This window comes from Chiloscyllium plagiosum, unplaced genomic scaffold, assembly GCF_037043375.1.
Source record: "Chiloscyllium plagiosum isolate Xiang-an unplaced genomic scaffold, Cpla_swu_hap1 HiC_scaffold_35, whole genome shotgun sequence".
Classification (NCBI taxonomy): domain Eukaryota; kingdom Metazoa; phylum Chordata; class Chondrichthyes; order Orectolobiformes; family Hemiscylliidae; genus Chiloscyllium; species Chiloscyllium plagiosum.
In genome coordinates this window covers 65,059,221-65,203,399 of record NW_028270173.1, presented here as the reverse complement: position 1 = coordinate 65,203,399, position 144,179 = coordinate 65,059,221, and the positions used below count along the sequence as shown (strand labels likewise).

Here is a 144,179-nt window from a genome sequence, read left to right as displayed (position 1 = left end):
TGAGAGAGAGAGAGGGCAGTGTGTGTGTGAGAGAGAGAGGGCAGTGTGTGTGTGTGTGTGTGTGAGAGAGAGGGCAGTGTGTGTGTGTGAGAGAGAGAGGGCAGTGTGTGTGTGTGAGAGAGAGAGGGCAGTGTGTGTGTGTGTGTGAGAGAGAGGGCAGTGTGTGTGAGAGAGAGACAGAGAGAGGGCAGAGTGTGTGTGAGAGAGGGTGTGTGTGTGTGAGAGAGAGAGATGTGTGTGTGTGAGAGAGAGGGGTGTGTGTGTGTGTGAGAGAGGGCAGTGTGTGTGTGTGAGAGAGAGAGGGCAGTGTGTGTGTGTGTGAGAGAGAGAGGGCAGTGTGTGTAAGAGAGAGACAGAGAGAGGGCAGAGTGTGTGTGAGAGAGGGTGTGTGTGTGTGAGAGAGAGAGATGTGTGTGTGTGAGAGAGAGGTGTGTGTGTGAGAGAGGGCAGTGGGTGTGTGTGTGAGAGAGGGCAGTGGGTGTGTGTGAGAGAGAGGGCAGTGTGTGTGAGTGTGAGAGAGGGCAGTGTGTGTGAGAGAGAGACAGAGAGAGGGCAGAGTGTGTGTGAGAGAGGGTGTGTGTGTGTGAGAGAGAGAGATGTGTGTGTGTGAGAGAGAGGTGTGTGTGTGAGAGAGGGCAGTGGGTGTGTGTGTGAGAGAGGGCAGTGGGTGTGTGTGAGAGAGAGGGCAGTGTGTGTGAGTGTGAGAGAGGGCAGTGTGTGTGAGTGTGAGAGAGATATAGAGAGGGCAGTGTACGTGTGAGAGAGAGGGCAGTGTGTGAATGTGTGAGAGAGAGGGCAGTGTGTGTGTGAGAGAGAGGGCAGTGTGTGTTTGTGTGAGAGAATGAAAAGTGTGTGTGTATGAGAGAGAGTGAGAGAGGACTGTGTGTGTGTGTGAGAGAGAGGGCAGTGTGTGTGTGTGAGTGTGAGAGAGAGAGGCAGTGTGTGTGAGAGAGTGAGACAGAGAGGGCTGTGTGTGTGTGAGAGAGACAGAGAGAGGGCTGTATGTGTGTGTGAGTGTGTGTGTGTTTGAGAGAGAGTGAGTGAGATGGCAATGTGTGTGTTTGTGAGAGAGAGAGAGGACAGTGTGTGTGTGAGAGAAAGAGAGAGAGACAGAGAGTGCAGTGTGTGTGAGAGAGATAGAGAGGGCAGTGTGCGTGTGTGAGAGAGAGAGGGCAGTGTGTGTGTGAGAGAGGGTGTGTGTGTGTGTGAGAGAGAGAGATTGAGAGACAGTGCAGTGTGTGTGAGAGAGACAGAGAGAGGGCTGTGTCTGTGTGTGTGAGAGAGAGAGAGTGAGATGGCAATGTGTGTGTTTGTGAGAGAGAGAGAGGGCAGTGTGTGTGTGTGTGTGTGTGAGAGGGCAGTGTGTGTGTTTGTGAGAGAGAGTGGGCAGGGTGTGTGTGTGAGAGAGAGGGCAGTGTGTGTGTTTGTGAGAGAGAATGAGCAGTGTGTGTGTGTGAGAGAGAGAGAGAGAGAGAGAGAGGGCAGTGTGTGTGTGAGAGTGGGCAGGGTGTGTGTGTGTGTGTGTGTGTGTGAGAGAGAGAGGGCAGTGTGTGTGTGTGAGAGAGAGGGCAGTGTGTGTGTTTGTGAGAGAGAATGGGCAGTGTGTGTGTGTGAGAGAGAGAGAGGGATGTGTGAGAGAGAGAGAGAGGGCTGTGTGTGTGTGAGAGAGGGAGAGAGAGAGGGCAGTGTGTGTGTGAGAGAGAGACAGAGGGCAGTGTGTGTGTGAGAGAGAGACAGAGGGCAGTGTGTGTGTGTGTGAGAGAGAGTGAAAGATAGGACAATGTGTGTGTGTGAGAGAGAGAGAGAGGGCAGTGTGTGTGTGAGAGAGAGAATGCAGTTTGTTTGTGTGAGAGAGAGAGACAGTGCTGTGTGTGCGTGAGAGAGAGTGAGAGAGATAGAGAGCAGTGTGTGTGCGTGAGTGAGAGGGAACTGTGTGTGGGAGAGAGAGAGAGTGAGCGAGGGAGCAGTATATGTGAGACAGAGTGTCAGAGAGAGGACAGTGTTTGTGTGTGAGAGAGAGAGGGCAGTGTGTGTGTGTGAGAGAGAGAGAGATGGCAATGTGTGTGTAAGAGAGAGAGAGGGCAGTGTGTGTGTGAGTGAGAGAGAGAGAGGGCAGTGTGTGTGTGAGAGAGAGAGGGCAGTGTGTGTGTGTGTGTGAGAGAGAGGGCAGTGTGTGTGTGTGAGAGAGAGAGGGCAGTGTGTGTGTGTGAGAGAGAGAGGGCAGTGTGTGTGTGTGTGTGAGAGAGAGGGCAGTGTGTGTGAGAGAGAGACAGAGAGAGGGCAGAGTGTGTGTGAGAGAGGGTGTGTGTGTGTGAGAGAGAGAGATGTGTGTGTGTGAGAGAGAGGGGTGTGTGTGTGTGTGAGAGAGGGCAGTGTGTGTGTGTGAGAGAGAGAGGGCAGTGTGTGTGTGTGTGAGAGAGAGAGGGCAGTGTGTGTAAGAGAGAGACAGAGAGAGGGCAGAGTGTGTGTGAGAGAGGGTGTGTGTGTGTGAGAGAGAGAGATGTGTGTGTGTGAGAGAGAGGTGTGTGTGTGAGAGAGGGCAGTGGGTGTGTGTGTGAGAGAGGGCAGTGGGTGTGTGTGAGAGAGAGGGCAGTGTGTGTGAGTGTGAGAGAGGGCAGTGTGTGTGAGAGAGAGACAGAGAGAGGGCAGAGTGTGTGTGAGAGAGGGTGTGTGTGTGTGAGAGAGAGAGATGTGTGTGTGTGAGAGAGAGGTGTGTGTGTGAGAGAGAGAGGGCAGTGTGTGTAAGAGAGAGACAGAGAGAGGGCAGAGTGTGTGTGAGAGAGGGTGTGTGTGTGTGAGAGAGAGAGATGTGTGTGTGTGAGAGGGAGGGGTGTGTGTGTGTGAGAGAGGGCAGTGGGTGTGTGTGTGAGAGAGGGCAGTGGGTGTGTGTGAGAGAGAGGGCAGTGTGTGTGAGTGTGAGAGAGGGCAGTGTGTGTGAGTGTGAGAGAGATATAGAGAGGGCAGTGTACGTGTGAGAGAGAGGGCAGTGTGTGAATGTGTGAGAGAGAGGGCAGTGTGTGTGTGAGAGAGAGGGCAGTGTGTGTTTGTGTGAGAGAATGAAAAGTGTGTGTGTATGAGAGAGAGTGAGAGAGGACTGTGTGTGTGTGTGAGAGAGAGGGCAGTGTGTGTGTGTGTGTGTGAGAGAGAGGCAGTGTGTGTGAGAGAGTGAGACAGAGAGGGCTGTGTGTGTGTGAGAGAGACAGAGAGAGGGCTGTATGTGTGTGTGAGTGTGTGTGTGTTTGAGAGAGAGTGAGTGAGATGGCAATGTGTGTGTTTGTGAGAGAGAGAGAGGACAGTGTGTGTGTGAGAGAAAGAGAGAGAGACAGAGAGTGCAGTGTGTGTGAGAGAGATAGAGAGGGCAGTGTGCGTGTGTGAGAGAGAGAGGGCAGTGTGTGTGTGTGAGAGAGAGAGGGCAGTGTGTGTGTGTGAAAGAGAGAGGGCTGTGTGTGTCTGTCTGTGTGTGTGTGTGAGAGAGAGAGAGCGGGCAGTGTGTGTGTGAGTGAGAGGGCAGTGTGTGTGCGTGTGAGAGAGAGAGAGGGCAGTGTGTGTGTGTCTGTGTGGGAGATAGAGAGAGTGAGAAAGAGGGCAGTGTGTGAGTGAGAAGGCAGTGTGTGTGTGAGAGAGAGAGGGGGCAGTGTGTGTGTGTGAGAGAGAGGGGGCAGTGTGTGTGTGTGTGAGAGAGAGAGGGGGCTGTGTGTGTGTGAGAGAGAGAGGGGGCTGTGTGTGTGTGAGAGAGAGAGGGGCAGTGTGTGTGTGTGAGAGAGAGAGAGGGCAGTGTGTGTGTGAGAGAGAGAGAGGGCAGTGTGTGTGTGTCTGTGTGGGAGACAGAGAGAGTGAGAAAGAGGGTGGTGTGTGTGTGAGAGGACAGTGTGTGTGTGTGTGTCTGTGAGAGAGAGAGAGGCAGAGAGAGGGCAGAGTGTGTGTGTGAGAGAGGGGGCAGTGTGTGTGTGTGTGAGAGAGAGAGAGGGCAGTGTGTATGTATGAGAGAGAGGGCAGTGTATGTGTGCGTGAGAGAGAGAGAGAGTGGGCGGTGTGTGTGTGTGTCTGAAAGAGAAAGAGTGAGAGAGAGGGCAGTGTCTGAGAGAGAGGGTAATGTGTGTGTGTGTCTGTGTGAGAAATAGAGAGAGGGCAGTGTGTGTGTGTGTGAGAGAGAGAGAGGGCAGTGTGTGTGTGTGTGAGAGATAGAGAGGGCAGTGTGTGTGTGAGAGAGAGATAGAGAGGGCAGTGTGTGTGTGAGAGAGAGGGCAGTGTGTGTGTGAGAGAGAGGGCAGTGTGTGTGAGAGAGAGAGAGGGCAGTGTGTGTGAGAGAGAGGGCAGTGTGTGTGAAAGAAAGAGAGAGAGAGAGCAGTGTGTGTGAGAGAGATAGAGGGGGCAGTGTGTTTGTGTGAGAGAGAGGGCAGTGTGTATGTGTGTGAGAGAGAGGGCAGTGTGTGTGTGTGTGTGAGGGAGAGGGCAGTGTGTGTGTGTGTGAGAGAGAAGTGTGTGTTTGAGAGAGAGGGGTGTGTGTGAGAGAGAGAGCGCAGTATATGTGAGAGAGAGAGGGCAGTGTGTGTATGTAAGAGAGAGAGGGCGGTGTGTGTTTGTGTGAGAAAGATAGAGAGGGCAGTGTGTGTGTGTGTGTGAAGAGAGAGAGGACAGTGTGTGTGTGAGTGTGAGGGAGATATAGAGAGGGCAGTGTGAGAAAGGGCAGTGTGTGTGTGTGTGTGTGAGAGAGAGGGCAGTGTGTGTTTGTGTGAGAGAGATAGAGAGAGCAGTGTGTGTGTGTGTGTGAGAGGGAAGGGCAGTGTGTGTGTGAGAGAGAGATAGAGAGGACAGAGTTTGTGTGTGAGAGAGAGAGGGCAGTGTGTGTGTGTGTGAGAGAGAGAGAGAGCAGTGTGTGTGTGAGGGAAGGGCAGTGTGTGTGTGAGAGAGATATAGAGAGGGCAGTGTGTGTGTGTGTGAGAGAGAGAGAGAGCAGTGTGTGTGTGAGGGAAGGGCAGTGTGTGTGTGAGAGAGATATAGAGAGGGCAGTGTGGGTGTGTGTGTGAGAGAGAGAGAGGGCAGTGAGTGTGGGAGAGAGAAAGAAAGAGAGGGCAGTGTGTGTGTGAGAGAGTGATTGAGAGAGAGTGCAGTGTGTGTGAGAGATATAGAGAGGGCAGTGTGTGTGTGTGTGAGCGAGAGGGCAGTGTGTGTGTGTGTGTGAGAGAGAGAGAGAGGCAGTGTGTGTGAGAGAGTGAGACAGAGAGGGCTGTGTCTGTGAGAGAGAGTGAGAGAGAGGGCAATATGTGTGTGTGAGAGAGACAGAGAGAGGGCAGTGTGTGTGTGTTTGAGAGAGAGTGAGTGAGATGGCAATGTGTGTGTTTGTGAGAGAGACAGAGGACAGTGTGTGTGTGAGAGAAAGAGAGAGAGAGAGGGCAGTGTGTGTGAGAGATAGAGAGGGCAGTGTGTGTGTGTGTGTGAGCGAGAGGGCAGTGTGTGTGTGTGTGTGAGAGAGAGAGAGAGAGGCAGTGTGTGTGAGAGAGTGAGACAGAGAGGGCTGTGTCTGTGAGAGAGAGTGAGAGAGAGGGCAATATGTGTGTGTGAGAGAGACAGAGAGAGGGCAGTGTGTGTGTGTTTGAGAGAGAGTGAGTGAGATGGCAATGTGTGTGTTTGTGAGAGAGACAGAGGACAGTGTGTGTGTGAGAGAAAGAGAGAGAGAGAGGGCAGTGTGTGTGAGAGATAGAGAGGGCAGTGTGTGTGTGTGTGAGAGAGAGAGGGCAGTGTGTGTGTGTGTGAGAGAGAGAGGGCAGTGTGTGTGTGTGAGAGAGAGGGCAGTGTGTGTGTGAGAGAGAGAGAGGGCAGTGTGTGTGTGTCTGTGTGGGAGACAGAGAGAGTGAGAAAGAGGGTGGTGTGTGTGTGAGAGGGCAGTGTGTGTGTGTGTGTGTGTGTGAGAGAGAGGCAGAGAGAGGGCAGAGTGTGTGTGTGAGAGAGAGGGGGCAGTGTGTGTGTGTGTGTGTGAGAGAGAGGGCAGTGTGTATGTATGAGAGAGAGAGAGGGCAGTGTGTGTGTGCGTGAGAGAGAGAGAGAGTGGCCGGTGTGTGTGTGTGTGTCTGTGTGTATGAAAGAGAAAGAGTGAGAGAGAGGGCAGTGTCTGAGAGAGAGGGAGTGAGAGAGGGTAATGTGTGTGTGTGTTTGTGTGAGAAATAGAGAGAGGGCAGTGTGTGTGTGTGTGTGTGTGTGAGAGAGAGAGGGCAGTGTGTGTGTGAGAGAGAGAGATAGAGGGGGCAGTGTGCGTGTGTGAGAGAGAGGGCAGTGTGCGTGTGTGAGAGAGAGGGCAGTGTGTATGTTTGTGAGAGAGAGGGCAGTGTGTGTGTGTGTGTGTGTGTGAGGGAGAGGGCAGTGTGTGTGTGTGAGAGAGAGAAGTGTGTGTGAGAGAGAGATATAGAGAGGGCAGTGTGTGTGTGAGAGAGAGACAGAGAGGCCAGTCTGGGTGTGTGTGTGAGAGAGAGAGTAAGTGAGATGGCAATGTGTGTGTGTGTGTGAGAGAGAGAGGGCAGTGAGTGTGGGAGAGAGAAAGAAAGAGAGGGCAGTGTGTGTGTGAGAGAGAGGGGGCTGTGTGTGTGTGTGAGAGAGAGAGGGGCTGTGCGTGTGTGTGTGGGCGAGAGAGAGAGAGGGCAGTGTGTATGTGAGAGAGAGGGTAGTATGTGTGTGAGAGAGAGGGCAGTGTGTGTGTGAGAGAGAGGGTAGTGTGTGTGAGAGAGAGATAGAGAGGGCAGTGTGTGTGAGAGAGATAGAGAGGGCAGTGTGCGTGTGAGAGCGAGAGGGCAATGTGTGTATGTGAGAGAGAGAGGGCAGTGTGTGTGTGTGAGAGAGAGAGGGCTGTGTGAGAGAGACAGGGCTGTGTGAGAGAGGGCAGTGTGTGTGTGAGAGAGACAGAGGGTTGTGTGTGTGTGTGTGTATGTGTGTGTGTGTGTGAGAGAGAGAGAGAGTGAAAGATAGGACAACGTGTGTGTGTGTGTGACAGATAGAGAGGGCAGTGTGTGTGTGAGAGTGAGGGCAGTGTGTGTGTGTGAGAGTGAGGGCAGTGTGTGTGTGTGAGAGTGAGGGCAGTGTGTGTGTGAGTGAGGGCAGTGTGTGTGTGTGTGTGAGTGAGTGAGATGGCAATGTGTGTGTGTGTGAGAGAGAGAGAGAGAGGGCAGTGTCAGTGTGTGAGAGAGAGTGCAGTGTGTGTGAGAGATATAGAGAGGGCAGTGTGTGTGTGTGTGTGAGTGAGTGAGATGGCAATGTGTGTGTGTGTGAGAGAGAGAGAGAGAGAGGGCAGTGTCAGTGTGTGAGAGAGAGATTGAGAGAGAGTGCAGTGTGTGTGAGAGATATAGAGAGGGCAGTGTGTGTGTGAGAGTGAGAGAGAGAGAGGACAGTGTGTGTGTGAGAGAGAGAGAGAGTGAGATGGCAATGGGTGTGTGTGTGTGAGAGAGAGAGAGGCAGTGTGTGTGAGAGAGTGAGAGAGAGAGGCAGTGTGTGTGAGAGAGTGAGACAGAGAGGGCTGTGTCTGTGAGAGAGAGTGAGAGAGAGGGCAATATGTGTGTGTGAGAGAGACAGAGAGAGGGCAGTGTGTGTGTGTTTGAGAGAGAGTGAGTGAGATGGCAATGTGTGTGTTTGTGAGAGAGACAGAGGACAGTGTGTGTGTGAGAGAAAGAGAGAGAGAGGGCAGTGTGTGTGAGAGATAGAGAGGGCAGTGTGTGTGTTTGTGAGAGAGAATGGGCAGTGTGTGTGTGTGAGAGAGAGAGGGATGTGTGAGAGAGAGAGAGAGGGCTGTGTGTGTGTGAGAGAGGGAGAGAGAGAGGGCAGTGTGTATGTGAGAGAGAGACAGAGGGCAGTGTGTGTGTGAGAGAGAGACAGAGGGCAGTGTGTGTGTGTGTGTGAGAGAGTGAAAGATAGGACAATGTGTGTGTGTGAGAGAGAGAGAGAGGGCAGTGTGTGTGAGAGAGAGAGAATGCAGTTTGTTTGTGTGAGAGAGAGAGACAGTGCTGTGTGTGCGTGAGAGAGAGTGAGAGAGATAGAGAGCAGTGTGTGTGCGTGAGTGAGAGGGAACTGTGTGTGGGAGAGAGAGAGAGTGAGCGAGGGAGCAGTGTATGTGAGACAGAGTGTCAGAGAGAGGACAGTGTTTGTGTGTGTGAGAGAGAGGGCAGTGTGTGTGTGTGAGAGAGAGAGAGATGGCAATGTGTGTGTAAGAGAGAGAGAGGGCAGTGTGTGTGTGAGTGAGAGAGAGAGGGCAGTGTGTGTATGAGAGAGAGAGAGGGCAGTGTGTGTGTGTGTGTGAGAGAGAGAGGGCAGTGTGTGTGTGAGAGAGAGAGGGCAGTGTGTGTGTGAGAGAGAGAGGGCAGTGTGTGTGTGTGTGTGTGAGAGAGAGGGCAGTGTGTGTGAGAGAGAGACAGAGAGAGGGCAGAGTGTGTGTGAGAGAGGGTGTGTGTGTGTGAGAGAGAGAGATGTGTGTGTGTGAGAGAGAGGGGTATGTGTGTGTGAGAGAGGGCAGTGTGTGTGTGTGAGAGAGAGGGCAGTGTGTGTGTGTGTGAGAGAGAGAGGGCAGTGTGTGTAAGAGAGAGACAGAGAGAGGGCAGAGTGTGTGTGAGAGAGGGTGTGTGTGTGTGAGAGAGAGAGATGTGTGTGTGTGAGAGGGAGGGGTGTGTGTGTGTGAGAGAGGGCAGTGGGTGTGTGTGTGAGAGAGGGCAGTGGGTGTGTGTGAGAGAGAGGGCAGTGTGTGTGAGTGTGAGAGAGGGCAGTGTGTGTGAGTGTGAGAGAGATATAGAGAGGGCAGTGTGTGTGTGAGAGAGAGGGCAGTGTGTGAATGTGTGAGAGAGAGGGCAGTGTGTGTGTGAGAGAGAGGGCAGTGTGTGTTTGTGTGAGAGAATGAAAAGTGTGTGTGTATGAGAGAGAGTGAGAGAGGACTGTGTGTGTGTGTGAGAGAGAGGGCAGTGTGTGTGTGTGTGTGTGAGAGAGAGGCAGTGTGTGTGTGTGTGTGAGAGAGAGAGGCAGTGTGTGTGAGAGAGTGAGACAGAGAGGGCTGTGTGTGTGTGAGAGAGACAGAGAGAGGGCTGTATGTGTGTGTGAGTGTGTGTGTGTTTGTGAGAGAGAGAGAGGACAGTGTGTGTGTGAGAGAAAGAGAGAGACAGAGAGTGCAGTGTGTGTGAGAGAGATAGAGAGGGCAGTGTGCGTGTGTGAGAGAGAGGGCAGTGTGTGTGTGTGTGAGAGAGAGGGCAGTGTGTGTCTGTCTGTGTGTGTGTGTGAGAGAGAGAGAGCGGGCAGTGTGTGTGTGAGTGAGAGGGCAGTGTGTGTGCGTGTGAGAGAGAGAGAGGGCAGTGTGTGTGTGTCTGTGTGGGAGATAGAGAGAGTGAGAAAGAGGGCGGTGTGTGAGTGAGAGGGCAGTGTGTGTGTGAGAGAGAGAGGGGGCAGAGTGTGTGTGTGAGAGAGAGGGGGCAATGTGTGTGTGTGTGAGAGAGAGGGGGCTGTGTGTGTGTGAGAGAGAGAGGGGCAGTGTGTGTGTGTGAGAGAGAGAGGCAGTGTGTGTGAGAGAGTGAGACAGAGAGGGCTGTGTCTGTGAGAGAGAGTGAGAGAGAGGGCAATATGTGTGTGTGAGAGAGACAGAGAGAGGGCAGTATGTGTGTGTTTGAGAGAGAGTGAGTGAGATGGCAATGTGTGTGTTTGTGAGAGAGACAGAGGACAGTGTGTGTGTGAGAGAAAGAGAGAGAGAGAGGGCAGTGTGTGTGAGAGATAGAGAGGGCAGTGTGCGTGTGTGAGAGAGAGGGCAGTGTGTGTGTGAGAGAGAGAGAGGGTAGTGTGTGTGTCTGTGTGGGAGACAGAGAGAGTGAGAAAGAGGGTGGTGTGTGTGTGAGAGGGCAGTGTGTGTGTGTGTGTGTGAGAGAGAGAGGCAGAAAGAGGGCAGAGTGTGTGTGTAGAGGGGGCAGTGTGTGTGTGTGTGAGAGAGAGGGGGCAGTGTGTGTGTGTGTGTGAGAGAGAGAGGGCAGTGTGTATGTATGAGAGAGAGAGAGGGCAGTGTGTGTGTGCGTGAGAGAGAGAGAGAGTGGGCGGTGTGTGTGTGTGTGTGTGTGTGTCTGTGTGTATGAAAGAGAAAGAGTGAGAGAGAGGGCAGTGTCTGAGAGAGAGGGAGTGAGAGAGGGTAATGTGTGTGTGTGTTTGTGTGAGAAATAGAGAGAGGGCAATGTGTGTGTGTGTGTGTGAGAGAGAGAGGGCAGTGTGTGTGTGAGAGAGAGAGATAGAGGGGGCAGTTTGCGTGTGTGAGAGAGGGGGCAGTGTGCGTGTGTGAGAGAGAGGGCAGTGTGCATGTGTGAGAGAGAGGGCAGTGTGTATGTGTGTGAGAGAGAGGGCAGTGTGTGTGTGTGTGTGTGTGTGTGAGGGAGAGGGCAGTGTGTGTGTGTGTGTGAGAGAGAAGTGTGTGTGAGAGAGAGATATAGAGAGGGCAGTGTGTGTGTGAGAGAGAGACAGAGAGGCCAGTCTGGGTGTGTGTGTGAGAGAGAGAGTAAGTGAGATGGCAATGTGTGTGTGTGTGAGAGAGAGAGAGGGCAGTGAGTGTGGGAGAGAGAAAGAAAGAGAGGGCAGTGTGTGTGTGAGAGAGAGGGGGCTGTGTGTGTGTGAGAGAGATAGAGAGGGCAGTGTGTATGTGAGAGAGAGGGTAGTGTGTGTGTGAGAGAGATAGAGAGGGCAGTGTGTGTGAGAGATATAGAGAGGGCAGTGTGCGTGTGAGAGCGAGAGGGCAGTGTGTGTATGTAAGAGAGAAAGGGCAGTGTGTGTGTGTGTGAGAGAGAGAGGGCTGTGTGAGAGAGACAGGGCTGTGTGAGAGAGGGAGAGAGAGAGAGGGCAGTGTGTGTGTGAGAGAGACAGAGGGTTGTGTGTGTGTGTATGTGTGTGTGTGTGAGAGAGAGAGAGAGTGAAAGATAGGACAACGTGTGTGTGTGTGTGACAGATAGAGAGGGCAGTGTGTGTGTGTGAGAGTGAGGGCAGTGTGTGTGTGAGAGTGAGGGCAGTGTGTGTGTGAGTGAGTGGGATGGCAATGTGTGTGTGTGTGAGAGAGAGAGAGAGAGGGCAGTGTCAGTGTGTGAGAGAGAGATTGAGAGAGAGTGCAGTGTGTGTGAGAGATATAGAGAGGGCAGTGTGTGTGTGAGAGTGAGGGCAGTGTGTGTGTGTGTGTGAGAGAGAGAGAGGACAGTGTGTGTGTGAGAGAGAGAGAGTGAGATGGCAATGTGTGTGTGTGTGAGAGAGAGGGGGCAGTGTCGGTGTGTGAGAGAGAGATTGAGAGAGAGTGCAGTGTGTGTGAGAGAGATAGAGAGGGCAGTGTGCGTGTGAGAGAGAGAGGGCAGTGTGCGTGTGAGAGAGAGAGGGCAGTGTGCGTGTGAGAGAGAGAGGGCAGTGTGCGTGTGAGAGAGAGAGGGCAGTGTGCGTGTGAGAGAGAGAGGGCAGTGTGCGTATGTGAGAGAGAGAGGGCAGTGTGTGTGTGAGAGAGAGGGCTGTGTGAGAGAGAGAGGGCTGTGTGAGAGAGGGAGAGAGAGAGAGGGCAGTGTCAGTGTGTGAGAGAGAGATAGAGAGAGCAGTGTGTGCGTGAGAGAGAGGGCACTGTGTGTGGGAGAGAGAGTGAGCGAGAGAGCAGTGTATGTGAGACAGAGTCAGAGAGAGGGCAGTGTGTGTGTGTGAGAGAGACAGAGAGGACAGAGTTTGTGTGTGAGAGAGAGAGGGCAGTGTGTGTGTGTGTGTGAGAGAGAGAGGGCAGTGTGTGTGTGTGTGTGAGAGAGAGAGGGCAGTGTGTGTGAGAGAGGGTGTGTGTGTGAGAGCGAGAGGCATATGTGTGTGTGAGAGAGAGGGGGGTGTGTGTGAGAGAGAGGGCAGTGTGTGTGAGTGTGAGAGAGATATAGAGAGGGCAGTGTATGTGTGAGAGAGAGGGCAGTGTGTGTGTGAGAGAGAGAGAGGGCAGTGTGTGTTTGTGTGAGAGAGAGGGCAGTGTGTGTGTATGAGAGAGAGTGAGAGAGGACTGTGTGTGTGTGTATGAGAGAGAGGGCAGAGTGTGTGTGTGTGAGAGAGTGAGAGCGAGGGCAGTGTGTGTGTGAGAGAGAGTGAGAGAGAGGGCAGTGTGTGTGAGAGAGTGAGATAGAGAGGGCTGTGTGTGTGAGAGAGAGTGAGAGAGAGGGCAGTGTGTGTGAGAGAGAGGGCAGTGTGTGTGTGTGTGTGTTTGAGAGAGAGTGAGTGAGATGGCAATGTGTGTGTTTGTAAGGAGAGAGAGGAAGTGTGTGTGAGAGAGAAAGAGAGAGAGAAGTGTGTGTGAGAGAGAGATTGAGAGAGAGTGCAGTGTGTGTGAGAGAGATAGAGAGGGCAGTGTGCGTGTGTGAGAGAGAGGTCAGTGTGCGTGTGTGAGAGAGGCCAGTGTGTGTATGTGTGAGAGAGAGAGGGCAGTGTGTGTGTGTGTGAGAGAGAGAGAGGGCAATGTGTGTGTGTCTGTGTGGGAGATAGAGAGAGTGAGAAAGAGGGCGGTGTGTGTGAGTGAGAGGGCAGTGTGTGTGTGTGAGAGAGAGGGGGGCAGTGTATGTGTGTGTGTGAGAGAGAGGGCAGTGTGTGTGTGAGAGAGAGGGGGCTGTGTGTGTGTGTGAGAGAGAGAGGGGCAGTGCGTGTGCGTGTGGGAGAGAGAGAGAGGGCAGTGTGTATGTGAGAGAGAGGGCAGTGTGTGTGTGAGAGAGAGAGAGGGCAGTGTGTGTGAGAGAGAGAGAGAGGGCAGTGTGCGTGTGAGAGCGAGAGGGCAGTGTGTGTATGTGAGAGTGAGAGGGCAGTGTGTGTGTGTGAGAGAGAGAGTGCTGTGTGAGAGAGAGAGGGCTGTGTGAGAGAGGGAGAGAGAGGGCAGTGTGTGTGTGAGAGAGACAAAGGGTTGTGTGTGTGTGTGTGTGTGAGAGAGAGAGAGAGTGAAAGATAGGACAACGTGTGTGTGTGTGAGAGAGAGAGAGAGGGCAGTGTGTGGGTGTGAGAGAGAGAGGGCAGTGTGTGTGTGTGAGAGAGAGAGTGCTGTGTGAGAGAGAGAGGGCTGTGTGAGAGAGGGAGAGAGAGGGCAGTGTGTGTGTGTGAGAGAGACAAAGGGTTGTGTGTGTGTGTGTATGTGTGTGTGTGTGTGTGAGAGAGAGAGAGAGAGTGAAAGATAGGACAACGTGTGTGTGTGTGAGAGAGAGACAGAGGGCAGTGTGTGTGTGTGAGAGAGAGAGGGCAATATGTGTGTGTCTGTGTGGGAGATAGAGAGACTGAGAAAGAGGGCGGTGTGAGAGAGAGAGAAGGCAGTGTGTTTATGTGAGAGAGAGAGACAGTGCTGTGTGTGTGTCTGAGAGCGAGAGAGACAGAGAGCAGTGTGTGCGTGAGTGAGAGGGCACTGTGTGTGGGAGAGAGAGAGTGAGCGAGAGAGCAGTGTATGTGAGACAGAGAGTCAGAGAGAGGGCAGTGTGTGTGTGTGTGTGTGTGAGAGAGAGAGAGAGAGAGAGGACAGAGTTTGTGTGTGTGAGAGAGAGGGCAGTTTGTGTGTGTGTGAGAGAGAGGGCATTGTGTGTGAGAGAGAGACAGAGAGAGGGCAGAGTGTGTGAGAGAGAGGGTGTGTGTGTGAGAGAGAGAGAGGCGTATGTGTGTGTGTGAGAGAGAGAGGGGTGTGTGTGTGTGAGAGAGAGGGCAGTGTGTGTGTGTGTGAGAGAGAGGGCAGTGTGTGTGAGTGTGAGAGAGATATAGAGAGGGCAGTGTATGTGTGAGAGAGAGGGCAGTGTGTGTATGTGAGAGAGAGAGGGCAGTGTGTGTGTATGAGAGAGAGTGAGAGGGGACAGTGTGTGTGTGTGTGAGAGAGAGAGAGGGCAGTGTGTGTGTGAGAGAGTGAGAGAGAGGGCAGTGTGTGTGTATGAGAGAGAGTGAGAGGGGACAGTGTGTGTGTGTGTGTGAGAGAGAGAGGGCAGTGTGTGTGTGAGAGAGTGAGAGAGAGGGCAGTGTGTGTGAGAGAGTGAGAGAGAGAGGGCAATATGTGTGTGTGAGAGAGACAGAGAGAGGGCAGTGTGTGTGTGTTTGAGAGAGAGTGAGTGAGATAGCAATGTGTGTGTTTGTAAGGAGAGGGAGGAAGTGTGTGTGAGAGAGAAAGAGAGAGAGGGCAGTGTGTGTGAGAGAGAGATTGAGAGAGAGGGCAGTGTGTGTGAGAGAGAGATTGAGAGAGAGTGCAGTGTGTGTGTGAGAGAGAGAGAGAGGGCAGTGTGCGTGTGAGAGAGAGGGCAGTGTGTGTGTGTGTGAGAGAGAGAGAGAGCGGGCAGTGTGTGTGTGTGAGAGTGAGAGGGCAGTGTGTGCATGTGCGAGAGAGAGAGGGCAGTGTGTGTGTGAGTGAGAGGGCAGTGTGTGTGTGTCTGTGTGGGAGATAGAGAGAGTGAGAAAGAGGGCGGTGTGTGTGAGTGAGAGGGCAGTGTGTGTGTGAGAGAGAGAGGGGGCAGTGTGTGTGTGTGTGAGAGAGAGGGGGCTGTGTGTGTGTGAGAGAGAGAGGGCAGTGTGTGTGTGTGTGTGTGAGAGAGAGAGAGAGGGGGCTGTGTATGTGTGTGAGAGAGAGGGGGCAGTGTGTGTGTGTGTGAGAGAGAGAGGGGGCTGTGTGTGTGTGTGAGAGAGAGGGGGCTGTGTGTGTGAGAGAGAGGGTAGTGTGTGTGTGTGTGTGGGAGAGAGAGAGAGGGCAATGTGTGTGTGTGAGAGAGAGGGTAGTGTGTGTGTGTGAGAGAGAGAGAGGGCAGTGTGTGTGTGAGAGGGCAGTGTGTGTGTGTGAGAGAGAGAGACAGAGAGAGGGCAGAGTATGTGTGTGAGAGAGGGGGCAGAGTGTGTGTGTGAGTGAGAGAGGGCAGTGTGTTTGTATGAGAGAGAGAGAGGGCAGAGTGTGTGTGTGAGAGAGAGGGCAGTGTGTGCGTGAGAGAGAGAGAGGGTCGTGTGTGTGTGTGAGAGAGAGAGTGAGAGAGAGGGCGGTGTGTGTGCGTGTGTATGAAAGAGAAAGAATGAGAGAGAGGGCAGTGTGTGAGAGAGAGGGAGTGAGAGAGGGCAATGTGTGTGTGTGTGAGAGAGAGAGGGCAGTGTGTGTGTGAGAGAGAGGGCAGTGTGTGTGTGAGAGAGAGGGCAGTGTGTGTGTGTGAGAGAGAGAGGGCAGTGTGTGTGTGAGAGAGAGGGCAGTGTGTGTGTGTGTGTGAGAGAGGGCAGTGTGTGTGTATCAGTGAGAGGGCAGTGTGTGTGTGAGAGAGAGAGGGCAGTGTGTGCGTGAGAGAGAGGGCAGTGTGTGTGTGTGTGAGAGAGAGAGAGACAGAGAGAGGGCAGTGTGTGAGAGAGAGGGAGTGAGAGAGGGCAATGTGTGTGTGTGTCTGTGTGAGAAATAGAGAGAGGGCAGTGTGTGTGTGAGAGAGAGAGGGCAGTGTGTGTGTGAGAGAGAGGGCAGTGTGTTTGTGAGAGAGAGAGGGCAGTGTGTGTGTGAGAGAGAGGGCAGTGTGTGTGTGTGTGTGAGAGAGAGAGACAGAGAGAGGGCAGTGTGTGTGTGAGAGAGAGGGCAGTGTGTTTGTGAGAGAGAGGGTAGTGTGTGTGTGAGAGAGAGGGCAGTGTGTGTGTGAGAGAGAGAGGGCAGTGTGTGTGTGAGAGAGAGGGCAGTGTGTGTGAGAGAGAGAGACAGAGAGAGGGCAGTGTGTGTGTGAGAGAGAGATTGAGAGAGAGTGCAGTGTGTGAGAGAGAGATTGAGAGAGAGTGCAGTGTGTGTGAGAGAGACAGAGAGAGCAGTGTGTGTGTGTGAGAGAGAGAGAGAGAGAGAGTGAGATGGCAATGTGTGTGTTTGTGAGATCGAGAGAGGGCAGTGGGTGTGTGTGTGAGAGAGAGAGAGGGCTGTGTGAGAGAGAGAGAGGGCTGTGTGTGTGAGAGAGGGAGAGAGAGAGTGGGCAGTGTGTGTGTGAGAGAGAGAGACAGAGGGCAGTGTGTGTGTGAGAGAGAGAGACAGAGGGCAGTGTGTGTGTGTGTGAGAGAGTGAAAGATAGGACAATGTGTGTGTGTGAGAGAGAGAGAGAGAGAGAGAGACAGAGAGAGGGCAGTGTGTGTGTGAGAGAGAGGGCAGTGTGTGTGAGAGAGAGATAGAGAGACAGAGAGAGGGCAGTGTGTGTGTGAGAGAGGGTGTGTGTGTGTGTGTGAGAGAGATTGAGAGAGAGTGCAGTGTGTGTGTGAGAGAGAGCGAGAGAGATAGAGAGCAGTGTGTATGTGAGTGAGAGGGCACTGTGTGTGGGAAAGAGAGAGAGTGAGCGAGGGAGCAGTGTGAGGGAGATATAGAGAGGGCAGTGTGTGTGTGTGTGTGAGAGAGAGGGCAGTGTGTGTATGTGTGAGAGAGATAGAGAGAGCAGTGTGTGTGCGTGTGTGTGAGAGGGAAGGGCAGTGTGTGTGTGAGAGAGAGAGACAGAAAGGGCAGTGTGTGTGTGTGAGAGAGAGACAGAGAGGGCAGTGTGTGTGTGTGTGAGAGAGAGACAGAGAGAGGCCAGTCTGGGTGTGTGTGTGAGAGAGAGAGAGGGCAGTGAGTGTGTGAGAGAGAAAGAGAGAGAGGGCAGTGTGTGTGTGTGTGAGAGAGAGAGGGCAGTGTGTGTGTGAGAGAGAGGGCAGTGTGTTTGTGAGAGAGAGGGCAGTGTGTTTGTGAGAGAGAGGGCAGTGTGTGTGTGAGAGAGAGAGAGGACAGTGTGTGTATGAGAAAGAGAGGGCAGTGTGTGTGTGAGAGAGAGAGGGCAGTGTGTGTGTGAGAAAGAGAGGGCAGTGTGTGTGTGAGAGAGAGGGCAGTGTGTGTGTGTGTGTGAGAGAGAGAGAGACAGAGAGAGGGCAGTGTGTGTGTGAGAGTGGGTGTGTGTGTGTGTGTGAGAGAGAGATTGAGAGAGAGTGCAGTGTGTGTGAGAGAGACAGAGTGAGGGCCGTGTCTGTGTGTGTGTGAGAGAGAGAGAGTGAGTGAGATGGCAATGTGTGTGTTTGTGAGAGAGAGAGAGGGCAGTATGTGTGTGTGAGAGAGAGGGCAGGGTGTGTGTGTGTGTAAGAGAGAGGGCAGTGTATGTGTTTGTGAGAGAGAGAGGGCAGTGTGAGAGAGAGAGAGGGCTGTGTGTGTGAGAGAGGGAGAGAGAGGGCAGTGTGTGTGTGTGAGAGAGAGAGACAGAGGGCAGTGTGTGTGAGAGAGTGAAAGATAGGACAACGTGTGTGTGTGTGTGTGAGAGAGAGAGAGACAGAGAGAAGGCAGTGTGTGTGTGAGAGAGGGTGTTTGTGTGTGTGTGAGAGAGAGATTGAGAGAGAGTGCAGTGTGTGTGTGAGAGAGAGCGAGAGAGATAGAGAGCAGTGTGTACGTGAGTGAGAGGGCACTGTGTGTGGGAAAGAGAGAGAGTGAGCGAGGGAGCAGTGTGAGGGAGATATAGAGAGGGCAGTGTGTGTGTGTGTGTGAGAGAGAGGGCAGTGTGTGTATGTGTGAGAGAGATAGAGAGAGCAGTGTGTGTGCGTGTGTGTGAGAGGGAAGGGCAGTATGTGTGTGAGAGAGAGAGACAGAAAGGGCAGTGTGTGTGTGTGTGAGAGAGAGACAGAGAGGGCAGTGTGTGTGTGTGTGAGAGAGAGACAGAGAGAGGCCAGTCTGGGTGTGTGTGTGTGAGAGAGAGAGGGCAGTGAGTGTGTGAGAGAGAAAGAGAGAGAGGGCAGTGTGTGTGTGTGTGAGAGAGAGACAGAGAGAGGCCAGTCTGGGTGTGTGTGTGTGAGAGAGAGAGGGCAGTGTGTGTGTGAGAGAGAGGGCAGTGTGTTTGTGAGAGAGAGGGCAGTGTGTGTGTGAGAGAGAGAGAGGACAGTGTGTGTATGAGAAAGAGAGGGCAGTGTGTGTGTGAGAGAGAGAGGGCAGTGTGTGTGTGAGAAAGAGAGGGCAGTGTGTGTGTGAGAGAGAGGGCTGTGTGTGTGTGTGTGTGAGAGAGAGAGAGACAGAGAGAGGGCAGTGTGTGTGTGAGAGTGGGTGTGTGTGTGTGTGAGAGAGAGATTGAGAGAGAGTGCAGTGTGTGTGAGAGAGACAGAGTGAGGGCCGTGTCTGTGTGTGTGTGAGAGAGAGAGAGTGAGTGAGATGGCAATGTGTGTGTTTGTGAGAGAGAAAGAGGGCAGTATGTGTGTGTGAGAGAGAGGGCAGGGTGTGTGTGTGTGTAAGAGAGAGGGCAGTGTATGTGTTTGTGAGAGAGAGAGGGCAGTGTGAGAGAGAGGGCTGTGTGTGTGAGAGAGGGAGAGAGAGGGCAGTGTGTGTGTGAGAGAGAGAGAGACAGAGGGCAGTGTGTGTGAGAGAGTGAAAGATAGGACAACATGTGTGTGTGTGTGTGAGAGAGAGAGAGACAGAGAGAAGGCAGTGTGTGTGTGAGAGAGGGTGTTTGTGTGTGTGTGAGAGAGAGATTGAGAGAGTGCAGTGTGTGTGAGAGAGAGAGTGAGAGAGATAGAGAGCAGTGTGTGCGTGAGTGAAAGGGCACTGTGTGTGGGAGAGAGAGAGAGTGAGCGAGGGAGCAGTGTATGTGAGACAGAGAGTCAGAGAGAGGGCTGTGTGTGTGTGAGAGAGAGAGGACAGTGTTTGTGTGTGAGACAGTGAGGGCAGTGTGTGTGTGAGAGAGAGAGAGGGCAGTGTGTGTGTGAGAGAGAGAGAGAGGGCAGTGTGTGTGTGTGAGAGAGAGAGGGCAGTGTGTGTGTGTGAGAGAGAGGGCAGTGTGTATGTGAGAGAGAGGGCAGTGTGTGTGAGAGAGAGACAGAGAGAGGGCAGAGTGTGTGTGAGAGAGGGGGTGTGTGTGTGAGAGAGAGGCGTGTGTGTGTGAGAGAGAGAGGGTTGTGTGTGTGTGTGTGAGAGAGGGGTGTGTGTGTGTGAGAGAGAGCAGTGTGTGTATGTGAGAGAGAGAGGGCAGTGTGTGTGTGTGAGAGAGAAAGGGCAGTGTGTGTGAGTGTGAAAGAGATATAGAGAGGGCAGTGTATGTGTGAGAGAGAGGGCAGTGTATGAGTGAGAGAGAGGGCAGTGTGTGTATGTGTGAGAGAGAGGGCAGTGTGTGTGTGTGAGAGAGAGGGCAGTGTGTGTTTGTGTGAGAGAGAGGACAGTGTGTGTGTGTGTATGAGAGAGAGTGAGAGAGGATTGTGTGCGTGTGAGTGAGAGGGCAGTGTGTGTGTGTGTGAGTGAGAGGGCAATGTGTGTGTGTGTGAGTGAGAGAGAGAGAGTGAGAGAGAGGCAGTGTGTGTGAGAGAGTGAGACAGAGAGGGCTGTGTGTGTGAGAGAGAGTGAGAGAGAGGGCAATGTGTGTGTTTGTGAGAGAGAGAGAGGACAGTGTGTGTGAGAGAGGAAGAGAGAGGGAGAGAGAGAGAGGGGGCAGTGTGTGTGTGAGAGAGAGATTGAGAGGGCAGTGTGTGTGAGAGAGATAGAGAGGGCAGTGTGCGTGTGTGAGAGAGAGGGCAGTGTGTGTGTGTGATCGTGCGTGTGTATGAAAGAGAAAGAGTGAGAGAGAGGGCAGTGTGTGAGAGAGAGGGAGTGAGAGAGGGCAATGTGTGTGTGTGTCTGTGTGAGAAATAGAGAGTGGGCAGTGTGTGTGTGAGAGAGAGATAGAGAGGGCAGTGTGTGTGTGAGAGAGAGATAGAGAGGGCAGTGTGTGTGTGAGAGAGAGATAGAGAGGGCAGTGTGTGTGTGAGAGAGAGGGCAGTGTGTGTGTGAGAGAGAGGGCAGTGTGTGTGTGAGAGGGAGAGGTCAGTGTGTGTGTGAGAGAGAGGGCAGTGTGTGTGACAGAGAGAGAGAGAGAGACAGAGAGAGGGCAGTGTGTGTGTGAGAGAGGGTGTGTGTGTGTGAGAGAGAGAGATTGAAAGACAGTGCAGTGTGTGTGAGAGAGACAGAGAGAGGGCCGTGTCTGTGTGTGTGTGAGAGAGAGACTGAGTGAGATGGCAATGTGTGTGTTTGTGAGAGAGAGAGGGCAGTGTGTGTGTGAGAGAGAGAGGGCAGTGTGTGTGTGTGAGAGAGAGAGAGGGCAGTGTGTGTGTGAGAGAGAGGGCAGTGTGTGTGTGAGAGAAAGGGCAGTGTGTGTGTGAGAGAGAGAGAGAGACAGAGAGAGGGCAGTGTGTGTGTGTGTGAGAGTGGGTGTGTGTGTGTGAGAGAGAGATTGAGAGACAGTGCAGTGTGTGTGAGAGAGACAGAGAGAGGGCCGTGTCTGTGTGTGTGTGTGAGAGAGAGACTGAGTGAGATGGCAATGTGTGTGTTTGTGTGAGAGAGAGGGCAGTGTGTGTGTGTGAGAGCGAGAGAGAGCAGTGTGTGTGTGTGTGAGAGCGAGAGAGGGCAGTGTGTGTGTGAGAGCGAGAGAGGGCAGTGTGTTTGTGTGAGAGAGAGACAGTGCTGTGTGTGTGAGAGAGCGAGAGAGATAGAGAGCAGTGTGCGCGTGAGTGAGAGGGCACTGTGTGTGGGAGAGAGAGTGATCGAGGGAGCAGTGTATGTGAGACAGAGAGTCAGAGAGAGGACAGTGTGTGTGTGTGAGAGAGAGAGGGCAGTGTGTCTGTGTGTGAGAGAGAGAGGGCAGTGTGTGTGTGTGAGAGAGAGAGGGCAGTGTGTGTGTGTGAGAGAGAGGGCAGTGTTTGTTTGAGTGAGAGAATGAAAAGTGTGTGTGTGTATGAGAGAGAGTGAGAGAGGACTGTGTGTGTGTGAGAGAGAGAGGGCAGTGTGTGTGTGTGAGAGAGTGAGTGAGAGGGCAGTGTGTGTGTGAGAGAGAGGCAGTGTGTGTGAGAGAGTGAGACAGAGAGGGCTGTGTGTGTGAGACAGAGTGAGAGAGAGGGCAATATGTGTGTGTGAGAGAGACAGAGAGAGGGCAGTGTGTGTGAGTGTGTGTGTGTTTGAGAGAGAGTGAGTGAGATGGCAATGGGTATGTTTGTGAGAGAGAGAGAGAGGACAGTGTGTGTGTGAGAGAAAGAGAGAGAGAGAGGGCAGTGTGTGTGTGAGAGAGATATAGAGAGGGCAGTGTGCGTGTGTGAGAGAGAGGGCAGTGTGTGTGTGTGAGACAGAGGGCAGTGTGTGTGTGTGTGAGAGAGAGAGAGGGCAGTGTCAGTGTGTGAGAGAGATTGAGAGAGAGTGCAGTGTGTGTGAGAGAGATAGAGAGAGCAGTGTGTGCGTGAGAGAGAGGGCACTGAGTGTGGGAGAGAGAGAGAGTGAGCGAGAGGGCAGTGTATGTGAGAGAGAGAGTCAGAGAGAGGACAGTGTGTGTGTGAGAGAGAAAGAGTGAGATGGCAATGTGTGTGTGTGTGAGAGAGAGGGGGCAGTGTCAGTGTGTGAGAGAGAGATTGAGAGAGAGTGCAGTGTGTGTGAGAGAGATAGAGAGGGCAGTGTGCGTGTGAGAGAGAGAGGGCAGTGTGTGTTTGTGAGAGAGATAGGGCAGTGTGTGTGTGTGTGTGAGAGAGAGAGGGCTGTGTGAGAGAGAGAGGGCTGTGTGAGAGTGGGAGAGAGAGAGGGAAGTGCTTGTGTGAGAGAGACAGAGGGTTGTGTGTGTGTGTGTGAGAGAGAGAGAGAGAGTGAAAGATAGGACATCGTGTGTGTGTGTGAGAGAGAGAGATAGAAGGCAGTGTGATTGTGTGTGAGACGGAGAGGGCAGTGTGTGTGTGAGAGAGAGGGCAGTGTGTGAGAGAGAGAGGGCAGTGTGTGTGTGTGCGTGAGAGAGAGAGAGGGCTGTGTGTGTGAGAGAGAGCAGTGTGTGTGAGAGAGAGAGAGAGTGCTGTGTGTGAGTGTGAGAGAGAGAGATAGAGAGAGCAGTGTGTGCGTGAGAGAGAGGGCACTGTGTGTGGGAGAGAGAGAGTGAGCGAGAGGGCAGTGTGTGTGTGAGAGAGAGAGGACAGTGTTTGTGTGTTTGAGAGAGAGAGGGCAGTGTGTGCGTGAGAGAGAGAGAGGGCAGTGTGTGTGTGAGAGAGAGGGCAGTGTGTGTGAGAGAGAGGGCAGTGTGTGTGTGAGAGTGAGGGCAGAGTGTGTAAGAGAGAGAGTGTGTGTGTGAGAGAGAGTGTGTGTGCGTGTGAGAGAGAGGGTGTGTGCGTGTTAGAGAGAGGGGTGTGTGTGTGTGTGTGAGAGAGAGAGGGGTGTGTGTGTGTGAGAGAGAGAGGGGTGTGTGTGTGTGAGAGAGAGGGGAGTGTGTGTGTGAGAGAGAGAGGATGTGTGTTTGTGTGAGAGAGAGAGGGCAGTGTGTGTGTGAGAGAGAGAGATAGAGGACTGTGTGTGTGTGTGAGAGAGAGGGCAGTGTGTGTGAGAGAGAGAGGGAAGTGTGTGTGAGAGAGAGAGGGAAGTTTGTGTGAAAGAGAGAGGGCAGTGTGTGTGTGAGAGAGAGAGTGAGTGAGATGGCAATGTGTGTGTGTGAGAGAGAGAAAGAGAGAGAGAGGGCAGTGTGTGTGTTTGTGAGATAGAGATTGAGAGAGAGTGCAGTGTGTGTGTGAGAGAGAGGGCAGTGTGTGTGTGAGAGAGAGGGCGGTGTGTGTGTGTGAGAGAGGGCAGTGTGTGTGTGTATCAGTGAGAGGGCAGTGTGTATGTGTGTGTGAGAGAGAGAGAGCTGTGTGTGTGTGTGTGTGAGAGAGAGAGAGGGCAGTGTTTGTGTGTGAGAGAGAGGGCAGTGTGTGAGAGAGAGGTAGAGAGGGCAGTGCGTTTGTGTGTGTGAGAGAGAGAGAGAGGGCAGTGTGTGTGTGTGAGAGAGAGAGAGGGCAGTGTGTGTGTGAGAGAGAAAGAGGGCAGTGTGTGTGTGTGTGTGAGGGAGAGAGGGCAGTGTGTGTGTGTGTGTGAGAGAGAGAGGGCAGTGTGTGTGAGAGAGAGAGGGCAGTTTGTGTGAGAGAGAGAGGGCAGTGTGTGTGTGAGAGAGAGAGAGGGCTGTGTGTATGAGAGAGAGAGCAGTGTGTGTGTGTGAGAGAGAGAGTGCTGTGTGTGTGTGAGAGAGAGAGAGATAGAGAGAGCAGTGTGTGCGTGAGAGAGAGGGCACTGTGTGTGGGAGAGAGAGAGAGAGTGAGCGAGAGGGCAGTGTGTGTGAGAGAGAGAGTCAGAGAGAGGGCAGTGTGTGTGTGAGAGAGAGAGAGGACAGTGTTTGTGTGTGTGAGAAAGAGAGGGCAGTGTGTGCGTGAGAGAGAGAGGGCAGTGTGTGCGTGAGAGAGAGAGAGGGCAATGTGTGTGTGAGAGAGAGGGCAGTGTGTGCATGAGAGAGAGAGGGCAGTGTGTGTGTGAGAGAAAGGGCAGTGTGTGTGTGAGAGAGAGACAGAGAGAGGGCAGAGTGTGTGAGAGAGGGTGTGTGTGTGTGAGAGAGAGGGTGTGTGCGTGTGAGACAGAGGGGTGTGTGAGAGAGAGAGGTGTGTGTGTGTGTGAGAGAGAGGGTGTGTTTGAGAGAGAGAGGGGTGTGTGTGTGTGAGAGAGAGAGTGGTGTGTGTTTGTGTGAGAGAGAGATAGAGGACAGTGTGTGTATGTGTGAGAGAGAGAGAGGGCAGTGTGTGTGAGAAAGAGAAGGAAGTGTGTGTGAGAGAGAGAGGGCAGTGTGTGTGTGTGTGTGAGAGAGAAAGAGTGAGAGAGAGAGAGAGGGCAGTGTGTGTGAGAGAGAGAGAGGGCAGTGTGTCTGTGTGTGTATATGAGTGAGAGGGCTGTGTGTGTGTGAGAGAGAGGGCAGTGTGTGTATGTGAGAGAGAGAGCTGTGTGTGTGTGTGTGTGTGAGAGAGTGAGTGAGATGGCAATGTGTGTGTGTGTGTGAGAGAAAGAGAGAGTGAGAGAGGGCAGTGTGTGTGTTTGTGAGATAGAGATTTAGAGAGAGTGCAGTGTGTGTGAGAGAGATAGAGAGGGCAGTGTGTGTGTGAGAGAGAGGGCAGTGTGTGTGTGAGAGAGAGGGCAGTGTGTGTGTGTGTGAGAGAGGGCTGTGTGTGTGTGTATCAGTGAGAGGGCAGTGTGTATGTGTGAGAGAGAGAGAGCTGTGTGTGTGTGAGAGAGAGAGAGAGAGGGCAGTGTTTGTGTGTGTGAGAGAGAGAGGGCAGTGTGTGTGTGTGAGAGAGAGAGAGGGCAGTGTGTGTGTGTGTGAGAGAGAGAGAGGGCTGTGTGTGTGAGAGAGAGAGAGAGAGGGCAGTGTGTGTGTGTGAGAGAGAGAGAGAGAGAGAGGGCAGTGTTTGTGTGAGAGAGAGGGCAGTGTGTGAGAGAGAGGTAGAGAGGGCAGTGTGTTTGTGTGTGAGGGAGACAGTGGCAGACGGGACAGTGCATGTGTGTGTGCGTGAGCACGCAAGAGAGGGAGAAGACAGACCAACCCACCGATAACCACACAATGCTGCACCTCTCTAGCTTCCACCCTGACCATTTTACAGTGGTTATCCCATACACAAAGACCCTGTGTATACACAGGATGTGCTTGGACAAGGAGCAGCACGATGAACACCTAAAGATGCTGAGAGATGCCCTCATAAGAATGGATACAATGTTCAACTCCTCAATCTCCAGGGCCACAGTGAAAAACCGTAACAATGTCCTCTGAAGACAGACACAAGATATGACTAATGTTTGCAGTAAACTGCCCAGCTTTCAGGACAGTATCGTAAAACACATAGCTACAGAGACAGCACATAGAACACAGTACAGGCCCTTCAGCCCTCGATGTTGTGCCAGCCTTTTTTCCTCCTCAAGATCAAACTAATCTACATACCCTTCGTTTTACTCTGATCCATGTCCCTATCCAAGGGTCGCTTAAATGTCCCTAATGCATCTGTATCTACTCCCACCGGCTGGCAGTGCATTCCACGCACCCATCACTGTCTGTATAAAGAACCTACCTCTGACATCTCCCCTAAACCTTCCTCCAATCACCTTCAAATTATGTCCCCTCGTGATAGCCATTGCCACCCTGGGAGAGAGCTAGTGGATGCATTGGTTGGAATTTGCTAAACATCCTTGGATTCTGGAGAAATACCAGCGGATTGAAAAGCTGTTAATATAAGATTCCTATTCAGAAAGGGAGGGAGACCAAAAGCAGGTAACTAAAGGCCAATTAGCAATTGATGGAAAAGTATTCAAATCAATTACTAAGTAAGTAATAGCAGCACATTTGGAAAAACCATATTAGGTTAGATTCCTACAGTGTGGAAACAGGCCCTACAGCCCAAACTGACTCTCCGAAGAGTAACCCACCCAGATCCAACTCCCTCTGACTAATGCACCGAGCACGCTGGGCAATTTAGCATGGGCCAATTCACCTGACCTGCACATTTTTGGAATATGGGAGAAAAACCAGAGCACCCAGAGGAAACCCATGCAGACACAGGGAGAATGTGCAAACTCCACTCAGAGGTTGGAATTGAACCTGGGTCCCTGACACTGTGAGGCAGCAGTGCTAACCACTGAGCCATGTACTACCACATTGTAAATCACTGAGACCCCAGCACTGATCCCTGTCTCACTCCATTAGTTACATTGTAAATCACTGAGACCCCAGCACTGATCCCTGTCTCACTCCATTAGTTACATTGTAAATCACTGAGACCCCAGCACTGATCCCTGTCTCACTCCATTAGTTACATTGTAAATCACTGAGACCCCAGCACTGATCCCTGTCTCTCTCCATTAGTTACATTGTAAATCACGGAGACCCCACCACTGATCCTTGTCTCACTCCATTAGTTACATTGTAAATCACGGAGACCCCAGCACTGATCCTTGTCTCACTCCATTAGTTACATTGTAAATCACGGAGACCCCAGCACTGATCCCTGTCTCACTCCATTAGTTACATTGTAAATCACGGAGACCCCACCACTGATCCTTGTCTCACTCCATTAGTTACATTGTAAATCACGGAGACCCCAGCACTGATCCCTGTCTCACTCCATTAGTTACATTGTAAATCACTGAGACCCCAGCACTGATCCCTGTCTCTCTCCATTAGTTACATTGTAAATCACGGAGACCCCAGCACTGATCCTTGTCTCACTCCATTAGTTACATTGTCAATCACGGAGACCCCAGCACTGATCCCTGTCTCTCTCCATTAGTTACATTGTAAATCACTGAGACCCCAGCACTGATCCTTGTCTCACTCCATTAGTTACATTGTAAATCACGGAGACCCCACCACTGATCCTTGTCTCACTCCATTAGTTACATTGTAAATCACGGAGACCCCAGCACTGATCCTTGTCTCACTCCATTAGTTACATTGTAAATCACTGAGACCCCAGCACTGATCCCTGTCTCTCTCCATTAGTTACATTGTAAATCACGGAGACCCCAGCACTGATCCTTGTCTCACTCCATTAGTTACATTGTCAATCACGGAGACCCCAGCACTGATCCCTGTCTCACTCCATTAGTTACATTGTAAATCACTGAGACCCCAGCACTGATCCCTGTCTCTCTCCATTAGTTACATTGTAAATCACTGAGACCCCACCACTGATCCTTGTCTCACTCCATTAGTTACATTGTAAATCACTGAGACCCCAGCACTGATCCCTGTCTCACTCCATTAATTACACTGTAAATCAATGAGATCCCAACACTGATCCCTGTCTCACTCCATTAGTTACATTGGAAATCACAGTCCCCAGCCCTGATCCCTGTATCACTTTATTAGTGAGTTGCTGCCTGACCGGCTGCACTTTTCCAGCAACACATTTTCAGCTCTGATCTCCGGCATCTGCAGTCGTCACTTTCTCCTCACTTTATTAGTGACATTATAAATCAGAGACCTCAACACTGATCCCTGTCTCACTCCATTATTCTAACCAAGCAGAGTCACATGACCTCATGAAATGAGAAATCATGGGGAAAGTGGTGGCACATGGTAATGTTGCGAAAGCTAGCAATCCAAGGCTAGCCTGGGAGGGTGTTTCCCCTCATGGGAAAAGTTGCAACCACATGATATAATCGCTGAAAAAAGGGACATCAGTTTAAGGCTGAGATGAAAAGAATTTCTTTTCTCAGACGGTTGTATGTTATTGGAACTCCACAGCGAGCTGTGCGGCAGAGGCCTGGTGTGCAGACAAGGCGGAGATAGATAGATTATTGATCAGTCAGGGAATCGAGGGTTACAGGGAAGTGGGTAGGAGAAATATCAGATTAGCCATGATCCCTTTCAATGGGGGAGCAGGCTCAAGCTGTCTCTCTTCCTTACGGTCTCATCGGCTCTGTTACCCAGAATGCAATTGATGGAGTACCAAGAAGGGGGAGTTTTTACAAAGGGAGGGTGTCGCTGTGGAGAATGACATGGAAGCTAGGGAGAAATAGTGATGTCTTGAAAAGAGTCCACATGACAGAAGAAGAGGTGCATTCCAGGGCATTGTGGGAAGAAATGGTGGGGCCCTTAGCAGAGATATGTTTGTATCATCAACAACTACAGGTGAGGTGCTGGAAAACAGGACAGTGCCTTATTTAAGAAAGGCTATAATGTGGGAAGGCAAAGACTGATTAGGGAGAGTCAACATGGCTTTGTGTGTGGGAAATCATGCCTCACAAACTTGATTTGAGTTCTTTGAAGAAGTGACAAAGACTATAGATGAAAACATAGCCATAGACATTGTCAACATGGACTTCAGCAAGGCCTTCAACAAGTTTCCGCATCGTGACTCCTTAGTTAGGTCCAAAGACAGGTCGCCCATTGGAAACAAAACTGGCTTGAAGGTATAAGACAGAGGGTGGTGGGGGAGGGTTTTTTTTTGGACTGGAGGCCTGTTACCAGTGGTGTTCCACAGGGATTGATGCTGGGTCCACTTCTTTTCACCAGTTACATAAATGATTTGGATGTGAATAGAGGAGGGATGCTTCAGAAATTTGCAGACAACATCAAACCTGGTGGTGTAGTGTACAGTGAAGAATGTTATCTCAGCGTACAACAAGACCTTGATTCGATGGGCCAATGGACTGAGGAGGGGCAGATGGATTTTCGTTTAGACAAATGTGAGGTGTAGCATTTTGGTCGGGTAAACTAGGGAAACTTCGATGTTAATGGTAGGGCTGGGGTTGGCGGGAGGGGAGGGAGGTTGGTGGTGGCTGCCAAACAAAGACACCTAGCAGTGCAGGTCCATCATGCCTTGAAAGTGGAATCACAGGTAGACAGAGAGGTGAAGAAGGAGTTTGGCACATTTGCCTTCATTGGTCAGAGCATTAAATGTAGGAGTTGGGACTGTAGCTGCTGCAGCTGCAGAGGACGTGTGTGAGGCCTCCAGTAGAATATTGCATTCAATCCTGATCGGCCTGCTTTAGGAACACTACTGTTAAACTCAAAAGGGTGCAGAAAGAAAATGAAGAAGGATATTGTTGGGTCTGGAGGGTTTGAGTGAAAGGGAAAGGCTGATTAGACTTTTTTCTCTGGAGCATTGGAGGCAGAGGAGTGACCTCATGGAGGTTTATAAAATCATGAGGGAGGGATAGGGTAAATGGATCAGATCTTTTTCCCAAGGACGGGGGAGACTAAAACTAGAGGCTTTAAGGGGAGAGGGGAAAGATTTAAAAGGAACCTGAGGGGTACCTTTTTCACACAGAGAGTGGTAGCTGTATGGAATGAGCTGCCAGAGGAAGTGGTGGAGACTGGTACAATTGCAACATTTAAAAGGCAGCTGGATGGCTTTATGAATAGAAAGGGTTTAGAGGGATATGGACCAAGTGCTGGCAAATGGGACTAAATTAATTTAGGGTAAATTTGTTTCTCAATTTCCTGCTGGGGATTGATCCAGGGGATCGAGAATACAATCCCATTAAAGTGATGTTTCCTTTCTTATTTCTCAGTTCCAGCCAAATAACTTCCCTGGATGTATTCACTGGAATATCCTCCCTCAGTACAGCTGTAATGCTATTCCTTATCAGAAACACCACTCCCCCTCCTTTCTCGCCTCCCTTTCTATCCTTCCTGCAGCATTTGTATTCTAGAACATTAAGCTGCCAGTCCTGTCCATCCTGGAGCCATGTTTCTGTAACTGATATGATATCCCAGTCCCATGTTCCTAACCATACCCTGAGTTCATCTGCCTTCCCTGTTAGGCCCCTTGCATTGAAATAAATGCTGTTTAATTTATTAGTCCTATCTCGTCCCTGCCTGCCTGATTGGTTGACTCATTCCTTTTCCCAACCACACCAGTGTCAGATTGACCTCTTTCCTCACCATCTCCCTGGGTCCCCACTCACTTTACTAGTTTAAATCCTCCCGAGCAGCTCTAGCAAATCTCCCTGCCAGTATATTAGTCTCTTTCCAATTTAGGTGCAATCCGTCCTTTTAGTACAGGTCACTTCTCCTCCAGAAGTGATTCCAATGATCCAAAAATGTGAACCCTTCTCCCCTGCACCAGCTCCTCAGCCACACATTCATCTGCTCTATTCTCCTATCCTCACTAGCTCAGAGCACAGGGAGCAATCCAGATATTATTACCCTCCAGGACTTCCTCTTTAAATTCCTGCTCAATTGTCTATATTCTCCCTTCAGAATCTCAAACTTTTCCCTTCCTATGTCGTTGGTTGCAATGTGTACAATGACCTCCTGCTGGCCCCTCACCCCCTTGAGAACCCTCTGAGACATCCTTGACCCTGGCACCAGGGAGGCAACACACAATTCTGATTTTTTTGCTGCTGGCCACAGAAATGATTGTCTGTACCTCGGACAAGAGAGTCCCCTAATGCAATTGATTTCTTGGAACTTGATGTACCCCTCATTAGTTTAGAGCAATTCTTGGTACCAGAAATTTGGCTGTTTGTTCAACATTCCCCTGATAGTCTACCACCCCTCCATTTTCCAAAACAGCATACTTGTTTAAAATGGGGATAGCCACAGAACACTCCTGTACTACCTGCCCCCTCTCCTACGTTTCCTGGAGTTAACCCATCTACCTGACTGTATCTGCAGTTTTTCACCCTTCCTATAGCTGCCATCCATCACAACCCCAGCCCCTGTAAATTCCTCACTGCTTCTAAATGCCGCTCCAACTGATCCATGCGATATAATAGGATTTAAAACTAAAGACACTTGCTGCAGACTTAATCCTCAGTAACATGGAAGATCTCCCTAAACTCCCACATTCGACAGGAAGGAGTGCATCACTCTACTAAAGGCCATCTTTGCTCCTTACAGACCCAGTAAATAGCACCATCTTATTGCTCTAAAAAAACTGTGTACCAGGCTAACTTGGTACTCACAGTTTATATTTATAAAATTTAATCAAGAGACAGATTTCAATAAAAATTATAATCAAGGAAGAACCCACTCCCCTCACTACTGCAGACTTACAGCAAGGTTACTCCCAAAGAACAACGTCTCGCTCTTGTCTCGATTTGCCTTGGCTCCTGAGGCCAATTTGATTTGGTATCCGATGCTCGTGAGTCTGCGCACTGATAGCGGATCCGAGCAGAAAATGGTGACGTCATCCGCAGACAGGGAGGCTTTAACCTGCAGGACTCCGCTGCCCGGAACAGTCACCCCTCTCCAGCTCACATCTTTCCTGATGGACTCACCAAAGGGCTCTATGCACCTCACAAACAAGGCAGGAGAGAGGGGCACCCTGCCTGACTCCGGATCTGATCGGGAAGCTATCTGATTCCCAGTCACTTATTGACACTGCACTGACAATGTTGGAGTAGAGCAGTCGGACCCAATTTTGGATTACAACGTAGAATATAGAACAATCCAGCACAGAGCAGGCCCTTTGGCTGTCAATGTTGTGCTGACCTGTGAACTAACCTAAGTCTATCCCTCTACACTATCCCATCATCATCCACATGCTTATCTAAGGACTTTTTAAATGCCCCGAATGTGGCTGAGTTAACTAAACTGGCAGGCAGGCAGGTCCACCTGAAAGGTTCCTGTCCTAAAGACCATTTCCGAGAGTATATCCCACATGTAGGTGTGTGATATCCTGTTGAAGACCTTCTCCTGGACATGGTGCCCACCCCCCTGTCCTGCACGTAGGTGACTCTATTCCTGAGGAGCCTGAGACTCTCTGGGATAACCCTGCCCGCTACAGCACAGGGTTAGCCGGGGTGAATCACCAATCCCAGAGCAGATTTTGTAATCTGCTTGAAGTGAAGTTGTTCATTAACTTCCTCCCTTTCCCCCTTTCACTGGCAGATGAGGGTGATGATGCCTTTCCTCATAGATTCACTCATGGTACCTGCTAGAAGCAGACAGTGAGACACCTCCAGCAGGTCCTGGCCAATCAAGGCCAGAACTCAATATAACTCGGCTGGTAAGCCATCTCTTCCAGGATGTTTACTCTAAGGACTCGAGGGTCTCTGTCAGCTCATTCAGAGATAACTGTTGGTCCACCCTCTCCCACATTGTCTCAGACCTCTGTAATAGAGAGGACAGGAATGACTGGGAGGCTGTGCTGTCTGTGAGCTTTGTGTCCTACAGTCTGGTAGAAAAGGCTTTGCTCATCCTCAGGATGTCAGACTGAGATGGTGTGAGCTGAGCCATCTTCTTTGTTCAGGCCGCTGATCATCGAGCCCTCCCTGGGCACCTCCTGGATAAGGAAACCTGAGCTCTCACTCCTCGGAGGGGACCCTGCACTGGATGTTTATCTGCTGTACCTGGACACGCCTCTGCTGACTTGTTCCTCAAATGTTATTCTGCATTGAACCAGGTTCGGTCACTTCTGGGAGGATTTACAACTTGAGGGAACTGAACAGAACAATAAGAACACACCCACTTGATGGAAATCACGTCCATCTGATGAAATGACGCACATCGATTTGAGTGAAATTTGAACTGACCACGCGAACACACGATTGTTTAGTGATTCTGGGAGCCTGACTGTAATCTGATCTTTGGAGATATTTTCATCTGAATCTGTTCAAAGATGCTATGACACACATCTGGAGCAAGTGGGACTTAAACTCAGGCTTCCTGACTCAGAGATAGGGACACTACCACTGTGCCACAGACACTGCCCCAGTGTCTGATTGGACACACAGAGTGAGAAAGCTGAACGAAACCTGCACGTAGAGCCTTTCCCCCGAGATTACTGATGCAGACACAAACACTGAGTGCTCAGTGGGATAGTGCATCACTGTTAGTTAATAAGGCACATTGCCCAGGGCTTAATGTTCCAGTCAACCACAAAGACAACTCCCTCTGGTTGGAAACTGTAGGACATTCAGGAATTACTTCCCCGGATTTTGATTATTGGGCGATGTTAGTTCAGACTGGGACAGTCTCGGAGTGGGGAAGGGGGTCCAGAGTTCCAGGTGGAATACTCAGCTCTGAAATAAATAGGAGGGAAAGGTATTGGCAGTGAGAGCCATCAAAACATCATCAACAGGACCCCATGTGACCCCGTCATTCCCTCCAATTCCAATCTGACCCCCTCATTCCCCCAATCCCAATCTGACCCCCTCATTCCCTCCAATTCCAATCTGACCCTGTCATTTCCCCAATCCCAATCTGACACCCTCATTATCCCAATCCCAATCTCCCTTCTCATTCCCCACAATCCCAATCTGACACCCTCATTCCCCCCAATCCCAATCTGACCCCCTCATTACCCCAATCCCAATCTGACACCCTCATTCCCACAATCCCAATCTGACCCCTTCATTCCACCCCAATCCCAATCTGACCCCTTCATTCCACCCCAATCCCAATCTGACACCCTCATTACCCAATCCCAATCTGACCGCCTCATTCCCCCCAATCCCAATCTGACCCCCTCATTCCCCACAATCCCAATCTGACCACCTCATTCCCCCAATCCCAATCTGACCCCTTCATTACCCCAGTCCCAATCTGACCCCTTCATTCCACCCCAATCCCAATCTGACCCCCTCATTCCCCACAATCCCAATCTGACCCCCTCATTCCCCCCAATCTGACCCCCTCATTCCCCCAGTCCCAATCTGACCCCCTCATTCCCCCCAATCCCAGTGTGACCCCCTCATTCCCCCAGTCCCAATCTGACTCCCTCATTCCCCACAATCCCAATCTGACCCCCTCACTCCCCCCATTCCAATCTAACGCCCTCATTACCTCCATCCCAATCTGACCTCCTCATTCCCTCCAATCCCAATCTGAACCCCTCATTCTCCCCCATCCCAGATTGACTGCCTCATTCCCTGCAATATTGGAAAGGTGTGGAAGCTTTGGAAAGGATTCAGAGGAGATTTACCAGGATGTTGCCTGGTATGGAGGGAAGGTCTTATGAGGAAAGTCTGAGGGACTTGAGGCTGTTTTCCTGAGAGAGAAGAAAGTTAAGAGGTGACTTAATAGGGACGTATAAGATAATCAGAGGGTTTGATAGGGTGGACAGTGAGAGCCTGTTTCCTCGGATGGTGATGGCTAGCATGAGGGGACATAGCTTTAAATTGAGGACAGATAGTTCCTTTACTCAGAGAGTAGTAAGGGCATGGAACGCACTGCCTGCAACAGTAGTAGATCAACTTTAAGGGCATTTAAATGGTCATTGGATAAACATATAGATGAAAATGGAATAGTGAAGGTTGGATGGGCTGTAGATTGGTTCCACAGTTTGGCACAACATCGAGGGCTGAAGGGCCTGAACTGTGCTGGAATGTTCTATGTTCTACGGACAGACAAAGGAGTGGATAACAATCTGGCTGGGAGGGTGACCAGCTGTTAATGGAGACTGTTAGTGACTAACAATAGGTGGTGTGTAATGGCATACAGTGTGAGAATAAGGCCTTGTGTGTGGGGGTTGGGATAAGGACATGGGATAAGATTGAGTCTGGATCCCTGCAGAGTTCCCAAGCGGAAACTGAAATGCTGTTCTTCCAGCTTACACTGAGCTTCACTGGAGCACTGCAGCAAGCCGGAGGCAGAGATCTCGGCCAGGGAATGGGGTGGGGTGTTGAAGTGGCAGGCAGGTGGAAGCTCAGGGACTTTTTGTCAGAGGGAACAAAGGTGTTTTGTACAGTCTGTGCTTTGTTTCCCCAGTGCTGAGGTGACCACTCTGTGAGCAGTGAATGCAGTTGACTCGATGGTAGGAAATGCAGGTAAAGTGCTGCTTCACCTGGAAGGTGTGTTTGACCCTTTGTTACCTTCAGAGGGAGGAGGGAAATGGGCAGGGGTTACACCTTCAGCAGCTGCAGAGGGAGATACCGTGGGGCCGGGGGAGTGGAGGGGGGGTGTTTGCATGTTGGACACGTGATGACAGGAAGATGAGAGCACATTGTAGTTCTGTCACACACTTTCCCAGCCAGAACTGGTTATTAGAGAGAGAGAAAAAAACTTAAAACCCACCCTGGCTTTTAAGATTCAACATGGAGTGATGGTTGCCATGGATTCCAGAGCTTCAGCAGGCTCCTACATTGCCACAGCTCTGTGGGAGCACTCTCCACATGGAGTTTAATTGAACTGGATATTAGAGAGAGAGGAGCTGAGGGCTGTGTGTGCGTGAGAGAGAGAGAGAGAGAGTGAGTGACTGAGAGACAGACGGAGCTCTGTGTGTGTGTGAGAGAGAGAGTGAGTCTGTGAGTGTGTGAGAGACAGACGAGGCTGTGTGTGTGTGTGTGTGTGTGTGTGAGAGAGAGAGAGAGAGAGTGAGTCTGTGAGTGTGTGAGAGACAGACAGGGCTCTGTGTGTGTGTGTATGTGTGAGAGAGAGAGAGAGAGAGAGTGAGTCTGTGAGTGTGTGAGAGACAGACAGGGCTCTGTGTGTGTGTGTATGTGTGAGAGAGAGAGAGTGAGTGAGTCTGTGGGTGTGTGAGAGACAGACGAGGCTGTGTGTGTGTGTGTGTGTGAGAGAGAGAGGGGGAGGGACAGACAGACTGGAGAGTCAGAACCTTCAGCAGAGGGACAGACTGACTGCACAATGTGACAGAGAAAAACATAGAAAATAGCAGCAGGAGTAGGCCATTCAATATGGTCATGGCTGATCATCCAACTCAATCCCCTCTACCTGTTTTCTCTCCTAAATCTTTTAAACTCTTTAGTGCGAAGAAATATCTCGAACCTCTTCATGAAAACATTCAATGTTTTGACCTCGAACACTTCCTGTGTTAGAGAATTCCACAGGCTTTACCTCAGTCCTAAACAGCCCACCCTGTACACTGACCTGTGAGCTCTGCTTTCAGACTGCCCCACCATCAGCAACACCCTTCCAATGTTTAACTTGTCCAGTCCTATTAGAATTATACTGATTGCTCTGAGATTCCCCCATCCCTAGTGCATATAATCCAGTGAATATATTCTCAATCAATCCATTCTCTCTTCATACCTCAGTCCTGCCATCCCAGGAATCAGTCTGGAAAATCTTTGTTCCATTCCCTCCATAGCCAGGACATCCTTTCTCAGATAAGGAGAGCAAAACTCCAGGTGTGGTCTTGGCACTTCTGTCTCAACCTTTCTTCATAAAACCAATCCAGGACAAAATGCATCTCTGAAAGCCACAGTAGCATCACATGTCCCTGTAAACAGTCCTCCCACTTCTCTGATATCAAACTCACAAGAAGAACTCTGAAAGTGAACTAAAATCAGGCAATTTGTCAGTTAACTGTCATCATCATTAATTGTTGCATTTGCCATGTCCACTAGCCAACCAATCAGCACCCTCCTCTCTAATGCCCACATCCCTTGAATGCATAACTAAAATTCTTCATTAATGTTTATATTTTTGCAACCAGTGAGATTCCTTAAACCATACATTGACGGTGATGATGGGGTTGAGATTCAACTCCATCACAGTACAACCACCCTGGCTTTTAAGTTTCAACATGGAGTGATGGTTGCCGTGGATTCCCGAGCTTCAGCAGGCTCCTACATTGGTAAGTGATCAAACATTGCCACAGCTCTGTGGGAGCACCCTCCACATGGAGTTTAATCATCGTGCCTAGTCCTTTCTCAAGATTGTGAGTGAATCATCCAAATCTGAGGTTTACCAACCTGTTTTACTGATTGTTCCTGTCAGAGTGTCAGGGACCAATGATTTTCTAAGAAGCTATCTTTCATCTCAAAGACTTTGATACTTTCTAATTCACAAACCAGGGGAATGGAGACAGCACAGATACATAACAATTCATTTTTATATTTCTTCATAAAATGTAAGCTTTGATGACCAAGCCAGCGTTTATTGCCCTTGAGAAGATGGTGGTGAGTTGCCTTCTCTGACCACTGCAGTCCATGTGACCCACAATGCTGTTGGGAAGAGAATTCTGGGAATGTGACAGAGACAGAACGGTGATATAGTTCCAAGTCAGGATGGTGAGTAGCTTGGAGGGGAACTTGCAGGTGGTGGTGTTCCCATGACCTTGTCCTTCTAGACGGAAGTGGTCGCGGATTTGGAAGGTGCTGTCTAAGTATTGTTGGTGAATCTCTGAAGCACATCTTGAAGGTGGTATTCCCTGCTGCTACTGAGTGTCAGTGGTGGAGAGAGTGAATGTTTGTGGGTGTGTTGCCAATCAAGCTGTACCCATCTAGGTGAGTCAGAACCAGATGATGGACAGGCTTTTGGGAGTCAGGTGGGGAATAACTCACTGCAGGATCCCTAGTCTCTGACCTGCTCTTGTAGTCAATGTGTTTATGTGGCGAGTCCAGTTGAGTTTCTGGTCAATGGTAGCACCGGTGAATGTCAACGTTTGCCCCTGTTGGAGATGGTCATTGCCTCGCTGTAGAATGTAAACAAAACAGCCGACTCTTGGAAAGATTATTGAGGTTGGGCAGCTATCAGGAAGTGTGAGAAAAATGTCTTTCATTTTAATTGGCTGAACGGAACGAGTTCTCCAGAATTCAGTACTGAAGCCACTGTTGTTTTCAATGTACATCCATAATACAGACTTGGAGACTCAGGGCACAGTGTCAGGTTAGCACTCGGAAAGGGCGGAGCAGTGAGGAACAGAATAGCCGACTGTAAGAGGATTGTTGAAGTGGGCTGAGCAAATGCAGAGGGAAAGCAATTCAGTCCAGAAAAGTAGGAGGTGTGAAATTTTGTTGGGAAGACTGAGCAGAGATTGTAGGGGTAAGTGAGGACTGCAGATGCTGGAGATTTAGAGTCAAGTGTGTGGTGCTGGAAAAGCACAGCAGGTCAGGCAGCATCCAAGGAGCAGGAAAATCGATGTTTCAGGCAAAAACCCTTCATCAGGAATTTGTTCAGACTCAATGCCACAATTTGAACGTGAGGTACTGAGAACAGAGAGAGTCATGGGCTTGCTTGCATATGACTTAAAGGAAAGGCTAGAAATTTATAAAAGTGTATTTGGACACCCAGGGACGGGGAGTTTCCATTGTGGTTCAATAGCAAGGTGTTGATTTGCCCCAATCAGCAGCTGGAGTCAGCATTACCTCACTGTTACCAGGCAGACTGTGTGAGCAGGGTTTGCAATCTATGAGTCAGGTGATTTACTGGAAACAAGAGCTGAGGGTGAGGGAGGGAGTGGAGAACAACAGCGAGAGAGAGAGAGAGAGCAGAGGAGTGAAACAGAGAGAGATGAGTGAAAACTGCCCGAGGCACAGGAGTCAAAAAGGGGAATTCAAAAGAAGAGATGTGTAGAATGGGAACAGCAGGAGGCCATTCAGCCCCTCTAGTGTGTATCACCATTCTAACTTAACTGCACCTTACCTTTATTTAACCACCTTTTTGGTTGTTCATCCCCTTCCCTGACAACATTAATCTCAGTCTCAGTTTAGACATTTGAACTGGCTCCAGCTTTTTGTGGGAGTGGCTTGGTGTGTTCCCACCCCCTCTTTCTGATGGAGTGTTTGCTGATATCCCCCTCTGAATGGCCTGGCTCACAAGGCTTGGTCCTGCCTCCCCCACCACAGGAATTACTTTTGGCTGTATTGACCCAACCAATTCCGTTCATCATTTTAAACCCTTCCCTCACTCCTTGGGCAAGGCACTGTGTCTCGAGTCAGCCTGTTTTATTTTATTGCATGCATTTGGAGTAGGTGGGGTTGGAGCCAGGCCTCCTGGCTTAGAGGCAGGGACACTGCCAATGCATCACAAGAGCCCTTCCCATTGTTCAGGTACACCAAGGGACTACATTGTGTAACCTGCTCTCGGTATTTCACCCTGCTAAGGATATTCTGGTTAAACCGCATTGCTCTCATTCCAAGGCCTGTACCTCCACCCTGAGGCATGGTGCCCAGAGCTGACTTTCTGATCTCAGCCTTAACTGTGTTCAGTGATAGACATTCCACAGTGCTCTGGGGTTGTAGATTCACATAATTCATGGCCCAATGAACTAACTGCTCCTCAGCACAGTTCAAAATGACCAGCCCTTCATCCCGATAGGCTGTGCCCCCATGTTCCCGATTCCTCAGCCTGGGGGGGGAGGCATGGAGTCATTATCTCTCAGTGCCCACCCTGTCAAGCCCCATCACAATCTCCTTCGTTCCAACGAGATCACTTCTCATTCTGCTGAACTTTGCCCCAATTGCTTCTGCCTCTTATCATCGGACAATCCTGAATTCCAGGGAGTAATTGAGTGAATATTCTCATGTAACCCCTGCGATGCAAATTCGAGGCTTACTGCCAGAGAGATATCAGAACTGCACAGACACCTCCAGCTGTGATCTCAGCCTGAGAATGTGGGGCTGGAAAAGCACAGTAGGTCAGGCAGCATCTCAGGAGCAGGAGAATCGATGTTTCGGACATAAGCCCCACACTCACGACTCTGATCTCCAGCATCTGCAGACCTCAGATGTGATCTCAGCCAATCCCAGTACAATTGTAGTCGGAGCTTTGTCTTCCTATTCTGCGGAATACTAACTCACAATTTCACCCTACTGTCTGTGTGCTCCCTCTCGGTGTATCTTCCCTTTAAATCTCTCAGAACATCAACATACAACATTCTCCCTGATTTAGAAAGTAAATCATTCTCCCCCTGACATTTTCTTTTCATTCCTGTTATTAAAAACATTCATTCACAGTGTATTGGTGACTCTGGCTCGGCCAGCATTTATTGTCCGTCTCGAATAGCCCGGAGGCTGCTAAGAGTCAACCAAATTGATCAGGAGTCACATGTAGGCCGGACTAGGTACGGACGGCAGTTCCCTTCCCGAAAGGAACATCAGTGAATCTGATGGGTATTTCTACCAAGTAGCTCCAGGTTCATAACCATCATGAGAGTTTCAATAAAATATCGAATTCTGCCATGGTGGAATTTGAACACAGGTCCTCAGCATATTCCCTGTCCCTTTGGGTTAATAATCCAGGGATAACACCACTGGACCATCACCTCCCGATGAATTACCAACACACACTCACCTCTGAACCAGATGTCTGGGGCATTACTTTGTCAGCTCAGTGTCAAACTTTGTTTGATCATTCTCCCATGATGTATTTTAGGAGGTTTCATTGTGTGAAAGGTGCTATCTAAATGTAAGTTGTTGTTCCTTTTTCTCCAGCTCATCCCATATGTACACTCCCCTCTGCATAACTCAGAGTCTCTGTCCTTATTCGCATTCTTTAGAGTTTCCCTTCCTGTTTCCTCGCTCTCTCTCTTTCCCCCTCTCACACTCCAGGTTCCAGAACCGCATAGAGACCTCCAGATGTGGTCATAACAAATCTCTCTCTCTCTGTCCTTTGTTGATTTCCCACCCCTGCCCCAGCTCCACATGCTGCTCTCTCTCTCTCTTTTTGAAGAGAGGTATATTTAGAATAGGGTCACAGAGTCATAGAGATGCACAGCATGGAACCAGACCCTTCGGCCAACCCATCCATGCCGACCAGATATCCCAACCCAATCTAGTCCCACCTGCCAGCACACGGCCCACATCCCGCCAAACCCTCCCTATTCATATACCCAACGAAATGCCTCTTAAGTGTTGCAATTGTATCAGCCTCCACCACTTCCTCTGGCAGCTCATTCCATACACGTAGCACTCTCTGCGTGAAAATGTTGCCCCTTAGGTCTCTTTTATATCTTTCCCCTCTCACCCTTAACCTATGCCCTCTAGTTCTGGACTCCCCAACCCCAGGGAAAAGACTTTGTCTATTTATCCTATCCATGCCCCTCATAATTTTTGTAAACCTCTATAAGGTCACCTCTCAGCCTCCAACACTCCAGGGAAAACAGTCCCAGCCTGTTCAGCCCCTCCCTGTAGCTCAGATCCTCCAACCCTGGCAACATCCTTGTAGATCTTTTCAGAACCCTTTCAAGTTTCACAACTTCTTTCCGATAGGAAGGAGACCAGAATTGCACGCAATATTCCAACAGTGGCCTGACCAATGTCCTGTACAGCCGCAACATGACTTCCCAACTCCTATACTCAATACTCTGACCAATAAAGGAAAGCATACCAAACGCATTCTTCACTATCCTATCTACCTGCGACTCCACTTTCAAGGAGCTATGAACCTGCACTCCAAGGTTTCTTTGTTCAGCAACACTCCTTAGGACCTTACCATTAAGTGTATAAGTCCTGCTAAGATTTGCTTTCCTAAAATGAGCACCTCACATTTATCTGAATTAAACTCCATTTGCCACTTCTCAGCCCATTGACCCATCTGGTCCAGATCCTGTTGTAATCTGAGGTAACCCTCTTCGCTGTCCACTGCACCTCCAGTTTTGGTGTCATCTGCAAACTTACTAACTGTACCTCTTATGCTCGCATCCAAATCATTTACGTAAATGACAAAAAGTAGAGGGCCCAGCACTGATCCTTGTGGCACTCCACTGGTCACAGGCCTCCAGTCTGAAAAACAACCCTCCACCACCACCCTCTGTCTTCTACCTTTGAGCCTTTATTCCATGAGATCTAACCTTGCTAACCAGTCTCCCATGGGGAACCTTGTTGAACAGGGATGTAGAATGGGAATGTGTTCAGCATCTCTCCCCATAGCTCTGACACACACATTGTCTTCCCCTCACACCCAACCTGACACATTGTCTAATCTTTTTGTCCCCCAATCTCTCTAAACCTTGTGCTTTTCACTTTAAAACTGTGGAGAAAGTGAGGGCTGCAGATGCTGGAGAGTCAGAGTTGATTGAGTGTGATGCTGGAAAAGGTACAGCCGGTCAGGCAGCATCTGAAGATCCAGACAGCCAATTGTTCGGGCAGGACCCCTTCATCAGGACCCTTCAACTGAGGGGACCAGCTGCTTTCCATTCACCCTGTCCACTCTGCTCAATCTTATACACATTATCAACTCCCTTCTGTGTTCTAAAGGATATAACCCGAGCTTATCCAGCCTCTCTTTATCGGTAAACTGCTCCATCCTGGGGAATCTCCTCTGTACCCATCCAATGTAATCCCATCTTTCCGATAGTGCGGTGACCACAACTACACACACAATTCCAGACACAGCATTAGCAAAGTCCTGGGAAGAACCAACATTATCTTCCTGCTCTTGTAATCTATACTGTGACTGATGAAGACAAGTGTCCCCGATGTCTTCTTTACTACCCGATTACCCTGTTCTGTCACCTTCAAGATCCCGTGATCCTCTAAACTTCCGACTGCCCTGCCATTCGGGGAGTATTGCATTGTCTTGTTCCTCCTTCCAAAGTGCACCACCTCACATTTATCAAGGTTCATCTCCATCTGTCACTGATCTGCCCATCTCACCAAATTGTTCATACCCTCCTGTATGCCATATAACCTCAACCCTACTTTTCCTGACTTTTCCACACAATCCTTTGTGAGAAACAAAAACTCACTCACTTTAATAATTTCCGTCCGAGACCAAAAATCTGAAACAGTGTCGTTTATTTGTACACTTGCAAGTGGGTGCCATGTCTAATGCCAGGTAAGGCAATGACAAATGCACACTAAATCCAACAAACTCTCGAAATTTATACAGTTTGAATCTTCTTATTTTTTCTTATTTCATTGTTTGCCCTGTCCTCTGCTTACGTCACTCATTTCCTTAAGACTGATCCCACATCTTCTGTTTATCCAGCCTTGTCCGTGACAAATGCCTATCTCTGCCTCCCCCATAAAGTTGTTTGACGTCATCCCATCCTTTGCTTACCATTATCTGCTCCCTCCATCTGCGCTGCCCCTCACAGCATCTTATCACTAAGCCCTTTTAATTGGGGTTTGTTCCTGTGTCTCTGTACAAGTGGGAAACAGATGTTTATAAAGGCCTCTTTTCACAGCATTTTATCTAGTGCCTGTATTTCTACCATTGTTCTGTAATCACGTCTCATGCTAACATACCATTTTGTAACGGATTATATATTTCCTCATTCTTGCTAAGTCAGCTCTCGTCCGAAACAATCCCAAACTAATGTGAATTAATTTACTCTGTATCAGAACTTATAATTGCAGAAATAACATTAATTCACCTATATCCCACACCTTGATTCCGCTTCCCTGATTAAAAAGCTGCCACTTTCAGTCTTGAATATACTTAATGACCCAACCTCGACAGCTCTCACAGTAAACAATGCCACAGATTCACAACCCTCAGAGAGATGCAATTCCTCCTCATCTCTGTCTTAAATGTACAATCCATTACCTGAGATGATACCCTCTGGTCCTAGACTCTCCCATAGGGGAGACACGTTTCCAAATCTACTCTGTCAAGTCCCCTAAGAATTTTGGATGTTTCAATATGATCGCCCCTTGCTCTGCTAAACCCCAGTGAGTCTACACTCAGTCTCCTCAGAAGACATACCCAGGATCGGCTGAGTGAACCTTCCTGATCCCCACCCCCATCCACCTATTGTACTCTTTGCTACCTTCTCCCCAGCCCCAACCCCTCCCATTTGTCTCTTCACCCCGGAGGCTCCCTGCCTTCATTCCTAATGAAGGGCCTTTGCCCGAAACGTCAATTCTCCTGCACCTCGGATGCTGCCTGACCTGCTGTGCATTTCCAGCACCACACTAATCTAGACTCTGCCTCCAGTACCAGTCTATCCTTCCTTGGTTAAGGGGAACAGAACTGTGCACAGTATTCCACAAGACCGTTCCCTCCGTGACTATCTGGTCAGGTCCACGCCCCCCTACAACCCACCCTCCCATCCCGGCACTTTCCCCTGCCACCGCAGAAACTGTAAAACCTGTGCCCACACCTCCTCCCTCACCTCCATCCAAGGCCCTAAAGGAGCCTTCCACATCCATCAAAGTTTTACCTGCACATCCAACAATATCATTTATTGTATCCGTTGCTCCCGATGCGGTCTCCTCTACATTGGGGAGACTGGACGCCTCCTAGCAGAGCGCTTTAGGGAACATCTACGGGACACCCGCACCAATCAACCACACTGCCCCGTGGCCCAACATTTCAACTCCCCCTCCCACTCTGCCGAGGACATGGAGGTCCTGGGCCTCCTTCACCGCCAATCCCTCACCACCCGACGCCTGGAGGAAGAACGCCTCATCTTCCGCCTCGGAACACTTCAACCCCGGGGCATCAATGTGGACATCAACAGTTTCCTCATTTCCCCTCCCCCCACCTCACCCCAGTTCCAAACTTCCAGCTCAGCACTGTCCCCATGACTTGTCCTACCTGCCTATCTCCTTTTCCACCTATCCACTCCTCCTTCCTCGCTGACCTATCACCTTCATCCCCTCCCCCACTCACCTATTGTACTCTATGCTACTTTCTCCCCACCCCCACCCTCCTTGAGCTTATCTCTCCATGCTTCAGGCTCTCTGCCTTTTTTCCTGATGAAGGGTTTTTGCCCGAAACGTCGATTTCGCTGCTCGTCGGATGCTGCCTGAATTGCTGTGCTTTTCCAGCACCACTAATCCAGAATCTGGTTTCCAGCATCTGCAGTCATTGTTTTTACCACAGTATTCCAGCTGTTGCCTGAGTAGCACCCTTAGTCTTAGCTAAATTTCCCTGTTTTTATATACCATTCCCTTTGAAATAAAGGCCACCATTCCCATTACCTCTCCCTGTGAGCCACTGAGATTGGATGATAGCTTTCTGTGATTCATGGGTGGGGCTCTTCTGGTTGGTTTGGTTCCTCCAGTCTCTGAGAAGTGTGTCAGCCTCCACTGCCCCCCTGTGGAGACAGGAGGATCTGCAGGAGGCTCTCGACGTGGATGAGGAGAGACAGGGGGTAGATCTGTGGTCAATGTGCTCTCAGAGCTTCAGCCACCCCGTGTTGAAACAGAAGGATATGGAGTGGGCTGTTCTCCAGTAAGAACAACAAATGGGGAGCGGGGTGGGGGCCTGTGTTGGTGCAGAAGGCCCTGTACAGTGACGGTGGGCAGTCACCTTTAGTTTGAGAAGACAGTGGGGACCTGGACCCCAGTGCCCCCTCTCCTGCTGTAATTCAATCCCCTCCTGTCACTCTCTTCTTTCTGCCTGGAGGATCATCAACTCGGTGAAGGACGCTCTCTGGGTGGTCCGAAACCTGTTGATCTTCCAGCTGAAGGAGTTGACCCCGACTGAGTGTTGCAGACTGGCACATTCCAAGGTCCAGGCCTACGTGTTGAGGGACGCGCTGAAGCTTGGGGCAGCTGCTGCCAAGGCGCGGTGGGGAAAGACCACTGTGTAAAGTCTGCCTGCCTAACGAAGAACAGAGGGCCCACGCAGTCATTTGGGCTCTGCTGACGCCTCAGCTAAATATATGGGCATATGATTGATAAAAGTACAGGCCTGTATGTAAAAATGATAAATTCTGATCTCTGTATGCAAAGGTTTACGTACGTATGGCATAACCAACTGTACGACCATCAAATTATTTTATGAATAAAGTATATTTTTTGAAATAAAAAACAATTCTGTATCCTCACACTCACTCTGTCCATGTAAATTTAAATCCGGTTCCGTTTTCTCCAGCTCTCCTCTATGTGCACTCTCTTCCTCCAAAGTCAGTCTCTCTATCCTTATATGAAGGGCTCTGGCCTGAAATGTCGATTTTCCTGCTCCTCGGATGCTGCCTGACCTGCTGTGCTTTTCCAGCAACGTGCTCTCGGTTCTCAGGAGGTACTGTTTGCTTGCGTCTGTGTAGACCTGGAGCTGTTCAGTGCATCTGCTTTCAGGTCCTGGGACTGGGATCAGAGTTGTAACTGACAGGTCATTGATCTTGAATGGTCAGGATACTTTGCAGTATTCTAACTTGCCCATTTCCACATTACGAGAGAGAGAGTTTCTTTGCATTGTTGTGGTTTGTTCTGCTGGGGACAAGAAAAAGGCACCATCTCCTTGTATATTCTGTTGTGTGTAGGAGCAATCTCACCCCAGCACATGTAACCCACCCTTAACCAAGGGATATGGCTCTTTTGGAACATTTCGGTCTCGTGCTAGTGTTTTTCTGTGCCCCCTCAGGGAATAGATTAGATTACATTACATTACATTACTTACAGTGTGGAAACAGGCCCTTCGGCCCAACAAGTCCACACCGACCCACCGAAGCACAACCCACCCAGACCCATTCCCCTACATTTACCCCTTCAGCTAACACTACGGGCAATTTAGCATGGCCAATTCACCTAACCTGCACATTTTTGGACCGTGGGAGGAAACCGGAGCACCCGGAGGAAACCCACGCAGACACGGGGAGAATGTGCAAACTCCACACAGTGAGTCACCTGAGGCGCGAACTGAACCTGGGTCTCTGGCGCTGTGAGGCAGCAGTGCTAACCACTGTGCCACTATGCCACCCACTAATCTCTCTCTGTCTCTCTGCTCCTCCCCACTGACTGTCTCCCTGCTAGGATCACCTCCCCTGACCCTCAGTGTGACATGTCTCAGAAGCCGATGCATCACTGTCACAGTCATTGCCACTTATTGTATACCCCATGTTTGTCTCATGTAGAAGTGTCACACCTGACAGTGCCACACTTCAGACTGTCAACGCTCAAAGTGTCACACGCCCCACAGAGAAATCCATCCGGGCTTGATCCTGCACATGAAGAGGTGATTATTGAGGCGATGTGCCTGGCCTCCTGTGAGACCCGGCCAAGGTAATGGTGTAGGGGCTACAATGCAATCAGACCGCATTACCCTTGCTCGGTGTTGTTACAGCACAGCCCAGTCAGACTGGGGACCAGTGGAGGATTTTATTTTCCCTAGTGTGGAAATCATTGAATGTAAGGACATTCAGCCCATCTGTCCCCTGCTGTCTCTTTGAAAGGCCTATTCCAGCAAATCTCCCCCTCTGCTTTCTCCCCGCAATCTGTCAATCTTTCTTCTTCGGATATTAATTCACTTCCATTCTGAAGGTTATTATTGAGTCTGTTCACACCTTTTAGTCATAGCACAGTTAAAAAAAAAAGCACTCTCCTCCACACAATTCTGATTCTTTAGCTTCCTGCCCCAGGAAACCTTTTCTCCTCACTGAGAAAAGCCATCAGAATCAAATACAGCCCTCTCAAACCTCCCCTTCACCTCTGCTCAAAGTCCCTCCCAGAGTGACTGTGCACCCTGACAAGGCCGTTCAGCCCATTGTGTCTGGGTCAGCTGATGAAGAGCTGTCCATCCTCATCCACTTTCTAGCCTTTGCCCTATGACTCCACTTTACAGCATCTCAAGGTCATTCCCGAGTTTTGCCTCGATGACCTTTTCAGACAGTGTGTTCCAGACCCTCACCACAGGTGAGCTGTAGATGCCACTCTGCAATTTGCTCTAATCCTTCCATCAATCATTTTAAACCCCTGCTCCCTGTTTAGTGTCTTCTCTCCTCCTTCTGATCTACTTAGTTCAGGCCCCTCTTGACATTACGAATAATAAATCAATAAATCTTCCATTAGTCTCCTCTGTTCGAATGCAGATCTTCCCTCATTGTTAACTCTCCTGTCCTGACACCATCCTCTGTAAAGCTCCTTCAGTGTGACCCCTCCTTGCTAGAGTATGATCAGAAATGTATCCTTTATCCAGTGTATCATCCAAATAACTGTCCACACTCTCTGTAAGGCCTTTACCCCCCCTCCCCCTGAAATAGGAGGGTCCGGAACATAACACAATCCTCCAGATCGGGACAAAACACGATTTTATAAATGTTCAGCCGCATTTCCTGAGCCTAACCTTTCTCTGGGATTCAGAAAGCCCGCGCTGTGAACAGGCACAGCTCACACACACTGACTCGTGTATCATTGCACCATTTCAGTTCTGTCTTCTGAAACTGCAGCCCGTGCTACTGAGAATCTGAGTCAGGCGGGTTTGAAAGTCAGCATCTGTTCTCCAACATAACGTCTCATCACTTCCTGGTCACCTCACGGCTCATCTCCCTCACCCATATACCATATCGCATCCAAAACCTCTCATGTAGCCTTCCTAACCCTGAGACCCCACAGGTCATCCTTACACTCCCAACGTGTTCTGCATAGCCACTCAACTAGTTCGCACTCTGTACAATCCTCAGATTGCATACAGTATCAGGAGAAAAGGTTTTGACTTTAATTTGAAAATGTCTCACATAAAAGCCTCCCTCTGATTTGTTACTGTGGAAGGAAATGTTCTGTCATAACAAAGCCCTGTCTTACTTATAATGCAATTAGCAATGTTGTTTTTAATGGAATGTTGTTATTTATTTATGGAATTTTTAAAAATGGAATGTTGTTATTACTTATGGAATGTTGTATTTCTTTAATGGAATGTTATTATTTATGGAATGTTGTTACTTATTTATGGAATGCTGTTTTTTTTTATGGAATGTTGTTCTTATTTATGGAATGTGGACGTTGCTGGCTGTTCCAGCATTTAATGCTCATCTCTCACTGCCCTTGAGAAGGGGGTGGGGTGGGGCTGAGCTGCCTTCTTGAACCGCTGCAGTCCATGACCTACAGCTAAACCCACAATGCTGTTGGGGAGGGAGTTGCAGGATTTTGACTCAGCTTGACTTGCATCAACAAGAAAACCACATCAGGGACAATCTCTAACTAGATCGTTTTGAAATTCTCTCTCCTTTTCAGATGGGCTCTGTTGCAACCCATTCGCTTTTGAGATCTGTTAAGCAATTATGTTGGTTACAGCAGTTTAAACGACACACACCGCTCTGTGAGAGGTAGAGAAGCAGTTGATTTAACATTTTCATCTGTGATTTCCTTTTTAAAAAATCAGCAAGTAACATCGAAATCACAGATAAACAAAATGACAGCACAGAGAGGGCACGTTTATCATGCTTCATCCACTGGGAAAAAACACTGCCACCTGTAAATTTTAATGCAGCCAGGTCAGACTCACTTGATTAATTCCAGGGATGACTGACTTTTCACATAAAGCAGGATTGAGCAGATTAGACCTGTGCTTGATAGAATTGAGAAGGACGAAGGGAAATTGAATTACACAGATTGGATGTTCAGGCAGATGGACAAAGTAGAGTTGGAGAGAATGTTTTCTCATGTGGGGCAATCTACACCAAAAAGCCATCATTTTAGGATAAGGGGCAGCAGATTTAAACCAGGCAGGAGGATAAATTACTTCTCTCAGAGGGTCACCAATCTGTGGAATTCATTTCTGCAGAGCAGGGTTGCTATTGGGACATTGAGTAAATCTAAGGAGGGGATCGACAGGTTTTTAATTTGTGATGGGTTGAAGGGTTATGGAGAATGGGTGGGAAAATGGAATTGAGGGCCAGATGAGATCAGAAATTTTTTTTTTAGATTACATTACAGTGTGGAAACAGGCCCTTCGGCCCAACAAGTCCACACCGATCCGCCGAAGCGTAACCCACCCATACCCTCACATTTACCCCTTACCTAACACTACAGGCAATTTAGCATGGCCAATTCACCTGACCTGCACATCTTTGTGACTGTGGGAGGAAACCGGAGCACCCGGAGGAAACCCACGCAGACATGGGGAGAACGTGCAAACTCCACACAGTCAGTCGCCTGAGGCGGGAATTGATTGTATGGAATCCCTAACGTGTGGACGGAGGCCACTCAGCCCATCAAATGCACACCAAACCTCCGAAGACGATCCCACCCAGACCCAACCACCCTCACCCCGCCATTGTATCCCTTAACTCCCCATTTCAGATCCACCTAGCCTGCACATCCCTGACACTACAGATAATTTCAGCATGGCCAATCCACCCTAACCTGCACACCTTTGGATTATGGGAGGAAACCCACACAGACACAGGGAGAATGTGCAAACTCCACACAGACAGTTGCCTGCGGCTAGAATCGATCCTGGGTCCCTGGTGCTGTGAGGCAGCAGTGCTAACCACTGAGCCACGTGACACACAGCAGATGAATGCTCAAGGAGCTGAACAGCTGACTCTTGCTCTGAGTTCCCATGTAATCACATGCACAGGCCAGTCAATGTAAGGGTGAGATTACCTTTGCAGGACAGATCCCTGAATGATAACCACATTACTATCGCCCATTCTGTTAGCGTACCAAACAGTGACATTTGAAGGTGTGAAACACTTTACCCTTAACTCTCAGATTCCACAACACACTGTCTTCACAATTTATCAAACATAACAGATTTCAAATTGACCTCAAAATCCTATATGACCAGATGAAAATGAGGTGCTGGGGGGTGGGGAATCCGATTATTATCAGTCCCATTTGAAATTCATCACCAATCTCAGCAGGAGCCTGTGTACCATGAGGCCTTATAGCCTCAAATCGGCCAGAAGGAAATGGCACAGATTCCGGGACATGAATGAAGACCATTACTATCCAAGACATCAGCGTGGTCATTCATCTCTTGAAATGTTCTGGGTGAAGATGTAGCTCTAATACTCCAGTTATAAAGTATAAACCTGGTCTGCGTTTCCCAGAGTGTACACTGTTGAGGGTGATCTAACCAAGGTGCCTCTAATGTTCACTTGGATTCGATGAGATAGAGATGGAGACAGTATTTTCATGCCCAGGAGTTACAGATATCAGTCAGTCTCTCCCTCCAGAGTTTGGGCCTGTTGGGATCGAGGGAGATTGTAAATTAAGAGGGATTAACTTTTACAGTGTATTGGGTTAGGATCTGGCAGGATTTAGAGCACGGGCAGGGAAATGGATCTGAGCTAGAAGTCACATGGGATCAGTAGAATGGTGCGACAGGTTTCAGCAAGTAAGGATGGAGTCCACAGTGGTTCCTTACTGATAGTGACTGTGTTCGAAATGGGTCCTTTGTCACCAGCTCCTGAGTATGACTACTCCTGTTCCACCCAGACATTGTTGACTCACGGGCTGCGATAATTCTAGTTTGGTTCTGGACACTAACTCACAATGAACTGATGGAGTCCTGAGTCCAATCCAATCAGCTTGGGGGAACATGCACAAAGACTGATGACAGGGACACAGTGCAGCAGAGACAGGGCCAGTCATGATTACAGCAGGTAGCTATGACCTCAGGAAAGGATTTCTCCCAGGCTCCTCATCACAGTCACTCAAAGGAAGCAGCAGCAAACTACATAAAATCTGAAAGACCTGCAGATGCTGTAAATCAGAAACAAAAATAGAAGTTGCTGAAAAAGCTCAGCAGGTCTGGCAGCGTCTGTGAAGAGATATCAAAGTTTCTTCAGAACTGAGGAAGGGTCTCTGGTCTCGAAATGTTAACTTGGATTTCTGTTCACAGATGCTGCCTAACCTGCTGAGCCTTTCCAGGGAATCCTGGCTTTGTCTCAACACAAGGCAAATACTGTCATCAGTTCTGTGTGCAGGGGTCTCTTCTGGTGAGGAATGGGGTCAGAGAGGGTCTCACTGCCAGGCGGGATCCTGAATTGGAATGGATGACAAAAATGGTGGTAGCAGAGGAGGGACTGAAGGTGAGGGACATTAGACAGAGAGAAGAGAGACAGAGCCTCTGGGTGATTACACTGCACAGAGAGAGAGAGAGAGAGACAGAGAGAGAGACACACACACACACACATACAGAGAGAGAGAGAGAGACAGAGAGAGAGAGAGAGAGAGACAGAGAGAGACCTAGAGAGAGAGAGAGAGAGACAGAGAGAGAGAGAGAGAGACAGAGAGAGACCTAGAGAGAGAGAGAGACAGAGAGAGAGAGAGAGAGACAGAGAGAGACCTAGAGAGAGAGAGAGAGAGAGACAGAGAGAGAGAGAGAGACAGAGAGAGAGAGACAGAGAGAGAGAGAGAGAGAGAGAGAGACCACGTGGGATCACCTGAGATGAAGAACACAAGGCTGGAGAGACAGAGAGATGGTGCGAGTGTTCAAGGGTGAGGGTGATAGAGCTGGATGGACAGACAAAGGAGAGTTATAAGAATCTGAGAGTGGGATGGCTGAAGCTAAACAGAGGAGTCAGGGACAAAGGTGGTGTGTGAGTCTAATGTTGAGAGTATTAAACATGGAATGAGAGACAGAGATACAGTATGTGTATCTGACAGTAAGGGAAAAGATACTGGAGAGAGAGAACGAGAGGGAGAGAGAGAGAGAGAGACAGACAGACATTGTGGGGTCTGGGGTCTATAGTGGTTTTGTCCAACTAGATTCTAGCCAAAGTTAATAAACTGCTCACTGATCACTGTCCAGAAACACAAATTCTATTTCATTTAAAACCATCTTGAAATGGTTAAAAGTGGATAAATCCCCAGGACCTGATCAGGTGTACCCGAGAACTCTGTGGGAAGCTAGAGAAGTGATTGCTGGGCCTGTTGCTGAGTTACTTGTATCATTGATAGTCACAGGTGAGGTGCCGGAAGACTGGTGGTTGGCAAATGTGGTGCCACTGTTTAAGAAGGGTGGTAAAGACAAGCCAGGGAAATATAGGCCGGTGAGCCTGACCTCAACCTATCCTGGTACGACCTATTCACCATTCCAGGCAACATCCTGATAAATCTCCTCTGCACCCTCTCCAAAGCTTCCACATCTTTCCTAAAATGAGGTGACCAGAACTTCACACTGTATTCCAAATTGGCCTTACCAAGGTCCTATACAGCTGCAACATCACCTCACGACTCTTGAATTCAATCCCTCGGCTAATGAACGCTAATACACCATAGGCCCTCTTACAAGCTCTATCCACCTGAGTGGCAACTTTCAAAGATCTATGAACATAGACCCCAAGATCCCTCTGCTCCTCCACCTTACTAAGAACCCTACCATTAACCCTGTATTCTGCATTCTTACTTGTCCTTCCAAAATGGACAACCTCACACTTGGCAGGGTTGAACTCCATCTGCCACTCCTCAGCCCAGCTCTGCATCATATCCAAGTCCCTTTGCAGCCGACAACAGCCTTCCTCACTATCCACAACTCCACCAATCTTCGTATCATCTGCAAATTTACTGACCCACCCTTCGACTCCCTCTTCCAAGTCATTAATAAAAATTACAAACAGCAGAGGACCCAGAACTGATCCCTGCAGAACTCCACTTGTAATTGGCTCCAGGCTGAATATTTACCATCTCCCACCACTCTCTGACTTTGACCGGTTAGCCAGTTCTCTATCCAACTGGCCAAACTTCCCACTATCCCATGCCTCCTGATTTTCCGCATAAGCCTACCATGGGGAATCTTATCAAATGCCTTACTAAAACCCATGTATACTACATCCACTGCTCTACCCTCATCCACATGCTTGGTCACCTCCTCAAAGAATTCAATCAGACTTGTAAGGCAAGACCTACCCTTCACAAATCCGTGCTGGCTGTCCCTAATCAAGCAGTGTCTTTCCAGATACTCATAAATTCTATCCCTCAGTACCCTTTCCATTACTTTGCCTACCACCGAAGTAAGACTAACTGGCCTGTAATTCCTGGTTATCCCGATTCCCTTTTTTGAACAGGGGCACAACATTTGCCACTCTCCAGTATCCTGGCACCACCCCCCCATTGACAGTGAAGACGAAAAGATCATTGCCAACTGTTCTGCAATTTCCTCTCTTGCTTCCCACATAGTCCTAGGATATATCCCATCAGGCCCGGGGGACTTGCCTATCCTCAAGTTTTTCAAAATGCCCAACACATCTTCCTTCCTAACAAGTATCTACTCTAGCTTACCAGTCCATTTCATACTCTCATCTTCAACAATACGGTCCCTCTCATTTGTAAATACTGAAGAAAAGTACTCATTCAAGACCTCTCCTATCTCTTCCAACTCAATACACAGTCTCCCACTACTGTCCTACAGTCCTACAGTCCTACAGTCCCACTACAAAACAGGTCAGAGAGGGTAGTGAATGGAGGGTCTGAAAGGAGGAAGGTGAGCTGGAGAGACGGAGAGGTTTGGGGAAGGTATTCCCCAGACTGGGCCTTTGGCAGCTGAAGATGCAGCCACTGATGGGGCAGGGAGTAAAATGGGAGCTGCTCGCATGCCCGTGGTTTTCCAACATATATTGACATAAACCTGGGATACAAGGCAAAAGCACGACACTAGGAAGGATTGTGAGCTGTGAGGAGGGTAGTTTACCTCAGGGAATCCCAAAGGTAGGGGATTGGGAACTGCAAAGAGTTGATACTGGGAATGCAGTCTCCACAGCTGGCTCGACCTGTCTGACAGCAGCCGGGTTCCTGCTCTTGGAGACCACCACTCGCTACCCCAGTCCTCCTGTACCTCCTCCTCTCTCCCTTCCCCTGACCCTCCCCCTACCTCCTCTCTCCTTCAGCCCTCCAACCACCATCTACCCTCCCCCCTCACCTCCTCTCCTCCCATCAGTCCTCCCCCCACCTCCTCTCCCTCTCAGTTCTATCCCCCCACCTCCTCTCCCCACCTCCTCCCCTTTCCCTTCCTCTCTCCCCTCTCTCCCACCTCCTCTCTCTCCCCCATCTGTCCTGCTCCCACCTCCTCTCTCCCTCAGCTCTCCCCACCTCCTCCCCTTCCCCCTCCTCTCTCCCCTCTCTCCCACCTCCTCTCTCTCCCCCATCTGTCCTGCTCCCACCTCCTCTCTCCCTCAGCTCTCCCACCTCCTCCCCTTCCCCCTCTCTCCCCTCTCCCCCACCTCCTCTCTCCCCCATCTGGTCTCCTCCCACCTCCTCTCTCCCTCAGCTCTCCCCACGTCCTCCCCTTCCCCCTCCTCTCTCCCCTCTCTCCCACCTCTTCTCTCCCCCATCTGTCCTGCTCCCACCTCCTCTCTCCCTCAGCTCTAGCCCACCTTCTCTTCTCTCTCTCACACCTCTCTCTCTCTTTCCTCCCTCTAACATCCAAAGCTTTCTCCAATCTCACCATGGGACAGCGCCAATTTTCAAGACTCGAAATGGGACCCTGGAGAGAAACCCTTCTGGAATCACTGACATAGAAACTGAGGAAGACAGAGACTTGTTGTTGGAATGTGTGAAGAGATTTCAAATGAGTATCAGTTATTGAAGGGGGCAGCGCAGACGGAGAGTGTGTTTTGTAAACCAACAGTATCCTTGGCTCTTAGGTCCATGAAGAAAAGACTTTACACCCAATAATTGGTTAGGATTTGGAATGCACTGCTGGAGACCACAGGAGAGGAAGATTCATTCAACCGTTCAGAGGGAATTAGACTATAGTGCTGGGGTCTCAGTGACTTACAATGTAACTAATGGAGAGAGACAGGGATCAGTGCTGGGGTCTCAGTGATTTACAGTGGAACTAATGGAGTGAGACAGGGATCAGTGCTGGGGTCTCAGTGATTTACAATGTAACTAATGGAGTGAGACAGGGATCAGTGCTGGGGTCTCAGTGATTTACAATGTAACTAATGGAGTGAGAGAGGGATCAGTGCTGGGGTCTCAGTGATTTACAATGTAACTAATGGGGTGAGACAGGGATCAGTGCTGGGGTCTCAGTGATTTACAGTGTAACTAATGGAGAGAGACAGGGATCAGTGCTGGGGTCTCAGTGATTTACAATGTAACTAATGGAGTGAGACAGGGATCAGTGCTGGGGTCTCAGTGATTTACAATGTAACTAATGGAGTGAGAGAGGGGTCAGTGCTGGGGTCTCAGTGATTTACAATGTAACTAATGGAGTGAGAGAGGGGTCAGTGCTGGGGTCTCAGTGATTTACAATGTAACTAATGGAGTGAGACAGGGATCAGTGCTGGGGTCTCAGTGATTCACAATGTAACTAATGGAGTGAGAGAGGGGTCAGTGCTGGGGTCTCAGTGATTTACAATGTAACTAATGGAGTGAGAGAGGGGTCAGTGCTGGGGTCTCAGTGATTTACAATGTAACTAATGGAGTGAGACAGGGATCAGTGCTGGGGTCTCAGTGATTTACAATGTAATTAATGGGGTGAGACAGGGATCAGTGCTGGGGTCTCAGTGATTTACAATGTAACTAATGGAGTGAGAGAGGGGACAGTGCTGGGGTCTCAGTGATTTACAATGTAACTAATGGAGTGAGACAGGGATCAGTGCTGGGGTCTCAGCGATTTACAATGTAACTAATGGAGTGAGAGAGGGATCACTGCTGGGGTCTCCGTGATTTACAATGTAACTAATGGAGTGAGACAGGGATCAGTGCTGGGGTCTCAGTGATTTACAATGTAACTAATGGGGTGAGACAGGGATCAGTGCTGGGGTCTCAGTGATTTACAATGTAACTAATGGAGTGAGGCAGGGATCAGTGCTGGGGTCTCAGTGATTTACAATGTAATTAATGGAATGAGACAGGGATCAGTGCTGGGGTCTCAGTGATTTACAATGTAACTAATAGAGTGAGACAGGGATCAGTGCTGGGGTCTCAGTGATTTAGAATGTAACTAATGGAGTGAGACAGGGATCAGTGCTGGGGTCTCAGTGATTTACAATGTAATTAATGGAGTGAGAGAGGGATCAGTGCTGGGGTCTCAGTGATTTACAATGTAATTAATGGAGTGAGACAGGGATCAGTGCTGGGGTCTCAGTGATTTACAATGTAACTAATGGAGTGAGGCAGGGATCAGTGCTGGGGTCTCAGTGATTTACAGTGTAACTAATGGAGAGAGACAGGGATCAGTGCTGGGGTCTCAGTGATTTACAATGTAACTAATGGAGTGAGACAGGGATCAGTGCTGGGGTCTCAGTGATTTACAGTGTAACTAATGGAGAGAGACAGGGATCAGTGCTGGGGTCTCAGTGATTTACAATGTAACTAATGGAGTGAGACAGGGATCAGTGCTGGGGTCTCAGTGACTTACAATGTAACTAATGGAGAGAGACAGGGATCAGTGCTGGGGTCTCAGTGATTTACAATGTAACTAATGGAGTGAGACAGGGATCAGTGCAGGGTGTTGAAGATTTCACAATCCACTTGCAGGAAGCAAATGGATGGGCTAGCGACGTTTGCTGATCACTCCGACTTTTGCCCAGTAGGCAGTGACCGAAGACTGTCTGGTTGGGTATGGACGGATTTGCTGAGTGGACAGATGTGGTTCAGGTGCAGTGTGATGTGCGACAAAATGAACTTTCTGGTTTGGCATCATGGACTGAGTCGAATGGAGTGAGTGATCACAGAATTCAATCATCCAGAGGGGTCTGTGTATCCTGGTCCCTGAGCTACATAAAGCTGGTGCACAATAAGTGCAGGTATTTAGTGCTCACAAATAGTGCTGAGTGGTGGGGAAATCCTGCTGCAACCCTACAGATCTTTTACTGAAGACAGAGAGTACGATATCACTATACTTTTATTTCATGAAGGATAATTGAGCAGGTCGTGTGTTTATTCATTAAACATTAAAGGAATGAGAGGTGACCTTGTTGTAACATCCTGAGGAAGTGTGACTGGGAGGGATTCTGAGAGGATGCTTCCCTGTACCAGACTAGCATCATGTATCTTTCTTTAACACTCGGAGGTTCTTCTATTGAAGGTGGAGCTGGGAAGGCGTTTGCCTTTCCCCAACAATCACCAGGCAGGAGTGTTCCCTCCCATTTCAGCGGCCCAGGACATTCGACCTCGGACCTTCGGGTGACCATCCTCCAAGGTGGACTTCAGGACAGGCAGCAGCAAAAAGTGGCCGAGCAGAGGCTGATAGCTAAGTTCGGTACCCATAGGGAGGGGCCTCAACCAGGACCTTGGGTTCATGTCACATTACAGCTGAGCACCATTGCACTATACACACACACAGATACTCCTACACACACACCCACTCACACAAGCACACTTTCTCTCTCTCTCTCACACTCACACACTTTCTCTCTCTCTCACACACACACACTTTCTCTCTCTCACACACAAAACACACACACTCTCTCTCACACACACACTTTCTCTCTCACACACACAACACACACACACTTTCTCTCTCACACACAACACACTCAGTCTCTCTCACACATACACTTTCTCTCACACATACACTTTCACTCACACACACACAATACACACACACTTTCTCTCTCTTAAGCACACAACACACATACACTTTCTCTCTCTCTCACACTCACACTGCCCTCTCTCACACACACACACTGCCCTCCCCCTCTCTCACACACACACTTTCTCTCTCTCTCTCACACACACAAACACACTGCCCTCTCTCTCACACACACACACCGCCCTCCCCCTCTCTCTCACACACACACTTTCTCTCTCTCTCACTCTCACACATATACACTCTCACATGCATATACTTCATCTCACTCACTCTCTCACACAACACACTCACACAGACCTTCTCTCACACATGCACACTTGCACTCACTCTCTCACAGGCACATACTCCCTCACACTTGTGCAGGCACTGTCTCAAGCACACACATACTCACACACATGCTCTTACACATATATTCCCCCTCACAAGTACACACACATACTGTCTCAAGAGCACGTGCACCTACACACGCACCCGCACACTCTCTCCCTCTCCCTCACAGACACGCACACATCTAACTGTGGGGGTGAATTTGCAATTGCCAATTTGAATTCACAGATACATTCTATTTTGTTCAAAAAACACACAATCTGTTGGCAGTCAGTCAATGTGGAGTTTTATAAATTCCTACTTTGGAAATAAAACCAGTCTGACTCCAGGATAAGACACAAAAACAAGGCCTCACAGCTAAAATACGTTGTCTGACTTGAGGCGTCACCTTCTTTCTGATAAATATCACACAACACCGGGTGGTAATCCAACAGGTTAGTTTGGTACCACAACCTTTACCAGACTTTTATTCTGGTAAAACCTGAAGTTATCTTGGTGCAGGGATTTACATATTAACTAATCGAAACCTGCATCTCCATTCTAACTGATTAAAGATTTAATAACTACCTTGGTTTGTTCAGTATGTTTGTGTAAGTTGTATGACCCTTTTGATGTTTTACGGTAAATTCTGTGTCTGTTGTATTCTCTCTCTCTCGAGCTGCTTGAGGATGGAGTGGGGTGTCCAAAAGCTTGTGGTTTCAAATAATCCTGGTGGACTATAACCTGGTGTTGTGTGATTGTTCACTTTGTCCACCCCACTCTAACACCGGCACCTCCACATCAATCCTTTCACAGTGTCTGTGCTCAGTGCAATTCTTTCCTGCAGCTGAAGGGCTGGGGAATTGAATAAATTCAAGGCAGAATTTGAGGTTTGATCAACACAGGACTCGCTGGTCATCGGGACAGGCAGGACAGTGAGTTCAGGTTACAATGGGATCTTGGGAGCTCATCGGTTGGAGTCCCCAAAATAAAGGCCATTCCATTCAGATTTCTCATTTTCATTTGGACCTGATGCTATCTTTTCTGCATCTGGATCTCTAAATATTTCTACTTATCTGCATATTAGTCACATCTCACATAAATGTAATAACTTACATTTACAGCTTTTCCTTGAACACAATGAAATGTCTCTAAATGCTTCACAGCAGATTTATGAACCAAAATGTGACACTGACCATCCAAAAGGAGAAAGGCACACAGAGATGTTTAGGGAGAGTATTTCAGAGCTTTGGGCCATTTAAAAGCAGAGATTGCTTCTGCATCACCAAGTCACATCCTCCTGTCTCTGACCACAGTCCAAATTCAACATATGAAGCTTCAGGGGTGTGACTCCTGCCTGGAACAAAATATCCAGCTGACGTTACATCTCCCTGATGCCTGTAATGTTCAGACTCCAGTTCAGACCAGCAACTTAGCTGTCACCTTTATCATGTTTTATTTAACAAGTTTACAACGATCGGTCAATAATGATCTGTAGGTACATTAAGTGGTTTAACTAGTTAGTTATAACTATAACCCAGTGCTTGTATGTCCCCAGTGGTTGATAGAATCACTGCACTTGTTCAGACAGAAGATTTATTCAATCCCTTCGGGCTGGGTTGATTGCTGGTCTCTGGCTCCCTCTTGTGGTCTAATCCGATTTTATTGGAAATCGGAACAGAATCTCTTCAGTCATTCACTGACTCCCAGACTGAAGCTTTGTACAGAGCTGAACTCTGTGAGGAGCTGCTGGCCCTTGTATGCTTCCCGAGAACACTTATTTATATTATCCGCGGGTGTAAAGTCAGCGCTGCAACACGTCAAGAAACAAGATTTGACTCGCTCCCTATTATTCCAGAAAAAGATAACACCAGATTATAGTCCAACAGGCTCATTGGGAAGCACTAGCTTTCAGAGCGCTGCTCCTTCATCACGTGGCTAGTGGGGCCGGATCCGACACAGAATTTATCATAAAAGGTCAAAGTGTCATACAACTGATGTGATGTATTGAACAAACCTAGATTGCTGTTCAGTCTTTAATCTCTCAGAATGGAGTTGCACGTTTTGATTATTAGGTAAATGCCAGAACCCTGTGTTTTAGGGTTTATTTACAGGGGGCTCTGTGTTTTAGGGTTTATTTACAGGGGGCTCTGTGTTTTAGGGTTTATTTGCAGGGGGCTTTGTGTTTTAGGGTTTATTTACAGGGGTCCCTGTGTTTTAGGGTTTATTTACAGGGGTCCCTGTGTTTTAGGGTTTATATGTAGGGGCCCTGTGTTTCCGGGTTTATTTACAGAGAACTCTATGTTTTAGGGTTTATTTACAGGGAGCTCTGCATTTTAGGGTTTATTTACAGGTGGCTCTGTGTTTTTGGGTTCATTCACAGGGGTCAATGTATTTTAGGGTTCATTTACAGGGGGTTCTGTGTTTTTGGGTTTATTTACAGGGGGCTCTGTGTTTTCGAGTTTATTTTGAAGGCTATCTGTGTTTTCGGGTTTACTTACAGGGAGCCCTGTGTTTTAAGTATTTACAGGGAGCCCTGTGTTTTAGGGTTTATTTACAGGGGGCCCTGTGTTTTAGGATTTATTTACTGGAGGCCCTGTGTTTTAGGGTTTATTTACAGGGGGCCCTGTGTTTTAGGATTTATTTCCTGGAGGCCCTGTGTTTTAGGATTTATTTACAGGGCGCCCTGTGTTTTAGGGTTTATTTACGGGGGCAGTATGTTTTAGGGTTTATTTACAGTGATTCCTGTGTTTTAGGGTTTAATTACGGGGGCCCTGTGTTTTAGGATTTATTTACAGGGAGGCCTGTGTTTTAGGGTTTATTTAGAGGGGGCCATGTGTTTCAGGGTTTATTCATAGGGGGCTCTGCGTTTTAGTGTTTATTTATAGTGGTTTCTGTGTCTTAGGATTTACTTACAGGGGGCTGTGTGTTTTAGGGTTTATTTACAGGGAGTTTTGTGTTTTAGGGATTAATTACAGGGGGCTCTGTATTTTAGGGATTATTTACAGGGAGCTCTATGTTTTCGGCTTTATTTACAGGGGTCCCTGTGTTTTAGGGTTTATATATAGGGCCCCTGTGATTCCGGGATTATTTACAGAGAACGCTATGTTTTAGGGATTATTTACAGGAAGCTCTATGTTTTAGGCTTTATTTACAGGGAGCTCTATGTTTTAGGGATTATTTACAGGAAGCTCTATGTTTTAGGCTTTATTTACAGGGAGCTCTATGTTTTAGGCTTTATTTACAGGAGTCCCTGTGTTTTAGGGTTTATTTACGGGGGCAGTATGTTTTAGGGTTTATTTACAGTGATTCCTGTGTTTTAGGGTTTAATTACGGGGGCCCTGTGTTTTAGGTTTTATTTACAGGGAGGCCTGTGTTTTAGAGTTTACTTACAGGGAGGCCTGTGTTTTAGGGTTTATTGAGATTGAGTAGCCATTACCGGTTATTAAATACAAACTCTATATTCTCGCCGACCACTCTACAGACCTTACAGACTGCCCCACTGTCAATTCTAACTCATCAGATCTTATGTCTTATTTGAATTTGAATCACGACCCTGAAAAGAAAGCATGTTTAATTCAAAGACTAGTGAATCAGTTTAAATACAACCTTACGGTAACATCTCAGCCTCAGGTACAGTGCTTAAAAAGCAGGAGTCTGCTCCTAGCTTAGAAATTATTTTTGGCCTAATATTGAAGAGATTCTGGCACAATGTGTCAGGAAGCCAGTTTATGGTCAAAAGTTTGCCCTCCTTGCTAAGAAGCCATTTTGTAAAATAACTGTATCAGACATGTGAGCTGTGCAAGGTTACCTTATGAACTCTCCAATTAGCTCAGACTGGTACCTCTTTGTAAGAGGAGTTTATCTCACTAGCGGGCACCAAACCCGGCTGGATATGTTTTTCCCTGATGAATGGCTTAGGGCCTGTAGGAGTGATCAGTCAAGCATAGACAGTCCTGTCAATTAACTTTTTTTCCTTATGAATTATTGTCTTTCACTGTTATCTGTCTAATTTGGAACATGCAATGTTTTTGTAAACTTTTTTATAAAGGAAGCCACTTTGTAGCAGTTCATTGGAGTAGCCTGCTGGGGCACTTGAAGAGCTGGTACCCTACTCTCCTAGATTATTAGAACCTAGTTAGTTTATGTTATGTTGGAACAGTGATGCTGTTAGTCAATAAAGGGGATGACTAAAATTAAACTAATCTGTCTGTAAGAGGTGTTTTTATTCCAGTCTTCCAAAGAGTACGATCTCCGGGACGAACTAAGAGAGGTGCATACAGGTCTGAGTCCACAAGGGATTCCCTGGGCCGTCTCAAATCTGTACTTTAACAATTGTCTCCCCTTGCTGAAGAAGGGCTTATGCCCGAAACGTCGATTCTCCTGTTCCCTGGATGCTGCCTGACCTGCTGCGCTTTTCCAGCAACACATTTCCAGCTCTGATCTCCAGCATCTGCAGACCTCACTTTCTCCCCTTGCTGAAGCCATGCTGACTCAGCCCTATTTTACCGTGCACTTAAAAGTACTCAGTGATGTCATTCTTTCGAATGGATTCTAAAATTTCATCTAACTGGTCTGTAGTTTCCTGTTTACTGCCTCTCTTCCTTCTTAAACAGGGGTGTTACATTAGTCCATTTTCCAGTCCTCTGGGACCCTCCCTGAAAAATCACCATAATGCCTCTACAATTTCCTCAGCTATCTCCTTCGAAACTGTGCATCCAGCCAGGGCGATTTATCCAACCTCTCAGCTACCCAATTAAAGAGATAGCAGAGGAATTGAACAGGCATTTTGCAGTAAAGTGCAGTCCTTTCTGCTATAAGACAAAAGCTGCATTCTTGTCTGACCTTGCGCTGTAGAAAATGACACCATAAAGATAATGCTTAAACTATTGGGGGGTGAATTCGCATCACAGCCAACACATATGCAAAAATTCACATTTTAAAACAGCATTCCCTTCCTCATTAATTACGGTATAGCCAATCAGTGCTGACAAAACATGCATAATAGCAGAAAGGACTGTATTGAAATCAGAAAATACTGGAGAAACTCAGCAGGTCTGGCCACATGAGAGTAATAGTTACATTTCAATTCCAAGACAACTCTTCCTCCATATGCTCTTCTTATTTTGCACCAGTCTTCATGTCAAAGGACACATCGTAACATCATAAATATCACGGTAAATCAAGAAATGGAAGGGAGGGGAGTCAAAATGTGGGAAAATGTGCACTTGTCTATTTTGGCAGGAAGAGTGAATGGAAACATATTATCGAAATGGTGAGTGATTGCAGCTCTCTGGGACAGAGAGAGGTTGGGATGCTGGAATACTGATTATTGGTGTGTTGGTGTAGCAATGAATTCGGACAGCTCCTCGAATGTAGTCACTTATTGTGAAGGGGAACTGAACACAAAGGTATTTCTGTGGATTATGCTCCAACTATACAGGGCACTGGGGAGACCACCTCTGGAATACTGTACGTGTTATAGCTCACTTTATTCAGGGAGCAATGTCAATACATGGGAAGGAGTTCAGAGAGGGTATGGTGACTTTGCAGGGAAAACAATAATGAAGTATTAACTGAAACTATTTCTGGATAGCAAGTTGAAAAGACATTTTATGTTTTAAAATGAAACAAGATAATATTCCAAAAGTATAGAACCTGACATAGATTGTTGTAAGTACTGATGATTCACTTCAGAGTAGAACTGACTTCCATGGCAGTTGCCCTTCCCTTCCTGAAGAAGGGCTTATGCCCGAAATGTCGATTCTCCTGTTCCTTGGATGCTGCCTGACCTGCTGCGCTTTTCCAGCAACACATTTTCAGTTCTGATCTCCAGCATCTGCAGTCCTCACTTTCTCCTCTTCCATGCCAGTAGTTGGGTCAACTTCTGGATAATATTCATTTCTTTATTTGTGTGCTCTGCAAGAAGGCACATTCTTGACTCATTACGTGCTAATGCTTCACCCTGAGCTGATTTCTCGACAGCTCTTGCTTTGCCATTTTGTGATGTGTTGAAAGCCACAGTAGTGATGATTGGGAAGTATTGTATTTTTAATCACAGTTTGGAGGAAGCATGAATACGTGATAGAGGCAATATTTCCCACTAAGCTAAGTATAGAAACCTTATAAAACTTTCAGCACAGAAAGGCTATTCAACACATCACTGGTTGAATAAACTAGCCATTCATTCAAAGCTAACTTTCCAGCACCGACTCCATGGGCTTGCTGGTTGCTTCACTAGACCCAGAACCAGGTTCCTTTTAAATAAGCTTATGTTTTCTACCTAACGAACTGAGCAGCAAATACCAGACACTCACCACCATCTGGACAAAAACAAAATCCTGTAACCCGGTTTTGTTGATTCTAACTGAAACGGGTCACTTGGGGCATTTGGAACACACATTTTTCCCTACTAAGGCAAGCACCTGCCTGCACTACGTCCATGTTCTGCAAGTGCTCCTTATTAGTCTTCCTTGTTATTAGTACAATTTCCTGGTAAATGGCAACCTGGGGTAGCCCTTGAAAAATGTTTTCCGTCATCCGCTGAAAAAGGGTGCAAGCTGATGATATTCCAGATGGCAGTCTTGTATATTGACATTAGACCCTTATGGTTATGAATTATACTGTACTGCTGGGATTCCTCATCCAGTCACAATTACAGGTGGGCATTGCTCATGTCCAGCTTTGAAGGACTGCACCAACTCTTTCTCATAGGAGACTTAGTCTCTTTTCTTAGTCTAGCTGAGGCCTTGTGCATACTTAGGGTTTGGAGTACCAAGCTTGTTAAAGACAGCTTCTGCTCTCACTGATATAGCTGTGCTGAATTCAACCTCCATGGGAGGTGGGTGACCACTTAACCAAACCGTAATTGTAATTGGTTCCGATTTGGATGTCACTAAGCAATTGAATTGTTCCAACCCTCCTGTAGGGGGACTTTGCAGGGTGTTGATTCTCCTGGGTACTGGCCTATGAGTTTTCCTACTCAAATCAGGCCTTGTAAGACTCTTTTGCTGTTTTGAGTCTGGATACCAGCGGCAACTACAATGGCCTGTCCAGGTCCTGAAGAACTTTCTAGTCACTTGGCCGAAGCCCGGTTTTGATGTGGGGTTTTGCTGTAGGCTGGCTGGCCTGGCGTCCCTCTGTTCAGGGTGTGGGCTTGTGTGAGGCTCTGCGATTGCCTACACTCAAGTGGTGTTTCCCAAGCTTAGTCAGAGAGATGGGTGAGTCCACTTCCATTGGAATGGCCTGTAGCTCCCATGCTCCACTTACCGCATTTTCTAATGACAGTGCCAGTGGTAGTGCTTGTTTAAAGTCCAGTTGGACTTCACCTAGTAGGTGCTTCTCCACGGTTATGTCATTAATCCCATATGTTAAACAGTCTGTGAGCATCTCATTCAGATGTTAACAAAAAAACATATGCCTCTGCCAGTCATCTCAACCTCATCAATAATCTAGATACGGATTCCCCTGCTTCTCTAACAGCTGAATAGAAACGATAGTCTCAGAATTGGAGGAGGTTTGAGGAAGTAATATTCCTTAATTAATTCCATCAACTCTTGGAAGGTTTTAGTGTCTGGTGTCTCTGGAAAAGTTAAGTCCCTTATAACTGAGAACGCTGTGGGTCCACAAGCAGTCAGAAGGATTACTCGTACTTTCTGTTTGCCCCACTGTCATTTACCCAGAAAAAATATTGCATACTTTCCACACACTGGGCCTAGTCATCGGAGGGATCAATGAATCAAGCTTCCCAAATAAAATAATGATGCCAGAAATTCTCCAACTCCAAGATGACTGTTGCAAGTGAATATTCTTCAGGCATGTCCTATTGTTTTCCTGTTGTCACTAAAATAACTGCACAGAGGCCAGTATCCCATCACCAAGTCCCTCTTTATTTATTTGTGCACAGAACACTGGTCGTGGCCAGCCAGCTCGGGGTCAGTCACCCGGACTGAGAAGATTCTCATCTCCTGGTTATTTATTTTTTCTTTTCTATTGCCAAACATCGGTAGTGCTTATTTTTCCACGCATCCATGTCATGTGTGTGCAGGTATAGTCTACTGATTATTTATTTTTTTCTTTTTGTTTTTCGTGGAGAATCCATGACACTGATCCAGTTCCCTCAGGTCCAGCTCTCAGAGTGAACAGTATCTCAGACACTGCTGCTCATTTTTTTTTCCCCCAGCACCCATGTCATGTGTGTGCAGGTATAGTCTCCTGTTTTTTTTAAACAACTCCAGGGTGTTATAAATCAATTCATTTTTTAAATTTTTTTTTTCCTTTTTTTTATTTAACCCCCACACTATCGCCTAAGTGCGGTAGTGCTTATTTTTAGTCTCCTGGTTATGTTGGTCAGTCAGGCTTTCATGATTGGTCCAGGTTAACAACCTAAATCAATGACCTCATAGTCCATGAGGTCAACCTGGCTCCAATCACTACAAAGGTCTTGGGCTGAGACAGTAATTTTTTTTAAAAATGTAATGAATATGCACACAAATATGTCAAAAAGAAACCAAGTACAGCTGTCCTTGTTCATTAGGAGCTGTAATTTGGAAATAGGAATGGTTCTTTACTGAGGTTTGAATGTATGGAAGGTAATTGTTGGGGTAAAAGAACTAATACAAAGGACAGTACTGCACAGGAACAGGCCCACCCAGACTCTGCTGACACATGATACCTTTCTAAACTAAATAAGCTTTTGCCACCACTCTGTCCATATTCCTCTATTCCCTGCCTATTCATATATCTGTCAAGATGCCTCTTGGGTGTTGCTGCTGTATCCACCTATTTTTTACTTCAAAAATATACTTTATTCATAAAATTATTTGGATCTCTATACAATTGGTCATGACATTCCCGTGCACACATTACATTGCTTTGCATACAGACATCGAAACTTATTTTTCCTATATACAAGTCTGTACATTTACTATCCAGCTCTTCTGCTGAGGTGTCAGCGGAGCCCAAATGGCTGGGCAAGCCCCCTGTTCTTCTTAGGCTGGCAGATGTTACACGGTGGTCTTTCCCTACTGCGCCTTGGCCGCAGCTGCCCCAAGCTTCAGCGCGTCCGTCAACACGTAGTCCTGGACCTTGGAATGTGCCAGTCTGCAACACTCAGTCGGGGTCAACTCCTTCAGCTGGAAGATCAACAGGTTTTGAACCGCCCAGAGAGCGTCCTTCACTGAGTTGATGATCCTCCAGGCACAGTTGATGTTCATCTCAGTGTGTGTCCCGAGGAACAGACCGTAGAGCACGGAGTCCCATGTCACGGCGCTGCTCGGGACGAACCTCGACAAACACCACAGCATTCCTCTCCAGACTTCTTCTGCGTAGGCACATTCCAGAAGGAGGTGTGTGACAGTCTCGTCCCCCCCGCAGCCGCTTCGAGGGCAGTGTGCAGTGCAGCTGAGAGTCCGGGTGTGCATAAAGGATCTCACAGGCAGAGCCCTTCTCACCACCAGCCAAGCCATGTCTTGGTGCTTGTTGGAAAGTTCTGGCGATGAGGCATTCTGCCAAATGGCTTTGACAGTCTGCTCAGGGAACAGCTCGATAGGATCCGCCCTCTCCTTTTCCCGAAGGGTCTCAAGGACACTACGTGCTGACCACTTCCTGATGAACTTGTGGTCAAAGGTGTTTTTCTTCATAAGCTTCTCCATGAAGGACAGGTGATACGGAAGGGTCCAACTACTCGGAGCGTTCCGCGGCAGCGAGGCCAGGCCCATCCTTCGCAACACCGGGGACAGGTAGAACCTCAGTATGTAGTGACACTTGGTGTTTGCATACCGGGGATCCACGCACAGCTTGATGCAGCCACAACAAAGGTGGCCATCAGGGTGAGGGTGGCATTGGGTGTGTTTTACCCCCCATTGCCCAGATCTTTATACATTGAGTCCCTTCAGACCCGGTCCATCTTTGACCTTTATACAAATTGGAAGATAGCCCGGGTGACTGCAGCGGCACAGGTTCTGGGAATAGGCCAGACCTGTGCCACGTATAACAGCAATGACAGTGCCTCACACCTGATGACCAGGTTTTTTCCCACGATGGAGAGCGACCGTAGCTTCCATCTGCCCAGTTTCTGCCTCACTTTGCTGATCTGCTCCTCCCAAGACTTGACAAATGCCCCAGCCCCCCGAACCAAATGCCCAGCACCTTGAGGTGGTCGGTCCTGATGGTGAAGGGGGTCAAGGATTGGTCGGCCCAGTTCCCGAAGAGCATGGCCTCGCTCTTGCCTCGGTTTACCTTGGCCTCCGTGGCCCGTTCGAACTGGTCACATATGCACATGAGTCTGTGCACGGACAACGGATCTGAGCAGAAAACGGTGACGTCATCCATGTACAGGGAGGCCTTAACCTGCAGGCCCCTGCTGCCAGCAATAGTCACCCCTCTCAGGCTCGCATTCTTCCTGATAGACTCGGCAAATGGCTCTATGCAGCACACAAACAAGGCAGGAGAGAGAGGGCAGCCCTGCCTGACTCCAGACCTGACTGGGAAGCTGTTCAGTCATGGGGACTGAGTCGACTTCTCCCATAATGCTCCTCAGTGAAGCCACTGTCACCAGCAACTGGAAGACTGCTTTCAATTTTCACCTTTAATTCATTCTCACTTTGGCCAAGTCAAAGGACTGGCCATGGGCACCCACGTAGATTCCAGTAATGCTTACCTGTTTATTGGATATGTGGAGCACTGGGCCCTTACCACAATACATTTTTCAGAACATCGCCGACTGTTTTGGTGCTGCTTCATGCTCCTGAATTTTGCCTCCAATATCCACATCTCTATAACTTACATTTCGTCCATTTCTGACTTTTGCCTTCCATTCCTTGACCTCCCCATTTCCGCTTTGGGAATAAGCTGAACACTGCCATCACTACAAAGCCACTGACTCCTGAAGCTACCTTCATTACACCTCTTCACACAACAAACAACAATCCATCTTACTCTCTCAGTTCCTTTGTCGATGTCATATTTATTTGGTTGATGCCACCTTCCAAACCTGCGTGACTGATATCACTTCCTTCTTTCATAATTGTGGTTGACAGGGCCCTCAACTGAACCCGACTTCTCAGCCACCCTTTCTTTCTGACCTTTTCCCATCACTCCACAACAGCATGATTGTGTCACCCTTGTCCTTACTTTTCATCCCACTCGCCTCCATATTCATAGAGTCATAGAGATGTACAGCATGGAAACAGACCCTTCGGTCCAACCCATCCAGGCCGACCAGATATCCCAACCCAATCTAGTCCCACCTGCCAGCACCCGGCCCATATCCCTCCAAATCCTTCCTATTCATATACCCATCCAAATGCCTCTTAAATGTTGCAACTGTACCAGCTTCCACCACTTCCTCTGGCAGCTTATTCCATATACATACCACCCTCTGCATGAAAAAGTTGCCCCTTAGTTCTCTTTTATATCTTTGCCCTCTCACCCTAAATCTATGCCCTCTAGTTCTGGACTCCCCAACCCCAGTAAAAAGACTTTGTCCATTTATCCTATCCATGCTCCTCATAATTTTGTAAACGTCTATAAGGTCACCCCTCAGCCTCCGACGCTTCAGGGAAAACAGCCCCAGCCTGTTCAGTGTCTCCCTATAGCTCAAATCCTCCAACCCTGGCAACGTCCCTGTAAATCTTTTCTGAACCCTTTCAAGTTTTACATCTTTCCGATAGGAAGGAGACCAGAATTGCACGGAATATTCCAACAGTGGCCTAACCAATGTCCTGTACAGCCGCAACATAACCTCCTAAATCCTGCTCAAAGGCTCATTTTCCACCATTTCAGCCAAATCCAGCAGAATGCCACCATCAAACATTTCTTCCTCTCACTGTCCCGTCTGCATTTCATAGGGATCACTCCCTCGGAGACAGCCTCATCCATTCTGTGAACACCAACACCACTCCCCTTCACCTGGCAACTTTCCACGTACCCGCAAAAGGTGCAACAGCTGCCCCTTCACCTCCTCCCTGCTCACCATCCAGGGGCCTAAACAATATTTCCAGCAGAGGGAGCTCTTCACCTGTACCTTCACTAATCTTGCATATACTATTCTCTGCAACTAATGGGGCCAAACACAGACTGGATGACTGCTTTACAGAGCACCTTCAGTCTATACACGGGCACCATCCAGACCTTACCATAGCACGTCATTTTAACACAGGGTCCTGCTTGTCTGCCCAGTTGTCTGTCCTCTGCAGTGCTTCAGTGAATCACAGCGAAAAGAGGAGGAACAATACCTCATCTTCAGACTAGACATTTTACAACCTTCTGGGCTCAAAATTGAGTTCAACTCGGTCAGATTGTGAACCCACTTCCATTCCTTCCCTTTCTTTTAGCTTTAATTGTTACATTGTTACATTGAAAGTAGAGTCGCGGGTAGAAAGGATAGTGAAGAAGGCATTTGGTATGCTTTCCTTTATTGGTCAGAGTACTGAGTACAGGAGTTGGGAGGTCATGTTGTGACTGTACAGGACATTGGTTAGGCCACTGTTGGAATATTGCATGCAATTCTGGTCTCCTTCCTATCGGAAAGATGTTGTGAAACTTGAAAGGGTTGAAAAAAGATTTACAAAGATGTTGCCAGGGTTGGAGGATTTGAGCTACAGGGAGAGGTTAAATAGGCGGGGGCTGTTTTCAGTGGAGTGTGGGAGGATCTCAGGTGACTTTATACAAGTTTATAAAATCATGAAGGGCATGGATAAGATAAATAGACGAAGTCTTTTCCCTGTGATGGGGGAGTCCAGATGAGAGGATATAAATGTAGGATGAGAGGAGAAAGATATAAAAGAGACCCATGGGACAACTTTTTCACGCAGAGGGTGGTACGTGTATGGAATGAGCTGCCAGAGGAAGTGGTGGAGGCTGGTACAATTGCAGTATTTAAAAGGCATCTGGATGGGTATATGAATAGGAAGGGTTTGGAGGGATATGGACCAGGTGCTGGCAAGTGGGACTAGATTGGGTTGGGATATATTGATCGGCATGGACAGCTTGGACTGAAGGGTCTGTTTCCGTGCTGTACATCTCTATGACTCTATTGTTAGCTAGACATGCACAGCAGGTCAGGCAGCATCCGAGGAGCAGGAGAGTCGATGTTTCAGGCATAGGCCCGTCATCCTAGGAAAGTGTGCTTTTCCAGCACCACACCTTTTGACTCTGATTTCCAGCATCTGCAGTCCTCATTATTCAGTCATTCACGATTAGATTACATTCCCTACAGTGTGGAAACAGGCCCTTCGGCCCAACCAATCCACACCGACCCTCCGAAGAGTAACCCACCCAGACCCATTTCTCTCTGACTAATGCGCCTAACACTATGGGCAATTCAATCATGGCCAATTCACCAGACTTGAACATCTTTGTGACTGTGCGAGGAAACCGGAGCACCCAGAGGAAACCCACGCAGACACGGGGAGAATGTGCAAACTCCACACAGTGGAATCGAACCTGGGATCCTGGTGCTGTGAGGCAGCAGTGCTAACCACTGAGCCACCGTGCTGCCCCCAACATATTCTGATCAGTGATTCTAAACTATTGACATCCTTTCTCCCCCAACACTCCACACCACCCCGCTCCTCCCCCCATAGCCCCAATATTGCATGAAAGCTCACCTCTCCACACTTTAGGTTAGCTCTGATGAACAGTCATCTGGACTCAAAAGGTTTGCTTGCTTTCTCCGCAGGCTTCTACCTTACTTGTCCTGATCGCCATCAGTTTTTTTTTCTGTTTCAGTACACCAGTCCAACATCTATAGTACTTTGCTCTGACTTTCGATTTTCTTAATATGTTTTCCAGTAATCATAGCTTCTCGCCATTGAGACATGCCAGACCATACTGTTCCTGAAAATAACCACTGGAATAAGACATGAATAAAACCCAGTGTAGAAAGCTTTCATACTAATTCCTGGCTCATTTGTGATTGCATTATGGTACTGGAAGATAACTGACCTTCCTTGCAAACTTAAACAGACATGTTGTACGTTTTGCCAGATTGGGATCTTTTGCGTGAAGGATGTGAGTTGTCCATATATACTACAGCACTGACGAACAGTATATAACCCTCAATCTTCCTCATTTCTTTCTTCATTTGATTTGAATCCCTGAATACCGTCCTCCCATAACAATTACTTTCACTTAACTTGTATCAGAACTTTGTTGTCATTTTGACAGGTTAAACCTATGTTAAGGAGCTGAATGTGTTTTGGTGCTGTGGTGACTGATGTTGAGTGCATAAGTATTCTGTCAGTTCCAGTAGCTCATAAAAAAACTAAATGGAAATCCAAAGTGGGTATTTAGTAATAATAAGAAGCATGTTACATAAAACTATATTAAACAATTGTTAGGTCCACATTGTGTATTTCTGGTCAATACAGAGTACCACATTACATGCCTCGAATGGTCCTTATGTTTCCCGAACGGTCAAATGGTCTACTCCTGTTTCTGTTTCTAATGGTCTAAATCTTATCCCGTTTTTCGCTTCCCACTGCAATACTAATTTAGTCCAGTTCATTCTTCACTTCTGATGTCCACATGAAACGTTTCTTGAATCTACTCTTGGATATATTTCTTGTTGTGGAGACAAAAAACAAGCAAGCCTATTCTTGTCCTCAGACCTCCCCATGGACATATGCAAGGCAAGAAAAGTCAGTCGAATTCAAACATTGAGACAATGAAGCTGATTTAGACACTAAAGTGTCACTTAGCACAGACAAGTAACTGGACAACTGTCTTTTAGATTTGTGGTTTCTTTCCAACCTTTTGAAATTTGCAATCAGAAGCTTCCAAGTATTTCTTTTTAAAAGAGCAGTACTAGGATTAATGCTCCTTTTAAGCAATAGGGAGTCCCTACAATAATCCGAGAAATCAAACAAAATGTCTGCAATGGAAATGCTGGATTTCCTCTGTGTTCAAGATACGGACTAGAACTTAGCTCATTTCAGGCACTTCGGTCTCAGGTCAGGTAAACTGTCAAACCTCCTAATGTCTTAGTCATGGCTGGATCAAAGTTTAAAAAAAATCTTACCAAGATGCCCCTCCATCCTGTTTCCCCACATCAACTATTGAGCTTGCTAACTAAAACCACCTGTTAGACATTGACTATTTGTCCCCTTTCCTGTGCCAATTACAAGCCAAAACTAATTAGAAATTTCAAATTTCAAAACTAATTTTCAAACTCATTACACAGAGGCCTCTCAACAGTCAGACAGAAACTTTATCCCATCAGGCAGCACTGGATTTAAATATTCGCCCAAAGTAAGAGATTCAAAAGTGAAGTCTAATTAAAACTACCCAAATAGATATCCTTAATATTACAAGGTAAAAACCTCAAAGCAAACCCAAACTTAAAAAAGGCTCCGGAGAAACAGTTGACCAGTTTTCTATTTGAAGATTTTATCGACTAAAGTATATACAAACACAAAAGGAGAGAGAGCTAGCAAAGTCACAACATCAAGTTGTCAATGAATAAGGTATAGAGCAGAAGACAGATTCACACTGTACAATAGTTGGAATGCCACTCTAAGATAGAGGGACAGTCAGTATTTCAGAAGGCCATAAGGTATATTCCTAATGCTGCTTGATACTGGTGGTGAATGCCACACTGCAAAACTGGTCCGTTTCAGTTAACGTGGCTTGATTTTGCCAAAGATGCTCCTAAGATTAGGAGGTTGAATGACACCAAAGAATTTGTCCACATCAAATGGGTGGTAATACTGCTTTATAAGGGCTTGCTGCAATTGTTTGCCATCAGCCCAAGCAGGGATCGGTTTACGTGGTGCTCCCTCATCATCTGTAGAATCGTCACTGTTCAGATCCAATCCATAGTTGTCTAAAGTTACTTTTGGCATCTTGAATTTTGAATAGTTATTGGGAGTCATGGCATATGATTCTGGGGCTGGAGAGTGATGCACTTCCACGGTCACATTCAACATATTTTTACTGGTAACCTTCTCTGCTTTCTGGTCTTGCTCTTCCTTCGGAGCAGCCCGAAGTCGTGGTCCACATTGGCACCAATGACATAGGTAGGAGGAGGGCTGAGGATGTTAGGCAGGCTTTCAGGGAGCTAGGTTGGAAGCTCAGAGTTAGAACGAACAGAGTTGTTGTCTCTGGTTTGTTACCCGTGCCACGTGATAGAGAGTCGAGGAATAGGGAGAGAGAACAGTTAAATGCGTGGCTACAGAGATGGTGCAGGAGGGAGGGATTCCGGTATTTGGATAACTGGGGTTCTTTCTGGGGAAGGTGGGACCTCTATAAACAGGATGGTCTGCACCTGAACCTGAGGGGCACCAGTAACCTTGGTGGGAGGTTTGCTAGTGCTCTTGGGGGGGGTGGGGGGGTTTAAACTAACTCTGCAGGGGCATGGGAACCCAGATTGTAGCTTTAGGGTGCAGGACCTGGAGTGTAGGGAGGTTAGGAACATGGCATCAATTTCAAAGGAGGGTGCCTGTAAACAGGAAAGTGGCTTGAAGTGTATATACTTCAATGCAAGAAGTATACGAAATAAGGTAGGTGAACTTGCAGCGTGGGTTGGTACCTGGGATTTCGATGTTGTGGCTATTATGGAGACATGGGTAGAACAGGGACAGGATTGGCTGTTGCAGGTCCCAGGGTTTAAATGTTTTAGTAGGGTCAGAGGTGGGGGTAAAAGAGGGGTAGGTGTGGCATTGCTTGTCAAAGATAGTATTACAGCTGTGGAAAGGACAATGGATGAAGACTCGCCATCTGAGGTAGTTTGGGCTGAGGTTAGGAATAGGAAAGGTGAACTCACCCTGTTAGGAGTCTTTTACAGGCCTCCTAATAGTCCTAGACTCGGAGAAGAAAGGATTGCGAGGATGATTCAGGAGAAGAGTGAAAGTAATAGGGTGGTTGTTATGGGGGACTTTAACTTTCCTGATATTGATTGGGAAAGCTATAGCTCAAGTTCGTTAGATGGGTCAGTGTTTGTCCAATGTGTGCAGGAGGGTATCCTGACACAATATGTAGACAGGCCAACAAGAGGTGAGGCCATACTGGATTTGGTTCTGGGTAACGAACCAGGCCAGGTGTTAGAATTAAAGGTAGGTGAGCACTTTGGGGACAGTGACCACAATTCGGTGACCTTTACTCTAGTGATGGAGAGGGATAAGTGTGCACTACAGGGCAAGAGTTATAGCTGGGGGCAGGGAAATTATGATACAGTGAGGCATGACTTAGGATGTGTGGCTTGGAAAAGTAAGCTTCAAGGCAAGGGCGTAATTGATATGTGGAGCTTGTTCAAGGAGCAACTATTGAGTGTCCTTGATAAGTATGTACCCGTCAGGCAGGGAGGAAAGAGTCGTGTGAGGGAGCCGTGGTTTAATAAGGAATTGGAATCCCTTGTTAAATGGAAGAGGGCGGTCTATGTAAAGATGGGGCGTGAAGGTTCAATTGGGGCGATTGAGAGTTATAAGGTAGCCAGGAAGGACCTGAAGAGAGTGCTAAGAGCAGCAAGGAGGGGACATGAAAGGTCCTTAGTTGGTAGGATTAGGGAAAACCCTAAGGCTTTCTATAGGTATGTCAGGAATAAAAGAATGACTAGGGTAGGAATAGGTCCAGTCAAGGATAGTAGTGGGAAGTTGCGTGTGGAGGCTGAAGAGATTGGGGAGACACTGAATGAATACTTTTCGTCAGTATTCACTCAGGAACATGACATTGTTGTCGATGTGAATACTGAGTCACAATTAAGTAGAATGGATGGCTTTGAGGTATGTAGAGAAGAGGTGTTGGAAATTCTGGAAAGGGTGAAAATAGTTAAGTCCCCTGGGCCTGATGGCATTTATCCTAGGATTCTCTGGGAAGCAAAGGAGGAGTTTGCAGAGCCATTGGCCTTGATTTTTATGTCCTCGTTGTCTACAGGAGTAGTGCCAGAAGATTGGAGGCTAGCAAATGTGGTTCCCTTGTTCAAGAAGGGGAGTAGGGATAACCCTACTAACTATAGGCCGGTGAGTCTCACTTCTGTTGTGGGCAAAGTCTTAGAGAGAATTGTAAGGGATAGGATTTATGAACATCTGGATAGGAATAATGTGATCAAGGATAGTCAGCATGGTTTTGTGAAGGGCAGGTCGTACCTCACAAACCTTAGTGAATTCTTTGAGAAGGTGATTAAGGAGGTGGACGAGGGGAGTGGTAGATGTGGTGTATATGGATTTTAGTAAGGCATTTGATAAGGTTCCCCATGGTAGACTACTGCAAAAAATATGGAGGTATGGCATTGAGGGTGAGTTGGAGGTTTGGATTTGGAGTTGGCTGGCTGGAAGAAGACAGAGGGTAGTAGTTAATGGTAAAGGTTCATCTTGGAGTGCCGTCACTAGTGGTGTTCCGCAAGGATTTGTTTTGGGACCATTGCTGTTTCTCATTTTTATAAATGACCTGGAGGAGGGGTTAGAAGGTTGGGTGAGCAAGTTTGCGGATGATACGAAAGTCGGAGGAGTTGTAGACAGTGAGGAAGGATGTGGCAGGTTACAGCGGGATATAGATAAGCTGCAGAGCTGGGTAGAAAGGTGACAAATGGAGTTCAATGTAGCTAAGTGTGAGGTGATTCACTTTGGTAAGAGTAACAAAAAGGGATACTGGGCTAATGGTCAGATACTTGGTAGTGTGGATGAGCAGAGGGATCTTGGTGTCCATGTACACAGATCTTTGAAAGTTGTCACCCAGGTAAATAGTGCGGTGAAGAAAGCATATGGTGTACTGGCTTTTATTGGTAGAGGAATTGAGTTCCAGAGTCCTGAGGTCATGTTGCAATTGTATAAGACTCTTATGCGGCCACATCTGGAGTATTGTGTGCAGTTTTGGTCGCCATACTATAGGAAGGATGTGGAGGCACTGGAACGGGTGCAGAGGAGGTTTACCAGGATGTTGCCTGGTATGGTAGGAAGATCGTATGAGGAAAGGCTGAGGCACTTGGGGTTGTTTTCATTGGAGAAAAGAAGGTTTAGGGGTGACTTGATAGAGGTGTACAAGATGATTAGGGGTTTAGATAGGGTCGACAGTGAGAATCTTTTTCCACGTATGGCGTCAGCTATTACAAGTGGGCATAGCTTTAAATTAAGGGGGGGTAGGTATAGGACAGATGTTAGGGGTAGGTTCTTTACTCAGCGAGTCGTGAGTTCATGGAATGCCCTGTCAGTAGCAGTGGTGGACTCTCCCTTATTATGGGCATTTAAGCAGGCATTGGATAGGCATATGGAGGATAGTGGGCTAGTGTAGGTTAGGTGGGCTTGGATCAGCGCAACATCGAGGGCCGAAGGGCCTGTACTGCGCTGTATTCTTCTATGTTCTATGTTCTATGTTCTATATCAGGAAAAGACAAAAGTAAACTTCATTCACTTGTGTATATTCTAAAATGGTCGGTTTCTTTAAACAATGTGAAATTCCGGTGTTCTGCAGAGCCAATGTTCCTAGTCCTCGGTCGGTTTACACACGTGGGACTCTCAGAAAGCTCTGTGGCTCTTATTTCCGAATTCCAAGAATCGCCGTACTCCCAAGCTGTGACTGTCTTTGTCTTCAAACGACTGTGCTCGTGATGGTCTTCACTTCTTCCTCTAATAGGCTTAAACATTGCTGCTTTGGAAAGTGGTTCTGGTTGCGAGTCATTACTGGTGGTCACGACCATAATTCTGACCAGTTTGCTGACCTGAATGGAAACTGAATGCACTGACAAAATTCATCGCGCCTCATAGTATCTCTGGAGAGAAAGAGACTTCATATTTCGAGTTAAATAGAATTCCTCTTTCTTGGACAATTAAAAAAAAGAAAGTGAGCTATTCTGTTTTGGATCTTGGTGACATCTAGGAATGTTGTTAGCCCTGCAGTCAACCAGACCAGCAGGGCGGGTTCTCTCCACAAATTTTCAAGTTCTTACGAAATACAGTATTTTACCAGTTAGCAACAAAGTTATATACTTCGTACTTGTTATTCGGTAAATAAAGATGTCAGTGGTGATATATTAAGCTCAATGGCTGATTTGTGTTCAATTTGGATAAAAGCGAGGTATTGCAATTTAAATTAGGTTAGATTCCTAACAGTGTGGAAACAGGCTCTTGGGCCCAACAAGTCCACACCGATCCTCCGAAGAATAACCTACCCAGAATCTTTTCCCTCTGATGAATGCGCCTAACACCATGGACAATTTAGCATGGCCGATCCACCTAACCTGCACATTTTTGGACTGTGGGAGGAAACCCACACAGACACGGGGAGAATGTGCAAACTCTACACAGACAGTCACCAGAGGCTGGAATCGAACCCAGGTCTCTGGCGCTGTGAGGCAGCAGTGCTAACCACTGAGCCGCCGTGCGGCCCCTGCAGCAAAAAAAAAGCAGGGCTGATGCAATTATTGGTAGGGCCTTGGGTAGTGTTGTACAACAGAGGGATCTAAGAATTCAAGTGTATAATTATTTGACTTTGCATCCCATATAAACAGGATAGTTTTAAAAAGGCGTTTAGCACTCAGTCCTTCGAGTGCAGGAGTTGGAAGTCGTGTTGACGATATATAGGACATTGCCGAGGCCAGTACTGGAATGCTGTGACCAGTTCTGGCCACTCAATTTTGGGAGGGTTATTATTAAGCTGGAGAGTGTTCTGAAGTGATTCACGAGGATTTTTGCTGGGTATGGAAGGTTTGTATTAGAAAGAGAGTTTGGGAGTATTCTCATTGTAGCGTAGGAGGTTGAGAGGCTTCCTTATGAAGTTTTAAAAATGATGAGGGGTAGAGAGACAGTTTGTAGTCGGTGTCTTCTCCCTGGGCGAGGGATTTTAAAACTAAGGGGTCACATTTTTCAGAAGCGAGAACAGAGATTATAAAAAGAGATAGGGGCAAATTTATTACACACAGGAATGAACGCATTTGGAATGAACTTCCTGAGGAAGTGTTAGATGCGTGTGCAATTACACATTTAAAAGTTGAAATGAATAAGTACATGAAGAGTGAATGTTAGGAGGGTTATGGGCCAGCAGCAGCTAGGTGGGACTAGCTTAGCTTGGGAATACATTTGGCATGGACTAATTTGACCAAAGGGTCTGTTTCCGTGCTGTGTGACTCTGGGAATCTATGATTGCATACATTTGACAGAAGTTTTACATTCCAAACGAGTCTTTCTCGACTCAATGCCTCTGACAGACTTTGTCCCGTGGCTTTGCCATGGGATGGGAAATGACGTATGCAGGGATTGCGAGCATCACTCGAGCACTTTGGATTTCAGGGGTAATTCCGTGAGAACAGTTGTATTAATCTGTTATCATTCTTTCATAACGCAATGTGGGGTGTCATTGACTTGGTTGGCATTGAGTGCCCTTGCTGAACTAAACTGCAGAAACTCATGACCTTGAACCACTTGCAGTTCATGGACTGGACAATATAGCCAAGAGACATTTCAAGACGCAGTTTAACCAGCGACAGTGAAGCCAGTGTGACAGACCACCAAGTCATAATGGTGGAAGACTTGGAGAAGATGTTTCAGATTTTAATTTTCACAATCATATGGTGGACAGGACTTTGCAGAGACAGGCGGTAGATTACTCATGGCAGAGTTCGAGGTCTTTGATCAGGTATTACAATCCCAGTTGTTCTATGACAGATCGTGTTCATTGCTATCCCACAGGATGCAAGTGGAAGGGTTTCAGTAGTAATTCTTTGTTGTTGAAAAAACTGAAATCACACTGGGAACTGAAAGAGTTTATTCATTAGCCCATGCAGAGAAAGGTAATGGTTCCTTGCTGTAATCGAAGTGACATCCTTCCTGACCATCCTGAAATCTTCTAAGTCTTAAATCCATGAGACAACTAACATTGGGGGTTATCTCATTTATTGCTGCTTCTTCATGTTCGTAATTGTCCGAGCAGGGAGCTACCTTTATCATCCCATATTAATTAATATTGTCATTCAGAGTTTGATTCCTGGCACGTGAATCCTGATTAATGCAGCAAATAAATATTAGTTTTTCTGTGTGTTCTTCACCATTGTTTAAGTTCTTCCGTCTGTCATGTTTTAAGACAATGGAGCACGCGAACTCAAAATTCGTTCGACTTTTTTCTCTGTGAAGTTACTTCATAATAGAATAGTATTTCCTCAGCTGTAGTTCAAGTGTTCAGAGTTGCACCCTTGAGCCATTCGATTCTGCATCCAACTTCCCCATCTAATTTTCAGTACAAAGAGAAACCTTGGAGAGTTGAGTACGTTTTTCCTTTTTGTGTTTGCAGGAGACGGAAATCTGACACCTACTGGAAAGAGATCATCATTTGGCAGGATTTTAAACAATAACTGCCATTACTACAAAACAAACGTAAACGTTTGTTCAAGATTTGGAGGTGCCATTGGACTGGGGTGTGCAAAGTTAAAAAACACACAACACCAGTTTAAAGTCCAGCAGGTTTATTTGGAAGGACCAGCTTTCGGAACGCTGCTCCTTCATCAGATGGGTGACCTGATGACAACCACTGATGAAGAAGCAGCGCTTCGAAAGCTGGTGCTACGAAATAAACCTGTTGGACTATAACCTGGTATTGTGTGATTGTTTCAGTTTATTCAAGTGTGTGAAATCATTTGAGATCATTAATGATAATGACCAACTTTACTCAATTTAGTGACTAACTTATTGTCAGCAAAAAAAGACAAAGAACTGTCAACGTTGGAAATTAGAAGCACAAATGGAAATTGCTGGAAAAGCTCAAAGGGTCTGGGAGCACCTGAGGGGAAAAAAACCGAGTTAACATTTCGGATCCAAGGACCCTCCCTTCAGGGATAATTATCAGTTTATACCAAGAAAATAAAAGTGATGGTCGTAGTAAAGTCTGACTCCACAAAGTATTGGACTTAAAACGATTTATTTAACCTGTTTGTTCAGTGACTTTGATTGCTAGGTCTAGCCCATACATTCGTCACTGATGAATTTACCTGTTGTATTAGAGGAAGTGCAGTTTCACCGCGTTCGTCCTGATTCTGTCCAGAAAGACAGTATAGAACGAAATCTCTGCGTTTGACATAGAAATGTTTCAACTTTTGTCCACAATCGAGGAGCAATAATTTGGCTTGGGAAAATATCGAAATAGAATCTGAGAATAAATGAAAACAAATGCTGATGTTATCACAATTGTTCAGAGTGTGAAAAGAATAGATTGGAAAGTTAAAGCAATGACAAAGGTTTTGGCCTAGCCATTTGACTATTATGCATTTTACAGTAGTCGATCGAATGGAGCCATGATTTAATGTACAGCTGTATGTATCCAGTAAATACCACAAAGGTTAAATTCACTGTTTCCATTTTAATTGACACATTTCAATGTTAAGGCTTTTGACAGAGAGAGAGAGAGAGAGAGAGAGAGAGCTAGCAACACATACTTAATGGGAGAATAAAGATGAAAGAGAGAGTGGGGATGAAAGAGAGTGCAGACAGGCATACTTTAAGGGAGATTGAAAGAGTGACTTCAGATAAAGGACATATGTAGAGAATAACACTGTGAGTTATTGAAAGGGATTGAAATTGTAAAATCAACTGGAGTATATGGTGGGGTGGGGTGACGGCGGTAGAGAGGAATAAAGGAAAAACAGAGATGTACCGAAAAATTGAAAGAAACAAAAATTTGCAGGGTCAGAGTTATTATTACATCTGCAATGAAGTATATATGCATAGACATTTGACCATTTACATCATGTATTCCGATAAATCTGTTCAGATATTACAGACTTACAGAGACTCATCATCTCACGTTTTTGAAGATCTGCACTACACACTACAAACCAGCACGATAAAGCAGCCGTTTCCTTCAGCTTACATTGTGTGTACTTTGTAATTTTATCATTTAAGTTGACAAAAGCTCTGTTACTTTTGAGTTTGAATGAACCTAAGTAAATTTCGGTGTGCTTGGTTTCATTAAATGCAAAGGTGAAATCCATATCCAGACATGGTACGCATTTTTGTCCTCAACCGTGTTATTTCACCAAACCTCGATGAGATTTCTTGAACAGGGAATAGCATTATTTTAAAAAATCTTGTTTATCTTCATGTTAAATTGACTTGTCTGCGTTTGCTAGGAGTTTCATATCTATTATTATGCAGTTTTTCTGAATTATAGCGCACGAATGAACTAACCCAGACTCAATCGTCCATGAGATTTGTAAGGAAAATTGAATGGGGTGTAGTGCCCAATGAGACTTCACGATTAGGAACGAAACTGCATCAATGGTAAGAGAGAATATCATGAAAGTTAGTTGAGATCTAATTTTTAAAGTTGAAACATGAACCTATTTTGTGTAAGATAGCCATTTGAAATTCTTCAACATGATTTCCAATCCTCTATTTATTTCTTCGATTCTTTTCATAACGAGCGAAGTATTAACTCTAGAGGACATGCTTGGCTGTATTACTGTTAACGAAAGTACACTCTTAACATGTTATACTCCTGAATCACTGAGTGTTTGTTTATAATAGCAATGTAATCTAGAACAAATTGTTGATAACATCATTAGTCAATTGATTCATTCTGTCATGAATACTGGTCAAGCTGTATTTTCAGGTATTCGGTCTGTGTCCAAAGACGAGTGATTAAGGGCACTGCGTTCAAAATGTTTTAGAGACCAACATAATTCTATTCGAACATCTGGAACGAAACCTTTCTCTGTCGAGCCCAACCCAACATACACGCAATTGCTGCGATTAAATGCGACTGTTTTGATGGTGGACGTTCCATTTGAAATTGCAAATCCCAAGCACCACATTTTCATGTTTCTCCAGACTTACTATGCTTATCTCCAAGCCAAGACCCATCCCTTTTTCAGCTTTTTGCTTGAGAACATTCTCATCCGTGATCATGTTTGATATAACTTGAACTGCTAAAAAGATTTCTAAGTTGACGTCTTCCCCGAGATATACCATTTCTTTTCTTCTGCCTACGTTGCAAATCCTAACTTCCAACAAGTGCAGCTTACATATCACCTCTGTAATAATTGACCTTAGCATTTTATTTTAGAGTAGACATTTTGGAGTTATGATCACATAGGCCCTGCTACCTAATTGTTATCCCTATTCTTTCTCTAAAAAGTTACGCTTTTTTCGCCATTGTAATATGTAAATGAAAACTATTCAAAAGCTATTGATAACACAAACTTCAAAAATATGCGTTGCGAGTTTAAATAGAAATATCAGACGAAATAGAGTTTGGGAAGCTATGATCTGATGCAATTCAGTAGCAAAATTACGAATGCAAGTCATTATTTCAGTGAAGGTTGTTATTTCTACAACATTTTTGGAGAAAATAAGTTTAGTAGCCCCGAGCATGAAAACCAGAAGGCAATTAGAGAAAATCATTAGGACAGTGTTGGCATTTAGTACAAGTGACATGAATTTTAAAAATCAGTAAATGTCGACAAACCTGCATACAGTAATGGTGAGATCATACCTGGTTCGTATAATTGAGAGAAGAACTTGCTTTGGAGACTGGTTTTTGAAACATCCGAGTGTTAAATCCAGACATATCTGGATGGAAGTTCAAGCATTTTGATTATATTCACATTGAATATTAGAAACATGAGTGATGAACATATTGACATAAACAAGTACCTGAAAGGGCTTGTCAAGTCAAAATATTGGGAGTACTAGAAACGTGAAACAATGAACTGATGCTGGACAACTCACGTGGGTCTGAAAGGACAGGGAAACACACTTATCGTTTTCAGTCCGGTTTTGTTCTTCTTAAGAACTGGACAGAACAGTTTTGAAGGAGAGTCATACGTAGTGGAAGCAGTAAATCTATTTCTCCCTTCACTGAGGCCACGAGGCCCGCTGAATTTCTGCAGTATTCTCTGTATTTTCTTTGGACATGGCAATATCCCATTTCAGTAAACACTTCGACTCAGCGAAATTGATTACAATATTAGAAAATTATTTCATTTGCAAGATATCTCACAACTCAATGCTTTTAAAAATCCTTTACAAACAAGTAAACATCGGATCATTAATATGCATAATGAATCATGCAGCCGACACAAAATCAAAGTGGGGCATGCGTAATATGCAAATGAAAATAATCTGATGAAAGGAAATTGTGTGTCTCCATCACTTGACAACGTGGTCTCGAAGCAACCAGTGACCTTTAACCAGATAATGGTACGCCTATGGAGTTCACCTGGGCAATTGCATAACTGCACAAAATATCCGTAGTAAAACTGTGGAAATTGTAGAATGTAGAAAAAGCCAGAAAGAAAAATCTGAAATATGCCGATATACATTCCAATGTTTACTGATTTAATTTTTGCGAACATTTTATTAGATTTATGCTTGTTTTAAAACCTCTTGTTCACTAAATCCGAACAAATGCTAGCTTCTTTCATTTAAAGACTACCTATAATAGGTTCACTGAACGACTTTGCAGGCAAATAAGGTTACCCCAAACGGCATAAATTGTTTATTTTATTTCAAAGTATTCATATTTCTTCATTTTTTATAGTTAGACTGGCGATGTTTTGCGAGCTATTTATTAAAAAATATGGTCTTCGTAGCTGCTTAGATGAAGACGTCTGTTGGCAAAGACATCTGTACTAGCTGGTTACATCGATCTTACGCTGAGCAGGTCCTCATTCGTCAATAATAATGTCTCAGTTAATTTCAGCCAGATTAAACTTCGTTATATATCCTGACGTATGAAGCCAGCTATAAAATTGCCTGGTTTACCAATGATAGATTTGTGATCATATACTGATATACGCTGTAAATTTAATATTGTACTGATCATCAGAGCGTTGTGTTTGTTCGCATCTTAAGTGATCCTAGAATATGGTCAGGGAATACAAAACAGTATAGCACAGGAACAGGCCATTCACCCCGCCATGGCTGCGCTGCTAACGATGCTATTCGAAACTTTGCCATCTGTCTGCACACCATCTGTACATCTCATTGACCTATCTGTTCATATGTCCATCTTAAATGCGTTTTAAACGTTGTTATGGGATCTGCTTCTAACGTCTTATCTGGCAGCGTGTTCCAGGCACCTACCACCCTCTGTGTAAAAAACCTTTCCTCGGACATGTTCTCGACACTTTGCCCCTTTCACTTTAAGTCTATGCCTCCTCGTATCTCCGTCACAGACCCTGTAAAACTACAAGCCACTAAAAACATCAACTTTGAAAATACCTCAACGTACAGAATTGAAGTGAGACTGTTGGGCATATTGTAGGCCTTTAATCCCTCTTCAAACACGGGAGCTCATCAACAAATTGCCCCATCGCCAACAAACGCTAGATGCTTTGTAACAGCTGTTTGCTTAATGTCAGCCTCAAAAAAAAGTTCACCAATAACTCTATGATACCCCTAATCTTAACACTTCGCGGCTAAGTGGCACAAGACATATGCTTAAAAAATGTCAAGAATTAACACCTCCAATAAGTGATTTTGCACAACTTCCAGCCTCATCTCCTTCGGACATGTCTGACTCGAAACTTATTAGAAAAGGCAATATAAATATTTCCCTTCAAGAAGACTTCAGTAATGAGTAATCCACCAACAGGCCTTCTAAGCCTATGAGACATCTAAAAGGAAGATCATTGTGTATCTTTCTGTGGACTTAGATCCACTGATTCGCCCACTCAACACTACCCTTACTTTGTTTACTGCTCAAAAATCTAGCTTTGCTTTAAAAAAATTTCAATGAGGTAGCCTCAACTGCTTCACTGGGCATGGAAGTCCACACATTCATCATTCTTTGGGTGAAGCAGTTCCCTCTCAACTTGGTGCTAAGTCTGGTTCCCTTTGTTTTGAGGCTATGCAATCTAGTTGTAGTTTCATTTGCGAGTGGAAAGAACCCCCCTGCTTCTAACTTTTCCATTCCCTTTCTAATTTTATATATATATCTATAAGATCACCTCTTATTCTTCTAAATGCCATTCTACACAATCTCTGCTCATAAGACAACCCTCTCAATTCTGGAATCAACCCGGTGTTCAGCCTCTGCACCCCCTCCAGTACCCGTACATCTTTATGGGCGGCACGGTGGCTCAGTGGTTGTCACTGCTGCCTCGCAGCACCAGGGACCTGGGTTCAATTCCCGACTCGGGCAACTATCTGTGTGGAGTTTGTGCATTCTCCCCCGTGTCTGTGTGGGTTTCCTCCCACAGTCCAAAAATGTGCAGGTTAGGTGAATTGGCCATGCTAAATTGCCCGTAATGTTAAGTGTAAATGCATGGGAATGAGTCTGGGTGGGTTGCTCTTCGGAGTGTCGGTGTGGACTTGTTGGGCCTGTTTCCACACTGTAGGGAACCCAATCTAATCTTTTGTTCAGGCAAGGAGACGAAAACTGTACGCAGTTCTCTGTGTGAGTCTTCTCCAGCTGTAGAGCTGCAGAAAATCCTCCCTGCTTTGGATAATATTCATTTGCTTTCTTAATTAACGACAAATCAACTTTTTTGTGAGTCATACACATCCCCTGCACAGCAGCATGCTGTAATTTTTCACCATTTGAATAATAGTCTATCCTGTTGCTATTACTCGCAAAATGAATGAGCTCTCATTTACTAAGATTGCACTCCATGTGCCACTTATCTTCATGTCATTTGCGACACTATAACTTGCTCCCCAAAAGTGAATTTGATTCATTTGAAGTTTAGTTTCTTTCTTCTATATTAAACCGAATAGATTTCAAGAAAGAAAATTGGAATCAAGTGGGTAGAGTTGTTCCATTGTTTTTCCAATGAGTAATGAACTAAAATTAAACAACGGTTGCAGTAAGTTAATCCAAGCTGTTAATGGCAAATCAGATATTCTTTCAATGAACTGGAGACTCTCGCATTAATTTAACTGAACCTAACATCGAAAGTCTGATAGATGAGTTGAACGTGTTAACCTCGCTAGCTTGTTCGGAGAAATCGAGTACTGCAGATGCTGGGGAAGTCAGAGTCGAAAAGAATTCTTGATGAAGATCTTACGCCCGAAATGCTGACTCTCCAGCTCCACATATGCTGATCTGCTGTGCTTTTCTAGCGCCGCCGTTTTCGACTCTCGCTAGGTTGTGAAAAGAGTCATGGGAAATAAAGGGTGCCACTGATTCGGCACAGCATAAATCAGATATAGATGCATTCATAACAGTGGACAGGTTGGGAATTAGGACAGGTTCTTTTTACTTTTCTCTAAGAGCCCAGGCATTTGAACTTTGCAAGATATAGGCCAGTTAGATGATCGGTCAGGAGATAATTCCTTTTGTCCAAAGGAACACACCCTCCAACAACACATTTAATTCTTTAAAATGTTGCTATTTCCTTTGTATATTGAGTCTTAATAAATTCGAAAACCAGAAATGAAGTCCAGAAGCGATGTGTACAATTAGATTTCCAACGTGTCACGAATGATGTGCTGGCAGTAACTAAATCCTAATTATCAAATTCAAATAGAATGGAGGCAAATATTCAGTCCTTGGAGACGGTTAACCCGAGCCTAACGCTTTAATTTTAACTGAGATTTGTAAGTGAGATGAAGCTTGCAAGATTGTTAATGCACAGAGACAGGGGAGATAATGGTTCACTCATACACTGTTATTCAGTATATTATGTATCGGATACAGAACGTACTATACCTAATTTAGGAATGATTAACGTACAAGAATGGAACAACATTATGTTAGCAAATTAAATCTAGCTTTAAACCACGAACCTTAGTTACAGACAAATATTTCGCAGAAACTTTAGTAATAAACATGTTCTGTAGTTTTAATTAATTAAGTCTGAACTAGAAATAAGTTAAGAATGCTAATTACTGAGCTGTTGCACAGAAATGGACTTAGAGGTTGTAAATGGATTTAAGAAATACATAAATATCTAAGTAAAGGGTAACAAACGTCAAGTGTGAAGCAAATTAATTCAGTTCATAGGATTATGGAAGAAATGCCAAACTGATTTAAAGATCTCACATCATTAAAGGCACCTAGGACTGTAATTAGTTCAGAGAGAGGGACAATAATGTAAAATTAATGCTTCAGAATGTTTCAGGGAAGACAGAGAGGTATGCAAAATAGGTGGGGAAGTTGCATTGCTGAAAAGGGAAAATATCACAGCTATCGTGAAGGAGGATGCCTTGGAGACCTCATCCAGTGAAGCCATATGGCTAAAGCCCAAGAGTAGGAAGTTTGTAATCACTTTGATGGCATTGTACTGTTGGGAGGACGTTGTCGAGAGTGGGAGCCCTGGTTTACCTACAAAGTTGAATCTCTTAGCGGGAGGAAGACGAAAGCCTATGTTAGAATGAGATCTGAAGGCTCAGTTACATCGCTTGAATTAGCCAGGAAAGACCTAAAGAAAGAGTTCAGAAGAGCCAGGAGGTGACATGAGAAGTCTTTGGAGGATAGGATCAAGGAAAACCCTAAGGCTTTCTATAGGTATATCAGGAATAAAAGAATAACTAGAGTAAGATTAGGGCCAATCAAATATAGTAATGGGAAGTTGTGCGTGGAGTCAGAGGAGTTAGGGGAAGCGCTAAATGAATATTTTTTGTACGTATTCATATGATAAAAAGACAACGCTGTCGAGGAGAATACTGAGATACAGACTACTAGACTAGATGGGATTGAGGTTCACAAGGAGGAGGTATTAGCAATTCTGGAATAGGTAAGTCCCCTGGCCCGGATGGGATTGATTTTAAGATTCTCCGGGAAGCTAGGGAGGAGATTGCAGAACCTTTGCCTTTGACCTTTATGATATCATTGTCTACAGGAATAGTGCCAGAAGGCTGGAGGATAGTAAAAGTTGTTCCCATATTCAAGAAGTGAAGTAGAGACCTGGAAATTCTAGACCAGTGAACCTTACATCAATGGTGGGTAAAGTTTTGGAAAAGATTATAAGCGATAGGTTTCATAATCGTCTAGAAAGGAACTAGTTGATTAGAAATAGTCACCATGATTTCGTGAAGGGTAGGTCGTGCCCCATAAATCTTATTGAGTTATTTGAGAAAGTGACAAAACATGCAGATGAGAGTAAAATGGTTGATGTGGTGAAAATGGATTTCAGTAAGCCGTTTGATAAGGTTCCCCACGGTAGGCTGTTGCACAATATAGGGAGGCATGGGATTGAGGGTGATTTAGCGATTTGGATCAGAAATTGGCGAGCTGAAGGAAGACAGAGGTTGATGATTGATGGGAAATTTTCATCCTGGAGTTCAGATACCAGTGGTGTACAGCAAGGATCTGTTTTGTGTCAACTACTTCTTGTCACTTTTTATAAACGAACTGGATGAGGGCGTAGAAGGGTGGGTTCGTAAATTTGCAGATGACACCAAGATTGATAGAACTCTGGATAGGGCAGAAGGATGTTGCAGGTTACAGAGGGACATAGATAAGCTGCAGAGCTGGGCTGCGAGGTCCCAAAGGATGTTTAATGCGGAAAAGTGTGAGGTGATACACTTTAGAAGGAGCAACAGGAATGCAGAGCTAATGGTAAGATTCGTGGTAGTGTAGATGAGTAGAATGATCTCGGTGTCCATGTACATAGATCACTGGAAGTTGCCACGGATGTTGATTGGTTTGAAAAGAAGGCATATGTTGTGTTAGCTTTTATTGGTAGTGCGATTGAGTTCCAGAATCATAAGGTCATTCTGCAGCTGGTCAAAACTCTGATGTGTACAGTTCTGGTCACCGCATTATAGGAAGGATGTGGAAACTTTGGAAAGGGTTCAGAATTTTGCCTGGTATAGAGGGAAGGTTTTATGAGGAAAGGCTGTGGGACTTCTGTTGGTGAGAAGAAGGTTGAGAGGCGACTTAATTGAGACAAATAAGATTATCAGAGGGTTAGATAGGATGGACAGTGAGAGCCTTTTTCCTTGGATGCTGATGGCTAGCACGAGGGGATATAGCTTTAAATTAAGGGTTGATAGATACAGGACAGATGTCAGAGGTAGTTTCTTTACTCAGAGAGTAGTAGTGGTGTGGAACGCATTTCCTGCAACTGGCCAACTTTAAGGGCATTTAAATGGTCATTGGAGAGGCATATGGATGAAAATGGAATAGTGCAGGTTAGATGGGCTTTACATTGGTTTCACAGGTCAGCGCAACATCGAGGGGTGAAGGGCCTGCACTGCGCTGTAATATTCTATATTCAATGTTCCATTCTGTATATCATTAACTTAGGAATGTCCCCAGAACATTATGGCATCTATCCCAAAATGCTGAGAAAATATCAGGAATGCTGCACGAATCTTTTGTGTTCTCTTTAGTTCCAGAAGACATCGCAAAGTCCTTGAGAATAGCCAGGGTTCCACCCCGCTTTTTGATAAGATCAACGGGGAAATTCCAGAAAATTAAAGGAAAACGAGCCTTACATCAATGGTAGGGAAATTACTGGAGAAACTTCTTAAATATAGGATAAAGTCTCCTCTTTTTAACCAAAAATATGGACTTATTATTAATAGGCAGCATGGCTTTGTGCAGGGAAATTCATGACTCACAAATTGGATTGAGCCTTTTGAGGAAATGGCAAAGATGATGGATGCTGGCACAGCGGTTCATGTTGTCCATATGGACTTTAGTTAAGGCCTTTGACACAGTCTCTCATGATAGGCTGATACAAAAGGTGAAATCACATGGAATTAGTGGTATGCTGGTAAGTCTAGCTTCGTCTTAGAAGACAGAGAATTGTGGTGGAGGCGTTTCTCAGTCTGAGGATTTGTGACCAGCGGTTTTACACAGTGATCAGACGCATGCTTCATAGAATTTCATAGTGTGGAAACAGGCCCTTCGAACCAACAATCCGGCACCAATCCGCTGAAGAGCAACCCACCCAGACCCATTCCCCCACCCGAGTACTCTGCATTTATCCTGACTAACACACCTTGCCTTCACATCCCTAAACACAATGGGCAATTTATCTTGGCCAATTCACCTGACCCGCATATCTTTCATTTGTGGAAAGAAACGGCGCAGCTGGAGGAAACCCATGCAGACACAGGGAGAATGTGCAAACTCTGCCCAGATGGTCGCCCGAGGTTGGGTTCGAATCTAGGTCCCTATGCTGTGAAACAGTAGTCGGAAAGACTGAGCCACCGTCTGTTCTAATTGCTTGTAATTGTGCAATGCTGCTCCTGTAATAAGGTTGTGGTCTCCTTGTTTTTTTTTCCCCAGGAGGTACTAAAAGACACAGGCTCTGTAAATAATGGACTTGGGAAGGTTTTATGGTCAGTTGGATTATAGCTAACAGATACTGCCTTAGACAAAAGGCTTTGAAGTTTAAAAATAACACTTGCACTCTGCAATGGGAATGGTCAGTTCTCCCAGCTCAGCTTTTTCGGGTTTGATATGGTTAGTAAGCAGCAGTGTTGTGTAGCTGCTTCACTCAAGAGAAGCAGGTCCATGCTGACATTCTCTCTCTGACTTCTCTCGTGTAAGACCCTGTGTTTGACTTTAACTTCTGAGACAGGGGTGTTTATGGGGTTGTTGCAAGTACTAGATGCAGCATCATTAAGTTAAATAGATCTGTTGGGTTTTCAGACAGGTTAAGTTATATGACATTCTCTTCTCTTTTGCTTGTGTTTCATTTGGTGATCTTGCAGATAAATTTGGTTTTGTTTAAAACTAAGTGGTTTGACCAGCTGCATCCCTTCGAGAATATCCGCCTTATATCTGCTTAAAACAATTTACAAAGTTAGAGTCTGAGATACTTTCTTGAAATGTTTTGAGGGAGTTTGGCCTGGTCCATATCAGTAATAGATAAAAAAAAAGTTTGGAGAAGAATCTAGGTAGCTTGATTAGTGAGTTTATGAAAAATACAAAGTTTGGTGGATCTTGCATAGTGAAGAGGATTGCCAAAGAGTACAACAGGATATAGATCAGCCAGAGAATTCAAAGGATAAATCGTAACTTGAATTTAGTCTCGAGAAACGTGGGATGATGCAGTTTGAAAGATCTCATGTCGGAGGATAATATAGAGTAAGTGATATAACTTTTAGTAACATCAACATACAGAAGGATATGGACATATACGTCCTCAGTCACCTGAACATGACAACGGAAATGGATAAGGTGGCTCAGAAGTTATATGCAATGCTTGGCTTCATCAGTCAGCCAGAAAAATGCTCTGTAGTCGTTCACTTATAGATGAAGGTCACAGTCATGCTGCAGTTCTGGCATTCATAAGATTGAGTTCGTCTTAATCAGTTGTACTGTGAAATTCTATTGTTTGGTTAAAGTGTTATCCGTCAACGTTAGAGCAGTAGTAACCAGAAGAAATATTCGCTAAGTATATATTGGGCAAATGGTTTAATAGAAAACCCCGAGATGACTTAGAGGTTAACTTGAAGTTAACATGAAATTTATCTTTCTTTGTGGTGAGAGATTTGTGCCCATTTATTTGTTACAAACGTTGGAAGATTCTTACAGAACGGTTGCTCACTTCCCTAGCAGTTTGTTTCAAGCATTTAAACGTGACAAGCTTTTTCAACTGAATAGTATGGCTCGTACGGGTAGAAAAGAATGTGCCAGATTGTTACCCAGGCTGGTGGATTTGTGAAATAAAGAAATGCTGAATAAGCTGGGACAATTTAACTGGAGCGTAGGAAATTGAGGGATGAGATATATGGAGGTTTATAAAATCATTAGGGGCATAGATAAGGTGAATAGCAAATGTTTTTCCCCTTACGGGGGGGAAGTTCCAAACTGAGGAACATAATTTTAAAATGAGAGGAGAACGATTTAAGAGAAGTGAGGGCAATGATTTTACACAGAGGGTGGTTCTTATTGACAATGAACTGACAGAGAAAGTGATAGGTGCAGATAGATACAACAGTTGCAAGGCGTTTTCACAGACAAATTAATAGGAATGGTTTAGAAGGCTGTGAGTCATATTTGGGCAAACAGGACTACTTTAGTTTGGGAAACTTGGTTAGCACGGATGGGTTAGAATGAAAGGCCTGTTTCCGTACTGTATGACTCTATACTGCCAGATCACTAATTCAACTGTAAAGGCATCGGGATGGGGGCGGGGAATAGCATGTACTAAAGTCTGGAGATCGGGAAAATGCACCATTGTGACACAAATGAGAGGATTGTCTATTTCAAACCAAGAGACAGGCAGCAAATCTCCACGTGCCCCATATGTGGTATGAGCTGACTCAGTTTGTTTTTGTAAACACAAAAATAAAGTTGCTTCTGGATTGAATCTTGGACATTTTCCAGAGAAAACAAAATCGCACCTGGAAATTTCTTAAATATTTAATAAGGTCATCGAATTAAACGTTTGCCAAGTAGATGAAATACAATGTGTGATAATCAGCTGCATTCTTCTGAAAGCTGGAATTCTCACTCCTCCATTTCTCGCCCACATTCTTCTAACAATATTATAATCCAATCCTAAATTATTTAAACTACTTAGTAAGAGGAAGAGGAGTCTTCATCAGATCTCCTGCAGTATGATGAAATAACTCAGTAGGATGAAATAACTCAGTAGGTTGGAACAATGAGCACGACTGATGGTCTGCAATACCATTCTTCCAAAAGGAATAAATAGTCCAAAATATGACATGATTTGACTTTTTTTGAAGTTCTGATACGTCATGAATATTGAGCTCATGTGTGAAAACTGGATTTATGTCGATGTGTTCATCGTGTGACCTACAGGTTAGACACTTGCCAGATGAGTTACCCAGCCAAATGAATCACCCATGCGGGTCATGGAAAAGTGAGATTGTGCTGAGGGCTTTGTTTGTGTCAGTATAAATACATCATTCTCTCCGTGGCAGGATTCAAAATTTTTCCACACTGGTCTCTGATCCTGATGCTGACCAGCTCGCTGGAAGATGAGCAGAGGAATACTCTTCGCGCTTTTTTTCTTTGTGATGACTCAGTTCATCACAGCTCAACATGAAAGCATGAATAGGGGACGCAGAGGTATACATCTGTCAATCTCTCTGATGGTTAAAACAGCAATTGTTCTTTTGTTTTTGCATTATGCCTTTTCCGTTAGGTCTCATAATTTGATTGGTCAGCATAATTATCAACAATCTTCCATGGGATGTGAGAATTTTGGCAATTCCAGCATTTGCTTCTCATCTTGAATGGCTCAAGAGTGGCATCATGACAAGATAAACTACCAATCCACTGTACATTATCTCGATCATGATCTATTCTTTTATCCTTATTCAGAATGAAGAGGCAGATATTAAACAAGCAACAGAGAAAGATTTGTGATACTAGTTCACAGTCAGGGTGGCATGTGAATTCAGGGAAAAGTGCAAGCAAACTCTTTTTGTGTTGGGTGATGGTGCACTCGTGATAGCGCCACCGGTTGGTTAGGCTGAGACATTGTTTCCCCTGCAACCCAGGAGATTGAGGGGTGACCTTATCAAAAGTTTTAAAATTATTAGAGGTATGCGTAACATGAATAGCACGTTATAGTAGGGGAGCCCAAAACTAGACAACATTGGTTGAAGATGTGAGTGGAAAGGCTTAAAAGGGACCTGAAACGCACATATTTTTCATATCTAGAGTGGTACATATATGGGTTGAACTGCCAGTGGAAGTGGGGGAGGCAGGTACAGTTACAAAATTTAAAAGATATTTGGTTAAGTAAGTGAATAGGAAACGTATAAAGGGATATGAGCCAAACAAAAGCAAATGGGATGATTGCGTTTGTAGTTTACGTTGGTTTGGACGAGTTGGAATGAACATGCTATTTCATTCCATGCTATATCCTTCTATGACTCTTCGGCACTGAATTGATAACCGAAAGGCCTAGGCCAATGCAATGTGTTCACGTTTCACCGAATGGAGGCACGTTTTGTTACATCTTTGATTCAGGAATAGTGAAAATCAAGTATAGTTTATCCTTAAACAAACTGCTGTCTCATTCATTCCACTGTGGAAATAATTCATCATTCAGAATACTTCCAGATCGTTGGGCTGTTCGGAAGAGGTAAGGAGGTATTGACCACATCCAAACAGCGTGTGTTTAGATGTTTGAAATTACAGTCTGACCTATTTGCAACGTTACCATTTGGAGTTATTGCACAATCGTTTGACTTTTTCTTAATAATCATGAGTGTATTACAAACGTTGCTGGCGATCTATTTAGAATTGTCTATTGCTTTTACTCCGTTGCATATGTGCATGCTGGAAGTTATATAGCTTGGTCCATAGCATTGTGCAGACGGAGACAGCACATTGTGTCCATTTCCTTTGAACAAAAGAACGTCGGTGCTATTGCCTCCTCCATTGTTCACTCAGTGGCTTGATCAGTCAATGTCAACTAGCATTGTAAAAATGGAAGAGGTTAAACAGCCAGTTACCATTTAACTTGGTACACTTTCGATGGAAACATTTCTAAAAATCAGAGACCATTTCCCAAGAATCCAACAATGTCAATTAGTCGGGTTACAAATCTCACTCCCAATTACATTGATATATCTTCTGAATTTACTTGAATAATGCAGAATGAAAAGTTTCAATGAAGTGAATTGTTTTCAGGAAATCATGCTGTCCTTAATGACTGACAGACTGCAAACATTTTCTCTTCAGCTTCTGCTGCAGATATTTGTTGGGAGGAATACGGTGAGTGTCGGCACAAAACATGTAATGATGATGAAGACCCAGTCAAGGAAATGACATGCTGTGATGGAATGCCATGCTGCCGGCTCAAACCCCGAGCTCTACCATAATCTATTTCCTCCAATGCGATCTCTTCAAACATCACTGAATAAAATTTCCATTCGTGCATAGCAACATTTGCTTGATTCTTCCTCGGTCTCTGCCTGCACAATGAGCAGAAATAAAATTCGATTGTATTGTTCACGATTATGTCTCTGTGTCATTGTCCCACCTAACATTATTGTACCATGCCTGGATGAAGATTTGAGATGACTTTGGAATGATTCGAGACTGAAAATTGTAACTCGGTGGGCATTCTCATAAAGGAGCTGAATTTTAAGTTTCCAAAGTTTGCAGGTACTTCACTCATGCTGGCATTGTGACTAAGTCGTTTGCATTGCTGACTATCTGTGTGGAGTTTACACATTCTCCCCGTGTCTGCGTGAGTTTCCTCCCACAGTCACAGAGATGTGTAGGTGAGGTGAATTGGCTGTGCTAAATTGCCCATCCTGCTCAGGGATGTTTAGCTTAGGTGCATTCGTCATGGGTAAATATAGGGAAATGAGTCTGGGTGGCTTGCTCTTCAGAGGGTCAATTTAGACTTGTTGGGCTAAAGGACCTGTTTCTAAGACTTGGAGGGATTCTGTAGATATTGTTTAGTCCATACTGATTGGTGACATAACGATTGCATTAGTACCACAGACTTTTGATTGGGTTTTGTGGAGGGAATTTCCTTGAGTACCTGAACAGTTCAATAACTGTCCTGATGCATGTACAACATAGAGAGGAAGCGATGTCTTTGAAAAGTTAAATTACATTGCGTCGAGGGAGATTTAAGTTGCAGGTTAGCTGAAGTTACCTTGCGTGCGGAGTTACTTTTATGCACAGTGAGTCCAGTTTCACACCTCACCTCGGACAATCTCTTTGTAAAATGAACTTCTAAACAAAGTAAGGCGATTCTGCAAGCAAGTGCAGTGCAAATTAATCTACAGGAAGTGGACTGGACTGACCAAATTGACGGGGTCGGGGCTCACGTTCAAATTAAATAAGGTAATTAGTGAAGTAGCAGGGATCTGAAAGAAGACAAAAGGAGAATGACATTAATAAAAGCCATGCACAATTTCACAGGCATCTAAAAGGGGAACTTGAAATGTTGGAACCTCATGTGTCTGAAAGGTCAACCTTTGAAAATATTACAAAAAATATAATTATGATGCAATGTGGGACTGATTTCTTGGAGGCCAGAGAATGTATGTTTGGGTTGTTTGGTTGCCTTCCGAAGAAAGGAAGATAAACGACCTATCCACCGAACCTTTTGAAGAGGAGATAAGAATACTGAAAAGAACCATCGTTGCAAAACCTGAAGAATTAACTGACCATTGGGACTTAACAGTCTCTTGATGATCACCATTCATCAAATGACCAATCAGGGAGATCCTTCAAATGGTGTCAAACAAAGTTGGATGACTGAAAACACAGGTGGGCGTTGCAGAGCCTGCCTAGTAGTTGAGAAAAACCGAAAGAACTGGGGTTGCTGTAAATCAGAAACAAAGACAGAAATTTCTGGAAAGCTGAGCAGGTTTGGTAGTATCTGTGGAGAGAAATCCAGAATAAAGTCTCGCATCCAGCTACCCTGCTTCAGGACTCCTGAGGAAGGAAGTTCTATGGAAGGATCACTTATCTCCACAGATGCTGCCATACCCGGTTTTCCAGCAATTTCTGTTTTTGTTTCTGGTAGTTAGATCACTCGGGGAAGAGGTAGTCTGATCAGCTACTTGGAGACGGTTCTCAGGGGAGAACTGATCATTCACTCCAATACGAATTTCAGACCGTCCAAGAAACCAATCCCCATGGACATTTACGTATAGCACTTGCAGGAATTGTACCATGTAAAGTCCAAATGAGCTTACTTATGAAGACCAAACTTGTTAGATTTCAGTTATTGACAGTAAATACAATAGGAAATAAGAATAGTTTATGAAGTTAAGTGATGGCGGCAGCAGGATTTTACAACGGGTAAGAAAGACAACATATCAATTACGTTAATTCTGTTTCACAAATGAGGACACATTTAATTTCTCAAAAATACTAGAAGTACATGACTAATGAGACAGGGAATTGAGATCAATCTCTAATAGTCGAGAAATGTGTTGCAGACATTGATGGGATTGAAGGAAGTATGCTGAGAATAATGGACGCATTGGTGACCTTAATTAAACAGTCTTTGGACTCTGAGAAGCATCCCATGGATTGCAAACGCATTATTTTTTTTTAAAAAAGAGGAAGAGATAACACAGATAATGCTACACCAATTAGCCTGGAATCAGTAGCAGTGGAATGCATGGAGTCCATTGTAACAAGAATGGACAGTGCTAACGGATTACAAAAGTGAAACAATCATTTTGGATATTTTTGAGGCTGTAACTAATAGAATTGACAACGATGAACCAGTGCATGTAGTTTCATCTCATTACCTGAGGAAGAATGTGTTGGTTACAAACTGAATTCAACGAAAGATCTATATGAAGAAAAGTTGGTTCAAATAACATTATATTCACTAGAGTTTGCAAGAATGGAAGTTATTGCATAGAACACGGCTAGAAAGGTTAAAGGCAGAAATGTTGTTCCTGATAACCAGGATCAACAGAAGCAGGAGTCACAGTCCCAGGATACAAGATGATGATACAGGACTGAGATGATGAGAAATTTTGCCAACCAGAGACTAGTGAGTCTGTGGGATCATCTGCCACAGAAAGCAATTGAGGCCAATTAGTTGAATATTTTCAAGAAGGAACTAAGAAAAGTTGTTCGAGCAAAATGACCAAAGGGTAAAAAGCTGAAGCACGGTACCAAATTGGATGATCAAGCATTATCATATTTTTCATCATAGAATTCCTAAAGTGTGCAAACAGGCCCTTCAGCCCAGCAAGTCTATACCGAACCCCCAGACACATTCCCTTCCCTTATTATTCAGTGTTTATCCCTGCACACTGTGGGCAATTAGCATTGCCAATTCACCTAACCCGCACATCTTTGTATTCTGGGACAAAACCGTATCACCCAGAGGAAACCCACGCCGGAGGACATGTAAACTCTGCACAGACAGACAACCAAGGCTGGAATCGAACCTGGGTCCCTGGGGCTTTGAAGTAGTACTTGACCATGTTGATTTCCACATTCCAAATTTTTATGAAAGATTTGAGTTCAAGTGGACAGTGGCGTGTGAGGAAACTACGTCAACTTGAAGTTCTGCCTGCATACCGCATCCAAATTGGGAGCCATCGTCGTGTATCGGGATTTTATGCTGGAGGCGAGGATTCAGATTGAAACTATGAGACAGTGGAAGTGCAGTAGATGCATAGTCGAGCATAGCCAGTTGCTAAAACGTATCTTGTACTTGCTAAATAACAAAGGCATAATCCATTTAGCATCAATCTGTTCATAGGGCAAATCTGCTTTAAGATTAATTAAAGTCATGAGTAGCCTAATCCCCAACATGCATCCGACTCTAATAAGGATTCTGTGGGAATCAAGGATACCAGCATGAATTACGCATACAAAACCGAAGGTAACTTGCTCATCACCATCGTACCATCATCCACGGGGTACATGAACAACGAATGCAAAATCTATGGGATGGAGGGTCTGCGAGATCAAGGTCGCCATGTGCACAGCCATGCGACCGGATGGCCGAGATGTATTTATAAATGGCACTTGTTTAGTAGTCCAAGGAGAAATGATGACGGGGTGTGATATCTTAGACTCACGTAAAGAATTGAGTTTGATCCTGAAGTTACCCTCAATTCAGAGTGCAAAAAAAGCTGAGTTGTCAGCAGTATTCGGTGTCGTTTCCCACACCCATAATTTCCCCATGCCAATCACTATCTGTTCCGAATCTCACATTCACTTCCAATTTGTGTACCGATTGAGTGGAGGTGGTTCGCATCTATTGAGAAGAAACAATGCCCCATTGAACGTATCATTCATATGACTGTCGAAGTGGCAAATAAGAAACCACAAAGTGAAGGTCGACTGCAACCTGATTGCTGTGTAATAAGCTGCAAATCTCCTTTCTTCTGCAACAATTCCCATTTAATTAATATTCAGCTCTTCTGCTTGCTCTGTGATTCTGCCTAATCTCCATCTCCGCATGTTAATGCACATATCAACTTTGTGCCCATTCACTTTAATCTTTGTACACTCTCTGTGTAGTCCTATCTGCACAGACCTATCTGTGGTCTTCTCATCTACAGAAACAGATCCAAAAACTGCTGGAAAAGCTCAGCATGGCAGGAAATATTTGTGGAGAGAAAACAGAATTAATGCTTCGTGTCGAGTAATCCTTTCTCAGAACTGCCTTCCTATCTAGTTTTGTGACACACAAACTGGTAGAGACTATATTCATTTCCACCATCCAATGCGTCAGATATTCAATACAGAGGCATGTCTGTTACACTCCGCCCATGGAAAGAAGGAAAATGATAATGCCCCCTTGATCACAATTGTTTGTCATTTATTAATTAACCATTAGAACATAGAACATAGAACAATACAGCACAGAACAGGCCCTTCGGCCCACGATGTTGTGCCGAACATTTGTCCTAGCTTAAGCACTCATCCATGTACCTATCCAATTGCCGCTTAAAGGTCACCAAAGATTCTGACTCTACCACTCCCACAGGCAGCGCATTCCATGCCCCTACCACTCTCTGGGTAAAGAACCCACCCCTGACATCTCCCCTATACCTTCCACCCTTCACCTTAAATTCATGTCCTCTTGTAACACTCTGTTGTACCCGGGGAAAAAGTTTCTGACTGTCTACTCTATCTATTCCTCTGATCATCTTATAAATCTCTATCAAGTCACCCCTCATCCTTCACCGTTCCACGGAGAAAAGGCCTAACACTCTCAACCTATCCTCGTACGACCTATTCTCCATTCCAGGCAACATCCTGGTAAATCTTCTCTGCACCCTCTCCAAAGCTTCCACATCTTTCCTAAAGTGAGGCGACCAGAACTGCACACAGTACTCCAAATGTGGCCTAACCAAAGTCCTGTACAGTTGCAACATCACTTCACGACTCTTGAATTCAATCCCTCTGCTAATGAACACGAATACACCATAGGCCTTCTTACAATCTCTATCCACCTGAGTGGCAACTTTCGAAGATCTATGAACATAGACCCCAAGATCCCTCTGTTCCTCCACCTCACTAAGAACCCTACCGTTAACCCTGTATTCCGCATTCTTATTTGTCTTTCCAAAATGGACAACCTCTCACTTGGCAGGGTTGAACTCCATTTGCCACTCCTCAGCCCAGCCCAGCTCTGCATCATATCTAAGTCTCTTTGCAGCCGACAACAGCCCAATATTGTTCTATCCAATTCAAGGGATGGGTCTTACTGTTTGTCTAGATTGTGGCAAGTGTATGCCTGAAAATTGGATTTCCTGTGGCAGTCTATTATTTCTGATGCTGGATTCCAAAAATATGAATTATTCCAAGGAAACCCAGTGCAAAAGCATTGCTTTGCCATCCAGATTACGGTTGACATGATTAAAGACCCAACACTAAATCTTGCCTAAAATCAAAAATATTTCATCCACTATTTTACCAAGAATCAATCTCGTACTTGAAGCATTCAGATTTAAGTCTGAGTGCCGAAGATTCACAACTATCTGAGACATAACTAACTTATCTCCGCTTAAATGTTTGAAGGTATAATTTTTAATACTGACCAATATTTCTAGATTTTTCCACAATAATCATGGGTGTGTTAAAGCACATAAACAGGCTATTTGACCTATCGTGTTTGCATTAGCTCAATGAATGCGGGACTATTACTTACTTACATCCCATGATCCTTCTCCACACCTTTTCATATTGGCCAAATAAAATCTATTGTCCTCCCCCTTGCCTGCATTGAACCTGCTGCTAACAACATTCAAAGCAATGTATTCCATATCCTAACGGCTCATTGAGTAAATTTTTTTTCCCTCACTTCACCCTTGCTTCAATTACAGATCACTTTAAATCTATGCCCTCACTTCCAAGTACTTTTCCGGAGACTGGGCAGTTTCTCCTTATCTCTTCATTCAGCCTGCTTATGATGTTGAAAAACTCTATCAGACTTCCTCTTAGTTGCCTTTTCTTCAAGCAGAAGAGTCCCAAATTCTTAACTCAATCCTCATAACAGTACTTGTTCTTTGCTATTTTTGTTAATCGTTTTTGCACTCTTTGCAATGCATTCAAATCCTTAATATTATGTGGATTATTATTAAGAACTGTATACAATACTCCATATATGATTTAATAAGTACTTGCTCCAATTTCAACCTGTCTTTATTCTGGTACTCCATAACATTACTAATGCAGCCAATGAAGTTGTGTGTTTTATTGACTGGCCCTACCTGCTCTGCCGTGCCCAAGGATTTCTTTAAAATCACTCATGGTATGTGGGAACCACTGTCTAGGTCAGCATTTATTGCCCATCATAAAATGCTCAGGCGGCAGTGGAGAGTCACCCACATTACTTTAGGTCTGAATTCACGTGTAGGCCAGACCAGGTAAGGATGGCAGTTGAATTCCCAACACGAAATAGTGACCCAGATTTATTTTTGACGTTGGGAAACAGTGTCATGATCATAATTAGAAATATAGAATCACAGAGTATATAAGAGACTTTTTGGCCTGTTGAATCTGTACTGCTAAAGCAAATTTGCACCATTCTCAGTTTTCAGAAATGGCTCCAAAGGCATGAACTTTATGATATTTCAAGTTCTCATTCAACTATTTCTAACAGGTTGTGAGGTTACCCACCCCAATTACTCTCATAATCTGAGTGATATTATTTTCTTCAAAACGCATTGAAACCTTTTGCCCTTCACCATAAACTGGCACCTACTTGTTATTGCACCTTCGAATGGGTGTGGCAGCTGATTTCTATCCAACTTGTCTATCACCCTCCTAATCTTATGTGCCTCTGTAGGAGCTACCCTCAACCTTAACAGCTCTGAAGGAAAACAACCCGACCTTCTCCAGCCTGGTGCTCCACCCAGGCAACGATTTTCCTGCCCTTCCAAGGCCTGAAACGTTGATTTTCCTGCTCCTCGGATGCTGCATGACCTGCTGTGGTTTTGCAGCACCACATTCTTGGCGCTAATCTACAGTATCTACCACTTTCACCCCAGGCAACAACGTGGTGAATTTTCTTTGCACTACTTCAATGTGATTACGTATTTCCTCCAGTGTGGTGAAATAAACCGCACAAAGTACACTCGATGTGACCTAATCAAAGTCCAGAATAACTCCAACATAACCTCCCTTTTCTGATAATCTCCAATTGGACTGATAAAGATAACTGTCCCATATGCCTTCTTAACTATCCTATTTAGTTGCCCTGTGAACGAGCACAGAAAGATCATCCTGTTCTTCTGAGTGTCCTAGTGTCATGAGGCTTTGTTCATTCTTCCAAATTGCATCACCTCAGGCTTACCAGTGTTCAATTCTATTTGCCATTGGTTTGTTCATCTAACCGCTCTCCTTAGATACTCCTGCCGTCAAAAACATTCTCGCTCCCTGTCAACCACCAATCTTCATGGCACCCTCAAATCTATTCTTCAAATCGCCATTTTCATGCAACTGTTACATGAAATGACCAAGAAAGACATTAAATGCCCTTTGGATTCTCAATTGCCCATTTGTTTTAAATATACATATGGAATTCAAATTCCAACTTCTGCCACGGCAGGATTTAAAATCAAGTACTTAGAACATCACTTGGATCTCTGGACTAATTTTTGATGATAATATCAACTAGAACGTCAAACGCATGTTTCTGCAGTTAGGAGTATAGGGTTCCTGACTTCCTACATATTTCAGTTTGAAAATTTCTTTGGGCAAGCAAGTGCTGATATGCTTTAAAATTAGATATATTTATCCTTTTTTTACTCCTGTTGGAGGCTGATCGAGTTGCTGTAGTGCATCCTTGCACATGGTATGTACTATTGCCAATGTACAGCTGTGATGGAAAGAATAAGTGGTGATTGTAAAAGAGGAGTTGTTAGGAGAAATTAGAGGATTTCAAGTCCTCTTCTATTAACCAATTTAGAAATTCTTTAACAGGAATTTTAAATTCACGGTTCACATTGATAAGCAATAAAAGTTTGACTGGAGTTGTCATGTTGCGGTTATCTGAAAAATAAATTACAGGGCAAACCGGATTCCCATATGAGGGTTGCTGTCAGAATTTCTAAGCACAGCAAAGAAATCTCAATACATTGCACAATAATAAAAAAAAGTTATTCTACACTTGTCATACGAACATTGACAATCATCAAACAGGCAAATTGAGGACTGCAGATGCTGGAAATCAGAGTCGAGATGGCCAGAAGCAAAAATAAATCGACTACACTGACATCTATAAGTAAAAATCTACTTAATTGAAAGCATTTGATCGACCTGTGCAGTAGAAGCCTATGAAGACTATCATAAAGTCTGACGACTTACCATTTCTTTGCAATGTAGCCTATCAGGAATACAAACAGAGAGATGCATTTTATTGGATAATGGCGAGGGTGCTTGCACTCAAATCAATCCACAATCCACTTTGTGGTTTTCAATCAGACTACCTACAGTAACTCTATCTGTACAATAACCTTTCATGCCACTCTCCTCCAAACCTGGGGAAACGTTTGCATTAGCATTTGATGAACCTCCATATCTTCATCCACTGGCCCATTTGTCCATCAGCCGTTAATGGAAAATATGAAGCAAACTTACTCGCCATCTAATTTGTGGTATGCCTGCCCCTGGATGTGTTTTGTGGAATAGTGTGGTGTTAATGTAACCAGCATTCCAATAACTGTTGTTTGCAGACCACAACTCTTTAATGCAAGAAAGAGATAGCACTTCAATTGTTTTGCAAACCATAATGTAAATCGAAATTTTGTTGTGAGTAACCGGATAGATTTGTAACTCGCTGTATCCACTGATACATAACTTCCCTTTCCTGATATGGAATTGAATGAAACATTTGACTTATATTCACTGATGAAAAGTCTGACATGCCAACCAGCCATATCAAACCACTGTGGAAATATTGAAAAAGCAGAAATATTATGAGGTCGTGCTATATTACTAAACAATCATCACCAGTCCAAATACCTGGAGAAAATTTGTTCAATTTTAGACAGAAGATTAGGCAAACAACAATCCAATAAGTCCTGCTTAGAGCATTATAAGTCCTGCTCAGTTGAAATAAAATATCCTATCATTTGGCACGGCCAAGAGACAATCTGTTACATCACTACAGACAAAGTCTTGGAGGGATATCTGCTACCTGTGGGCTTTGGTGAAGAAGCAAGGAGAGGGAAAATTCCATAGTATCTTTCCATACTCATCGATTTACTAATCGCAGACATGTCATTCTTCAAAATTGGCAATACAAGGAACAGATCTAGAAACGCCATCTGGATTGGAATGGCAACTTGAAACTCTTAGTTGGGCTGCACACGTGTTGGACGAACAAAATTTCCAAGAAAGCAGAAACTAACAATTTTCCACTTCTATGCATCCCCATCTATTTTCGAGAATTGACATAGTATGACTTAATTTAAAATGTCAATACTAGATAATTTTGTGTGATATGCATCAGAATAAAACAATTCCTCCTATTGTGTCTGTGCTTTTGTGTTTTTTTTTAGTTTTGCAATTAATCCAGTCCCACGCACATTTGCACTGGCTCTGTAAAGTTGTCCTTTCCAGTGCAGAGCCAGACGGCACAGTGGCTCAGTTGTTAGCACTGTTGCCTCACAGCGCCAGGGGCCCAAGTATGATTCCAGTCTCAGGCAACTTTTGTGTGGAACTTGTATATTCTCCTTGTTCTGCATGGGCTTCCTTCCACAATTCAAAGATATGCAGGTTCTGTCGAATGGCCGTGCTAAATTGCCCATAGTGTTTAGGGATGTGTAGGTTGAGTACATTAGTCAGCGGTAAATGTCGAGGAATGGTTGGAGGGTCGGTGTGAATTTGTTTGGCTGAAGGACTTGTTTCCACCTTGTAGGGATTCTATGGAGAGCCAAAAAAACTCTTTATTTTCTGTCAAAATAGGCAATGCATTCAAAGTGCAATGCACGACTGTAAGATTTAAAATATATAATGTCAAAACAAGTCTTTTTGCAACAATGGACATTTGACATATTCTGTTTTTCAGATACATCAGCTCCTTTTATGTTAATCACAACTGAATCCCTGTTGTTGTTGCTCCGTGGACCCCAGGACAACTTCATGAAAAATACATCAGAAAAGGTTGAGTACAGAACACAATGTATTGATTTGGCAATGTGCAAACAACCACAATTAATAAATAATTCAGAAGTATGAAAACACCTAAATAACACTGATACTAGTACATCATAGAACCAAAGCCATTGAGATGTACAGCACGGAAACAGACCCTTCGATCCAAATCGTCCATGCGACAAGATATCCTAATATAACCTAGTCCCCGTTGCCAGCACTTGGCCCCTATCCCTCCAAACCTTTTCTATTCATATACCCATCCAGATGCCTTTGAAATGTTGCAATTTTACCAGCCGTCAACACTTTCTCTGGCAGCTCATTCTATATACATACCACCATCTGCATGAAAAGGTCTCTTTAATATCTTTTCCCTCTCATCCTTAACCTATGCCGTCTAGCTCTGGACAACCCTCATCCAGGAAAAAAAACTTATTTTATTTGTCCTATCCATCAGAGAAAGGCTTTTATTCTGGAATAATTTTCTTTGTTCAAGAGAATAATATCTGCCTTTTGATATCTGATGTTTTCACATGAGGCAGGTTGCTTGCAAAGTTGAACCCTGAATACTCTCAGGCACAATAAGCAAACAGCTTGACCTTTACAATAAGTGAAATACTAAACAGTTTATTAATATGACTCTAAACAAACCTGTTCGAAACAATGAACACACTTGAACTTCAATCAATAAGCTCACCTCTGATGGAAAAGTTCAAGAGTTCAACAATTGAATGCAGCAGGACTAAGACGATGGAGAGAGGAAGACTGTTTTGCGAACCTACTGCTGGCTAATATTAAAACGTAGGATAGCGTGGAGACAGATATTATGGAAGGTGCGAATCTGATTGAACTTTTTTTCAAATACTTGTAGATATAAAAAATGACAGCAGATATTCGATTGATGATGAACTTGAAATCTGAAAGTGTGTTTGTCCATGTATTGCATAAAAGTTTGGGAAAATTTGCATTTCATTAGCTAAAAAGAGATGTAGTGACGTAAATGGCAACTGTTTAAGATAAATATTTTCGTTTTAATTGGAATAGAAGGAAGCCTGCAGCAAAACTTCCATCGATGTTGGAGTTATAGTTGCTACGCTTTATTAAAGTTCTGATGCCAGGAATAGTTGATTATCGATGTTTCTTTTTCATTCTTTCATGGGATTGTGAGCGTCAAGGCCTAGAAAAGTATTTGTAGTCCATTGCTAATAGACCAGTTGGCAGCTAAGTGTGCTGCATGTATGGAATGAGCTGCCAGAGGAAGTGGTGGAGGCTGGTACAATTGCAACATTTAAGAGGCATTTGGATGGGTATATGAACAGGAAGGGTTTGGAGGGATATGGACCAGGTGCTGGCAGGTGGGATTAGATTGGGTTGGGATATCTGGTTGACATAGACAGGTTGGAACGAAGGCTCTGGTTCCGTGCTGTACATCCCTATGACTCTATGACTAATGCATTGTAAAATAAATCGTCCAGTAAATTTGTCAAAGATAATTTGACTTCCATAGACCCATGCTGTTTTTGTTTCAATTAATGTTTTTCCACTGACTTCAAAAAGTCAGTGAGTCCGGAGTCACATGTGGGCCAGACCAAATAAGGGCTGAAAATTCCTTCCCTGAAGGACTTGAGTTAACCATATAAATTAAATCTCTCAATCCTATGCTGCTGAGCTAACAGACTAGTGCTCAATATATGATCACTCCCTTCTTGACCCTGCCTTTGAACTAAATGTTTCTGAAAATTTGACTGTACAAATAGAATTTGTGTTATTGCGCCATGATCTCCCCCTTCCTCTCCCATCTTCAGAAAATCCTCTGTTCTCTTTTTGTTTGACCGCTTGTCTGAAACTAGGAAGATGCCTCAACAAGCAGTTCCCACAGTGTTATATGCACAGAAATATGCTTCGAATTAAATATGGGACAATTTTCGCACTTGCTACTGCACCAGCGATAGAAGGTACGTCAATAGGACGGGCTGGAGATTTATGGGACAAGTGTTGGCAATTGCGTTGAGATTAATTTAGGATATCTGGTCCGCATGGATGACTTTGACAGAAGGTTCTGTTTCTGTGCTGTACAACTTTTCATCTCAGTGCTGCGCTCTCAGTACAGTACCCAGTCGAGAACAGCCTGTTCTCTGGTTGTTTTCTTTTTGAAGTCAGTGGAAAAACATCAATTGAATGAGACAAAAACAGCATGGGTCAATGGAAGTCAAATTATCTTTGACAAATTTACTGGACGATTTATTTTACAATGCATTAGTCATAGAGTCATGGGAATGTACAGCAAGGAAACAGACCCTTCGTTCCAACCCGTTTATGTCAACCAGATATCCTAAACCAAACTAGTCCCACCTGCCAGCACCAGGCCCATATCTCTCGAAACTCTTCATGTTCATATACCCATCCAAATGCCTCTTAAATGTTGCAATTGTACCAGTCTCCACCACTTCCTATGGCAGCTCATTCCATACATGCAGCACCCTCTGCGTGAAAAAGTTGCCCCTCAGGTCTCTTTGATATCTTTCCCCTCTCACCCTAAACCTATGCCCACTGGTTCTGGACTCCCCGACCCCAGGGAAAAAGACTTTGTCTATTTACCCTATCCATTCCCCTCATAATTTTGTAAACCTCTATAAGGTCACCCCTCAGCCTCCGATGCTCCAGGGAAAACAGCCCCAGCCTGTTCAGCCTCTCCCTATAACTCAAATCTTCCAACCCTTGCAGCATCCTCGTGAATCTTTTCTGAACCCTTTCAAGTTTCACAACATCTTTCTGATCGGAAGGAGACCAGAATTTTACGCAACATTCCAACAGTGGCCTAACCAATGTCCTGTACAACCGCAACATGACCTCCCAATTCCTGTCCTCAATACTCTGACCAATAAAGGAACACATGCCAATAGTATAGGTTCTGTCTTTTGGATGTTCAGAAGGCATGATAAGTTGGAACCTCACCTTCAAATACTTTGGCACATCAGGGAGTGGAAGAAGTACTGGACACTTTGTTTGAGGAGGTGGTCACAACTGGTCAATTAAGTCAGTGATCAGGACAGCAGGGTGTGATTGTAAGTGAGGCAGGTAGGGGGATCCTCAGTTCAGGAATGGAGAAGACTCAGCTCTCGAACATGTTCAACAGGTTTGAGGTACTTCCACTTTGTGTGGATGAGGAAAAGGGCTGAAGGGAGGATGAGCCAGCTTACTATGGCACCATGGTTTACGAGGCCTTTCAAGAGGGGGAGCAAACAGACTATTCAGGGATCAAACAGGAAGATAAGTGAGGTTGTGTAGCTCTCATATTTAAGTGGTGGTGAGACATGATATGGATTCTATGGAGAAAAAGTTTGAACACATTTTGGTGAAAATTAGTAATTCTAAGAAGAAAAAGTCACTGTTTGGCGTAGTCTGCAGACCACCAAATAATAAAATCACACTGGAGCGGGCAATAAACAAAGAAATATCTAATGCCTGTAAACATTGCATGGCATTACCATGACAGATTTTAATCCACATGTCGATTAGCTGAATCAGATCAGTTGAGGTGAGTTTCCTTGGACAATATGTAATGGAACCGACGTGGGAGCAAGCTATCCTCGATCTTGTCCTGTGTAATGAGACAGCAATAACTAATGATGCCATAGCTAGGGATTCTCTTGGAAGGAATGATCACAGTATTGTTGGATTTAGAATACAGATGGAAAATGCAATGACAAAAATCCAAAAACCAGAGTGTTGTGCTTAAACAAAGGAGACTACTGTAGGAAAAGGAGGAGTTGGCTATCAATGACTAGTGGTATGCCTCAGGAATCAGTTTTGGGACCGTAACTATTCACAATTTACCTAGATGATTTAGAGTTCAGGAGAACGTGGAGCGTGCCAAAGCTTGCTGACGACACCAAGATGAATGGTAGAGCAAAATGTGCAGAGGTTTATGAGACTTTCCAAAAGCATATAGATAGTTGTGAGCAGGAAAAGATCTGGCAGATGGAATACAATGTTAATAAATGGGATGTTGTCCATTTTGTAGGAATAACTGTAAAAAGGACTACTGCTTGAATGGTAAGAAAAATCACAGCATGTTGCTGTGCAGAGGGGCCTGGGTATCCTTGTGCAGAAATCACAGAAGGTTGATCTGCAAGTGCAACAGATAATTAAGAAGCCAAATGGAATTTTGTCTTTCATTCCTAAAGTGGTTAAGTTCCAAAAGAGGGAGGTTACATTGTAGCTGTATCGGGTATTGGTGAGGCAACACCTGGAGTAACACGTGCGATTTGTTCTGATTCCTTGTGAAAGGATCGACTGACATTGGAGTATTTCCAGAAGAAGATCACTAGGTTGATCCTGGAGTTGAGGGTGTTGGCTTATGAGGAGATACTGAGTAGAGTTGGATCATATTCATTGGCATTTCGAAGAATGAGAATGGATCTCATAGAAACATATAGAAAATTATAAAGGTAATAGATAAGATAGATGGTATGTTCCCACTGTTAGGTGAAACCAGCACAAGAGGGCATAGCCTCAAAATTAGGGGACTAGATTTAGGACTGATTTGAGAAGGAACGTCTTTCCCTAGAGAGTTGTGAATCTATGGAATTCCATGCCCAGTAGTCGAGGCTTCCTCAGTAAATACTTTTAAAATTAAGATACTTTTTTTTCACTGTAAAGGTGTTCAAGTTTATAGTAAGAGGGCGGGTAAGTGGAGCTGAGGCCATGATAAGATCAGCCTGATTTCGCTGAGTGGCAGAGCAGGCTCGAAGAGCCAGATGGCTTACTTCTGCTCTTAGTTCTTATGTTATTATGTTCTTAACGGCCTCTCATCAGATATTACTGGGCCAATGTAAAGGCCCTGGAATGAGGGGTAACAATTGATTTAGAGTAGAGTTCACAATCCCAAAACAATGACTGCAAATAAAATGTATTTCTTTTTAACAGATTGGCAGGCAGTGACTCGTACGATTTCATGTGAGTCAGTGCTTGGGACAGAATTATTCAGTTGAATCAATAGGATGTGGGAAACATATGTAAGATTTCCAAATTTGCTGACGATCCAAACGTCGGTGGGTGTTGTTCAAAGGATGCTTGAAGGTATTTGAAATGAGTTGAGTGGCTGGGCAGGTAAGTTGCTGATGCAGTGCAATGCGAGTAGAAATGAAGTTAACATTTCTGTGTGAAAAACAGAAAGGCAGATAATTATTTAACTTATAGTATGTCACAAAATGTGGACAAATGAAAGGAACTGGGTATTTCTGGACAACAGTCGATGAAAAATATAGGTATGTGCAGCAAGTAATTAAGAAGGGAGAATTATTGCCCTTCTTTGCAAGACAAGTTGAGCTCATAAGTTGATATGCATTTCTGCAGTTGTAACCGTTATTGGTCCATACATCTGGAGTATTGCGTGCAGTGTTCATCTTTCTATCTATGAAAGGATATGCTTGCCATGAGGAGAATACAGCAGCGATTTACTGATGTGTTACAACGAATGGCAAGACTGACCAATGGAGAGATATTAATTCGACTGGTGATGTACACACTGCAGTTTGAAAAACAAACAAGAGATAACTGACTGAACTGGATACTGGTTTAGCAACCTCAAAGCCGAAAGAATTGCAAATACTGCAAATCAGAAACAACAACAAAAATTGTTGGGAAAGCTCAGCAGATCTGGCTGCACCTGAGGACAGAAATCAGGGTTCACATTTTGGGTTCAAGTGACTCTTCCTCAGAACAGGGAACATCTCCGGGCCATCTGCACCAACCAACCCCACTGCCCCGTGGCTGAACACTTCAACTGCCCCTCCCTTTTCACCGAGGACATGCAGATTCTTGGCCTCCTCCATTGCCACTCGCTAACTACCCGACAAATGAAGGAAAAATGCCTCATCTTCAACTTTGGATCCCTCCAACCCCATGGCATCAATGTGGATTTCACCACTTTCCTCATTTCCCTTCCCCCCACCTTACCCCAGTTTCCACCTTCCAGCTCAGCATCGCGCTCATGACCTGACAGACCAGTCCAGCTTCCTTCCCACCTGTCCATTCCACCCTCCCCACAACCTATCACTTTCACCCTTACCTCCATCCACCTATTCCACTTCAGCTACCTTCCCCCCAGCCCCAGCCACCCTCCCACTTATCTCTTCACCCCCGAGGCGCCCAGCCTCATTCCAGATGAAGGATTCTGGCCCAAAACTTCGATTCTCCTGCTCCTGATCTGCTGTGCTTTTCCAGCACCATACATTCGATTCGAATCCCCAGCATCTGCAGTTCTCACGTTCGCCCTGAGGAAGGGTCACGTGAGCCAAAATGTTAACTCTGATTTCTCTCCACAAAAGCTGCCAGACGTGCTGAGTTTTTCCATCAACTTCTAACTTTATTACTGTTTTAATGAAGTTGGACACACTGATGCAGGGAGATATTTTCGCTGACTTTAGACTGAAACTGATTCCTATCTCAGGAGGCTATATAGGCCTGAAACTAGGAAAAGAAATCTTCACTAAAATAGTCGTGAGTCTCTTGATTGACAGCTAGAGATGTCTATGGGATGGAATCACTGAATATATATTTTAAAAGAGGTATTAAAATGATCAAAGATGTCAAGTGGCATCGACAGCAAGTGTGAATGTCACATTGACTCAATTACAATCACATTGAATTCCAGAGTCCCTCCAATGGCTGAATTGACTTTGTCTACCAGCGTTAAACAGGAAAAACAACATGTTTCCGCCTGTGGCTGTCAGGGGTCTATTTTGTTAATGTTGACCTTTTATCTAAAAGAAAACAAGGTTTTAAGACAGAGGAGATGGGGAGACTATTGTAAACAGCTTGTGAGTCCTTGGAATTTATGTTGAAAGATGGACGAACAAAAACATCTAAATGGGTGTGATCAAAATCTCGCAAAACCAGAAACTTCAGTTTCTTAGTTTTCAGTAGCAATTGTTGCTGGGTCTGTTGCTTCAGTACATCGTTCCCTGCTACACTCTGTCAGAGTTCCTCGAAGATTTCCTGAAGTTGCATGTGAGTTACAAGAATGTGCTTATGGGATATTATGGGAGAAAGTGAGGACTGCCGATACTGGAGATCAGAGTCGAAGTGTGTGATGCAGGAGAAGCACAGCAGATCAGGCAACATCCGAGGAGCAGGAGAATCAACGTTTCAAGCATAAGCGCTTCATCAGGAGGCTTATGAAAAGCTTATGCTTGAAAAGTCAATTCTCCTGCTCCTCGGATGCTGCCTGATCGGCTAATCAATTATTATAGAGAAAGTGAGGACTGCAGATGCTGGAGATCAGAGCTGAAAATGTTTTACTGGAAAAGCGCAGCAGGTCAGGCAGCATCCAAGGAGCAGGAGAATCGACGTTTCTGGCATGAGCCCTTCTTCAGGAATGAATTATTATGTTAAGTAGTTCAATACACGTATGGTGAAGTTAGTTCTTTTTTTCTTTATTAACTGGAGGGCATGAAAAACACGTTTGCATAACGTCGAGTAGTTTGACCAATTGAATTGTCTATGGATCACTGCACTTTGCATTACTTGCAAAATGAAAACAACAAGTGTTGTAGGCTACCTTAACATATTTTGAGGGGACCTGGTCTCGTCCAGAACAAACTCTGTCCTCTTCTCAAGATCAAAATTTCTAATTCCAGTTTGGGTTTATAATTATTCGACTCAAAGTCAGGGAAAGGTAAGGGTTAGTGTCTTTCTTTCAGGTGGTCAATTTTGTTGTTTAATCAAGGTTTTCCTTGTGTCAATGATGGCATTTTCAGTCACTAAGAGTTTCCTGGCGGTAGAAGAAGTCACTTCCGGTGTTTTACAGGAAGTGAGCAAGCAAAGCTCCAAAATTGGCAAGCAAGCTGGCATTGGGGTTGCCTGTGTCTGTGAGAAAAGGGGAGATAGGTGTCGCCGTCTGCGAGAAAAGGGGAGATAGTGTAGCATTTATGATTGCCGGGAATGCGATCAGAATCTTTGGTAATGGATGAGATTCGTTTGAAAATGAAGCAGCTTGAATATGAAAAGTAAATGAAATAGCTTGAACTACATTTAAAAGCAGAGGAAAAAGAAAAGGAGAGGAAGACCCCAGTATAAGAAAGAGAGAAAGAGAAGGAAGAGTGAAAAGAAATGCAGAAGGAGAGAGTTTTTGAACTTCAGAAGTTGGAACTGAGAACTTCAAGTCAACATAAAATGGCTGAAGCAGAGATGAAGAGGAGGAGGTCGTGATGAGGACAGTAATGAAGAGCAACCCCATTGTAACCAAAGGCCTGGTGGGGATTTGTTTAACTATGTTGATATGTTGCCAAAGTTCGATGAGAAACCTTCTCATTTCATTGGAGAATGTGGCCAAACAAATGAAACGTGGGTATTTTCAGTACAAAGTTGGCAAGTGGAGTCAGTGAGGTATTAGCAATACTGTCAGAGGAAGTATTTGGGGAGTATGATGAGTGAAAAAAAATCTTCTGTGCATGTAAAACTTAACACCAGAAACCTACACAAAATGTTTTACGAATCCAAGGAACAGTGTTCAAACATACAAAAAGTTTGGAAGAATTAAACTAAGTAATTTTGATAGGTGGGTAAGGGCATTAAAAACAGATCAAATATATGACTGTCTTAGGGAGACAATTAGTTTGGAAAATTACACAAATTCACATCCTGAAGCAATGAGATTAGATTCCCTTCAGTGTGGAAACAGGCTCTTTGGTCCAACAAGTCCCCAGCAAACCTCCGAAGAGACACCCACTCAGACCCATTTCCCTCTGACTAATGCATCTAACATGATGGGCAATTTAGCATGGCCAATTCACCTAACCTGCACATCTTTAGATTGTGGGAGGAAACCCACACAGATACGGGGCGGATGTGTAAACTCCACGCAAACAGTCACCCAAGGCTAGGATCGATCCTGGGTCCCCGGCGCTGTGATGTAGCAGTGCTAACCACTGAGCCACCGTGCTGCCCTGATAGTCTGAAATCTGCCCCATAAGGGGAACCGAAAGTGCTGTACACAGGGAGTAACACGCAGAGCCCCGTTCATTAAGGCCAAAGCCTGCGTGAATGGAAAAGCAAAGGGGAAAGTTGAAGTTAAATCAAAATATATATTGCCCCCAGATTGCTAAATAGTGTAACTAAAATCTTGCACTGTGCTGTCACATCACAAATGATTTCCAAAAAGTATAAGTATTGAGAAAGATGAAGTTTTGAATTTTCAAAAGATAAACAGTGCTATTTTGAGAATCTGGGGTAAACAGCGCTCAAACAGAAAATGAACATACTCCATCGATACTTGCATTAGTCGGTGTTCCTGGTAAGCAGAATCCATTTCTCCACAGCATTGTCATAAGCAATGCTCCTGATGTAATACAACTGCTTATTTTGATGTTTGATCAGTGGAAAGAAAGTAACAGTATTAAATAAGTATCGTTTATTTATCATTATAGTAGAAATGCAATTTCTGAGAGGAAACAATCTCTATTCAATATCCGCACGTTATTGAAAATATCTTAGACTTGCGAGACATTGTAACTTTAGATGTTCATCAATCAAGAACAATGGGTAATGAAAAAAAAAGTAAAGCTGAAAGGGAAATCCAGAGGTTCTTCAAGAAGTGTCAAAACAGAGAAAATACGATTGTAATGCTATGGTACAACTAAATGAAAATAAAACAACTGTGCTCCAACAATATACCCTGGCTGAGCATTTTTAGATCGAACTGGTTTCCAGACAAATATTGCTGAAAATGTGTTGCTGGAACAGCGCAACAGGTCAGGCAGCATCCAGGGAACAGGAGAATCGACGTTTCGGGCATAAGCCCTTCTTCAGGAAGAAGGGCTCATGCCCGAAACGTCGATTCTCCTGTTCCCTGGATGCTGCCTGACCTGCTGCGCTGTTCCAGCAACACATTTTCAGCTCTGATCTCCAGCATCTGCAGACCTCATTTTCTCCTCCTGATAAATATTGACCTGATAAATCCCGCACTGACCAGGGTGAAGTAAATGTTGTCTCACTGATCAGTATTTGAATCATGTAAACAAGCTGTAAAGGTGTGCCTCTGACTTTGCCATGGTCTGCCAAGTTTTAATAGCAAGAAAATACAAGGCAGATTGCAAAGCAGACAGTCCATAAACTGTCAGCTGATTTTATACTTCTGCATGTCTTGTACTGATAATTCATATTTAGTGTAGATTTAATGTATTATATTTACAGCATAAAAATAAATAGTGTTAGTAACATTTAGCATTACTGTCTTGCCATTTTAAATTTCAGCGGCAAAGCAGAGAGCTGTGTGCAAGCTGACATCAGAAATTTACTTTGAACAACATGAGCTTGCACGTCACTGTTCCACATCTTATGTTAGAGACAAAGATAAACTTGAAATTCAAATTAACTTATTTCAACGTTGGATCGCACACTTACACTTTTAAAATCCGTTTGTGCCATACCAATGGAATGCTGGTCATTTGTCATGAAGTACAAACAAAACACTTCACGTAACATTATGATGCCACGTTTGGAAGCTACAACTGTTTGAAAAGCTTAGTGCATTGTATGATTTCAATGAATAAATTTACTCAGCAGTTTTGCAATTCTTTTCTTGGAAACTTATTATCTGGGCAATCGTTAACTCTCGAATTATCTGCGCTCTCAAGCCACATCCAGCTGATAAGCAAGCACATTATCTCAGTTTCTGGACTAAGACACAAATATTACCAAAGCACTAACGTCTGGCATTCATTCATCAGACTGCTCAATCTTAGAATGGAATGCAGAAACCATGTTTTAACAGGGGAGCAGCTGTTATCTATTCACTCTTTCCATACCCCTCATAATCATATAAACGTCAACCATGTCCTCCCTCACTCTACCCTACTCTAAAGAAAATAATCCAAGTCTATCCAGACTTTCTTTATAACTCAATTTCTTCACCCAAGACAACGTCCTAGTTAATTTATTTGTATCCTACTCTCGTGCTATCACATATTTCCTGTAGTGATGTGAATAGAACTGATCACAGTACTTCAGCTACGGGCCTAAACAACAGTCTGTAAACCTCCAATTGTACCTTCTTGCTTTTCTGCTCTGTCATTATTGATGAAAACAAGGATCCCATATGCATTCTTAACTATTCCATGCATGTTCTCTGACAACTTCTATGACATGTGAATAACTACCCCAAGATCCCTCTGTTTCTCTCAGGGTCCTGCCATTCAGTAAAAAGGTCTTGTTTCTTCTTCCAAAGTGCATCACCTCACAAATATCTCGGTGAAACCCCATCTGCCACTGGTCTACCCATTTGACCAACACATCTATATCTTCATATAACCTATAACTATCATCTTCATTTCCAAACTGTTGTCTGAAAATTTGCTTAATTTCCACCCGACATTTTTATCTTTATCATTTCTATTTATAACAAATAATAACGGTCCCAGTACATAGCTTCATGGTACCCTGCTGGACATCAAACTCCAGTCATTCAGACAGTCTTCGATCACTACCCTTCACCAGAAAACATAGTTTCAACTTACATAAAAAAGTTGAAACTTATGCCAGGTTTCCCTCAATTCCATTTGAGTCAAGCTTCTCTATCTGTCTTCCTTGTGGGACCTTGTCAAAAGCTTTGTTGATTTTTTGTAAACTGTATCAACTGAACTTTCCTCACCCACATGGGCAGCACGGTGGCACAATGGTTAGCACTGCTGCCTCACAGTGCCAGAGACCCGGGCTCAATTCCCGCCTCAGAAAACTGTCTTTGTGGAGTTTGCACATTCTCCAGTGTCGGCGTAGGATTCCTCCGGGTGCTACAGTTTCCTCCCACAGTGCAAAACAAAATGTGTAGGTGAGGTGAATTGGCCATGTCAAATTGCCCCATGTGTTAGGTGAAGGAGTAAACGTAGAGGAATGGGTCTGGGTGGGTTGATCTTCGGTGAGGACATGTAAGTAACCTAATCTAATACAGATACGACTACATTTTCAAAAATATTTCAACTAATTTGTTAGGCATGGCCTTCCTCTGCCAAAGCCGCTTTCGCTGTCCCTAATTATGGACACTTTCCAAGTGGGTATCAATTCACTCCTTCAGAATTTTCTCCAATATTTTCACTAACTCTGACGTGAAACTCGGCAATCTGTAATTTGAGGATTCATTTCCATCTCCCCTCTCAAGAAATGGAGCTTTATTAGCGGTCTTCCTGTCATCTGGCACTTTCCCTTTGGTTGTAAAGGAATTGAGAACTTGCGTCAGAGACCCTGCAATTTCCAGCCTTGCCTCCCGCAGCAGCTTGGGGTGCAATTCATCTGATCCAGGGTATTTCTCGGTTTCTAATCCCTGCAGTGCCTCCAACAACTCCCTGTTTCCTACGACAACCTGAGCGTGTCCCTCACACCCCATTTTACTATATTCTGCACCCTACATTGCCCTTCTCCAAAGTGAAGAGAACTCAATATTCTGTGGCTTCACACATACGTTGCCCCTTTTTCTCTATTGGGCCCTACTCTTCCCCTGGTTTAGCCTCTTCCTTTTAATGTATACATAAAATATATTAAGATTTTCCCCTAGTCGGCTTCGCAAGTCCTTTTCCACGCCCCGTTTTTACTCTTCTAACTGCTTTATTAAGTTCCTCCCACTTCCTGTATTCCTCTTGAGCTGCAGCTGAATTGTTCGCTTTGTACTTGCTAAAAGCCCTACTCTTCTTATTGATCCATACCTCAATTGTCTTAGACATCCAGTATTGTTCCCACACTTCCCTCCAAAGTGTACATGTTGGGCATGTCCTTTCTGAATGCCCCCCATTTGCTCCACTATAGAATTATCTGCAAGAAGCGGTTCCCATTCTACTATGGCCACATCCTGCCTTACGTTAATAAAATCTGCCTTCCCCCACCAAAGCCATTTTTCTTTTGTTGGAAGGCCTTCTTTTCCTATGTCTAGAACAGATTTCAAATGCAGCATGTTGTAGTCCCTATCACTAAAATCTTCCCCCATTGATACATTGAACATCTGTCTTCTTTCCCCCGACCCAGATCGAGCACTGCGCTGTCTCTTGATCATTCAAGTACTGATACAAACACACTTTCTGGTTACATTTCAAGAAATCCGCTCCCTCTAAACCCTGACACTCTGTGTTCCAATTTACGTTGGGAAATTTGAAATCCTGAGTATAATTACTTGATTATTACTCTTCCAAATCTCTGTGAACTGTCCACATATTTGGTCCTGTATTATCCGCTGACATTTTTGGGGACTATTATGCACTCCCAGTAACCTAGCTACCCGTTTAATATTCCTACATTCAACCTACAAAGTCTCGTTTGTGAACCCTCTCAGGATATCGTCTCTCCATATTGCAATAGTTTACTCCTTGATTAATAGAGCTACACTACCACCCTTTTTACATCCTCGTCTGGCTCGACTAAAGATCCTCACCTAAAGAAACTACATCCCGCAATGTTTAGTTGCCAGTCCAGCCCTTCCCTCAACTATGTTTCTGTGATGGCAACAATATCATACTTCCGTATATCAATCGATGCCATTAGCTCATTAGTCTTTCCTATTAAGCCTATAGCGTTAAAGAACAAACAAACATGTGATCGTGAATGAAAATACGTACCAGAACTGAATCTACACCTATCCCATTTCTTGTTGTGGCTGTTCATAGCCAGTTGTCAAAGAAATTCCGGACAAATTTTCAGAGCTTTAAACTTTGTGTAGCATTAATTTCGATTTCATTTCAAGGAATAAAAAACGTCATTGATATCGCCAAATATTAATGCCACACTTTGCTTACTTTTCAGCAATTTGCATGCAATTTTTTTCACCGATCTCCCTCTGACTGTTTTCAAAGCAATTGATGAGAGAAGAATCCAGTTTTGCTTCCTTTGCTCGCCATTACTCCCACGTGCACTTGAAGCTCTTTCTTGCACACCATCCTCGTTTAAGTTCGACTGTTTTTTCAACTAATATTGTGACCTCAGCAGTTACTTTCTATTCCAGTATTTATCTGAAAGAATCCTGCAAAGAGCAAGTTATTATATGTGATTGAGTTCTAACACGTGCATTTACGTGATGCTCTCGTACTTCTGAGTGTCTATCTCTTCCATTGAGGGGTATATCTGATTAATCTTCTGGACCTAGATGTCGATATATAAAGCAATAATCACTTATCAACGTCATCCTTCGCATTACCCAGCATGTCTCTTCTTGTTTCCACACATGATCATTCATTTCTACCTTCCATTTCGGATTTCAAATTTCTCCTTTATGAATTTACACTCAATGTCAAATTGCTGTCGTCACTCTTCCCCTGAGGGGCATCTAAGTTCCCTCAGTCAAACACCTGAAACGATTGTGGTCGAGATTGTGTGGAGGTGAAAACTATCTGGCATGTAAAAGTCTCATCTCCTGGAGGAACATGTCAAGAGGTGCCAGGGATGCACAACTCTTTCTCCTTGTGACCAAGTGTAGTCAAACACTTGTCTGCTGCATTCTCAATTTTTTGCATTACCAGATGAAGTGAGAGTGATTGCCCTTTTTCATTTGGGCGGTATTTGACCGAATGTGGCATCAAGGATCTCAAGCAAAACCAGCATCAATGGAAACAAGGAGGAAACTCTCTGCTCTTTGGTGTCATACCTAACAAAAAGGAAATGGCTTGTGTTCTTAGAGATCTACAATCTCAGACACAAGACATCACTTCAAGTGGTCTTAACCTGAAGTCTATCATCATTCACTGCTTCATCAATGATATTCCCTTTCAGTTAATATCGCTGATGATTGCAAAACGTCTAGCTCCATTAGTGTAGAAAAGACAATGTCCACAGCACACGCACTGAAGTATGTATTCTCCCACAACAGATACTTTGCGACCACGTGAAATATCTACAAGATGCACCAAGCCTTAGGCAGCGGCTTCCAACCCGAGGACAACTACCATCCAGACAGGAAACGGAAAACAGAGACATGGAAATCTCACCACTAGCAAGTTCCTATCAAGCCACGCAATACCATGACTCGGAAAGTCATGTATCACATTTCTTCACTGTCATGAGTTCAATATTCTGGAAGTTCCTCTTTAGGAGCACTTCGGATTTATTGATAGCAAATAAACTACAGCCCTTCAAGAAGGCTACTCACCAGCATCTTCTCAGAATGAATGATGGGTGGATCAGAATGGTACCTTAGCCAGCAAAACCTACGTTTATCCACAATAATAAAGATGCATACTTTTTGTCAGGATACACGTTGGAAAAGGTCAATGTTAGTGAGAATACGGAGATACAGGCGACAAGATTAGATGGGACTGAGGTTGACAAAGAGAAGATTTTAGCAATCTTGGAAGATCTGAAAATAGTTAATACCGCTGGGCCGGATGGGATTTATCCTCAGATTCTCTAGGAACCTAGGGAGGACACTGTAGAGCCTTTGGTTATGATCCTTATGTCATCATTGTCGACAAGAGTAGTGCCAGAAGACTGGAGGATAGCAAACGCTGTTCCCATGTTTAAGAATGCGAGTCGGGACAACACTAGTAATTATAAGCTTGTGAGCCTTACTTCAGTTGTGGGCAAAGTGTTCGAAATTATTATAAGAGATAGGCTTTATAATCATCTGGAAAGGAATAATTTGATTAGGGCAGTCAACACAGTTTTGTGAAGGGTAGGTCATGTCTCACTAATCTTACTGAGTTCTTCAAGAAGGTGACAAAACAGGTGGATGAAGGATGTGGTGTATATGGACTTCAGTAAGGTGTTTGAAAAGGTTCCATGGTGGTGTTTAATGGGAAATGTTTATGCTGGAACTCAATTATCAATGATGTGCTGCACGGAGCTGTTTTGGGGCCACTGCTGATTGTCATTTTTATAAATGATTTGGAGGTCAGCGGAGAAAAATCGTTTAGTAAATTTGTGGATGACACTAAAGTCGGCAGAGTTGTGGATCGTGTAGAAGGATGTTTTGGGTTACAGGGGGACATGGATAAGATGCAGTGCTGGGTTGAGAAGTAGTAAATGGAGTTTAATGTAGAAACGTGTGAGGTTGTTCACTTCGGAAGATGAAACAGGAATGCAGAATACAGGGCTAATTGTAAAATTCTTGTCAGTGTAGATGGACCGGGAGATCTTGATGTCCAGATCTTGATGGTGCAGAAATCCCTGCACCCATGTTGATAGGGTTAGTGAGAAGGCATATGTTGTGTCGGCATTTATTGGTAGGGGGATTGAGTTCCGGAGCTACGAGGTCACGCTTCAGTTGTACAAGACACTGGTAAAGCCCACACCTGAAGTATTGTGTGCAGTTCTGGTCACTGCATTATCGGAAGGATGTGGAGACTTTGGAAAGGGTTCAAAGGATATTTACTAGGATGTTACCTGGTATGGAAGGAAGGCCTTATGAGGAAAGGCTGATGGAACTGAGGTTGTTTTCGTTGAAGCGAAGAAGGTTGTGAAGTGACTTAATCGAGACGTACAAGATAATCAGAGGTTTAGATAGGGTAGACAGTGAGAGCCTTTTTTCTCGGATGGTGAAGGCTAACACAAGGGGCATAGCTTTAAATTGAGGGGTGATCGATTTTCACAGATGTCAGAGGTAGTTTCTTTACTCAGAGAGTAGTAGGGTCGTGGAATGGCCTGCCTGCATCAGTATTAGACTCGCCGACGTAAAGGGCATTTAAATGGGCATTGGACATGCATATGGATAATATTGGAATGGTGTAGGTTAGATCCGTGTCAGATTAATTTCACAGGTCGGTGCAACATCGGGGGCCAAACCGTTACTGTGCTGTAACGGTTTATGTTCGATGTTCTAACTTGTGGAACTGCGAGTAATTTGTAGATCACGAACGGTCAGCTTTTCAAAAATAAATATTAATATCTTTCTCAATTATATCTCATGTACCTCCTGCTAATTCTGTTTATATCATTAATACTGCAGCGAGCCACCTCATTTTCCTGATAACCTATATCTTTGGGAAAATCCTGCAGATTCTCAGTGACATGTTTTGATTCTCATCAGAGGTCTTTCGCCTGCCATTCTAAAATCTCAGCTGAAATCACATAATTACTTATCTCTTCAGATAATCATTGCATTTCCTGCCATTATTGTTCCACGAATTTGCACACTATATAACTGGGCCGCCCATGGTTTACGTTCACGTGTTGAAATGCTACTCTCATGTACCATCATGCGTGGTGGTAGTGGGGACACAATTAAGTTAGAAGGAGGTTTATCAAGGAACACTTTAATTATCTGCCTATTACTTCTTGTCTTTCTGGTCGTGCAACGATTACCTCCCAGCCTGATCTTTATGAAACAATCAGCCATAGCAATATGGAGTTTCCCTATCTGTAGAATCCAAGATAATCACTGCAACGATCCCAGTTTCAATTCTGTGACAGAGACATGATGTTCGACTTCAAGCCTTCAGAACTCTCAATATTTCTTCATCCTCGGATGTAGGTATAATATAAATGATTGTGGTTACTTATCCTGACATGTATTATCATATTAATCTTTAATATAAAAGACTAAGACGGTGTGAAGAAACGAAGAGATTATCAACATGAAGCGCTTCCCTTTTTCTATGTGCCTTCTAACAAAAGAGGCAAAGTGCCACGATAAGGTGAAATTGTAATTGCACATTCTTTTGTAGATATCTCATTGTTTATAGAAGTTTTATTGTAGTTTTCCAGAGTAACTTACAAGCTATTATATTGAACTGCATTTGTATAGTTTTAAAGACATTTGGATAGCTAGACTGACAGGTAATATTTAGAGGGACTTGAGCCAAGTGCAGGCAAATGGGACTAGTTTAGCGCGGAAAATCTTTTTGCATGGAAGAGTTGGACCAAAGGGTCTGTTTCCATGCTATACGGCTCTTTAACTCTAATAATTCATGACTCCATGGGACTGACGCTGGGATAGTTTTGTTTTTGTTTTAATTTTGGTTGCTGTGACTTTGCATTAATGGCTCCATCACTAATTACACTGAGAAAGATTTGGCAAGATGCCTGAGCTAAATTCTTCAGTCCACGAAGGGAAGGCACGCCCAAAGTTCTGACTGCTCTGCAGCAATTGTGTGTTTGAAATGCATGTCGATGAGACCGAGTGGAGGTAGCGGATTCCCTTGCAATACCGAAATACAAATCAGGAAATTCGTTGAATTAATACACTCCAGTACTTTCTTTCAGACCACAACGCAATTGAAGATTGTATTATTTGTTCCTGAAGTAGGGCTTATGCCCGAAACGTCGATTCTCCTGCTCCTTGGATGCTGCCTGACCTGCTGCGCTTTTCCAGCAACACATTTTTCAGCCCTGTATTTAAACAGTGTCAGGTGTCATGTTGGAATATGAATATTTATACATCCACACATAAGTCAGTGTTGTATGTGATTCCCACATTTTATCTTTCATGAACAATGTGTGTCAATGTGTTGACACAACTTGCTTCTCGTGGAGACCACGAGCCAGAAAACTCCCAGTTGCACTCCTTTGCAATCACCTAACTGCTAGAGTAACCCCTCCTAGTCGTTCTTTTGGAACCATCCAAATAAACATGTAAATTACCTTCAGAGGAAAGCTTTGCAATGGCAAGACTCGGAAACAATAGATCTGTTGATAAGCATATTTTCGGAAGGAGAAAAAAGGCAATAACATTGATTCATAGACTTTCTACAGCGTGGAAACACGTCATTCGGCCCAACAAGTCCATACCAGTGTAACCCACCCAGATCCATTACCCTACTACTCTACACTTTGCTTAACTAACGCAACTTTTGGAAGCTTCTCAATGATTGACAAGACCGTAACCCCAATGCTACTAATAATACTAATTCTGTTGTTCAATGCTCTCACAATTAGACATACTTTAAAAGTCAATAGAATCCGTAAGCAACTCCAGAGAATGAAGGAAAAACAGAATGATCCACGGATTAAGAATCGAAGGAAATCCATGATTTTGCCTTTTTCTGTTTCTATAAATGTGATACTATTACGTCATGCATTCATTAAACTGGCCAGTAGAAAACATGTCTGACAAAGATAAAGATTACAGTAATCTGATGTAGATAATCGAAAAGTGTGGGAATATGTCACAATTTCTCAGCACCTGTGCAATTTCATTATCTGTGAACTCACATTAAAGAAATTCAGAGAAGAGTTAAAGGATTTCATGAAATATTTGTTTACATTGCATGGGAAATTATCTAATAATTTCCTATTAGATTATTTCCTATGAATTACATTTTGACGTGTATGCTGGTTTCTGCGATAGGTGCATCGCTGTCCTGGCCAATAATGATGCCCATTCTGAATTATCCACGTGGTAGAAGAGTCTAAACCAGGAGTGCATAAGTTTAAGATGAGAAGGGAGACATAGAAAGTGTCCAGAAGGGTATTTCCTTCACACAAAAGGTGGCGACTGCCTGGAACGGGCTCCCAGAGGTTGTGATGGAGGCAGGTACATTTTTCTTCATTTAAAAAGCCTTTGGTTAGGTGTGAGAGGCTATGAACTAAACACAGGCAAACAGGACTAGCTTAATGGTTCAAATTGGACAGCATGGACAGTTGGGCCAAAGGACCTATTTCTATGCGGCACGGTGGCAGTGGGTGGCACGGTGGCAGTGGGCGGCACGGTGGCACAGTGGTTAGCACTGCTGCCTCACAGCGCCAGAGACCCGGGTTCAATTCCCGCCTCTGGGGAATGACTGTGTGGAGTTTGCACATTCTCCCCGTGTCTGCGTGGGTTTCCTCCGGGTGCTCCGGTTTCCTCCCACACTCCAAAAATGTGTGCAGATTAGGTGAATTGGCCATGCTAAATTGCCTGTAGTGTTAGGTGCAGGGGTAAATGTAGGGGAATGGGTCTGGGTGGGTGCGCTTCGGCGGGTCGGTGTGGACTTGTTGGGCCGAATGGCCTGTTTCCACACTGTAAAGTAATCTAATGTAAAGTAATCTAATCTATGCTTTAATCCTCTATGACTCCATCAATGACCGTTGTCGCTAGCAGGCCTTTTCCCCTGGGCATCTAAGAGTCACCCATATTCCTGTGAATCTGGAATGAGAATGTCATTCAGGTCTCCAGCACAGAAAAGACCTATCGAGTCTTTGTCAGTAAAGAACAATCACATAATCATTCAAAGTTTAGATCATAGTGGTGCTGGAAAAGCTCAGCAGGTCAGGTAGCATCCGATAAGCAGGAAAGTCGACGTTTTGGGCAAAAGGCCTTCATCAGAAATACAGGCAGGAAGCCTCCAGGGTGGAGAGATAAATTAGGGGGTGGGGGGTGCTGGGGAGAAGGTAGCAAAGAGTACAATAAGTGAATGGGGTGGGGATAGCCCCCATTCACCCATTGTACTCTTTGCTACCTACCCCACCCTCCTCTCTGACCTATTAACGCCATTCCCACCCCCATTCACCTATTGTACTCTATGCCACCTATGCCACGGCATTGGAGGTGTGCATTGCAATGCTTCTTACATATTATGAGGACTTTGCAGGGAATTACTTCCAGAGTAACACCACCCCCTGGACGAAATATCCTCATATCCCGTTTAAACATTCTGACTCTAAAAGTAAATTTATGCCCCCGGTCATCAGGGGAAATATCAAATGATCTCAGCAGTTAAAGGAAATGAAATAAGAAAAGCACATTTACAAAAGAAATTAAAGTGTTTGAATAGAGAAGATACTACTCGGGGATTGAGAGTCCGTGAATTAGGAATCACGTTGACTTTGTTTTTGCTAGTTCTCTTAAGATATTTCTGGATGTCATATTTATATTTAAAATAAGTCATTTATTTGTTCAAAAGCATTGACCACACATGGGATAGTGTGAGCAAAAGGCATTGAAATGTTTGCGCAGTTAAGACCACAACAAATGCTAGTGCAGATGGGTCGAACAGTCTCTTCCTCTTCAGATGTTTCCATGCACTCGTACACAACACAACCTTTACACTTTTTTCCTTTCTCAGTTTTTGCAATCACGTATTACCACTTTCATTGTATCCATTGTTTCACTCCTATTAAACAAATTTATTTGAATTGAAATATTAAATATAAGTATGACATTGTTTTTTTCTGGAATTGCATGCCTATCTGTAATCTATTGGTGCTGTACGGGAATCTGTGCAGATTTCGTTTCATGTGCAAAACTTCCCAAGTCATCGGAATTGCTTTAGACAGATGAAGTTTGTGTGAATGATTGTAGATCTTGCTTGTCTTATATTGGAGGAAAAATAGATTTGATAGCATTCAGGAATCCCTTACATCTCAGTCATTCAAACGTCTCGGACATGCATTTGTAATTCCTTTTATTTCCCCAAGTCAGATGCAATGCACCAAGCGGAAGGCATGTCATTGCGCCCCTAAACACTTCCTAACACCTAAACAACCTTCAGATCAAAATGGTAACTTCACATTTCTACCAGTCTCGTGTTTGATGCTTCAATAGTTCCAAAATGTACCATCTATAGTTCCAAATCAGTGTGTATTGCGATTGGGAGGGAAAGCTGCAGACGGTAGTGTTTTCAAGAACATGCGATTATTATGATTCTCGGTAGTGAATGTCTTGGGATTGGCAAGGACAGTCGAAGAAGGGTTAGCAAGATGGTAAACGTCACATTAGGTATAATCCCCACTGATGCAGCTCCTTTTCCCTTTAAAGCCTCGGAAACTACAAACAAATGAAAATGTCAAGAAATGCTACACTACATTGCGTAAACATTATTTATATATTCACACATGATGGCCAGATGCTATCATAGCTAATCTGCACTGTATTGCCGGTTAATCTAAGACCCATGAATTCTTCCTAAGACGAATTCCATTCAACGTGCTAACCCTGGACATCTTGGCGCTGCCCATAATCTGAATCACATTCCCATGTATGAGAACCATTTCCTAAAGAATGAAGGACTCCGCAACCCAGTGAACATAGTTTGATATGACTTAAGCATTTCCCACCTGCGTTAAATCCTCACACTCTGCTGTGAAGGTTTATACAAGCACTGAAGCCTGCATCATGCACTGTTCTATTATCTCATTTTCTGAACTGGTTTTTATTTTCGCTCCTGTGCCTTTGCATATTTACCCAAATACTGAATCACGCCCCATTCCTCCGATGCCTTTTCCATCATCTGAACTACATGTTCATGTCACGTCCCAGAGCAGACCCCCTCTAAGTATTTTATAAAGGTAGCAGAGACACCTTTTTATATAATCATAATTTAATAGTTGATGTGAAATGCCATGTTCCAGATGCAATACTACTGGTCAAACTACTCGAGAAGTACTTAAGCAAAACACGATTTACTTGAACATTATGGTTAACATTCGAAGAAAAGAAAGTTGAAATTAGAATAAGGTAATTTTTGGAAAACTTTTTTAAAAGTACAGTTCTCACTACTAATTAACTGTTCCAATATGATGAGATTCCCTACTGTGCAGAAACAGGCCCTTTGGCCAAACCTGTCCGCACCGACCCTACAAAAAGTAACCCACCCAGACCCATTTCCCTCTCACTAATGCACCTAACATCACGGGGAATTTAGCATGGTCAATCCATTTGACCTGCATGTCTTTGGACTGTGGGAGGAAACCCACGCAGACACGGGGAGAATGTGCAAACACCACATAGAAAATTGCCCGAGGCTGGAATCGAACCCAGGTCCCTGGCGCCAAATTGAAATACAAATTCTCACATGCAGTCCAATCCAAGAGGAAAATAAAGGTCAAAATACAATACAGAGGAAATAAAATGTAGAAGATAGTCACTAAAACTTGCAATTCTTCTGAGACACCAGAGGTTTCTGATTGAAACCAAACCTGAAAGCTTAAATAAAAACCCCAGAAAGCCTGATCCATGAGAGATGGTCACAGCCAAGCTACTTCCAATGTTCCAACTCTGCATTACAATCCCTCTTTAAAAGAGAACCAGGACAGAATAACCTCTTAAAGCGATTGGATCGTCATAATTAGCGTAACGGAGCGACTTTGAAATCCTAATCGTTGTGAGCTATCTTTAACCGCCAATGCTTAGAGTGTCAATACTGTGTGACCCTTGTGTTAAACTTCATACATTTCTGAACAGGTCTTTCAAGGATTCCCAGAAATCAGATCCTCTTCCTATTTCCTGCAATTGCCACATTGTTTCAGTGCCTGAAAATCCCCAGGTAGCATATCTTCACAGAGAATTTTGGTAAAGAGAAACTAGACACAGATATGAAAATTAACACTTCAGTAACTTTTAATAAAGATTATATGCCTTATCCAACTGCTATTGTTATTTCAGGAGTGATGAAACGCTTGCAACACTTCAGAGGAGCAGCACAAAAAGCACCATATCGTACGTTTTCATTTCTGTAACAGGCCCGAGCACGACAGGTTCCTCTCAGTTTTTCGCACATGCTCATCAATTCTAAAATTCAAAACAAAGTGTGAATTGATATTGTTTTGCATTTTTGAGCTGTTTACTGCACAAAAGAGAGCTACGACATAACATGATGACAAGCCTTTCACATGTACATGGATTAGCTCTGGATCACACAACAACATTAACTCATTTGCTTTTGATTTTAAAATATCCTCTCCAAGGTCTGACGTTTATGTAGAGGAAATTCACAAAAAGGTCCACGTCACATAATCTGTTAACGAAAAAAAATGCTGCTTTATATCAAACGTTGCAGACAGAGGGGTCACGTCAAATCATCCCAAACAGCGAAGTAAATTTGACAGGATTATATTCTTCTGTTATGTTATGTTATGTTGGTTCAGGGAATGATATTGTTCCAGGATACCGATAGATCTCCCCCATGAACAGGTAAGCAGCTTGTTAATTTACGTTTTAATCATGAAGGTTTACCAGTACAGCACTGCACCATCCTGGGATCCCTTAGACTGGATGTCCCTTTGAAATGCTCAGTCACTGGTTTAAATTTGAGAGTCTCCCACACCTCTCAATATTACACCTAATGTTCACCAGATTTTCCTGCTCTTGGACTTGGATCAGTTAGCAATACCCATCACTCTCTCCACCCACTGATTATAAATAGAATAAATAGATACATCGCTGATGAACTAGTACGTATGGAATCAATCAGTCTTTTATCCAATTAACAAACTGTGATATCCAAATTAAATTAAATGGCACTCAGATAAAGGTAAAATGTTCTTATACTACAGCAACTTCCTGGACAGTAAACAAAATGAAAGTCGATCTTCCTATCTTCCAAGTCTTTTGATGATGTGCAGGTTCCCGTGTTGTACTGGTGTAGACAATGTTGAACACCACACAAAACCAGGTTATAGCCCAACAGGTTTATTTGGAGGTCCAAGCTTTCAGAATACTGCTCATCGTCAGATAGCTAGTCCGGAAGGATCATAGCACAGATAATTTATAGCAAAAGATCAAAGCGTCTACAACTGATGAGAAGTATTGAACAAATCTCGATTTTTGTAATCACTTACAAAGGGGATGTAGGTTTCGACTGATTAATATGTAAATCCCAGAATTTCCTTCAAGTCATATTTCCGAGATAACTTAAATATTTTTTTAAAAAGGTGACATCTTTGCTCAGACAATGTAATGAATGCGTGAGGTGAGAGTTTGTCTGCATACGAACCTTGAGTCCGACTGGTTCTATTTCCAAAATAAGGTTCTACATTATCGGTTCGACTCGTTATGTCCTGGAAAAATTCGAGAACCTTTTTTTCAGGCATGATTTCCCTGTTGTCTGTCTATGCTAATTACTGCTTTCTAAGTCCTCGGTTATTAACTCATTTATAATGGACTTGAATACTTTCCTCACAACTACCACAGGCTAACCAGTTTATGATTCAAGTATGTACAATTTCTGTCGCCTCATCCTTAAATGCTCTGGGATGTAAATTATTAGGTTCTAGAGATTTATCAGTCTTTAGTCCCATCAATTTCCCCAACATTATTTTTCTAATGTTGCTGATTTCCTTTAGTTGCTCCCTCTCACGAGTCAAGTGAGTTGAACGGCATTTTGGGATGTTATTTTTGTAAGAACCAAGACATGTATTTCATTCACTATCTCGTTGTTCCCATTACGTTGCAACTAAATGTGACGAGTGACTTAAAAAAATCAGTGGCAGGTCAATGAAGTATTAAACTATTAAAATACTTGAATTAACCAGGCGTACATAAAGATGTGTCAGACAAACCTTACTGTCAGTTACTGGGGAAATCCCAATCATGAATTAAATCGTCATCGTGCAGCGTTTTAAACGACTGAGAGTAGTTTCTTGATAGATTGCTAATGACACCAAGCTGAAACTAGGTGTTAGAAAAATTATCTTTCAGCAAATATGGATATTTCAAATAGTGCCACTGGTGAAAATAAAACAGGAAGAGGCATCACTGAAATGCTCGTTCCTTTTATCAGACTATCCAAATGAAAGCAATCATCTCAAGTCACAAAGGTTATGTCACGAATTAACAACTATATATTAACTTATAACAAAATTCAAACGATTTACACGTAAGCTGAATATTCTCAAGGTGATGGAGAATTGGAAAGGTAGCAATTCACTTTAAAGACCACGATAAGAGCTGATTGTCGAGAGTATCCTAATGATAAGGATCAAGAAGTTCCCTTCTTAATATTTGTCATTAAGTGAGCCCCTATTTATTCCGTAGAATTAAGTTCTTTAAAACCCATACAAATGTGTGATGTGTGTGGATGCCTTCAATTCATCGAAGAAAAATATATAACCCAAAGTTCTGGAGTATACTTCCAAAAAGCATTTCAATGTCGAGAAAGCAAGTAACCAAAGTATGTTCAATCGTCACAACAAATAATGAAAATTACAGCCGACAAAAGCAACATGCGTATGGAATTTTGCTGCTGGGGTCCAGCTATTAGTACTTATTTCTGAGATGCGCTCCAAAAGCAAAGTTCACTGAATTGAAAATAATGCATTGGCACTTGTCAATGATTGCCTAATAGAGTTTTAAAAGGAATCGTCTGACAGTATTCAAACAAATCCACCAAAAAGGTGTACACAAATTGAATCAGCTGAATAATCAGTTGCAAAGAGGCCATTTGACACAAGTGTGAGTAACAATGAATTTGAAAAAGCGAACATCACTTATCTGCACCAACGTGAAGTGAAAAGTTTAAATGGAGGCTGCCTTATGCCTAAAACCAGAAGTAAAATTCTGAGATTTATTGGCACGAGTGGATTCTATCAGAAATTCGTGGAGTAATTCTGTCTGACAGAATAGAAACAGTCCTTTCGGCCCACCATGCCAATGTCATTCTGCAAACACCAAACTACATTAATCCCATCTGACGGCTTTAGGTCCACAACATGCAAGTTAAGGTCCAGAGGATTCTTAAATGTTTAGTATTGCCTGTGTTAAAACGTCTTTCTCAGTCTCTCCGAAACCACTTGCGCCTCTTCATAAACCTATGTCCTCTGATCTTACATGGAACAGGAAACACTACAGCACAGGAACGGGCCCTTCAGACAATGATGTGTCAAACATGACATCCTGATGAAAGGTTTTGACCTGAATCATCGACTCCACTCGTTCTCTCATGTTGCTTGACCTGCTGTCCTTTCTCCAGTTCAACTGTCTGTTCACTGTGACTCTCTAGCATCTGCAATTCTCACTATCTCCAAATGCCGCCCAGGATACCACATTAAAATAATGCCTTTTGCCTGCCCTTGATCCACATCCCTTCATTCTTTGCATATTCATGTGTTCATGCTAGAGTACCTAAAACATCTCTACAGTACCTGCCCCCAACTCTACCCTTGGCAGTGCGTTCCAGGCTGCAACAACTCTCTGTGCAGAAGACTTGCATTTCACATTTCCTTTGAACTTTCGCCTGCTCATCTGAAATGCATGCCCTCTCCTATTAGATGTTTCAACTTCGAGCAAAATATTCTGACAAAATATCTATGCATTTCATAGACTGCTGCACCAAAGCCTCCACATGCTTTCTGTTATTTGTCGAGCAGAATTGAATTCAATCTTCCAAGTGTGGCCTAACCAAACTCTTATCAATCTGCAACATGACATCGTGTCTCATTTCCCAACCAATACAAGTAAGCATGCCATACACCTTCTTAACCACAATATCTGCTTGTGTTTTGGGAGCAAGTGGTTTAGGAGGGACTGAGAAAGATATTTTAACGCAGACAGCACTAAACGGTGGGCAGGGGTGAGCACTGCTGCCTCACAGCGCCAGAGACCCGGGTTCCTTTCCCGCCTCAGGCGACTGTCTGTGTGGAGTTTGCACATTCTCACTGCGTCTGCGTGGGTTTCCTCCGGGTGATCCGGTTTCCTCCTACAGTCCAAAAATGTGCAGGTAAGGTGAATTGGCCATACTAAATTGCCCATAGTGTTAGGCGAAGGGGTAAATATAAGGGAATGGGTCTGGGTGAGTTGCTCTTCAGAGGGTCGGTGTGGAATTGTTAGGCCGACGTGCCTGTTTCCACACTGTATTTAATCTAATCGATCTAATCCTCTGGATCTTAAACTTTCACGGAGCTATGAAGTTGAACTCCAAATTCCCACAGTGAATTGATGTGGTTCGGGGTCCTTGTATTAACTGGATACTTCCCCTTAACAAATGAACCTCCATTGTCCAGCACCTCACACTTGCCTAGAGTAAACTCCATGTACCATTTCTCCACCCAGCTCTACAAGTGATCTATATCACTTTGTTTTATTTGACAACCTTCTACTGTACCCACAACTCCACCGATCTTGCTCACTGCCTTCTATGGGCAATCTAATCCTGATTCGAAGTGGGCAAGTCACCATGGATTCCATGCAATTTAATCTTCATGGGCCTACCATGAGGGACTTTATCAAAAGCCTTACTAAAAAACATGTAGACAACATGCACTGCCCTACTCTCTTGATCACCTTTTGTCATCTCCTCGAAAAATTCAGTCAATTTAGTGAGACATGACCAGCCCTGCACAAAGCCATGCTGACTGCCTAAGAATAAGCTTGATTTTCCATATATGCAGAAATCATGTCACTGAGAATTCACCCAATAGTTTCCTAGCCACCAATGTAAAACTGACAAAGGGTCATGAAGTGTTCACTTAGATTTCCCTTCACAGATGCTGCCAGAAATGCTGAGCTTTGCCAACAACTTCTGTGCTAGCATTGATATGAGACTCAGTGCTCTGTAGTTTCCTGGATTATTTCCCTTCTTAAACAGTGGGAAAAAATATTAACAACTCACCTCTTCAGTGGCAACGAAGACATAAGTATCCTGGTCAAGGCCCAGCAATCTTCTATCTTGCTTCTCTCAAAAACGTGAGGTAGATGTCATCGGATCCAGGCAAGTACTCACCTTAATGCGCTTCAAGAGGCCCAAAACCACTTGTTTCCCGATTTTAAACTACAGTAGCATATTTGTAAGCTCAACACTAATCTCACGATCCTCCACATCTTTCCCTTGGGTGAATACCAACAATATATACTCACTTACGATCTCGCCCACATTCTCTGCCTCCAATCACATGTTCCCCCTTTATCCTTCCCCCTAGTTATCCTGTGCTTTTAATGCATGTGTCGAATGCTTTGAGATTCTCTTTAACCCCCTTACTAGCCAAGGTCAATTTATGGTCCCTTCTTGCTCTTCTTATTCCCTGCTTGAGTTTTTTTTTTCCTGCTTTTCTTATTTTCCTCACGTGCCCTGTCTGATTTTAGATTCTTGAACATTCTGCTTATTTTTTTTCCTGTTCAATGAATTTGCAATGTCGCTTGTAATTCAAGAGTCCCTTACCTTTTCAGCCTTCTCCGTCCTCCTTACTAGAGGATGCAAGTCCTGAACTCTGGTCTTTAAATATCTCTCACATGTCAAATGTGGACTTTCCCAATAACAATTTCTCCTAATTAACACTCCATATCTCCAGTCTAATGTTGATGTAACTTGCCCTCCCGAAAATTATCTCTTTTCCATAAGATCCGGAGGTATCCTTACTCATCGTTATCTTAAATGGTAACGAGTTGTGACAATTGTTTCTAAAATGCTCTCCCACTGAAACGTCAGTAACCTGGCCAGGCTCATTGGTCAATATAATTTCCAGAATGGCCCCTGCTCTGGTTGGACTGTCCACACACTGTTTTACGAAACCATCTTGGATGCACTTAACAAATTCTTCCCCGTCGATACTTTTTGCTGTAAGATGGTTTCAATCAATATCGAACAGTTGCTCACTATGGCCGCCCTGTTGTTCGCACATCTTTCCATAATCTCCAATATATTTGCCTTCAATGTCTTCGTGGCTGCTGGGGGATGGGGTGGGGGGTGGGAAGTGGCTATCGTATAATCCTTTCCAAGTGATTGCACCCACCTTATATTTTAGCTCTACCCATATTTCCGAAGTGGGTGAGTTCTCAGTATGTCCTCTCTGAGTGCAATTGTGACATCCTCCATTATTAGTAATGCAACTTCATAAAATATTTTGCCTTTCTCTCTCTCACTCATCTAAAACCATGATAATCTGGAACATTAAGTAGTCTGTCCAGTCCCTCTCTCAAACAAATATTTGTAATGGCCACAAAACCATAGTCCCATGTACTCATTCAGTCTCTAAACTCATCTGGCTTGTCGTTTATTCCTTGCATCGAAATGAACATATTAATCCCATGTGCCGTTGTGTTTATTAACCTATACCTGCCTGTCCTTCCTATATGACTTACTGGTCCTTACTTCTGACCTTCTGCTCAACACTTCCACTTGATGACCTGCTGCTCTGATTCCTAGCCCGTGATCACTCTAATTTAAACCCTCCACAGTAGGTCCTGTGAATCTCACCTGTGAGGATATTAGTGGCCCTCCAGTTTAGGTGCAATTCGTCTTAGAAATGACTGCCATGGGGAAGAGAGTCTCATGATCTACCCTGTCTATGCCTCTCAGAATTTTGTATACTTCAGTCATATCACCCCAGACGTAACCCTCCTTACTGCCCCACCCCATCTCCCCCCGCTTCCTCTATAGCAGGGAAAACAAACTCAGACGATCCAAACTTATCTATTAACTGAGACTTTTTAATCAAGGTAACATCTGAGTGACTCTCCTATTCAGTGCAATCATGTCCTTTGGATAACGTAGTAACTAAAATTTTCCTGTGTGGCCTAGCACTATTTTGTAAAGTTACAACAGACTTTCTTGCTTATACATAATATGTTGCAACTAATGAAGGCAAAATTACCGTATGCTTCTTCACTCCTCTGTTTATTTGTAGTGACGCCTTCATGGATCTACTTACTTGTAAGTCAAGGTCGCTTCATTCCTCAGTGTTTTCAGGGACCTACCATGCATTGTCCATATCCTTCCCTTACGAGACCTCCCAAATGCATCACCTCACACTTATCGAGATGAAATTCTACCTGCCACTGCCCAGTTACAAATTTATCAGCTGGTCAATATCAGACTGTAACGACGATCATCCACCTTATGATCAACAGCACCGCAACAGATTTATTAATGATACATTTTACATCTCCCTCTAATTTGTTAATGTACATAATATTACGGATCTAGCACCAACCCCTGTAGTACACGAATGGTCACAGACTTCCAATCACAAAAAATACTACATTATGTCAGCATCCTTACCTTCTATTTGTGGGCAACTTCTGAATGAGGTTTGCCAAGTTGCCTTTGATGTTGCAACTGTACAGGACTTTGGTTAGGCCACATTTGGAGTACTGTGTGCAGTTCTGGTCGCCTCACTTTAGGAAAGATGTGGAAGCTTTGGAGAGGGTGCAGAGAAGATTTACCAGGATGTTGCCTGGAATGGAGAATAGGTCGTACGAGGATAGGTTGAGAGTGCTAGGCCTTTTCTCGTTGGAACGGCGAAGGATGAGGGATGACTTGATAGAGGTTTATAAGATGATCAGAGGAATAGATAGAGTAGACAGTCAGAAACTTTTTCCCCGGGTGCAACAGAGTGTTACAAGGGGACATAAATTTAAGGTGAAGGGTGGAAGGTATAGGGGCGATGTCAGGGGTGGGTTCTTTACCCAGAGAGTGGTGGGGGCATGGAATGCGCTGCTTGTGGGAGTGGTAGAGTCAGAATCTTTGGTGACCTTTAAGTGGCAATTGGATAGATTCATGGATGGGTGCTTAAGCTAGGACAAATGTTTGGCACAACATCGTGGGCCGAAGGGCCTGTTTTGTGCTGTATTGTTCTATGTTCTATGTTCTATACCAAAACCTGTTACCTTTATGACCAGCATTCCATGTCAGACCTTGTCAAATGCATAACTGAAGTTACTATAGATCCCGTCAATACGATCAGCCAACGTTTCAGTAAAAAAAAGATGAGATTGACCAGACAGCACTTTTCTCTAATAAAGCAGGGCTGACTATCCCGATTAATCCCTGCCTTTCCAAATATTGATTAATTCTACCCTTCGTATTTATTTTCTAATACTTTTCCTACCACTGTGGGCGGCACGGTGGCACAGTGGTTAGCTCTGTTGCCTCACAGCGCCAGAGACCCGGGTTCAATTCCCGCCTCAGGCGACTGACTGTGTGGAGTTTGCACGTTCTCCCCGTGTCTGCGTGGGTTTCCTCCGGGTGCTCCGGTTTCCTCCCACAATCCAAAAAATGTGCAGGTTAGGCAAATTGGCCATGCTAAATTGCCCGTAGTGTTAGATGAAGGGGTAAATATAGGGGAATGGGTCTGGGTGGGTTACGCTTCGGCGGGTCGGTGTGGACTTGTTGGGCTGAAGGGCCTGTTTCCACACTGTAAGTAATCTAATCTAATCTAATCTGATATCAAAATAACTGTTCTGTAAATATCTGGCCTATCCTTTCTGCCCTTCTTGAACAAAAGAACCACAATAGCTATCCTCCAATCATCCGGTTTATACTTCTGGACAACGGGGTATTAATTATACCCATGGGGCACAATAAATTTCTTCCTTTACCTACCTCCCACAGTGGGCAGAGATAAATCGTCCCAGGTACTGTGAATTTGTACACTTGCATATCCCTAAAACATCTCATGCCTCTTTCTTACTGGAATCATAGAATCCCTACAATGTTAAACCATCCAATCTATACTAACATTCTTACAGGCATCCCACTCAGATGCACCTACATACTCTATACTGTAACTCTGCATTTCCCATGGCTACTCCACATAGCCTGCATGTCTTTGGGATCTTGAGGAAACCAGAGCACGGCGAAAACTTATGCAAACCCAGGGAGAATGTACAAATTCCACACAGTCCTAATCTTCTTAATCTTAATGTGTTCTAGGTCCTCACTCTCCCAACTGATAACCCTGGCTACGATGTTACCTGCTGTGCTTTTCCAGCACCACTCTGATCTAAACTATTATGTATCTCTGCTCTGTGAATACCGATGATAATAATTAATAATGAGTAAGTTATGAAATTCTTACAAATTTCAGCTCTTTTCCTCCTTTGGTAAATATATCGAAGAGAGGGGGAAAAAATTGAACGGAACAAACATTTAGTTCAACATTTAACATCTACGGTGACAATGACTCCAGTTCTTACAGCCAACAGTCATGAAAATCTAATCAAATGGACAATTCACACCAATAATATTGTGGCTGGTACAAATTTACCTGAAGATGGCTGTTCAGCGATCAGCATACTTATTTCAAAGGTTCAATGCTTGTCAGTAAATATGCACTGGTGGAGCAGAGAGGTACTGAATATTTGTTTGGCTTAACAATAATAATGTTTACACACCCAACAGTTCTGAAGAGACTGTTATTTATACGGAACTCAGGAACTCAGCTCATTCAAAGTGTTGTGGAAATTCCAGTATTTACGGGTTCTCCTCAAAGGCACTCACCACACAGCCTTCGACATTTACTGCCTCCCTTTCATTGTCACTTAGCCAAAATTCTGAAACTCCCTCCCTAACAATGTTATCAATGTACTTACACAAAACAGACAGTAGTGATTCAAGAGGCAGCTCGTCAGTACCTTCTCAAGGGCAAATAGGTATGCGTGCTAAGTATTGGCATCCAGTCAAGCCAACATCTCATAAATCTTTGTGGCAGAAGTAATGTTTAGTGACACACAGTTTTAATGAGGTGTGCAAACTAAGCAAGGGGAATGTGTGGGAAAAAAGCTTTACCACACAGCAAGGTGTTCAGGTGTGGAATGCACTTCCTGAAGATAGGGGTGAGACACCTTCAATGGAGACATTCAAGGGGGCATTAAATGTTCCTTTGATAGTCATCGCCTGCAGGGGTATGGGGACAGGAAAGACATTGGGACTAGATAACAAAGCCAGTGCAAACACAATGGGACAGAGAGCTTCACTCTGTGTCATAGCAATTTTGTGATTCTGTGACTGTTCGAGAGAAAATGTGATTGGAAACAAATTTGCTGGTTAAGTTGGATTTTTACAGAATAAGAACATTTTAAAAGTCAATTTACATTCACTGCAAATGTGGTATTACTGTGGATGTAACAAAGAAATTATGACATGAAAACGCCTTGATTGATAATGGAAATGCTTCTTACAAAAAACGTTTTCTTTCTCCTGGTGGAGAGGTGTGACACCGAGTATGATACATATTAAACGTGTCAATATATATGTTGCATTTAATTATCGTTTAGCATAGAATCGTTATCTTTATATGTTTATGGTAGTCACATGAAACAAGTCGGGTCCGTTTATTTAATTTTAACTTCAGAGCAAAGATTCAGTGTTTCAATTCAGCACAACGAGTCAGCCTTGGAAAAGAGGTGGTTGCCGATGAAACTTCCATGTAATGAGCATTTGAGAAGTGCTGAACCTAGCAGAGCTGAAAGGAATATAGCGAAAATTGAAAAAGATTCATGTCAGAATCCTTTACTAGCAATCATAGGAGAGTCTCAAAAGTCAGTAGACAGTAAGATAAGGAAGAAACTATTAAACAAAAAAAAAATTAGAGAATTGAGATAGGAATGACATTTCTCTGAATTTGCTCATCTATTAAATGATAAAGTTGTAAAACAGGTTGCAATTTCATTTTGTTATTTGTATTAAGATCTATCCAACTGTCACTTTTAGTGTCTAATAACAAGATGTTTTTCAAGACATTTTTAAACCCATACGTCTGTGATTCAATAACAAACCATAATCGTAAAACTCGATGAAAAATTAAATCAATTAGCATTCTGGGATCTCTGTCCAAAACTATGATATTGGATCAATATTACATATTATATAAATGTGAGTTGCTGCATTTTGGTAACACAGTCAGGATCAGACTTCTACACTTTTGGAAATGTCTTGGACATTGGTGCTGAATAAAGAGGTTTGGAGTGCAGGTTCATAGTTCGCTGAAAGTGGACTCACAGGTAGATAGGATAGTGAAGAAGTCGTTTCGTTTGCTTTCCTTTATTGGTCAGAGCACTGAATATTGGCGTTGGGAGATCATGATGCAGCTGTACAGGACATTGGTTAATCCACCTTTTTTCCGAATCCCTACAGTGTGGAAACAGGCCCTCTGCCCTACAAGTACACAGCGACCCCTCGAGGATCAACCCAAACAGATTCATTTCCCTATCCTATTATCCTGTGTATAATAGTGACTAATGCACCTAACCTCCGCATCACTAAACGGTATGGGCAATTTAGCATGGCCAATTTGCCCAACCCTGCACATCTGTGGGAGTGAACCCACAAGTCGCGGGGAGAATATGCAAACTATGTTATTCAGCATTCAATTATCTGGCAACCGTTTGAAATACTCCTCGCCCGTGTCCTTCAGATAGTCGAGGTTCCTCTGTAAAGGAATGGGCGCTACTTGCCTACATAAGTGTCACGAGAAGCGTGCATTTACTTTAGCAGCGTCCAGAGAAATTAAGTTTGAGCGCAGGCACAATGATGTATCTCCATCTGCTGCTTACAATTAAATTTAGGTGCAGTAGCAGCACATTGTGCCTGCTTCGTTTGGAATTCTAATTGATACATGACTAAGATTTGGAAAGTATTGTCGAGGAGACATTGATGAATTAACGAAATGACTCTGGCAGATTTTACGCATTGCTGCCATTGTGTCTCTGTTGCAGGGGTCTTGGTTCCGTAGACAATGTCGTGGATGGTAATGTATTTGAACGTCAAGTCATCTCTCTCTTTCTCTCTCTCTCTCTCTCTCTCTCTCTCTCTCTCTCTCTCTTTCTATCTATCTATCTCTCTTTCTCTCTCTACACCAGTCACTGAAAGTTTGCGAGAATGCGAGGGATCTCATTGAAACCATTTGAGCACAAATTATTGAATGGCTTCAGGAAACAATTAGATATATTTCTGAGAGTTCAAGGCAAAGAAAAGGCATGGTTCAAAAGGAATAGTGGAGTGCACGTTCATATTGAATCTCGCATCAGGCTAGAAAGGCCAAATGCCCTCCTCCTGTTTCCATCTTCCATCTTTCTAAGAGGGCAGAGCTTCGAATTTGAGAGAGGATTAATTCGAAAAGCATATGCTCGTTTTACACGGCATACAGTTGGAACATATTCATATCACTTGGCTTCTCTGGATAACTGACATTCTAACGGCACGCTAAACTCATTCAGGTCAAAGTTTCCCACTTAATTGGCACCACAGTCCACACTTTAAACGTTCTGTCACCTCACCATCCATACATCTGTGTAACACTGCATACCTCAGAAGCGTTTTGATCATCATTTAGCAGCACTCTGAAAAGTAGCAGTTGAGATGTCAATGCAATGGTTAACGTGTCCCAAGCCACATGACGTCCTACTTTGTGGCAAACATGTTATTCCGTCACCGTTACTGAGTCAAGATCCTCATACTTCTCTTTAACAACAGCCGGGTGAACCCAAAACTCACTGTTGAAATGTGGCAAGTAATTGCAGCATGCCAGATTTGTTAGAAAATTCGTATTAACGGCGGTTAGGTCATGGGTAGAGTGGCAATGGCACAGAGCTAGAAATTCTGAACAGCAGTTCTGGGGCCACGGACAAACAGCCCGCAATGGAAATGAGTGAACTGTGAATTCAATTTCGAAACGGTATCGAAGCATCGAGTCATACAGCACGGAAGCGAGCCCTTCAGACCAACTCATCCAAGACAACACAGTTTCATAAACTAAACTAATCTTATTTTCCAATGTTTGCTCCATATTCCTCTAAACCTTTCCTATTACAACTGCCAGTCCGAAAGTCTTTTAAACGGTGTAATTGTAACTGCATCTACAACATCTTCAGGACGTTCATTCCACATACAAATTATCCTCTGTGCAAACAATTTGTCCTTCAGATGCCTTTCAAATCTTTATCCACTCACGGTTCCATATGGCCTCTAGTTTTGCCCTCTTCTACCATTTGGAAAAGACCTTATCTTTGCCCCTCGTGATTCTATAAACCTGCATAAGGTCGCCTACGAACCTCTTTTGCTCCAGGGAATAAAGTTCCAGCCTCGCCATCCTCTTCTTATGTTTCAAAAAGCTGGGCTAACTGTAAACACGTAACCATGATCAATAAATTCCCTTGGTTCTACCAACTTCTATCAGAGATGTTAGTCTTCCATAGCTTTTTTGAGTTAATTATATGAGACACTATTCATGCAGCTGTGTATTTGACTCTATTTGCCTTCTGTGCGTAAAGGAATAAGCAAAAAATGGTGGCCTTGCCGTCGATGTCCCATCCTATGAACGAATAAAAAGAAAATATCATCCCATCACTGTCTGAGCTTGAAATGGAAAAAGGTTATTTACAAATAGAAACTGAGACCTGGTCGCTGAATGATTGGAGGAATTTAAAGACATATACCATATTCCGAAGATAAATGTCGAGTCAGCACCATGAAGCAAAACACCAAAAACAGTGTTCCGCTCATAATCCACAGACTTGCTCAGGACCGAGGGAGCGCAGGAAATGCCATGACTCCAGACTCAGCGATGATATTATGTTTGTATTCACGGAAGCTAGGTCTACTTCTGTCACTGTGAAGTTTTCTGGGATACTTCCTTTCACAGGCTGGGTGATCTTGGTCATGGTTTCATACATTTGGCAATCTGCCATCGTTTCTTGGTGCATCAATCAAGCCTTGAAACAGGAACGCGATGTAGATGTGGTGCCAGTTATACAGACAGAACGTGTAGATATGTTCTTGTGCTGAACTATTCCGATCAGATGATAACAGACACGTCGGCCTTATGTTTCGCAGTGAACTATTGACTTCTACCTTCATTAATTGGGCACATTCCCACAGCAGTCACTGTCTCGGCAGTTTATTCAACTTAGATTCCAAAGGAGTAAGATAGTTAGGCGGCTAAGACCCAATGTTACCAATTATTTGTCGATTGGGTTGGGATGTCTGGTCGGCATGGACGGGATGGACCAAAGGGTCTGTTTCCGTGCTGAACATTTCTATGACTCTAAAACGTCGTGTATCTATGTGGTAACATGTTACATGTTGGATGTGTTCTCTCTTGTTGAAAGAGGCCAGTAGCATTTTCAATCTTGAAGGAAATTTTACGTCACTTTTCAGCGCAGATAACATTCTGGAACTAATTAGCAGCGGGAAAATACCGCCTAGTCAATAAATATTTGCATTGCAGATACACATCCAGAACGATAGCAAAATGAAGCAAGTGCAGTATCCCTCAGGGACAGAATTCAGGATTGCAGATTGCAGGGAGTGTTGACCGATGTAAAAAATTTATTGCAGAGCGGGGTTACAATGCACAAGTGAATGAAACAAAAGAACTGAAAAAACCAGAAGTGCAATCTTGATAAGATTTTTATTATTCATTCATGGGATGAGGGCATTCTGGCTGGGCTAATATGAAGTGCCTATCCCCAATTGTCCACGGGGTAGTTAAGAGTCAGCAACATAGCTGTGAGTGTGGAATCACATGTCGTGCATACCAAGTAAGCTTGGTAATTTCTTTTCCTGAATGGAAACTTGATGAGCTTGATGGCAAACAATTAACTTGATGAGCTTTCCCAAAAATTGCCAATGATGTTCATCATTCAGCTGTTGACTCTAAATTTCTATTGAATACAAATTCCTGCAGTGGTTGTATTTAAACCTGGGTCCCAAGAATATTAGCTTGGTCTCTGGACTAAGAGATAAACGATGATGCCATTAGCCATCAATAATGCCATCGTTAGGCAGCCAGGCACTTTCAGAACTGATTGTCACTGAGTATCATACTTCCTGACTGACTTCCTGATGTCACTCTGAAGGCCGTCACAGAGATGGAGCAGGGAACTTTTTGGACGGTGTGGGGAGGGTGGCGAAGCTGAATAAATGAAATCCGTGATTGAGTAACGCAAAGATGAAGATATTATTGAAGTTCAGCACTCAAATTATCATGAAATGGCATTGGTGTTCGCAAATACAATGTATAAGGTAGTGATCCTTTGATTCCCACTCGTTCCATGAGATTAGGGGAATGGATATAGAAAGATAATATCTGGATGCTTGATACAGGAAGGAGGGATTCCGGGTTTGTGGCTTTTGGCCACAATCATTCTTCCTTTCTAATAAAAACTAGAAAAGTCTGTAGAAATTCAGCAGAGCTGGAAGCAGTGCGGAGAAATAATGTAAGTTAACTTTCCAAACACCATAGCACTCTGAATATGGTGTGTTGGGGATCATTGGAAGGGAGATTGAGTTTCAGAGCGGGAAGGTCAGGTTTCAGCTTTACAAGACACTGGTAAGGTCGCACCAGGATTATTGCATATAGTTCTGGACACCGCATTATAGAAAGGATGTGAAAGTTTTGCAAAGGGTTCAGAGGAGACTTACTGGGATGTTGCTTGATATGGAAGGAAGGCCTTATGAGGGAAGGTTAAGGGACATGAGGCTGTTTTCGTTAGAGAGCAGAAGGTTGAGAGGTGACTTAATCAAGACATATAAAATAATCTGAGGGTTAGATACGGTGGGCAGTGAGAGCCTTTTTCCACGGATTATGAAGGCTAACACGAAGTGACATAGCTTTAAATCGAATGGTAATAGATTTCGGATAGACATTAGTGGTAATTTCTTCACTCAGAGAGTAGTAGGAGCGTGCAAAGGCCAGCATGCAACAGTAGTAGACTCGCTGACGTTAAGGGCATTTAAATGGGCATTGGAGATA

General features: G+C 44.8%; 1 long non-coding RNA gene across 1 annotated transcript; it reads left to right on the top strand.

Annotated features, from left to right (window-relative positions):
• Positions 1-35,045: 35,045 nt before the first annotated feature.
• On the top strand, positions 35,046-95,012 carry LOC148141068 (uncharacterized). The gene is made up of 2 exons (XR_015752974.1): positions 35,046-35,697; positions 94,740-95,012. It is a non-coding gene; the product is annotated as an uncharacterized LOC148141068 (long non-coding RNA).
• The last annotated feature ends 49,167 nt before the right edge of the window (positions 95,013-144,179 follow it).